This window comes from Bombina bombina, chromosome 6 (assembly GCF_027579735.1).
Source record: "Bombina bombina isolate aBomBom1 chromosome 6, aBomBom1.pri, whole genome shotgun sequence".
NCBI classification, from domain to species: Eukaryota; Metazoa; Chordata; class Amphibia; order Anura; family Bombinatoridae; genus Bombina; species Bombina bombina.
The window spans coordinates 277,018,917-277,163,095 of record NC_069504.1 but is presented as its reverse complement, the minus strand read 5'-3'; positions in this window follow the sequence as shown (position 1 = coordinate 277,163,095).

The window sequence follows — 144,179 nt, the reverse complement described above, 5'->3', positions numbered from 1 at the left end:
CAATCACAGAGGTCAGACGTTTCTTGTAGTTGGCCACCAGGTTTGCACAGATCTCAGAAGAAATTTTGTCCCACTCCTCTTTGCAGATCCTCTCCAAGTCACTAAGGTTTCAAGGCTGACGTCTGGCAACTCAAATATTCAGCTCCCTCCACAGATTTTCTATGGGATTAAAGTCTGGAGACTGACTAGGCCACTCCATGACTTTAATGTGCTTCTTGTTGAGCGACTCCTTTGTTGCCATGTGTTTTGGGTCATTGTCAAGCTGGAATATCCATCCTCGACCCATTTTCAATGCCCTGGCTGAGGGAGGAGGTTCTCACCCAAGATTTGACGGTACAGGGCCCGTCCATTGTCCCTTTGATGCGGTGATGTTACCCTGTCCCCTTAGTAGAAAACCCCCCCAAAGCATAATGTTTCCACCTCCATGTTTGACAGTGAGGATGGTGTTCTTAGAGTCATTGGGGGGTAGTTATCAACGTGTCAACTTTCCTGCCTTCGCCGGCCCAATACGCCCGCCTAAGCTCGTCTACCATCGCCGCCGGCGACCTGAAAAAATTCGCCTAAGTTATCAATAAATCTGTCAAAAAGCCGCGCACCAAGTACGGGGCAATGAGCAGCGGACTGTGAGAGTTATCACTCATCCGATCTCGCTGCTCTTCAGCTTTTTTACAGCTTTATTGCTAGCCTGTCACTAAGCACCCACACTAACTATACTGTTCTACCCCCTATACCGGCGCCCCCGGAGCCCCCTGCTACTCAATAAAGTTACTAACCCCTAAACTGCCGCTCCTAGACCCCGCCGCAACTCTCATAAATGTATTAACCCCTAAACCGCCACTCCCGGACACCGCAGCAACCTACATTATACCTAGTAACCCCTATCCTGCCCCCCCATACCGCCGCCCTCTATAATAAAGTTATTAACCCCTATCCTGATGATCCCGCACCTCGCAGCAACTAAATAAATAGTTTAACCCCTAAACCGCTGCTCCCGGACCCTACCGCAACCTATATTAAATTTATTAACCCCTAATCTGCCCCCCCTACACCGTCGCCACCTATAATACATTTATTAACCCCTACCCTGCCCCCCACTACACTGCCGCCACTGTAATAAATTTATTAACCCCTAAACCTAAGTCTAACACTAACCCTAACACCCCCCTAACTTAAATATTAATTAAATAAATCTAAATAATATTTCTATTATTAACTTAATTAATCCTATTTAAAACTAAATACTTACCTTTAAAATAAACCCTAATATATCTACAATATAAATAATAATTATATTGTAGCTATCTTAGGATTTATTTTTATTTTATAGGTAACTTTCAATTTATTTTAACTAGGTACAATAGCTATTAAATAGTTATTAACTATTTAATAGCTACCTAGCTAAAATAAAGAGAAATTTACCTGTAAAATAAAAACTTACCTAAGTTACAATTACACCTAACACTACACTATACTTAAATAAATTATTCCTATTTAAAACTAAATACTTACCTGTAAAATAAACCCTAAGATAGCTACAATATAAATAATAATTATATTGCAGCTATTTTAGGATTTATATTTATTTTACAGGTAACTTTGTATTTATTTTAGCTAGTTAGAATAGTTAGTAAATAGTTATTAACTATTTAATAACTACCTAGCTAAAAGAAATACAAAATTACCTGTAAAATAAATCCTAACCTAAGTTACAATTAAACCTAACACTACACTATCATTAAATAAATTAAATAGATTAAATACAAATAGCTACAATTAAATACAATTACATAAACTAACTAAAGTACAAAAAATAATAAAAGCTAAGTTACAAAAAATAAAAAAATAGGTTACAAACATTTAAAAAATATTACAACAATTTTAAGCTAATTACACCTAATCTAAGCCCCCTAATAAAATAACAAAGGCCCCCAAAATAAAAAAATTCCCTACCCTATTCTACATTAAAAAAGTTCAAAGCTCTTTTAACTTACCAGCCCTTAAAAGGGCCTTTTGTGGGGCATGACCCAAAGAAAACTGCTCTTTTGCCTGTAAAAGAAAAATACAACCCCCCCCAACATTAAAACCCACCACCCATATACCCCTAATCTAACCCAAACCCCCTAACACTAATCCCCTGAAGATCATCCTACCTTTAGTCGTCTTTACTCAGCCGAGCCACTGATGGAACTGAAGAGGAGATCCGGAGCGGCAGAAGTGATCCTCCAAGGGGCGCTGAAGAAATCTTCCATCCAATGAAGTGATCCTCCAGGCGGCGCTGAAGAAGTCTTCCATCCAGGCGATGTCATCTTCCAAGCGGCGCTGAAGAAGTCTTCTATCAGGGTGAAGTCATCTTCCAAGCGGGGTCTTCAATCTTCATCCCGCCGACGCGGAACATCCTTCTTTCCCGACGGACTACCGACGAATGAAGGATCCTTAAAGGGACGTCATCCAAGATGGCGTCCCTTCAATTCCGATTGGCTGATAGGATTTTATCAGCCAATCGGAATTAAGGTAGGAAAAATCTGACTGGCTGATTGAATCAGCCAATCAGATTGAAGTTCAATCCGATTGGCTGATCCAATCAGCCAATCAGATTGAGCTTGCATTCTATTGGCTGATCCGATCAGCCAATAGAATATGAGCTCAATCTGATTGGCTGATTCAATCAGCCAATCAGATTTTTTCCTACCTTAATTCCGATTGGCTGATAGAATCCTATCAGCCAATCGGAATTGAAGGGACGCCATCTTGGATGACGTCCCTTAAAGGAGCCTTCATTCGTCGGTAGTCCGTCAGGAGAGAAGGATGTTCCGCGTCGGCGGGATAAAGATTGAAGACCCTGCTTGGAAGATGACATCGCCCGGATAGAAGACTTCTTCAGCGCCGCTTGGAAGATGACATCGCCCGGATGGAAGACTTCTTCAGCGCCGCCTGGAGGATCACTTCATCGGATGGAAGATTTCTTCAGCGCCCCTTGGAGGATCACTTCTGTCGCTCCGGATCTCCTCTTCAGTTCCATCGGTGGCTCGGCTGAGTGAAGACGACTAAAGGTAGGATGATCTTCAGGGGATTAGTGTTAGGTTATTTTAAGGGGGTTTGGGTTAGATTAGGGGTATGTGGGTGGTGGGTTTTAATGTTGGGGGGGTTGTATTTTTCTTTTACAGGCAAAAGAGCAGTTTTCTTTGGGGCATGCCCCACAAAAGGCCCTTTTAAGGGCTGGTAAGGTAAAAGAGCTTTGAACTTTTTTAATATAGAATATTTTGGGGGGCTTTGTTATTTTATTAGGGGGCTTAGATTAGGTGTAATTAGCTTAAAATTGTTGTAATATTTTTTAAATATTTTTTATAACTTAGCTTTTTTTATTTTTTGTACTTTAGTTAGTTTATGTAATTGTATTTAATTGTAGTTATTTGTAGTTAATTTATTTAATTAATTTAATGATAGTGTAGTGTTAGGTTTAATTGTAACTTAGGTTAGGATTTATTTTACAGGTAATTTTGTATTTCTTTTAGCTAGGTAGTTATTAAATTGTTAATAACTATTTAATAACTATTCTAACTAGCTAAAATAAATACAAAGTTACCTGTAAAATAAAAATAAATCCTAAAATAGCTGCAATGTAATTATTAATTACATTGTAGCTATCTTAGGGTTTATTTTACAGGTAAGTATTTAGTTTTAAATAGGAATCATTTATTAAAGTATAGTGTAGTGTTAGGTGTAATTGTAACTTAGGTTAGTTTTTATTTTACAGGTACATTTCTCTTTATTTTAGCTAGGTAGCTATTAAATAGTTAATAACTATTTAATAGCTATTGTACCTAGTTAAAATAAATTGAAATTTGCCTATAAAATAAAAATAAATCCTAAGATAGCTACAATATAATTATTATTTATATTGTAGCTATATTAGGGTTTATTTTAAAGGTAAGTATTTAGTTTTAAATAGGATTAATTTAGTTAATAATAGAAATATTATTTACATTTATTTAATTAATATTTAAGTTAGGGGGTGTTAGGGTTAGTGTTAGACTTAGGTTTAGGGGTTAATAAATTTATTACAGTGGCGGCGGTGTAGTGGGGGGCAGGATAGGGGTTAATAAATTTATTATAGGTGGCGACGGTGTAGGGGGCAGATTAGGGGTTAATAAATTTAATATAGGTTGCGGCAGGGTCCGGGAGCGGCGGTTTAGGGGTTAAACTATTTATTTAGTTGCGGCGAGGTGCGGGATCAGCAGGATAGGGGTTAATAACTTTATTATAGAGGGCGGCGGTATAGGGGGGGCAGGATAGGGGTTACTAGGTATAATGTAGGTTGCGGCGGTGTCCGGGAGTGGCATTTTAGGGGTTAATACATTTATAAGAGTTGCGGCGGTGTCCGGGAGCGGCGGTTTAGGGGTTAATACATTTATTATAGTTGCGGCGGGGTCAGGGAGCGGCGGTTTAGGGGTTAATATGTATAGAGTAGCTTGCGGTGGGCTCCGGGAGCAGCAGTTTAGGGGGTAATAACTTTATTTAGTTGCGGCGGTGTAGGGGGGGACAGCTTAGGGGTGTTTAGACTCGGGGTACATGTTAGGGTGTTAGGTGCAGACAGCTCCCATAGGAATCAATGGGATGTCTGGCAGCAGCGAACTTGTACTTTCGCTATGGTCAGACTCCCATTGATTCCTATGGGATCTGCCACCTCCAGGGCGGCGGTTTGAAAACCAGGTACGCTGGGCCGGAAAAGTGCCGAGCGTACCTGCTAGTTTTTTGATAACTAGCAAAAGTAGTCAGATTGTGCCGCACTTGTGTGCGGAACATCTGGAGTGACGTAAGAATCAATGTGTCGGACTGAGTCCGGTGGATCGAAGCTTACGTCACAAAATTCTACTTTTGCCGGTCTCTAGCCTTTGATAAATAAGGCGAATCAGCCTCGCCACAAATACGCTTCGGAATTCCAGCGTATTGAGGTTGATAACTAGACCCCATTGGCAGCATTCCTCCTTCTCTAAACACGGCGAATTGAGTTGATGCCAAAGAGCTCGATTTTGGTCTCATCTGACCACAACACTTTCACCCAGTTATCCTCTGAATCATTCAGATGTTCATTGGCAAACTTCAGACGGCCTATACATGTGCTTTCTTGAGCAGGGGGACCTTGCGGGCGCTGCAGGATTTCAGTCCTTCACAGCGTAGTTTGTTACCAATTGTTTTCTTAGTGACTATGGTTGCAGTTGCCTTGAGATCATTGACAAGATACTCCTGTGTAGTTCTGGGCTTATTCCTCATCGTTCTCATGATCATTGAAACTCCACGACATGAGATCTTGCATGGAGCCCCAGACCGAGAGAGATTGACAGTTATTTTGTGTTTCTTACATTTGTGAATAATCGCACCAACTGTTGTCACCTTCTCACCAAGCTGCTTGGAATATATATATTTGTTTTTAAAATATATGTCTATACCTATACATCTATATGAATATACACATGTATAGATATTTACAGATATATATAGGAATATATATTTAAACATACTAAGAACATTTCCTACTATGTGAAGAACATTGGAATGTAAAATATTTACAGTAACTACACATTAAAAACATATTATAAAATATAAAAAATATTTTTCATGTTTGAGTGGAAAGGGCTTCAAATTGTGTGTGTGTGTATGTATATATACGTATATATATATATATATATATATATATATATATATATATCTATCTTACAGTATTTCACAAAAGTGTGTACACCCCTAACATTTTTGTAAATATTTAATTATATCTTTTCATGTGACAACACTGAAAAAATGACATTTTGCTACAATGTAAAGTAGTGAGTGTACAGCCTGTATAACAGTGTAAATGTGCTGTCCCCTCAAAATAACTCAACACACAGCCATGAATGTGTAAACCGTTGGCAACAAAAGTGAGTACACCCCTAAGGGGAAATGTCCAAATTGGGCCCAATTAGCCATTTTCCCTCCTCAGTGTCATGTGACTTGTTAGTGTTACAAGGTCTCAGGTGGGAATGGGGAGCAGGTGTGTTAAATTTGGTGTTATCGCTCTCACACTCTCTCATACTTGTCACTGGAAGTTCAACATGGCACATCATGGCAAAGAACTCTCTGAGGATCTGAAAAAAAGAATAGTTGCTCTACATAAAGATGGCCTAGGTTATAAGAAGATTGCCAAGACCATGAAACTGAGCTGCAGCACGGTGGGCTAGACCATACAGCGGTTTCACAGGACAGGTTCCACTCAGAATAGGCCTCACTATGGTCAACCTAAGAAGTTGAGTGCACGTGCTCAGCGTCATATCCAGAGGTTGTCTTGGGGAAATAGACGTATGAGTGCTGCCAGCATTGCTTCAGAGGTTGAAGGGGTTGGGGGTCAGCCTGTCAGTGCTCAGACCATACGCCGCACACTGCATCAAATTGGTCTGCATGGCTGTCGCCCCAGAAGGAAGCCTCTTCTAAAGATGATGCACAAGAAAGCCTGCAAACAGTTTGCTTAAGACAAACAGACTATGGACATTGATTACTGAAACCATGTCCTGTGGTCCGATGAGACCATGATAAACTTATTTGGTTCAGATGGTGTCAAGCGTGTGTGGCGGCAACCAGGTGAGGAGTACAAAGACAAGTGTGTCTAGTCTACAGTCAAGCATGGTGGTGTCATGGTCTGGGCCTGCATGAGTGCTGCCGGCACTGGGGAGCTATAGTTCATTGAGGGAACCATAAATGCTAACATGTACTGTGAAATACTGAAGCAGAGCATGATCCTCTCCCTTCGGAGACTGGGCCGCAGGGCAGTATTCCAACATGTTAACGACCCCAAATACACCTCCAAGACGACCACTGCCTTGCTAAAGAAGCTGAGGGTAAAGGTGATGGACTGGCCAAGCATGTCTCCAGACTTAAACCCTAAGTTGTGGGGCATCCTCAAATGGAAGGTGGGGGAGCGCAAGGTATATAACATCCACCAGCTCCGTGATGTTGTCATGGAGGAGTGGATGTTGTCACGCTAACAATATCGTGACACATAATTTAACCCAACTATGAAATTTTGAAGCACTATACAAATAAATGCTAATAATATTATTAATATTATGAAAAATAATAATAATAATAATAATAATAATAATATTATAAAATGTATATGTCCCTTTAAATACCAACTCCTTAACCTTAGTTGCAAGCACTGCTATTATGATCTACTTACCTCTAAAGTTTAAAGGGGCATTAAACACCTTGAGATAGTTATATAAAATGACAAACTGTATATATATATATATATATATTTATATATATATAAAACACAAGTGGAAGAAGGCACTCTCTGGTCTTTTCAAGTGTACTTTATTTGAAAAAGCGTGACGTTTCGGGGACATACTCCCCTTCCTCAGACCAGGAGTGTGTCCCCAGTTGTCAAAAAGGTGAGAGTGCTCTTTTTTGAACTGTATATATATATATATATATATATATATATATATATATATATATATATATATATATATATCTCAAACTCTGCAATATACTTTCATTGTTTATTTTGTCCTTTTTTCTGTAATTCCATTATGAAATTCCGAGCTTTTCAGCTCCTTTTAGAAATGGTAGTGCAGAGCACTGTTATATTCCACACAGTCATTTGCTGCACCCTCTAGTGACCTATTTATAACTGTCGCTAATTGGCCACAGCAGAAAAGGTAACCTAAGTTACAACATGGCAGCTCCCATTGTTTTATAGACACTAAAACTTTACACTTATTTTGTCAATATTTAAACACCTAATGAAACTTTTAAAAATACGTCTACATGTTATTCTCAGACTCAGACTCTCAGATTCTTTTCTTTGAATGCATCTTTCTATCTAGCATTTATTCAGTGTGTAATGTCCCTTTAAAACCTCTGATGTGGAATATAATTGCTCTGAAGAAAAAAGGGGGGGGGGGGAACAGTCAAGGAAATGAGACTTTGTCCCTGCAATAATGAATACAATGTATTCCATCCTATGCAGGCTGTAATTTACAGGGAAATAAATGAAGCTTCACATGCAAAATATAGTTATTGGTAGTGATATCTAATTACCAAACTACTTCCATTTTGTAAGGTTAATCATACCCTTTCCTTGCTCACAATTCCTTTGATTCACTCATTATAGACAGCAGGCGAGCATTGACACTTGAACAACAATTTTATGCTAAACTTACAGTCTAGTTTTTAACATTATTCTAGCAAGAAAACAGCCTGCAGTCTAACGTTAAAATAAAATTAATCCCACGCTTATTATTTCCCAGTATAACGGCACAAAAATATCTTACTCACAGAGTATATTAGATGCAAACCCCTATCAAAATACTTCATACAACAAGAAAAACAGAAAGGTGAGTCAAAGTCTGTTACTTTGTAGGCCAGAGGTTATGGATTTATTTCACGGATGTATAAAATGTTCTTTTTAACCTTTGGGAATAAGTTCACCTATAAATTAAATGCATAACCCTAAATACTAATATAGTTTTTAAAAGATACACTCAGTTTCACTTTGAGAGTAGTGCCCTAAAATAATGTTCTATATCTATTCTTATGCAATTATAGGAAAATAGTCTGGCACTGTGAAGGTAGTGGTACAGGAAAAAGGGATATAATAATCCCTGGTGCTAACCCTTAATTTAGATACATAGAGAGGGGTAGGGTGAAGACAGGCTAAGAAGGGGTTAATTAAGCACTCATTCCTGTAATTAGTAGTGTTTATGTTGATACATTCAACTATGACTAGATAATTATTAATTTAAAACTTATAATTTATTTTAACCACTTAAAAAAAACAAAAAAAAAACACACACAGGGGTTTTTTTTTAACAAATTGCTCCACACACACACTAGTAATGAACCTACTGCAATATACCCAGACCATGCGCACAGATTCCACCACCCCCCTGTATTCCTGGCCAGTAACTGGATACGCTGGCTTCAGGTGACAGGGATGGTTTCTCTGCTGTGTGCACACGTCCCTTGCAGAGGGTTAACTGTGACAGGAGTAGCCAAATACAAATTCTTAAAAAGCAGCTATATAATATAGTCTACTATTGTGTAGTGCACAAACGCGTTTCGGCCGAGTAGCGACCTTTCTCAATGTGCAAATTGTTAAAAATGACAAGCCGAGTGTCTCATTACCCGTAGCTTATATATCCGCCTCTAGCGTGATTTTCCCTAATCACAGCGTGCCTATAATACACGCCCACCTTTAGACGAATCACGCTCGATATATTACTATCATGCTGTGAGATAAGACTGGGTTACCGATTGGATGTTGCAACTTCAATGCACATCCAATCACTGTTAGCCATTTACGTCCGAACTGTTAAACTACAATCAACATGTAAATAGATATGTGGATATCGGTAGATGAGATCACTTTCAAGGTCGTTTCTATGTGCACCCAAATTATTAATTCAAGGGCTAATTATGTCTTAAAATCTTTATTTAGCATGGCGGTATAACGTTAACCTATGCACAACATGCCTGACACTTCCTGATTGTAAAGACACATAGCGGCTCAAAATTAGAGTTATGCCCATTGATACTAAAATAGTTAATGTAAAAAGCATTGGAAGAACTTATTTATTTGTTTCATTTCTGATGAATTAATAGTGTGTAGATGTTATTATCTCCCTATTATTGGTTGATCTGCACTTTTCTTTGTTACAGAAAGGTATAGTAGTGAGTTTCGCCACACAGACTGATGAATGGAACACTGCTTGGTATTTACCTCAATACTGTTCCCAAAGAGAGGATTTGACACAATGAAAATAATCCTATACATGATGAATATCCTGTCATTAATATTATCATATATGCACTGCGTGCCTGGGCGACTAAATGCCCTTGATTATACGCTGCATAAAGTGAGACTAGAAGAGGGTGTAGACAGATATGAACAGAAAGGTTCGATAGTTTACATGAATCATTGTGAGAAAAAAACATTACAATTAATTCAATTAAAAAACAAGTTCCATTAACTGTATCTAGGAACCCTCTAAGGGAATTTTTAATTTCTGGGTGCACATAAGAAAACGGCTTATTGATGGTTATCCAGATGTGTCATATTTTTACAAGGAATAAAAGAATTGAAAATAAATAAAGTAAAGTAAATTCAATGATATGTTCAGCAAACTTAGAGCATCAGAGGAAGGCCCAAAAATTGTTATTCTCATTCATGCCATTAGGCATGACAGCATTTAAATTAAATATCCATCTTGCTTCTTTTTTAAGAAGTATTTGTTCCATATCTTTTCCACGTATACCTGGACGTATTGTTTCTAGTCCCCAGCATTGAAATGTGTTAGTTTTGCCTTTGTGATGATGTAAAAAATGTCTCGCAACACTGGTGATTTGTTTGCCTTTTTCTACATCCTTTGCTGCATTTCTTATATTGCTAAGATGTTCAGTAATTCTAACACCCATTTGCCTTGTAGTCATGCCTACGTAAAAACAATTGCAGCTGCAAGATAGACAGTAAATCACATTTGAGGTTTTACAAGTAATGTGATTCTGAATTGTCCATTTTCTATTGAAACTATCCATCATATATTTCTTTTTAACCATATATATGCAGTTTTTACAATTACCGCATGCTATGGAACCTTTATATAATGGGGCTTTTTTGGCATTTCTATCAAAGTGGCTGCAAGTTAATTGATCACTTAAATTGTTGGCACGTCTATAGGTACATAATGGTTTCTGTGGGATAGTGGAATTTAGTTGTTCATCTAATTGTAGTATATGCCAATGTTTTAATAGTATGTTAGACACCTGTTGGCTTTGGCTACAATATGTAGAGATGAATCTTACAGGGTTGGAATTTTCCTCTTTCTTTTTTGGTCTAAGAAGCTCCTCTCTATCTTTTTGTAATGCTTTCTGATAGGCTCTCTTAAGAGACTTTCTTGAGTAACCCCTCAACAATAATCTCTCCCTTAGTTCATTGGCAGCCCTTTTGAAGGAGTCTAATGATGTAGAATTTCTGCGGATCCTTAGATATTCCCCAATGAGTAAACTCCTAATAGTGTTGGGGTGGTGAAAGCTGTTTGCATTCAGAATATTGTTGGTAGCCGTCGGTTTTCTAAAGGTTTCCGTCTCTAGATTATAATCACCCTTGTTAATCGTTAAATCTAGGAATTCTACCCTGTTAACATCATGTGTCATAGTCAGATATAGTCCAAAAGGGTTATCATTAAGGGTAGAGATAAATTCATGGAGTAGTTCTATAGAGCCCTCCCATACAAAAAAGATATCATCTATATACCTGGACCAGTGGGTGACGTGTTTGGTAAACTGTAAGAGATTATTGTGAAAAACTACAGTTTCCTCCCACCAGCCCAGGTATATATTTGCATAGGTAGGGGCACAGGATGTCCCCATCGCCGTTCCACACAACTGAAGATAAAACTTGCCATAAAAAACAAAGTAGTTGTGTTCTAGCACAAATTCTAACAGATCAATGATAAATTGTTTGGTTTCATCTGTAAGATCTGGGTTTTTTGATAGAAAATGGGACACTGCAGTGCACCCCCACTTCTTATCTATGCTTGTGTAGAGGGACTCCACATCGCACGTTACTAAAATCGACTGTGAATTTACAGTTAATGTGTTAATTTTATTTAGTATGTGCATAGTATCTCTGGTATGAGAGGGCAAACCATCTACTATATATCTAAGCCTAGCATCCACATATCTACTGGCCTTCTCAGTCATTGACCCAATGCCAGAGACAATGGGTCTCCCCGGTGGGCATTCTAGGTTTTTATGGATCTTAGGTAATAGATATAGGGTTGCTATTGTAGGGTGCTTAACATCAAGATATTGTAGCTCTTTTTTTATCAATGATGCCATCAGCAGCTGCTGAACAAATCAATTTTTTATACTTTTTAAGAAAGTCCTCTGTTGGATTACCAAAGAGATTTTTGTAATTCTTTGGATTATTTAATTGTTTTTTAACCTCTATAGTGTACATTTCAGTGGGCCATATTACAATGTTACCTCCCTTATCACTTCGTTTTATGTGGATATCCGTCTATTGTTTCATAGATTTAAGTGCTAATTTTTCATCCTCAGAGAGGTTATCAGCCATCAATAAGCCGTTTTCTCATGTGCACCCAGAAATTAAAATTCCCTTAGAGGGTTCCTAGATACAGTTAATGGAATTTGTTTTTAATTGAATTAATTGTAATGTTTTTTTCTCACAATGATACATGTAAACTATCGAACCTTTCTGTTCATATCTGTCTACACCCTCTTCTAGTCTCACTTTATGCAGCGTATAATCAAGGGCATTTAGTCGCCCAGGCACGCAGTGCATATATGATAATATTAATGACAAGATATTCATCATGTATAGGATTATTTTCATTGTGTCAAATCCTCTCTTTGGGAACAGTATTGAGGTAAATACCAAGCAGTGTTCCATTCATCAGTCTGTGTGGCGAAACTCACTACTATACCTTTCTGTAACAAACAAAAGTGCAGATCAACCAATAATAGGGAGATAATAACATCTACACACTATTAATTCATCAGAAATGAAACAAATAAATAAGTTCTTCCAATGCTTTTTACATTAACTATTTTAGTATCAATGGGCATAACTCTAATTTTGAGCCGCTATGTGTCTTTACAATCAGGAAGTGTCAGGCATGTTGTGCATAGGTTAACGTTATACCGCCATGCTAAATAAAGATTTTAAGACATAATTAGCCCTTGAATTAATCATTTGGGTGCACATAGAAACAACCTTGAAAGTGATCTCATCTACCGATACCCACATATCTATTTACATGTTGATTGTAGTTTAACAGTTCGGACATAAATGGCTAACAGTGATTGGATGTGCATTGAAGTTGCAACATCCAATCGGTAACCCAGTCTTATCTCACAGCATGATAGTAATATATAGAGCGTGATTCGTCTAAAGGTGGGCGTGTATTATAGGCACGCTGTGATTGGGCAAATCACGCTAGAGGAGGATATATAAGCTACGGGTAATGAGACACTCGGCTTGTCATTTTTAACAATTTGCACATTGAGAAAGGCCGCTACTCGTCCGAAACGCGTTTGTGCACTACACAATAGTAGACTATTTTATATAGCTGCTTTTTAACAATTTGTATTTGGCTACTCCTGTCACAGTTAACCCTCTGCAAGGGACGTGTGCACACAGCAGAGAAACCATCCCTGTCACCTGAAGCCAGCGTATCCAGTTACTGGCCAGGAATACAGGGGGGTGGTGGAATCTGTGCGCATGGTCTGGGTATATTGCAGTAGGTTCATTACTAGTGTGTGTGTGGAGCAATTTGTTAAAAAAAAACCATGTGTGGTTTTTTTTCTTTTTTTAAGTGGTTAAAATAAATTATAAGTTTTAAATTAATAATTATCTAGTCATAGTTGAATGTATCAACATAAACACTACTAATTACAGGAATGAGTGCTTAATTAACCCCTTCTTAGCCAGTCCTCACCCTACCCCTCTCTATGTATCTAAATTAAGGGTTAGCACCAGGGATTATTATATCCCTTTTTCCTGTACCACTACCTTCACAGTGCCAGACTATTTTCCTATCATTGCATATGTTACCTAGTGGGTAAACCAAATTTTTTTTAGTCTCTGAGCACGTGATTTATATATTTTATATACTTATATTACCACTTAATACTCATGGCAGGCTTTGATTTAGGAGCAGAAATGCTTCAATGGTCAGAAGATATTAAAAAACTTACAGTTGACTTACAGAGTAAAAACTCAATTGATAATACACATATAGGGGAATGGTTACTGTCTCTCAAAAATCTAAAACGCATTCGCAAACGCCAAATAAAAAGACAATGGAACATAGGAATGTTTAACTTTTATAAGGACAACCAGGTTATACCTAGAGGCCTAAGGTTGAAAATGTTTCCCTCATTTCAAGATCTCAAACCCACATTAAAATCTAAATGGGAAGATGCCTTGTCTGAATGCTCATTTAAACTTATTGGATATTTAATAGAGCATGAAATGGACAAACTGAATGAGTTAAATGAGGAAGTAACCACAATAGGCAGTGAACTTAAACAGTATGAGTCCAAAGAAGATTTTCAGAAATCCTATACTAAAACTAAGGAAGAGGTAGAGAAATTTGCAAAATACATTGCAAACAAAAAAGAAAAAAAGATTGACAGAGACTTGACTGACTATGCAAACAAATCTGTTTACTCATGGAATACTTGTAAATCTAGTATTATAGATTCAGATTATTCTGACAGAGACTGTGAAACCACAGATGGTGACATTTCTGAGGATGAAATTAGACCTAAACCTATTTTAAGTAGGAGAATTACCCCACATAACAACACTGGGGATATCCCTTTAGGCATAGAACTCGCAGAGGGAGAGACAAACAAACCCAGAACCAGAAAGCAAGTCAAATTCAATCAGAAATCATTCCCCAAAAAGAAACAAGTCAAAAAGAACTAAATATAATTAATCTATCTGACAAAATTTTGATTGAAACCCAGATTTCAGTTTTAAAAAAAGGCCTGTCATTTGTTCCTACAGCTAAACTTGACAAGTTTGAGACTATTAAAGATGTGCATTTATTTACAAGGAAAATACTACTTAAGAAATATTTTTCCTCTAATTCTGATATTGAGGGTTTAGATAGGAATGATGCAACTGCAATTAAAGATTTTATCTCCCTCTTAGAAGAATCTGAAAGGGATCCCAAAGAGACCCCACATAGTGATACAAAGTGGCGAGATGTATTAAAAACTAAATCTCAATTTATACCCCCATCGAGCACTTCATATAATACTGCAACATTTCTTGATTTAGTGTGCAAAGACATTTTGGCAATTTCACCAGAAATGGACACATTGGCTGATAACCTCTCTGAGGATGAACAATTAGCACTTAAATCTATGAAACAATGGACTGATGTCCAGATAAAACGAAGTGATAAGGGAGGTAACATTGTAATATGGCCCACTGAAATGTACACTATAGAGGTTAAAAAACAATTAAATAATCCAAAGAATTACAAAAATCTCTTTGGTAATCCAACAGAGGACTTTCTTAAAAAGTATAAAAAATTGATTTGTTCAGCAGCTGCTGATGGCATCATTGATAAAAAAAGAGCTACAATATCTTGATGTTAAGCACCCTACAATAGCAACACTATATCTATTACCTAAGATCCATAAAAACCTAGAATGCCCACCGGGGAGACCCATTGTCTCTGGCATTGGGTCAATGACTGAGAAGGCCAGTAGATATGTGGATGCTAGGCTTAGATATATAGTGGATGGTTTGCCCTCTCATACTAGAGATACTATGCACATACTAAATAAAATTAACACATTAACTGTAAATTCACAGTCGATTTTAGTAACGTGCGATGTGGAGTCCCTCTACACAAGCATAGATAAGAAGTGGGGGTGCACTGCAGTGTCCCATTTTCTATCAAAAAACCCAGATCTTACAGATGAAACCAAACAATTTATCATTGATCTGTTAGAATTTGTGCTAGAACACAACTACTTTGTTTTTGATGGCAAGTTTTATCTTCAGTTGTGTGGAACGGCGATGGGGACATCCTGTGCCCCTACCTATGCAAATATATACCTGGGCTGGTGGGAGGAAACTGTAGTTTTTCACAATAATCTCTTACAGTTTACCAAACACATCACCCACTGGTCCAAGTATATAGATGATATCTTTTTTGTATGGGAGGGCTCTATAGAACTACTCCATGAATTTATCTCTACCCTTAATGATAACCCTTTTGGACTATATCTGACTATGACACATGATGTTAACAGGGTAGAATTCCTAGATTTAACGATTAACAAGGGTGATTATAATCTAGAGACGGAAACCTTTAGAAAACCTACGGCTACCAACAATATTCTGAATGCAAACAGCTTTCACCACCCCAACACTATTAGGAGTTTACCCATTGGGGAATATCTAAGGATCCGCAGAAATTCTACATCATTAGACTCCTTCAAAAGGGCTGCCAATGAACTAAGGGAGAGATTATTGTTGAGGGGTTACTCAAGAAAGTCTCTTAAGAGAGCCTATCAGAAAGCATCACAAAAAGATAGAGAGGAGCTTCTTAGACCAAAAAAGAAAGAGGAAAATTCCAACCCTGTAAGATTCATCTCTACATATTGTAGCCAAAGCCAACAGGTGTCTAACATACTATTAAAACATTGGCATATACTACAATTAGATGAACAACTAAATTCCACTATCCCACAGAAACCATTATGTACCTATAGACGTGCCAACAATTTAAGTGATCAATTAACTTGCAGCCACTTTGATAGAAATGCCAAAAAAGCCCCATTATATAAAGGTTCCATAGCATGCGGTAATTGTAAAAACTGCATATATATGGTTAAAAAGAAATATATGATGGATAGGTTCAATAGAAAATTTACAATTCAGAATCACATTACTTGTAAAACCTCAAATGTGATTTACTGTCTATCTTGCAGCTGCAATTGTTTTTACGTAGGCATGACTACAAGGCAAATGGGTGTTAGAATTACTGAACATCTTAGCAATATAAGAAATGCAGCAAAGGATGTAGAAAAAGGCAAACAAATCACCAGTGTTGCGAGGCTTTTTTTACATCATCACAAAGGCAAAACTAACACATTTCAATGCTGGGGACTAGAAACAATACGTCCAGGTATACGTGGAAAAGATATGGAACAAATACTTCTTAAAAAAGAAGCAAGATGGATATTTAATTTAAATGCTGTCATGCCTAATGGCATGAATGAGAATAACAATTTTTGGGCCTTCCTCTGATGCTCTACGTTTGCTGAACATATCATTGAATTTACTTTACTTTATTTATTTTCAATTCTTTTATTCCTTGTAAAAATATGACACATCTGGATAACCATCAATAAGCCGTTTTCTCATGTGCACCCAGAAATTAAAATTCCCTTAGAGGGTTCCTAGATACAGTTAATGGAATTTGTTTTTTAATTGAATTAATTGTAATGTTTTTTTCTCACAATGATACATGTAAACTATCGAATCTTTCTGTTCATATCTGTCTACACCCTCTTCTAGTCTCACTTTATGCAGCGTATAATCAAGGGCATTTAGTCGCCCAGGCACGCAGTGCATATATGATAATATTAATGACAGGATATTCATCATGTATAGGATTATTTTCATTGTGTCAAATCCTCTCTTTGGGAACAGTATTGAGGTAAATACCAAGCAGTGTTCCATTCATCAGTCTGTGTGGCGAAACTCACTACTATACCTTTCTGTAACAAACAAAAGTGCAGATCAACCAATAATAGGGAGATAATAACATCTACACACTATTAATTCATCAGAAATAAAACAAATAAATAAGTTCTTCCAATGCTTTTTACATTAACTATTTTAGTATCAATGGGCATAACTCTAATTTTGAGCCGCTATGTGTCTTTACAATCAGGAAGTGTCAGGCATGTTGTGCATAGGTTAACGTTATGCCGCCATGCTAAATAAAGATTTTAAGACATAATTAGCCCTTGAATTAATAATTTGGGTGCACATATAAATGACCTTGAAAGTGATCTCATCTACCGATACCCACATATCTATTTACATGTTGATTGTAGTTTAACAGTTCGGACGTAAATGGCTAACAGTGATTGGATGTGCATTGAAGTTGCAACATCCAATCGGTAACCCAGTCTTATCTCACAGCATGATAGTAATATATCGAGCGTGATTCGTCTAAAGGTGGGTGTGTATTATAGGCACGCTGTGATTGGGCAAATCACGCTAGAGGCGGATATATAAGCTACGGGTAATGAGACACTCGGCTTGTCATTTTTAACAATTTGCACATTGAGAAAGGCCGCTACTCGGCCGAAACGCGTTTGTGCACTACACAATAGTAGACTATTTTATATAGCTGCTTTTTAACAATTTGTATTTGGCTACTCCTGTCACAGTTAACCCTCTGCAAGGGACGTGTGCACACAGCAGAGAAACCATCCCTGTCACCTGAAGCCAGCGTATCCAGTTACTGGCCAGGAATACAGGGGGGTGGTGGAATCTGTGCGCATGGTCTGGGTATATTGCAGTAGGTTCATTACTAGTGTGTGTGTGGAGCAATTTGTTAAAAAAAAACCCTGTGTGGTTTTTTTTTCTTTTTTTAAGTGGTTAAAATAAATTATAAGTTTTAAATTAATAATTATCTAGTCATAGTTGAATGTATCAACATAAACACTACTAATTACAGGAATGAGTGCTTAAGTAACCCCTTCTTAGCCAGTCTTCACCCTACCCCTCTCTATATCTATTCTTGCCAGCAGTCAAGGTTATTTTTGAGAGCAGAACCAATTTCTTTATTTTTTGCAGACCTGGCGTTGGGAAATAGGCGACCTCATATTAATAGTGTTTGATTAGTATAGGCCACCTCATATTAATAGTGTTTGATTAGTATAGGCCACCTCATATTAATAGTGTTTGATTAGTATAGGCCACCTCATATTAATAGTGTTTGATTAGTATAGGCCACCTCATATTAATAGTGTTTGATTAGTATAGGCCACCTCATATTAATAGTATTTGATTAGTATAGGCCACCTCATATTGATAGTGTTTGATTAGTATAGGCCACCTCATATTGATAGTGTTTGATTAGTATAGGCCACCTCATATTAATAGTGTTTGATTAGTATAGGCCACCTCATATTAATAGTGTTTGATTAGTATAGGCCATCTCATATTAATAGTGTTTGAATAGTATAGGCCACCTCATATTAATAGTGTTTGATTAGTATAGACCACCTCATATTAATAGTGTTTGATTAGTATAGGCCACCTCATATTAATAGTGTTTGATTAGTATAGGCCACCTCATATTAATAGTGTTTGATTAGTATAGGCCACCTCATATTAATAGTGTTTGATTACTATAGGCTACCTCATATTAATAGTGTTTGATTAGTATAGGCCACCTCATATTAATAGTGTTTGATTAGTATAGGCCACCTCATATTAATAGTGTTTGATTAGTATAGGCCACCTCATATTAATAGTGTTTGATTAGTATAGGCCACTGGTTTTCAAACCTGTCCTCAGGCCTCGCTAACAGGTCACATTTTGAGGATATCTGAACTTGATTACAGGTGAAATAATCAGCTGATTAGTAACCATGATTATTTTACCTGTTGGGAAGGCTTGAGGACATATTTGAGAACCAGTGGTATAGGCCAGTGTTTCTCAACCGCAGTCTTCAAGTACCCCAAACAGGTCAGTTTTTCCTTAAAGCTGAACCAGTGAACAGGGGAAGTAATCAGCTGATCAGTATCACCATGGTTGCTAAACTGCTCTCACCCATCAGCTGATTGTTTCACCTGTGCACTGGTTCACAAAAAAGTATTTTGCAAGATAAGCAGGAATTTGTTAACATAGCAGGTTGACTGTATGTAAAATCAACATTTTATTATATACTAGTTGATAAGCCTGCCCACAGGGCAGTCTATGTGTTGAAAATACAACCCCCCAAACTACAAAAAATAAAAATACATAAAAAAATAAACAAAGCTATCAAAATACTAAAATTAAACCTAAACTCATACCCCTATAAAAATAAAAAATCCCACTAAAATAAAAAGACCCTATAATCTAATACTAAACTACCAATAGCCCTTAAAAGTTTTTTTTAGGGCATTGCCCTAAGTGTAACAGCTCTTTTACATTAAAAATAAACAAAGTCCCCCCTAACAGTAAAAACCCCACACCCACCAAACCCCCCAAAATAAAAAAAACTAACACTAATAAACCTAATCTACCCATTGTAATGGGCATTGCCCTTAAAAGGGCATTCAGCTCTTTTTTGCTGCCCTTAAAAGGGCATTCAGCTCTTTTGAGATTTGCCCCAAAAAAAACTAATCTAAAAAAACAACTCCCCCCAAAAAATGAAAAAAAAAAAAACCAAATAAGTACTCACGGTTTCAGAAGTCCAGCGGAGAAGGTCTTCTTCCAGGCAGGTCCATCATCTTCATCCACAGCGAAGGCGGCGCGGAGCAGAGGTCCAGAGCGGTCTTCCCAGATGTGGTGATCCTCAGCGGTGGTCATCTGTGGCAGCGTCAGCGGTCCTTTTTTTCAGTAGCTCTCATCCTATTGGCTGATTTGAACAGCCAATAGGATTTTAGTAGCTCTCATCCTATTGGCAGATTTGAATTTCCAAAATCAAATCAGCCAATAGGAATGCAAGGACGCCATTTTGAATTGCGTACCTTGCATTGAAGATTAAGTATACAGCGGCAACCGTATGAAGATGATGTCTTCAGGATGGACCCGCTCCGCGCCGCCGGGATGAAAATAGAAGACGCTGCAGGGATGAAGATAGAAGTTGCCACCTGGATGAAGATGGAGCCGCATGGATGAAGATGGAGCCTCCTGCCGCCTAGATGAAGATGGAGACACCTGCCGTTGAGCCGCCGGGATGAAGATCCTTCAAGCGGGACTCAGCAACTGTAAATGGATCTTCGGGGGTTAGTGTTAGGATTTGGGGGGGTGGGGGTTTGTAATGTTAGTGGGTCTTTGTATATTTTTTTTCAGGTAAAAGAGCTGTTTAACTTAGGGCAATGCCCTACAAAAGGCCCTTTTAAGGGCTATTGGTAGTTTATTCTAGATTAGGTTTTTATTTTGGGGTGTTTTTTTTTTTTTTAAATGGGCATTAGAATAGGAATAATTTTTATTATTTTTGATAATTTGTTTGTTATTTTGTGTAATGTATTTTTTTCGTTTTGGGGTGGGTTTTTATTTTTAGATTAGGGCTTGGGTATTTCATAATAGAGCTGAATGCCCTTTTAAGGGCAGGAAAAAGAGCTAAATGCTCTTTTAAGGGCAATGCCCATACAAATGCCCTTTTCAGGGCAATGGGTAGATTAGGTTTTACTTTATTTTTATTTTGTGGGTTTGGGGGTTGGGGGGTTGTATACTGTTAGGGGGTGTTTGTTTTGTTTTGTAGCAAAAGAGCTGTTAACTTTAGGGCAATGCCCTACAAAATGCCCTTTTAAGGGCCCACAAAATTTTTCATTTTTTGCAATGGTAGTTTTTTTTATTTTTGTAATGTTAGGTTTTAGTGTAAGGCAGCTTATGTTTTGTTTCACAGGTAAGTTTGTACCTAGGTAGTTAGTAAATAGTTAATAACTATTTACTAACTAGTCTTTCCTAGTTAAATTAAATACAAACTTACCTGTGAAATAAAAATAAAACCTAAACTAGCTACAATATAACTATTAGTTATATTGTAGCTAGCTTTGGTTTTATTGCACAGGTAAGTATGTATTTAGTTTTAAATAGGTATTATTTAGTTAATAATTGTAACTTTAATTTAGCTCTATTTTAATTATGTTGAAGTTAGGGGTGTTGGGATTAGGGTTATGGTTAGGGTTAGGTTTAGGGGTTAATATAGTTTAATTTAGGTTATTACAATGTGGGGGGCAGGCGGTTTAGGGGTTAATAGATTTATTTAGTAGAAGTGTTGTGGGAGGCCAAAGGTTTAGGAGTTAATAGCTTTATTTAGTGGCGGCGATGTCAGGGAGCAGCGGAATAGGGGTTAATAGATTTATTATAGTGTGGGCGATGTTGGGGTGCAGGGGAATAGGGGTTAATAACTTTAGTATAGTTGCGGGGATATTGGGAGCGGCAGATTAGGGGTTAATAGCTTTATTTAGATGGTGGCGATATTGGGAGCGGCAGATTAGGGTTAATAACATTATGTAGGTGTCGGCAATGTTGGGGGCGGCAGATTAGAGGTGTTTAGACTTAGGGTTTATGTTAGGGTGTTAGGTTTAAACATAACTTTTTTTTCCCCATAGGCATCAATGGGTCTGCGTTACGGAGCTTTTCATTCCGCGCTTCCGGTGTTAGGTTTTTTTCTGACCAGCTCTCCCCATTGATGTCTATGAGGAAAGCGTGTACGAGCACGTCAAAACAGCGCTTGAATTGTGTGTGGTATGGAGCTCAACGCAACCATATCGCACGCACAAGCCAGCTGTTTGAAAACTTGTAATGGCTGCGCTATAGGGGGTGACTGTGTTCGTTAACTTCCCTATAGCGCGCATAACTTGTAATCCACCTGTGTGATTTTTGTTTGTGGGGAGAAGCAGCCTTTAACAAAACCAGACTTTTGTGCATTTTCAAAAATATGTTTGGTGCATGGTTAAAGGGACACTGAACCCAATTTTTTTCTTTTATGATTCAGCTAGAGCATGCAATTTTAATCAACTTTCTAATTTACTCCCATTATGATTTTTTTTTTGTTCTCTTGCTACCTTTATTTGAAAACCAATGTAAATCTTAGCAGCCAGCCCATTTTAGGTTCAGCACCATGGATAAAGCTTGCTTATTGGAGGCTGACATTTACCCACTAATAAGCAAGCATAACCCAGGATCTCAACCAAAAATGGACCGGCTCCTATGCAACACATTCCTGCTTTTTAAATAAGAAAAATTGATAATAGGAGTAAATTAGAAAGTTGCTCAAAATTGCATGCTCTATCTGAATAATTAAAGAAAAAATTTGCGTTTAGTGTCCCTTTAAGTGTTGTCCTTTTACTCATTTATTTACATAATGTGCAACATAAAGTTGTGTAGGGCTTCCTAGCCCAGAGGGTACCTACTGTGAAGGCCCTCAGGATCTGAGTGTTCCTGTTTGTAACTATGTTGCATGTAGGATGGTGGTGCTTTCTCTTATCTTTTAAGTGAAAGTAGGAGACTCTTCCTCCTCTCTTCACCTGTGGATTCCAGAAGCTTTCCAAACTCCCACCCTCTATTTTAAAGGTTACCTGGCAATCTATTAGAGTGTTCTTGTTAGGGGGCCTTTAGTTGTCTAAGGCTTGAGGCTGGTTAGTAGACCCAGCTCTGTAAGTGCAAGGTAATTAGTTTTCAGCTCCCTAGGGTTATGCTGGTCGACTTACTTATCCTGAACCTACTGGTTTGTAGTTTTGTTAGTTTGGCACCATGGCTTAGGCGGTTGGTCTTGGCCCTGGCTGCAGAGTGGGTGAGTTACGGACTTTGCAGGAAGGGTGACGTTCCTCAGGTACGACCCTGGGGTTACCCCTCCTGGGGTTGCCTCTTTGATGTTTGTCTCTGTCAGTAGTATGGTAGCTGGGCTCCACTTGATGGCGTTGGCCTGAGCCTATGAACATTCTTGCAGGGGTTAGTTATTAGAACCTGATTGCTGCCACCTTGTTTGGTTTACATTTAAAAAAATGTTATTACTGCCTGGGTTGACAATAAATAGGACCCATGGGTCTTTAACCCCCCCATTTTTGTTTTACTTTTATGATTTATTCAGTTAAGTAACTGTAGTTAGTAGTTTAGTCACAGCTCAGGATGATAGGGCATTTATACCCTTAAACAAACTGCTTGAAGAAATCCTAATTTGCTATCCGTTTTCTAGTTGATGGTATCACTTAATATGTACTGTATAATAATAATATTGATGGGAGCTACTTGCTAAAAATGTAATAAATAAAAGCTGTTTACATTTAAGTTTAATATAATACTGCAGTATTGTTTTTATACTTCTCCCTATGGGCCCAATTCTCAAACACTCACCAGCATGGAGAGAAATAATCAGCTTATTTTACTGAGCATTATATTGTAAAGTAAGTGTCTCTCCTTAGCATAAAGATTATTAGTGAATTCTTTATTATGAGATACACAGTTCCCAAGGTAAAGATAGCCTTTAAAAATCCAACATTGTTTTCCCTGACTCAGATAGAACATGCAATGTTAAATAACTGTCTAATTAACGTCTTTTGTCAAATTTTCTTTTTCTCTTGGGAGCGTGCATGTTTCTGAAGCACTATATGACAGCCCTTCATCCATTTGCAAAAGCCCTAGAATACAGCACTATTTCCTATCATCTAGTGATCCAGACACATACCTAGGTATCTCTTCAACACAGAATATCACTGGGATATAGCAAATTTGATAAAATTGTATGCTCTGTCTAAATCGCAAAATATGTTTTGTGTTTCATATCCCTTTAAATCAATTCCTGAGGGACCCTGTAATTTGATGAGGCATCTTACAGAATCACCAGACTAGAGAGCTTTAGAGAATCAGGCCCTAATACTCTAGCTAATAAGGACATCTGACCCTGGTTTATTGACAATAAAGACACAAACGTCTGCAAGTATGACATGAACACATAAGTTTATTCAGAAAAAGAACCATAGTTTAAAAAAAAAAAAACATGTTAAAATGTTCTCTTTTAGATGAAACAAAAAAGTTGTTTATAATGTAGAACTGACCTTATATATTACATATAAACCCTACTCAGAAACATTCAATAGTTGCCATGGACTGCCCTACCACATACCTGGACAATCCAATGCAACCAGATTGCCCTCATTCTGCCCTTTGACGCCCCCCCCCCCCCCAAAGGCTACATATATTCCTCCCCCCAAACCCAGCCTCCTGGACTCAGTTAAAAATAAATAGTTACATACTACTCTATGGTTTTATGTATCAGGACATAATAAAAATCATCTGGCCCTTAGCAAGTCTTAAAATTGTTGGTGTATGTATCAAAAAGACACTGGAAGCTTTTAAGAAAACTGCATTAGGCTTTACTTGTACAGATGTCTCAGCAATATTTAGAACATACCAAAGGACTTGTAAAACGATAGTCTGCACACACAGAGGAGATAAACACAATAGAGAATAATAAAACAACTTCCTTCCTGTAAAAAGAATGAACAAGATCACAGATATAAACAATCAGCAATCTAAACTGAACAGCGCCATCTACAGCATTAATGTTGTTCATACATGTGATATAGTACATGCTGTTGTATTTCCCAACACCCCTTCTCAACGGCATGTACATAATTACACTACATTCAGTTTCTTTTGAAGAAAACAATGCCGTTCCTTTGGCAACGGTTTTGTAAGTGCGTCTGCAGTCATCTCTTCCGATGGTTAGTATTGAATGTCAATAATACCTTGTTCTTGCATGTCCCTGAGTAAATGATATTTTACATCAATGTGCTTGGTTCGAGGATTCACTATTTCTGATTGTGTCAACTTTATACACCCTTGGTTGTCTTCAAGGATTGGTATGGGTTTAGACACATCCAGTCCCATATCTAGAAAAAGTTGACAAATCCAAATTGCTTCTTGACATGCATGTGCTGCTATATATTCTGCTTCCGTTGAAGAGAGTGCAACAGTCGCTTGTTTTCGACTGGACCAAATTATTGTTCCTTCTCCATACTGGAAGATATAACCGCTTGTAGATTTGCGGTCAGTGGTATCTCCGGCCCAATCAGCATCAACATATCCAATTAGTTTTGGGTTTGATGTTGCTGGCAGTCGCAGCTTCATCCGAATTGTTCCTTTTAGGTACTGTATCACCCTCTTTACTGCATTTGGCGTTGACATGGTGTCGCAACTTTTCTACAGAGTATACCTATTGCTGCGGTAATGTCTGGTCTTGTCACGGTGGCAATGTATAGCAATTTTCCAATTGCCCTGCGGTAAATGTCATTATTGGGTAACAAGTTTTCTATTCCGTTGTTTTTCAGGTAATCTGGTTCCATAGGTGTTTTCACCTCTTTTGCATCTTGCATGTGAAACTGCTCTAATATTTCTGTAGTTTTCTGACTTTGGTTAAGAAGATAGCTTCCATCCTCTTCCCTTTCTATTTGGATTCCTAAATAATAAGTGATGTTCCCTAGTTCTTTAATCTCAAACTTCTGTTTTAATATATGAACTATTTGGTCACAGTCCCCTTCTTGTTCAAAACAAGTTATGATGTCATCAACATAAATTAGGATGTATATCCATTTGTTTTCTTGATGCCTTGAATATAGACATGGATCTGCTATGCTTCTTGAGAATCCTTGTTTCATGAGTACTTCATTCACTTTTTCATTCCACATTCTCGCAGCTTGCTTTAGTCCATAGATGCTTTTTTGAAGTTTGCATACAAGGTTCTGCTCCCTCTCAAATCCAGGTGGCTGTTCCATGTAGAGATCCTCCTTGATGTCTCCATATAGGAAAGCAGTTTTGACGTCCAGGTGCCTCACTTGCATTCCCTTTCCGGCTGCAATGCTAAGGAGCGCTCTGATGGTGGAGTGTTTTACAACTGGAGCAAAAGTTTCATCATAATCTTCTCCAAATTTCTGTGAGTATCCCTTTGCAACTAATCTTGCCTTGTATCTGTGGATATTTCCTTCTGCATCGTATTTTACTTTAAAAGTCCATTTGCTTCCTATAGCTTTGCGACCGGGGGGGGGGGGGGGAGCTCAGTGAGTGTCCAGGTTTTATTTTCCTGAAGTGATTTTATTTCTTCTTCGGCTGCTTTTCTCCATTGGTTGGCTTCCCTTTTTGGTAATTTTTCTATATCTTCCCAGGATGTTGGTTCGAGTGTTTCATGTGTCTTAACGATGTATGACAGCTTGCGGGGTGGTATACCTTTCGTTGCCCGAGTCGATTTTCTGATTTCTGGTTGTTCAGTGGGTTCTATTGGTTTGTGAGTAGCTGTTTTTTCTATTGTGAGCTCCACTTCTTGCTCTGTCTCCTGTACAGCTTCACTTTGGTCAGCATCTCTTGCTGATTCAGTGGAGAGGTTCACTTTATGGCTTTCGAGGGACATTTTTTCTGATGTTTGACTTTCATCAAAATAAGCACTGCAGGCTTATTGTGATCTTGTTGGTCTTTGGATGAAGAATTCTATAGCCTTTACTTTGTTCACTGTAGCCCATAAGAATGCCTTCTTTGGCTGTGTTCTCTAATTTGGAGCATTTCTCACTTGGAACATGGGCATATGCTTTACATCCAAACACTCTAATATGTCCCATACTAGGTTTTGATCCATTCCACATTTCATACGGGGTACTCTCAATAGTTTTTTAGTTCCATGGGGTGAGTGGTTTTTCTTTGACTGGCTTGTGGAAGTGGGGTACGTGTGGCCTTTGCTTTGATACAACATGTGCACTTCATGAGCATGTCACAAGGCAAAATTATCATGTCTTCTGATAAACCTTCCTTTGCAAGTTCCTTTATGGCCTTTGGGTTTTGATGCCCTAATCGCCTGTGCCACAGGTGGATACATTTGTTGTGTGGATTATGAATGGCTGTTTTGGCTTGCTTCCTTTCAGTGATAAGTTTGTTCGAAAGGAACAAAAATTATTTTGTTTGGTCCTCATCTTATTTGTCTTATCCTGAGGAAGGGCATGGCCTTTCCCTCCAGTGATGTCTGAAATGATCTCTTTCAGTTCAGGCCCGAATAGGGTCTTACCTTTGAAAGGGATGGCTAAAAGCTTAGATTCTAATGACACATCAGCAGACCAGGACTTAAGCCATAACGCTCTACGCGCTAAAATGGCAAAACCTGAATTATTTGCCGCTAATTTAGCCAGTTGAAAAGCGGCATCTGTAATGAAAGAATTAGCTAGCTTGAGAGCCTTAATTCTATCCAGAATATCATCTAATGGGGTCTCAACCTGAAGAGCCTCCTCCAGAGCCTCGAACCAAAAAGCAGCTGTAGTAGTTACAGGAACAATGCACAGTATAGGTTGGAGAAGAAAACCCTGATGAACAAATATTTTCTTTAGGAGACCCTCTAATTTTTTATCCATAGGATCTTTGAAAGCACAACTGTCCTCAATAGGTATAGTTGTACGCTTAGCCAGGGTAGAAATAGCTCCCTCCACCTTAGGGACCGTCTGCCACGAGTCCCGCATGGTGTCTGATATGGGAAACATTTTCTTAAAAGTAGGAGGGGGAGCGAACGGAATACCTGGTTTATCCTACTCCTTAGTAACAATGTCCGAAATCCTCTTAGGGACCGGAAAAACATCAGTGTAGGCAGGGACCTCTAGAAATCTGTCCATTTTACACAATTTCTCTGGAACGACAATAGGGTCACAATCATCCAGAGTCACTAAAACCTCCCTGAGCAACAAGCGGAGGTGTTCTAGTTTAAATTAAAAAGCCGTCATATCTGAGTCTGTCTGAGGGAACATCTTTCCTGAATCAGAAATCTCTCCCTCAGACAGCAAATCCCTCACCCCCAACTCAGAACATTGTGAGGGTACATCGGATATGGCTAATAAAGCATCAGAGGGCTCAGCATTTGTTCTCACACCAGACCTACTGCACTTCCCCTGCAACCCCGGCAGCTTATATAAAACCTCTGTGAGGGTAGTATTCATAACTGCGGCCATATCTTGCAGGGTGAAAGAATTAGACGCACTAGAAGTACTTGGTGTCGCTTGTGCGGGCTTTAATGGTTGTGACACTTGGGGAGAATTAGATTGCATAACCTGATTCCCTTCTGACTGAGAATCATCCTGCGACATACTTTTAGTAGCTAAAATATGTTCTTTGCAATTTATTGACCATTCAGTGCATGAGGGACACATTCTAAGTGGGGGTTCCACAATGGCTTCTAAACATATTGAACATTGACTTTCCTCAATGTCAGACATGTTGAACAGGCTAGTAATGACTACAAACAAGCTTGAAAACACTTTATTTAGTGAAAAAAATAACAATCTTAAAAAACGGTACTGCGCCTTTAAGCGAAAAGAAGCATACACGTTCTGCAAAACTGCTTTAAAATACACCAAACTTTTCAAATTTTTGATAGCAGACTCAATTTGTGTAGTTAAGTTTGCCCCACAAGAAAATAAAACATTTAACCCTTTATTGTGCAAACCAGATTGATAATAATGCCTAAATCCGGAAAAAAACACCCCCAGCACCTCACCACAGCCCTGCTGTGGCGTCTACCTGCCCTCAGGGATTGAAAAAATGGAGTTAAAGCTTCGATTTGGCCCACAACTTCCACAAGGACCCTCAGGAGTTGGAGCTTGCTGCTTGCAAAGTGAAAATAACTGCGCAACTGAGGCGCGAAAATAGGCCCTGCCCATCTCACTCGATGTCTCTACAGCCTCAAAGAACCGCACCAGAGCGGTTTTAAACTAGCCATGTGGATTCTGAGACCCAAAAACTAAGCCAAGTGTACCCTTAATAAAGATGCCAAAAAACTTTATTGCCCAAAAAAACGTTAACAGCACTCCCAGTTCACAAAACGTTTGCCCACAAACATTCAAAAACTCAGTGCCAACCATTTTTTAATTAGCCCCTTATGCAAGCTTAGTAATGCCCTTCTATAGCTCTTAGGATTACTGCTTACCCTTACCCTCATGGGGATACTGTCAACCTTTCTGAAATACACAGTCTCTCCAGAAAAAATGACTGAACATACCTCACTGCTATATAGCATGAAAACGTTCCTCACACTGAAGTTTCATGTACCCCTCAGCCTCTGTGGGAACTGTTCTGGATCTTAGTGACAAATGCTAAGATCATCATCCTCCAGGCAGAAGTCTTCATTCATCTGCTGCCTGAGAGTAAATAGTACACATCGGTACCATTTAAAACAAAAAACTCTTGCTTGAAGAAATTAAAAACTAATATTTTATCACCTCTTTCACTTTACTCTTCCTAGTACTTAGAGTAGGCAAAGAGAATGACTGGGGGTGGGGCTAAGGGAGGAGCTATCTAGACAGCTCTGCTGTGGTGCTCTTTGCCACTTCCTGTTAGCAGGAGGATAATATCCCACAAGTAAAGGATGAATCCGTGGACTCATCGTACCTTATAGAAGAAATATATATATATAAAGAGCGTAGTGGAAACGGCATTCCTCACATCAGCAATCACCTGGTGCACTGCTAAATAAACAAACAGTAGCAAGTGGTGAAGGATCCAAACGGATGGGTTCCGTATCCAGCAAAAACTTCACACAGCAGGCACAGCAGGAATTTATAATCCATTTAATGTGTAAATAACCAAACGTTTCAGCCCTCACATGGGCTTTTGTCAATGCTAAACATAAGCCAGGACAGACATAACACATACAGCTACCCTCCACCTTTAAATACCCACCTCCCTTAAGTCATAGCCAATCAGGACGCCCGAGCGGTGCACACCCACAAGTAACAAGCAACTGCAAACAGCTGCAGAGACAAGATGCATCACCTGGAAATGGGTCAGCCGGCTCCACCCCAAGCATGTCATGCATAGACAAATGAGACAACGAGCAAAGCGCATCACTGAGTAATGCAAGCAAACACGTGAAATGTGGGCGGTACCACAAGTGGCGAATACTGACAGGGGCCAATATGACCGAAACCATAAGCACCCAAAACAATAAAAGTGTAAATAAGGAGAACATAGTTACTATGTTCTCCTTATTTACACTTTTATTGTTTTGGGTGCTTATAAAGAACCTTTGAATTTTTACATGTAGGGGTCAATTTATTAATGTGCGAGCGGACATCATTGCACCAACAGTTCTTGTAAACTGCTGGTGCAATATCTCCCCCTGCAGATTCGCGGCCAATCGTCCGCTAGCAAGGGGTGTCAATCAACCCGATCGTATTCGATCGGGTTTATTTCTGTCCACCGCCTCAGAGCAGGCGGACAGGTTATGGAGCGGCGGTCTTTAGACTGCTGCTTCATAACTTCTGTTTTCCAGCTTGCCGGAAACACGGGGCATAAAGCTCTGTACGGAGCTTGATAAAGTGACCCCATTGTTTACAATTCCAACATTGTTTTCACAACAATAACAATAAAAGTTGTACCTTATACATTGAAAAAAATTGTAAAATGTAAACAGTAAAATTAAACTGTAATTGTGAGTCACTGTTCACATGGTTGTTGTTGAAAGAATGCAGATGAACTAGGCATGGGCAGTTTTTTGTGTCTGCCAGGTGCATGCAATCAAATTGAGGTATAAAACAAGTGGGACCGCTCAAAACATTAACACACTGCAGAAAGAAATAGGAAGGAGACGGAGGGAACACTTAGAGATAGTAGGATTTATTTATTAATATATTAAAAATCGAATACAAAAATAAATAAATACGCATTTTGACTTTAATGGGGATATAGTTTGCGTTGTCAGAGCTTTCAAGGTATTTCTTTACTATCAGTTTAATGTGGTGCTTTCTCGCAATAGAGTTTTACTATCATGTTAAAACACATCTTGTTTAAACTGTAATTCTCTACTGTTTCCCAAAAATCTATAAAATTTACATTTTAATCTAAAAAAAAAACTCAAAGGATTAGGCAAAGTGCTGCAAGATGCTCAGAAGAGAAGGATTTAACAAGCTGCAAACTTTTCACATCAGCTTAGACATACAGCAGCTGATTACATTATACAAGCAATTTAACCTTATGGCACACACAATTTAACTAACATTTGCTAATAACTTCTGAGCTTAAAAACTGTTACAATTGCTCAGATATGAGTTTGTGAGTTAAACTGCCTATATATTAATGCATACAGTTCTCCTTCTGTAGACTTAACTGTATAATGCTAATATAACTGATATCATTTCAAATCTAACTCTAAATCACATCTATTACACTCTGCACTGTATTTAAAAAGATTTAACTCCCAGATGTGTATTTTAATTTATATCTTGTTTGTCAGCATTATGTCATCTGCATAATGCAGTATTAGCCATTAAAGGGATACTTAACCCAAATGTTGTTTCTTCCATGATTCAGATAGAGCATGCAATTTTAAGCAACTTTCTAATCTATTCCTAGGGGCCTATTTATTATGGTACGAGCGCACATGATCCGATATTGTGGATCATGTCCGCTGCACATCAATAAATTTATCATTGCACCAGCAGTTCTGGTGAACTGCTTGTGCAATGCCTCCCCCTGCAGATTGGCCGCTAGCAGGGGGTGTCAATTAACCCGATCGTATTTGATCGGGTTGATTTCTGTCCGCCTTTAGACCGCTGCTTCATAACGTCTGTTTCCGGTGAGCCTTACTTACATGGGGCATCAAGCTCCATATGGAGCTTGATAAATATGCCCCCTCATATGAATTTTTCTTCATTCTCTTGGTATCAATTGTTGAATGAGCAGCAATGCACTAATAGTTGCTGACTAAACACATGGGTGAGCCAATGACAATCGGTATATATATGCAGCCACCAATCAGCAGCTAGAGCCTAGGTTATTTGCTGCTCCTGAACTTTCCTAGATAAACTTTTCAGCAAAGGATAACAAGAGAAGTAAGCAAATTAAATAATAGTAGTAAATTGGAAAGTTGTTTAAAATTGTATTCTCTATCTGAATCATGAAAGAAAATGTTTGTGTTTCATGTCCCTTTAAGTTTAATATAATTGTGTCAAATACCAATTGCTACAACAAGCAGCTACACTGGGGTGAAGCTATCAAATCATATATAAAATCAGCAGAGCACTCACAAAGATCTCTTGTGGGGGCGCATGTAGATAAACAATTACTACAGATTCTATGGAACAGACACATATTGCCTTGACAGAGTAGAAGGAGTAAATACCCAGCTGTAAAATACCCAGCTCTCTATGTGTAATCCTTGTCCAGAATTAAAAACATTTAGGAATAAAGCAAGAGGTTGAAAAAAATTGCCATGGTCACGTGACGTTTTCCTCCTTCTGCCCACCTTCCTGTCTGCTCACCGCCGCACATGGATGGAGGGAGCCATGCACGTGCACACGTGATCTCCCAGGGCATTGGACTTGGCAAGCGGTGAGTGAAAAAAGACAGATGCGGAGCTGCTGTGGAGTGTGAGAGACGTCGGACAGACACGGACAAGACCAGAGTCAGTGAGTGACTGTGATCGAACTTGGAGCAGAGCCACAGAGGACTGGACTGGAGAGGAGGGGAGTGACCCGGCACATAGCAGTGCAGAATACATAAAAATTGCAAGGTATTTTTTGTTTTTGTTTTGCAACTTTTGCGCCTCTAAAATACTTAGTCTCAGTCTGCCATGATCAGAGTCATCTGTAATAGCTAGGCAGAGCGATCACGATGATGTGATGATTGATTGTGTGAGTGATGATGGATTGGATTTGGAAACAATTTGAGCTGCCTGAGCAGTGGGCACTGGTGAGATTTGACCAAGGCAGCAATATGGAATAATATGGGCGGCAGTCATTAGCTGTAAAAGTAAAAGGTTTAAAGTTTAAATTTGTCTCTTGCGAGTCTTGCAAATTATAATTTTGTAAATAAAAAACCTAGCGATGGTTTCAAGGATTGATTGAGCAAACAATATATATATAAATAAGAATATGCTGAAAATAAGTCACATTACTCCCTGACCAAATTACCTAAATCCATGGGGGGGGGGGGGCAGCAGGATTTTGAGTGCCTAGGACAGCACAAAACCTAAATACGCCCCTGCTGCATTCGAATGCTGACCTGCGTTTACACATGTGCAGCAGCACTCTTTCAGTTACCTGAAGTAAAACATAGGTTCTAAAATGGTGGCACCTATAATTAGAGGGAGGTGCATAAAGTCTATTTAGTGTTTATCTTATTCTGAGATTATTTCCCATTCAAAGAGAAAGGGGTTAATAATTATTCCTCTATGTAGCTGTCATATACCTCCCCTACTCTGTTTAACTCTTTTTCTGCTTAAATCAAGATACAATTTATCAGCTAATCTGAGAATATAGTCTTTAAAACTTAAAAGATACAAAACTGACAATTTATTTAATTACATGTTAGTAATTTGCTGCAATGCTGCCTGTTTGAAGTATATGAACATATTTAGTAAATCTACCTCTACTGATACACACAGAATTATTAAGTTATTATTAATTTATGATGTACAGGAGGTTAAAGTTTTGGATGAGTCACTTGACATGCAAGATATTATTCTGTTTGTTACATATTTTTTCCCTTGAGTTATTGAGAGATTTTGCCACATGCAACCTCATCCAACACAACACTTGTGCCTTACTGGTTGTCTTCCAATAAGATTTTCTGTACCATGTTGATTTCATAATAAGAAGTACAATTTTACAAAGAAAAGTTTCAGTTTTTTCTTGCTCTATTTGACATATTTGACCTGCTCAAAAATATTGAAGGTAGGATAGGAAATTTTCTCTTTCTTCCTTTGCTTTCCTTTCCTTTCATCCCAAACTCTAAATTGTGTTCAGCAATTAAGATCAGTAAATTGATTGGCATGGGGACATGCCTAGATCTTGCTGATGCTTTAGCACTTAATTAACATAATAAACTTGCCATACATTAGGTATATTGAGAGAGTCCTGTTCTCTACTGGCTGACAGCAATGTGAAAGCTAACCTAAAGCTTAAACAAGCATTCTTGGTTTGATTTTATGTGCACAGTGCACAGTGGTTAGTCTACCCCATTTTTTGCAATGTTCTTTTAATAAATTAGCTGTCAACACTCAGATGAGATGATTGAATTTATATATATTGACTTCAGTCCCCACCCTTCAAATCTGAGCATTTCCCAGTTGTGGTGAAGATTTCATACTTATCAATAAATTGGTCACTTATGAACTGCTCAGCCACCATTTTTTAAGTGCTGATTAACTCAAACAGAGATAGTTTATCATGATGCCTTATCCCTGTAGTATTGTTTTACTTGTTACATTAAATACACTATGAATGTATTTATTAAACGGACAGTCAAAATTTAAATGCATGTAGAATAATTCAATAGAAACCTATTTGCAGTACACATGTATTAGCAAAAATGGTTCTAGTAAAAGTCATCACTGTTTTAGAGCTAACATTTTTCTCTGCATGTGCATGTAAAGCACAGCTATATATTCTCAGTGCACCAGTATTTTAAATACTGCAGCTCTTCATAGCTCCAGTGGTGCTTGTACCAGTGGCGGCTTGTGGGTTATTTAAATAGGGGTTCATAATACATGAACTGGGTTTAAATACCACCTAGCAAGTATTTTATAATTAATGCATGATATAAATGGAGCTTGTGAAACAAATAAAAGCAAATTATTTGTTTTGTTCTTAGAACTTTCTATTTTAGTTGATGCTATTTAGATGGTTGGAGCAGTGCAGGCAGTGGGTGACTATAAAGGTATCATGGAAGAGGGGACCCTGCCCCTGCAATGCAGCTAAGAGTAGCAGAGGAAACATCCTATTTTCAGACTGCTTGTTAAAACTGTTGCCGGAGTAACTTTTATTTTTGCAGCTGCACCACTCACTTGTTTTGGGAGTTTGGGGAATTTCTTGATGCTTGCAGTGAGACTCCTACTGTGTGTGCATCCCTGGCACTGGTGAGGTGCAGAAAGCTGGGACCTCATGGAATATAAGCTGTGATGTTGCATGATAAAATGATTTACTAAGCTATCTGCACACTCAATGCTGTGTTTGTCTCCAGCCACATGTCAGAAATATTTTGAAACCATGGGAGTTCATTGTATATCTGCCAACAGCCTTACTTTATATTTATCTCATTATAGCAAACACTATTAGAGACATTTACTCATCATTGCATGCACTCTTGTTCTAGGTTCAGCGGCTCAGTTTTAAAGAATGCAATAATGTATTAAAACCTGATGTAACCTGAGGTAGTTAAGCTGTCATCAGATATAAAATTAACTGGTTGAAAATAATGCACCTCACCAGCGCCAGGGATGCACACACAATGGGAGTCTCACTGCAAGCATCAAGAAATTCCCCAAACTCCCAAAACAAGTGAGTGGTGCAGCTGCAAAAATAAAAGTTACTCCGGCAACAGTTTTAACAAGCATCCTAAAATAGGATGTTTCCTCTGCTACAGTAGTGGCACTGTGATATAAACTTAGTTAAGGATCTTACCATTACTGGATGTCCCCACTGCCTTCCCTCTCCTCTCACTTGCTGCCTTCGACTCCGTTTTGCGCCGACCAGGCTCCTCCTCCCTCACTGTGACATCACGTGGCTCTCACTTGTACAGCAAAATCTGTGCGGTTAAGAAGGTTAGGAGCTGGGTTGGGGGCTGCACTACAGGCACTAAGAAATAAGTACTAGAGGCTTGAAGCCTATACTTTTATCTATCGCATGTGCGGTGCGATAGATAGAAGTAAAAACAGGAAATTTATTTATTTTTTTGCAAATTTGGACAGGAACCTTTTTGGCTGAATAAATATAATTTTTCCAATAGGGGTGCTATTGAAAAAAATATATTTATTTAGCCAAAAAGTTTGTTTTTTTTTGGTTTTGTAGTTTCTCTCTAAGTGGGTTCACGTGCGCCTGTGCTCCTATAGAGGAGCCTCCACTGGCTTGTACCAATTCAACAATTAACCAATTGAGTCATTAAAAGATGATACAAGCACCTTAGGCTCTCTGAGCAACTTAAAAACTACAACAAGGTGTAAAAACCTAAGAGAAGTGCGCACAGGTGACAGTATGCTATAAATGTTTAGTGAGACAATTCACAATAAAAGAGAGTTCACAATATAAAAGAGTCCAGGTTATAATCCTCCAATAGGATAACCCTTACAGCCTGATGAAACGGCATATGTAGCCGAGACGCGTTACTGTTTCCATTGTTTTTATATTTTTAATCAAACAATTTTTACTATTATCCACGCTCCTTCCTCAATATTTGACCTGGGTGATTTCCCGGACTCCGATTGTGCTCCTATTGTACGCTGGGATTGGTGGATCACACCAGATACTCCTTCTGATGTGGCTAGTGAGAACCATTGTGATTTGCGGACGTCTTTTAACGTCACTGACTGAGTGTTTCCCAGAGTGAGTCTGCAGAGCGACTGAGAGGTCTTGGCTTGCTGTCTATAGCACTGTGTGTGCTCTCAAAATTTGCGTGTTGCCATTTGTCTGTTCTTCTATGTGCTTGGGATATATGTTATCACACTATTAGGCACCTCTCTCTTGTTAACCAGAACTTATCATATTCTCTGAGCAAGTGCTGTGTTTAAAATGCTGGTGCATACTTAAATACACTTTTGAAAAAGCTATAGCTTTTGTTAGAAGCATTTTTGCTAATGCATATATATTACAAAAATGCCTCTATTCAAAACTGAAATGCTTCCATGTGGATTGCAATTTTGTCTAATTTTTTCTGTGTGTGTATATATATAATATTTGTATGGTTATATAGTTTATGCCTCCACATTTTCTGCATAAGCTTCAAGATGATTTTTTAATGTTAATTTTTTATATATATAAAACCTGAACTTTTTGTGTTTTATGAAGGTATACTGAAGCTAAATATGGGACAATATATGGGGTAAAATATTTAGGAAATAATTACTCCTTTGCTATTATTTACTATGTACAATTATACGCCATAGAAAATAACACTTTTCTTTAATTTCTCAAATTTTATTGAAATTTTAATAAGTAGTAACAACGGAACAAATAGTCACTCAGCAGCAAGTGAGAAATGGAGTACAAGCAAATGAGAAAATAAACAATGAATAAATAGAAAATGAGAGAAAGACTCATATACAAAGTTCAATGGCTTCAAAAATTGACAATAAATAAGGTATGTTTTGAATTGATGGAGTTTTTTAAAGGGATTCCTTGATTTCAGTAATATATAACAAAAGATTGGAATCTGCACCACTATAAAAAATGTGTTATATGAAAGAAAAAGGAAGCAATTGGATTGGCAGGTCACCCCCCCACACACACACGCACACACACACACACACACACACCAACACCCTAGCCTTCCTCAACACCGGTGAGTATCATGCCAAATAAAATCCATGTTAAAAAAAATATATTTTTATATAATGAGGCTTAAAAAGTTGGAGTGTGGAAAAATAACACTTTTTTTAGGCTCTTTCTAACATTCTGATTTTTCTGCAAACTAAAGTTACTATCTAACTAAGAGGGAGATTACAAGTTGTGCGTTACAGCTTTACCTTTGAGTGTGGAATGGTCAGCTCACTGGTATTACAAGTCACGTGTTACGGCTTTAATGTGATCATTATGGCCTATACTGCAACGATCCATTCTGCAATCAAATACCAGTAGTTATGGATTTTGCAAAACAAAAATGTTTCACCAAACTCAAAAATATGTTACAAAGTACACTAACTTCAATAAACTACCTATTAACCCCTAAACCGCCATCCCCTGCATCACAAATACTAAAATAAACCTATTAATCCCCTAAACCGCCGACCCCCCATCGCCAAAACACTAAATAAAGCTAATAACCTCTAAACTGCCGCCCCCCACATCGCCAACACTAAAAAAAAACTATTAATCCCTAAAACGCTGACCCCCCCCACATAGCAACTCCCTAAATAAACATATTAACCTCTAAACTGCCAGCCCCCCACATCACGAAAAAATTAATTAAACTATTAATCCCTAAACCTAACACCTGCTAATTTTAAATTAAAGTTACAGAATACATAACTACCTTAAATTAAATAAAAACTTACCTGTGAAATAAAAAAAACCTAAGCTTAAACTATAAATAAACCTAACATTAATATTTAAAAAAAATTAAAAGATCTCAAAACTAAAAAAAAACTAAATTAGTAAATTAAAAAATCCTAACACTCCGAAATAAAAAAAACATTACAAAAAATAACAAAATCTAAAATGAAACAAAATAACAAAACCTAATATTACGCAAAATAACAAACTCTAAAATTACGAAAAATAAAAAATCTAAGATTACAGAAAATAATCAACTAAATTATCCAAAAATTAAATCTAATCTAATACCAGTATAAAAACAAAAAAACCACGCCAAAATAAAAACACCCCCTAATCTAACACTAAAAAGGGCCTTTTGTAGGGCATTGCCCTAAGTTTAACAGCTCTTTTACTTTAAAAAAAAAATACAAATTACCCCCTAATAGTACAACCCCCAAAATAAAAAAGACCTAGCTATAAAAAAAACTAAGCTACCCATTGCCCCTAAAGGGGCATTTGTATGGGCATTGCCCAAAAGCCCTAATCTAAAAAAACACCCATCAAAACAAAACAAAAACTAACACTAACCCCGAAATAGATACTCACCATTCCTGAAGTCCGGTGGTGAAGATCTTCTTTCAGGCGGCTCCATCTTCAATCTTTATCCTGGTGTTGCGGAGCCATCTTTTATCTTCATCCAGGGGTCGCGGAGCAGAGGCAGCGCGGAGCGGAGAAGGATCAGCGACAGCACGGACATCCGATGTGGAGGCTCCTCTTCATGTGATCGTCTGCAGCACACTGAAGCTTGAATGCAAGGTACCTGCTTTATATTGTGGTACCTTGCATTCCTATTGGCTGAAAATTTCAAATCAGCCAATAGGATGCTGCTTAAATCCTATTGGCTGATTTTCCTGTAGCAAACCTTTAAAAGGTACACAATTTAAAACATAGGGTTAACCAGTTTAACAATATTTTCTGCCTCTCTTTGAGTTCTGGAGTTGTGGGGAAATGTGGGGAAACATAGCAGCTTATACATTTGTACTTAACGTTTAGCTGATATATTATCATGTTTTTATATTTCCATTACAGATGTGTCATACAGTATATTTGTGTAGTGCAATAAGTAATAACCAAGCTAGTGGGGTTTTTTTTGTTTGTTCATACAGCATCAGAGATGCAAACAGTCAGTTAGCAGTACTAGAAGTCCGGCTCTGCAGATCTAATGATTCCAGTAAATATTCCTTTGACACATTTCATATCAAATGTGACAACAATTTAAAAACAATAATAAGATGTCAATAAATGGATACTAAGCAGAACAATAAAATAAACAAAGTGTACAACAAAACTTGCACATTTGATAAGTTTTAAGAACTAATGTCTCCTACAATTTAGAAATGTTTTTCGACCAACTTCTGAAATAGCAAAGGAAATATGTCTTAAAGAATATCCTAGTACGTTTGTAGAGATTTTGGGGATTGATATTTACATTTACATTATAAAGTGTTATGTTACCCTAAACATGAATCCCAATAAAACATAATGTCATAGAATACATTCATGTGTCCTGATTTAAAATAATAATTTCTTTCAAGTAATGACATTTTTTGTACCCTTTCTTTCCATTTGTAGGGATATTCACTGTCTTCTATTGGAGGCAATACGTTGTCTGGCCAATTTAAGTAGTATCTAACTAAAAGCTCTCCTGATTTTGCATCTTATTTCTCCCAGTAGGTTAAAGAGACAAATTTGTGGAGAAGGTTTTAAATGACTAGAAAGGATTTGGTTTATCTTATCTAAGATTATTATCCAAAAATCCTTAATTTTAGTACACCAGATACAACGCATGTTACCCTTAACTAAACAACAACAAAAGCATTTATTAGAAGCTCCAGGAAAAATATATTTTATTTTTTGAGGGGTCAGGTATAGGGTTGTCCTGAGGTGGCAAACCAATGGCTAGATTACGAGTTGTGCGTTTGGGTAAAAAAAAACAGCGTTAAGAGGTCCTAACGCTGCTTTTTTACGCCCGCTGGTATTACGAGTCTTCAAGGTTTAGGGTCACCGTACACTTCTTTGGCCTTACCGCAAAACGACTTACGTAAACTTCGTAAAGTCTTTTTTCTATGGGACTTCCATAGCGCTGATATTACAAGTCTGTCCTGGGAGGCCAAAAAGTGAGCGATACATCCTCTACCTCCAAGAGTCCTAACGCATTCTAAAGTCAGTAGTTAAGAGTTTTATGGTACAACGCCACTATAATAAACATATTAACCACTAAACCGCCGCACTCCCGCCTCGCAAACATTAGTTAAATCTTATTAACCCCTAATCTGCTGTCCCTAACATCGTCGCCACTATACTAAATGTATTAACTCCTAAATCTAGTTCTAACCCTAAACCTAACACCCCCTATCTTAAATATAATTAAAATAAATCTAAATAAAATTACTATAATTAACTACATTATTCCTATTTAAAACTAAATACTTACCTATAAAATAAACCCTAAGCTAGCTACAATATAACTAATAGTTACATTGTATCTGGCTTAGGGTTTATTTTTATTTTACAGGCAAGTTTGTATTTATTTTAACTAGGTAGAACAGTTATTAAATAGTTATTAACTATTTAATAAATACCTAGCTAAAATAAATACAAAAGTACCTGTAACATAAAACCAAATCTAAGTTACACTAACACCTAACACTACACTATAATTAAATAAATTAACTACATTAAATACAATTATATAAATTAAATTAAATTAGCTAAAGTACAAAAAAACATTAAATTACAGAAAATAATAAACAAATTACAATATATTTAAACTAATTAACCTAATCTAATAGCCTTATCAAAATAAAAAAGCCCCTCCCAAAATAAAAAAAAACCCTAGCCTAAACTAAGCTACCAATAGCCCTTAAAAGGGCCTTTTGCGGGGCATTGCCCCCAAAGTAATCAGCTCTTTTACCTGAAAAAAAACCCACCACCCACACAACCAACCCCCCAAATAAAATACTATCTAAAAAAACCTAAGCTCCCCATTGCCCTGAAAAGGGCATTTGGATGGGCATTGCCCTTAAAAGGGCAGTTAGCTCTTTTGCAAGCCCAAACCCTATCCTAAAAATAAAACCCACCCAATACACCCTTAAAAACAACCTAACACTAATCCCCTGAAGATCGACTTACCGGGAGAAGTCTTCATCCAACCCGGGCTGAAGTCCTCAACAGGGGCCAGGAGAAGTCTTCATCCAAGCCGGGCGAAGTGGTCCTCCAGACGGGCAGAAGTCTTCATCCAGACGGCATCTTCTATCTTCATCCATCCGGCGCGGAGCGGGTCAATCTTCAAGCCATCCGACGCAGAGCATCCTCTTCATCCGACGACTAAAGATGAATGAAGGTACCTTTAAGGGACATCATCCAAGATGGCGTCCCTTAGATTCCGATTGTCTGATAGAATTCTATCAGCCAATCGGAATTAAGGTAGAAAAAATCCTATTTGCTGATGCAATCAGCCAATAGGATTTTTTCTACCTTAATTCCAATTGGCTGATAGAATTCTATAAGCCAGTCGGAATCTAAGGGATGCCATCTTGGATGACGTCACTTAAAGTCATCGGATGAAGAGGATGCTCCACGTCGGATGTCTTGAAGATGGACCCGCTCTGCGCCAGATGGATGAAGACTTTTTAAGATAGAAGATGCCGTCTGGATGAAGACTTTTGCCCGTCTGGAGGACCACTTCGCCCGGCTTGGATGAAGACTTCTCCCGTTAAGTCGATCTTCAGGGGGTTAGTGTTAGTTTTTTTTAAGGGTGTATTGGGTGGGTTTTATTTTTAGGTTAGGGTTTGGGCTTGCAAAAGAGCTAACTGCCTTTTAGGTTAGCTTAGGTTTTTTTAGATAGTATTTTATTTGGGGGGTTGGTTGTGTGGGTGGTGGGTTCTACTGTTGGGGGGTTGCTTGTATTTTTTTTTTCAGGAAAAAGAGGTGATTACTTTGGGGCAATGCCCCACAAAAGGCCCTTTTAAGGGCTATTGGTAGTTTAGCTTAGGCTAGGGCTTTTTTTTTATTTTGGGGGCTTTTATTATTTTGATAGGGCTATTAGATTAGGTGTAATTAGTTTAAATATCTTGTAATTTGTTTATTATTTTCTGTAATTTAGTGGGGGGGTTTTGTACTTTCGCTAATTTAATTTAATTGATTTAATTGTTGTTAAGTTAGTTAATTTATTTAGTTATAGTGTAGTGTTAGGTGTTATTGTAATTTAGGTTAGGTTTTATTTTACAGGTACTTTTGTATTTATTTTAGCTAGGTAGTTATTAAATAGTTAATAACTATTTAATAACTATTCTACCTAGTTAAAATAAATACAAACTTGCCTGTAAAATAAAAATAAACCCTAAGATAGATACAATGTAACTATTAGTTGTATTGTAGCTAGCTTAGGGTTTATTTTATAGGTAAGTATTTAGTTTTAAATAGGAATAATTTAGATAATGATAGGAATGTTCTTTAGATTTATTTAAATTATATTTAAGTTAGGGGGTGTTAGGGTTAGGGTTAGACTTAGGTTTAGGGGTTAATACATTTAGTATAGTGGCGGCGACGTTGGGGGCGGCAGATTAGGGGTTAATAAATGTAGGCAGGTGGCGTCGATGTTAGGGATGGCAGATTAGGGGTTAATAATATATAACTAATGTTTGCGAGGCGGGAGCGCGGCGGTTTAGGGGTTAATATGTTTATTATAGTGGTGGCGATGTTGGGGCGGCAGATTAGGGGTTAATAAGTGTAGGTAGGTTGTGGCGACATTGGGGTCAGCAGATTAGGGGTTAATAAATAAAATGTAGGTGTCGGCGATGTTGGGGGCAGCAGATTAGGGGTTAATAAATAAAATGTAGGTGTCGGCGATGTTGGGGGCAGCAGATTAGGGGTTCATAAGTATAATGTAGGTGGCGGCGGTGTCCGGAGCGGCAGATTAGGGGTTAATAAGAATAATGTAGGTGTCGGCGATGTCGGGGGCGGCAGATTAGGGGTTAGGTGTAGACATAACTTTTATTTCCCCATAGGAATCAATGGGGCTGCGTTACTGAGTTTCATGCTGCTTTTTTGCAGGCGTTAGACTTTTTCTCAGCCGGCTTTCCTATGGGGAAATCGTGCACAAGCACGTACGACCAACTCACCGCTGACTTAAGCAGTGCTGGTATTGGAGTGCGGTAAGAAGCAAAATTTTGCTCAACGCTTACTTTTTGTCTTTTAACGCCGGGTTTCTGAAAACTCATAATACCAGCGCTGCAGATAAGTGAGCGGTGAGACAAAATTGCTCGTTAGCACCGCATAGCCTCTAACTCAAAACTCGTAATCTAGGCCCTAGTCAGGTATCATCTGAATAGAATCTTACGCCTAGATTTAGAGTTCTGCGTTAGGGTTAAAAAGCAGCGTTAAGGGGTCCTAACGCTGCTTTTTAATGCCGGCTGGTATTTAGAGTCAAACAGGAAAGGGTCTACCACTCACTTTCTTTCCGCGACTCGAGGCTACCGCAGATCCCCTTACGTCAATTGCGTATCCTATCTTTTCTATGGGATTTGTCTAACGCTGGTATTACGAGTCTTGGAAGAAGTGAGCGGTACACCCTCTACCAACAAGACTCCAACCGCAAAAAAAAGTCTGTAGTTAAGAGCTTTATGGGCTAGCGCAGGAACATAAAGCTCTTAACTACTGTGCTATAAAGTACACTAACACTCATAAACTACCTATGAACCCCTAAACCGAGGCCCCCCACATCGCAAACCCTATAATAATTTTTTTTAACCCCTAATCTCCTGCTGCGGACACTGCCGCAACCTAAATTATACCTTTGAACCCCTAATCTGCTACCCCTAACATCGCCGACACCTATATTATATTTATTACCCCCTAATCTGCCCCCCCCATGTCGCCGCCACCTACCTACACTAATTAACCCCTAATCTGCCGACCGGACCTCGTCGCCACTATAATAAATGTATTAACCCCTAAACCGCCGCACTCTCGCCTCGCAAACACTATAATAAATTGTATTTACCCCTAATCTGCCATCCCTAACATCGCCGCCACCTACCTACAATTATTAACCCCTAATCTGCCGCCCCAACGTCGCCGCTACTGTCTAACCCTAACACCCCCCTAACTTAAATATAATTTTAATTAAACAAACTAAATCCTATATAATAAAAGGCCAAGTGTGTTTGTCCAAAGCTGTCATGCGCAGTAGACAGCACAGCACGAGGACAAACACACCTGGCCTTTGAGAGTCCCTAAGTCTCTGCTCTGCAGTGCGAGCAGAAGTGTGCGTGACCGAGCGTGGCCGTGGTTGAGCACAAAGGGGGCGTGGCCGAACGCGAGGCCCGCAAGGGGGCGTGGCCGAGCCAGCTCAGCCCCATTTTTCAGCCAGCTCAGCCCCATTGTTTCCTATGGGGATATCGTGCACGGGCACGTTTTTCCAGCTTACCGCTACCGTAGGCAACGCTGGTATTGAGAGTTGAAGTGGAGCTAAATTATGCTCAACGCTCCCTTTTCTGAGGCTAACGCAGCCATTCAGACAATTTGTAATACCAGCATTGTCTTAAGGGCGCGCTGGAAAAAAAAGGAGCGTTAGCTCCGCGGGTCTTTACCGACAAAACTCTAAATCTAGGCGATAGTGTTTATTATACTCTTAAAAATATATCTCAAAATGCTACAAGTCCCAGTAAAAAGTTTACTAGTTTACAATAAATTTGGAGTAACTATTGTCGGAACTTTAATACACATTTATACATCTCTTGTTTTGTGTGTAAAAAAATGAATGTCTTTATCCAGACTTCTTATAAATGAAAATAGTATTTACTAATTTATTTAGGGCCAGATTACAAGTGAAGCGGTATTTAACGCTCTTTTATTTTTTTCCAGCACACCCTTAAGACAACGCTGGTATTTAGAGTTGTCTGAATGGCTGCGTTAGCCTCAGAAAAGGGAGCGTTGAGCATAATTTAGCTCCACTTCAACTCTCAATACAGAGCGTTGCTCGTGCATGATATCCCCATAGGAAACAATGGGGCTGAGGTGGCTGGAAAAAAAACTAACACCTGCAAAAAAGCAGCGTTCAGCTCCTAACGCAGCCCCATTATTTCCTATGGGGAAACACTCTCTAAGTCTACACCTAACACCTTAACATGAACCCCGAGTCTAAACACCCCTAACCTTACAATTATTAACCCCTAATCTGCCGCCCCCGCTATCGCTGACACCTGCATTATATTATTAACCCCTAATCTGCTGATCCGGACACCGCCGCAACCTACATTATAGCTACGAACCCCTAATCTGCTGCCCCTAACATCGCCGACACCTATATTATATTTATTAACCCCTAATCTGTCCCCCCCAGCGTCGCCGCCACCTATCTACACTTAATAACCCCTAATCTGCCAACGGGACCTAGCCGCCACTATAATAAATGTATTAACCCCTAAACCGCCGCACTCCCGCCTCGCAAACACTATAATAAATTGTATTAACCCCTAATCTGCCCTCCCTAACATCGCCACCACCTACCTACAATTATTAACCCCTAATCTCCCGCCCCCAACGTCGCTGCTACTATAATAAAGTTATTAACCCCTAAACCTAAGTCTAACCCTAACACCCTCCTAACTTAAATATAATTTAAAGAAATCTAAATAAATTTACTATCATTAAATAAATTATTCCTATTTAAAACTAAATACCTATAAAATAAACCCTAATATAGCTACAATATAACTAATAGTTACATTGTAGCTATTTTAGGATTTATATTTATTTTACAGGCAATTTTGTGTTTATTTTAACTAAGTACAATAGCTATTAAATAGTTAATAACTATTTAATAGCTACCTAGTTAAAATAATTAAAAAAATTACCTGTAAAATAAATCCTAACCTAAGTTACAAATACACCTAACACTACACTATCAATAAATTAATTAAATAAATTAACTACAATTAGCTAAACTAAAATACAATTAAATAATCTAATCTATAATACAAAAAAAAACACTAAATTACAGAAAATAATAAAAAATTACAAGAAGTTTAAACTAATTACACCTAATCTAAGCCCCCTAATAAAATAAAAAAGCCCACCAAAATAATAAAATGCCCTGCCCTATTCTAAATTACAAAGTAATCAGCTCTTTTATCAGCTCTTAAGAGGGCTTTTTGCGGGGCTTTGCCCAAAAGTAATCAGTGAGTGCTGGACTTTAATTGTTGTATTAATTTGTTTTGTAATTTTCCCTATGGTTCTTGCACCCAGGCCTGTCTGGGGTTAACTGCCTGTGACTCTGGGGACAACACAGCTTTCTTTGAGTGCCAGTGAGCACCCAGGGCTGAGCATGTTGCAGGGTCATGGGATGTGTACCCGGTCCGGTCTGAGAGTGAAGTCCCCTTCCATGTTTTGTATATGTCTGGGGTTATAACATAAGTCTGTCCACCCTTCACTTGTTCCCAGTTTGTTGGATTGAGAGCTTGTATTATGTAGCTGTTTTAGGGTCCCAGATTTTTGGAAGGGACCTTGACGTGGTACCTGGGCTTGTCCCATTTGGCCAAATGCGGTAACCAACTCTTCCATTTTTGCTTTTAATCTTAGCTGAAAGCTTGTAAATGAGTGCTGGACTTTCTCTGTGTGATGTGTGTGTGTATATATATATATATATATATATATATATATATATATTTATATTTATACAGCATATATACATACACATATATATGTGTATGTATGTATGTATGTGTGTGTATATATATATACATAATATATGTATGACGAAACCAGCACTCACTGTCCCAAAATCCAATACAGGGTGTTTTCAGGCTCGCCGGAAACAGCAGTTATGAAGCAGCAGTCTAAAGACCGCTGCTCCATAACTTGTCCGTCTACTCTGAGGCTGTGGACATCAATCGGCCCGATAATATATGATCGATCGAGTTGATTGACACCCCCTGCTAGTGGCCGATTGGCCGCGAATCTGCAGGGGGAAGCATTGAACAAGCAGTTCCCAAGAACTGCTTGTGCAATAATAAATGCGTACGCTGTCTGCATTTATCGATGTGTGACAGACATAATACGCTACATTGTATCATGTCCACTTGCACTTTCATAAATCGGCCCCATACAATCAATTGTTCAATCCACTATTAACATTTTTGGGGTATTACCGCCGCCATCATTTACTGGTAGGGGGGCTGTGTGTATTTTTTTGCAAAAGAGCTGATTATCTTGGGGCAATGCCCTGCAAAAAGTCCTTTTAAGGGCTACTGGTAGTTTATTAGATTAGGCAGTGTTTTTATTTTGGAGGGGCTTTTTTATTTTCATATGGATTAGGTGTAATTTATTTAAAATTTTGTAATTTTATTTATTATTTTCTGTAATCTTAAATTTTTTTATTTTCTGTAATTCTTGCTTAAAGGGACAGTCTACTCCTGAATTTTTATTAGACTGCCCCTTTAATTTATACTTAGTTGATTTGTATTTTAAAAGTAGTGTAATTTTTTTTATATTTAATAGTAACTTTAGTATTTTGTAACGGCTAGATTTAGAGTTTTGTTGGTAAGGACCCGTGTAGCTAACGCTGGCTTTTTTCTGGCCGCACCTTTAAAATAACTCTGGTATTGAGAGTCCATATAATGTCAGCGTTAGGCTCCAAAAAAGGAGCGTAGAGCATATTTAACGCAACTGCAACTCTCGATACCAGAGTTGCTTACGGACGCGGCCAGCCTCAAAAACGTGCTCGTGCACGATTCCCCCATAGGAAACAATGGGGCTGTTTGAGCTGAAAAAAAACCTAACACCTGCAAAAAAGCCGCGTTCAGCTCCTAACGCAGCCCCATTTTTTACTATGGGGAAACACTTCCTACGTCTGCACCTAACACTCTAACATGTACCCCGAATCTAAACACCCCTAACCTTACACTTATTAACCCCTATTCTGACGCCCCCGCTATCGCTGACCCCTGTATATTATTTTTAACCTCTAATCTGCCGCTACTTACATTATCCCTATGTACCCCTAATCTGCTGCCCCTAACACCGCCGACCCCTATATTATATTTATTAACCCCTAATCTGCCCCCCTCAACGTCGCCTCCACCTGCCTACACTTATTAACCCCTAATCTGCCGAGCGGACCTGAGCGCTACTATAATAAAGTTATTAACCCCTAATCCGCCTCACTAACCCTATAATAAATAGTATTAACCCCTAATCTGCCCTCTCTAACATCGTCGACACATAACTTCAATTATTAACCCCTAATCTGCCGACCGGAGCTCACCGCTATTCTAATAAATGTATTAACCCCTAAAGCTAAGTCTAACCCTAACACTAACACCCCCCTAAGTTAAATATGATTTAAATCTAACTAAATTAATTAACTCTTATTAAATAAATTATTCCTATTTAAAGCTAAATACTTACCTGTAAAATAAATCCTAATATAGCTACAATATAAATTAAAATTATATTATAGCTATTTTAGGATTAATATTTATTTTACAGGTAACTTTGTATTTATTTTAACCAGGTACAATAGCTATTAAATAGTTAAGAACTATTTAATAGCTAAAATAGTTAAAATAATTACAAATTTACCTGTAAAATAAATCCTAACCTAAGTTACAATTAAACCTAACACTACACTATCAATAAATAAATTAAATACAATTCCTACAAATAACTACAATGAAATAAACTAACTAAAGTACAAAAAATAAAAAAGAACTAAGTTACAAAAAATAAAAAAATATTTACAAACATAAGAAAAATATTACAACAATTTTAAACTAATTACACCTACTCTAAGCCCCCTAATAAAATAACAAAGTAACAAAATAAAAAAATGCCCTACCCTATTCTAAATTACTAAAGTTCAAAGCTCTTTTACCTTACCAGCCCTGAACAGGGCCCTTTGCGGGGCATGCCCCAAGAAGTTCAGCTCTTTTGCCTGTAAAAAAAAACATACAATACCCCCCCCCCAACATTACAACCCACCACCCACATACCCCTAATCTAACCCAAACCCCCCTTAAATAAACCTAACACTAAGCCCCTGAAGATCTTCCTACCTTATCTTCACCATACCAGGTTCACCGATCCGTCCTGAAGAGCTCCTCCGATGTCCTGATCCAAGCCCAAGCGGGGGGCTGAAGAGGTCCATGATCCGGCTGAAGTCTTTATCCAAGCGGGAGCTGAAGAGGTCCATGATCCGGATGAAGTCTTCATCCAAGCGGGAGCTGAAGAGGTCCATGATCCGGATGAAGTCTTCAATCAACGGCATCTTCAATCTTCTTTCTTCGGGAGCCATCATCTTCCATCCGACGCGGAACATCCTCTTCTCCCGACGCCTACTAGCCGAATGACGGTTCCTTTAAATGACGTCATCCAAGATGGCGTCCCTCGAATTCCGATTGGCTGATAGGATTCTATCAGCCAATCGGAATTAAGGTAGGAATATTCTGATTGGCTGATGGAATCAGCCAATCAGAATCAAGTTCAATCCGATTGGCTGATCCAATCAGCCAATCAGATTGAGCTCGCATTCTATTGGCTGATCGGAACAGCCAATAGAATGCGAGCTCAATCTGATTGGCTGATCGGATCAGCCAATCGGATTGAACTTGATTCTGATTGGCTGATTCCATCAGCCAATCAGAATATTCCTACCTTAATTCCGATTGGCTGATAGAATCCTATCAGCCAATCGGAATTCGAGGGACGCCATCTTGGATGACGTCATTTAAAGGAACCGTCATTCGGCTAGTAGGCGTCGGGAGAAGAGGATGTTCCGCGTCGGATGGAAGATGATGGCTCCCGAAGAAAGAAGATTGAAGATGCCGTTGATAGAAGACTTCATCCGGATCATGGACCTCTTCAGCTCCCGCTTGGATGAAGACTTCATCCGGATCATGGACCTCTTCAGCTCCCGCTTGGATAAAGACTTCAGCCGGATCATGGACCTCTTCAGCCCCCCGCTTGGGCTTGGATCAGGACATCGGAGGAGCTCTTCAGGACGGATCGGTGAACCTGGTATGGTGAAGATAAGGTAGGAAGATCTTCAGGGGCTTAGTGTTAGGTTTATTTAAGGGGGGTTTGGGTTAGATTAGGGGTATGTGGGTGGTGGGTTGTAATGTTGGGGGGGGGTATTGTATGTTTTTTTTTACAGGCAAAAGAGCTGAACTTCTTGGGGCATGCCCCGCAAAGGGCCCTGTTCAGGGCTGGTAAGGTAAAAGAGCTTTGAACTTTAGTAATTTAGAATAGGGTAGGGCATTTTTTTATTTAGGGGGGCTTTGTTATTTTATTAGGGGGCTTAGAGTAGGTGTAATTAGTTTAAAATTGTTGTAATATTTTTCTTATGTTTGTAAATATTTTTTTATTTTTTGTAACTTAGCTCTTTTTTATTTTTTGTACTTTAGTTAGTTTATTTCATTGTAGTTATTTGTAGGAATTGTATTTAATTTATTTATTGATAGTGTAGTGTTAGGTTTAATTGTAACTTAGGTTAGGATTTATTTTACAGGTAAATTTGTAATTATTTTAACTATTTTAGCTATTAAATAGTTCTTAACTATTTAATAGCTATTGTACCTGGTTAAAATAAATACAAAGTTACCTGTAAAATAAATATTAATCCTAAAATAGCTATAATATAATTTTAATTTATATTGTAGCTATATTAGGATTTATTTTACAGGTAAGTATTTAGCTTTAAATAGGAATAATTTATTTAATAAGAGTTAATTAATTTAGTTAGATTTAAATTATATTTAACTTAGGGGGGTGTTAGTGTTAGGGTTAGACTTAGCTTTAGGGGTTAATACATTTATTAGAATAGCGGTGAGCTCCGGTCGGCAGATTAGGGGTTAATAATTGAAGTTAGGTGTCGGCGATGTTAGGAAGGGCAGATTAGGGGTTAATACTATTTATTATAGGGTTAGTGAGGCGGATTAGGGGTTAATAACTTTATTATAGTAGCGCTCAGGTCCGCTCGGCAGATTAGGGGTTAATAAGTGTAGGCAGGTGGAGGAGACGTTGAGGGGGGCAGATTAGGGGTTAATAAATATAATATAGGGGTCGGCGGTGTTAGGGGCAGCAGATTAGGGGTACATAGCTATAATGTAGGTGGCGGCGCTTTGCGGTCGGCAGATTAGGGGTTAATTATTGTAGGTAGCTGGCGGCGACGTTGTGGGGGGCAGGTTAGGGGTTAATAAATATAATACAGTGGTCGGCGGTGTTAGGGGCAGCAGATTAGGGGTACATAAGTATAACGTAGGTGGCGGTCGGTAGATTAGGGGTTAAAAATATTTAATCGAGTGGCGGCGATGTGGGGGGACCTCGGTTTAGGGGTACATAGGTAGTTTATGGGTGTTAGTGTACTTTAGAGTACAGTAGTTAAGAGCTTTATGAACCGGCGTAAGCCCAGAAAGCTCTTAACTACTGACTTTTTTCTGCGGCTGGAGTTTGGCCGTTAGAATTCTAACGCTCACTTCAGACACGACTCTAAATACCGGAGTTAGAAAAATCCCATTGAAAAGATAGGATACGCAATTGACGTAAGGGGATCTGCGGTATGGAAAAGTCGCGGCTGAAAAGTGAGCGTTAGACCCTTTTTTGACTGACTCCAAATACCGGAGGTAGCCTAAAACCAGCGTTAGGAGCCTCTAACGCGGGTTTTCACAGCTACCGACAAACTCCAAATCCAGGCCTAAATTAGGTAATTTTAGTTTATTTAGGGGGGTTAGGTTAGGGGGGCTTAGGTTAGGGGTTAGGTTTATTGCGTTGTGGGCTATGGCGGTTTAGGGGTTAATACTTGATTAGGTTTATTGTGTTGTGGGTTAATGGCAGATTAGGGGTTAATAGTTTTAATAGGTAGTTTGCAATGTTGGAGTTGGCGGATTTAGGGGTTATTAATTTAGTTATTACTTGCGGTGTGGGTTTAATGGAGGATATAGGGGTTAATAGTTTAAATAGGCATATTGCGTTGTGGGGGGTTGTCGGTCTAGGGGTTAATACATTTAATATTAGTAATGAGAGGGGGTGATTGCGGATATAGGGGTTTTACGTGTCGGGCTTATTTTTGGGAGGCGTGTTAGACTTTTACGGGAGATTTGTTATTTTCTTTACTTTTCTTAGGCGCCGGCAGTTTCTAAAGTGCCGTAAGTCACTGGCGACTCCAGAAATATGTATTTACGCTCATTTCTGGACATCGCTAGTTTATCAGACTTACGGCACTTTATGAACTGCCGGCGGGGTTTATTTAATACCCCGATGTGCAAGGTGAAATTACGGACGGCGCAGGTTCCCACACTTGCGCCGAAACCTGCGCCGTATATTTGATCACGCCCAATGTTTGATATTATTTCTGTATTGCTTGATAACACTAAATACAATAAAGCTTTATTCATAGTTGGCACCTCTATTAATTGTGACATGTTTATCTTTGAGAATATTGTAAAATCTATCTCCCTTAGCTGTGTTTGATTTTAATTGGTTCTTAATATAGTTATGTAAGTTTTTAATCTTAATAAAGACAAATACATTAAAAATGAAAAATGAAATGTGCAAAACAAAAGAAGGAATACCTGAACTATTAAACACACAGATGAAAAGCAAGATATCTTTGTTTGTTTTTTGGTAAATATAAGGATTAAACATTAAAACAAATATATAGTTTTACAAAACAATAAAGCTGTAACTAACTAATCAGCCAGAAAATTCATCTTATACTGCATGAATGCAAAGTGTCTAAAAGTCACGGAAATAAGATAGTGCACAATTGTCCAATAAATTAGCTAAAAGAGAACAACATTGAATTAAAAGAGTCTATAAAAGGCAACCAGTAAAGAAAATTTCAGGAAATCAGTGTTAGTGGATTATGACAGCTCTTTTAGTGCAGAGCAGCATTTTCTTAGTGCCAGCAAGCAGTCAAAAGACAAAGGCAAACACTTAGCTGTAATGAACCGTAGTCAAACAGAACTAAGTGATGCTGGTACAGAGGAAATGTTAGCAATGTGTTTGTTTTGTTTTCCACAAGTTCAAAAGATAAGCTATAAAGGCATTGAAGCTCAATTACCCACATTCAAGATAATGCTTTTCTTCAAGAGTTGTATCTCCTACATAAGTTAAATTCCAAGCATGTATAATATGTACATAAAACAATTCATTATTCAATATAAGTTAAAGTATCTAGGTATGCATCAGACCTCAGATAAGATCCTTGGTCCTGCAGTCTGCACCCCCCCTGTCACCCATGGAACATCAGACCTCATATTACATACCGTTCCTACATCTCCTCTGTAACCCCATGGCACACCAGACCTCAGATCAGATCCTTGGTCCTACACCCCCTCTGAAACCCCATGGCACATCAGACCTCATATTAAATTCCTGTTCCTACATCCCCTCTGTAACCCCATGGCACACCAGACCTCAGATCAGATCCTTGGTCCTACACCCCCTCTGTAACCCCATGGCACATCAGACCTCATATTAAATTCCTGTTCCTACACCCCCTCTGTAACCCCATGGCACATCAGACCTCACATTAAAACCCTGTTCCTACACCCCCTCTGTAACCCCATGGCACATCAGACCTCATATTACATCCTGTTCCTACACCCCCTCTGTAACCCCATGGCACATCAGACCTCTGTTCAGATCCCTGGTCTTGCACCCTCTCTGTCACCCCATGGCACAACAGACCTCATATTAAATCCATGTTCCTACACCCCCTCTGTAACCCCATGGCACATCAGACCTCATATTAAATTCCTGTTCCTACACCCCCTCTGTAACCCCATGGCACATCAGACCTCATATTAAATTCCTGTTCCTACACCCCCTCTGTAACCCCATGGCACATCAGACCTCATATTACATCCCGTTCCTACACCCCCTCTGTAACCCCATGGCACATCAGACCTCTGTTCAGATCCCTGGTCTTGCACCCTCTCTGTCACCCCATGGCACAACAGACCTCATATTAAATCCCTGTTCCTACACCCCCTCTGTAACCCCATGGCACATCAGACCTCACATTAAATCCCTGATCCTACACCCTCTCTGTAACCCCATGGCACATCAGACCTCATATTAAATCCCTGTTCCTACACCCCCTCTGTAACCCCATGGCACATCAGACCTCACATTAAATCCCTGTTCCTACACCCCCTCTGTAACCCCATGGCACATCAGACCTCATATTAAATCCCTGTTCCTACACCACCTCTGTCACCCATGGCACATCAGACCTCTGTTCAGATCCCTGGTCTTGCCCTCTCTCTGTCACCCCATGGCACATCAGAACTCATATTAAATCCCCTGGCCTTGCACCCCATCTGTCACCTCATGCCACATCAGACCTCTGTTCAGATCCCTGGTCTTGCACCCTCTCTGTCACCCCATGGCACATCAGAACTCATATTAAATCCCTGGTCCTGCACCCCATCTGTTACCCCATGGCACATCAGAACTTATATTAAATCCCTGGCCCTGCACCCCATCTGTCACCTTATGGCACATCAGTTCTCTGTTCAGATTCCTAGTCCTGCACCGCCTCTGTCACCACATAGCACATCAGATCTCAAGTCAGATCCCTAGTCCTACACCCACTCTGTCACCCCATGCAGGGCCAAGAGTCCAAGAATACAATGATGCCCCCTCCCCAGTAGTAACATTACTGATTAGCATATCAACCTACTAGGCCTGGACGCAGACCTTACTAAGCCTGCTTGTTTATCTGCATGCAACCGATGCTTATGCACAATTGCTTAATAAGTGGTCAGGAAGTTAGGTAAGGAATGCACTTGTCACCTTTTTGAATGTTGCATCAGAGGTGTGTGAGCTTTTCACATGGCATACTATCCAGCACTTCCTTGTGTTCCAGGGACATTATTATTATCATTTATTTGTAAAGCGCCGCCAAATTCCATAGCGCTGGGACATGGAGGAACGTGTGAGAGAGAGCCCACCAGTGCTTTGTTAGCAAAGCCATAACAAGAGGGACAGGGTTCTCCATGGGTCATGGGCCGAGCTGAAACATGTTTTGGGTGGACCCAGGGCAGTCCCTGGAAACCAGGGCATTTATCCTGAAGCTTTGGAAAGGACAGTAGACAGACGTTCCCAACCCATGATAATTTCATAAGATCCCAGAGGTATGGCATGGGGATACGTTGGGAAAGTTTTTGATGTGTGGTTTATTGAAGAGTTTTTTAAGGATTTGAATTACCTTAAATTTTAAAACCTGTTAAAGGGACAGTCTACACCAGAGTATTTATTGTTTAAAAAGATAAATAATCGCTTTATTACCCATTCCCAGTTTTGCATAACCAACAAAGTTATATTAATACACTTTTTACCTCTGTGATAACCTTGTATCTAAGCCTCTGCAGACTGCCCCCTTATTTCAGTTCTTGTGACAGACTTGCATTTTAGCCAATCAGTGCGGACTCCTAGGTAACTCCACATGCATGAGCACAATGTTATCAATATGGCACACATGGACTAATGCCCTCTAGTTGTGAAAAACTGTCAAAACTCATTCAGATAGAAGGCGGCCTTCAAGGGCTAAGACATTAGCATATGAAAGTTATTTAACCACTTAAGGACCGGGCACTTCATACAAAAACTTCCCCAAAAGACCAAAGCATTTTTAGCATTTTTGCCATTACTACATTTAAACAGAAATAGAGCCTTTTTTTATATTTACCTGTCAAAACTATATATTTTTTTAAGTAGACGACCCAAAGTATTGATCTAGGCCCATTTTGGTATATTTCATGCCACCATTTCACCGCCAAATGCGATCAAACTTTAGGTTTCGCACTGAAATTATTTACAAACAGCTTGTGCAATCATAGCACAAATGGTTGTAAATGCTTCTATGGGATCCCCTTTATTTACAAATAGCAGACATATTTGGCTTTGGCATTGCTTTTTGGTAATTAGAAGGCCGCTAAATGCAGCTGTGCACCACACTGGTATTATGCCCAGCAGTGAAGGGGTAAATTAGGTAGCTTGTGGGGTTAATTTTAGCTTTAGTCTATAGATTACTCTCCCACCTGACACATCCCACCCCTGATCCCTCCCTAATCCCTTTCAAACTGCTCTTTTCCCTCCCCCACCCACAATGGTCACAAAGTCTTTTTTTTTTCAATACTTTTCTTTGTTTGATATATTTTCTGCAGTGTAGGATCCCTCTTACCCCCCAAACTCCCTGATCCCCTACAAACAGCTCTCTAACCCTCTCCCCTCTAGCTATTAGCCACCATCTTAGGTACTGGCAGCTGTCTGCCAGTACACAGTTTGCTGCAAATTTGATCGATCTCCCACCCTCTTATCCCATCCCTCAGTATGATCCCCCTCTTTGCCTCTCTGGGTGTTTTTTTTTCTGTAGCCATAGCAGTCCCCCCCCCCTCCTACCGCCCCCTCCAGTGATGGGCTGCCCACCCGCCTCCCTCCTTACCCTCCCACCCACCAACAATCAGCACCACCGCTGCCTGATACCCTTTCTGCATTGGTAACTCTGCCGTCTATTTCTGCACTGCCACACTCGTGGGGCATGCAGAAATAGCACAATCTCGCTAGTTTTAGCAAGATCGCGGCAGAGAAAGGCCCAGGACAGCAGCGTTGTACAGGGTACAACACTGGTCCTTAAGGGCTTAATGACCAGCGTCGTACAGGGTATGGCGCTGGTCGTTAAGGGGTTAAATCATGAAAGTTTATGTTTTACTAGACTGTCCCTTTAAAGTGTCAAGTTACCCATGTGTGAAATCACAGCAGCATATGTGTAAAAACTGGCAAAAAAAATAACATCTAAATACCTAAAAAAGGAGAATATTTTACTTCAAAATTTCCTCAGTAGCCACATCCTATTGTAGGGGAAATTCAAACATCCAATCAGGATGCTTGTCCTGGTACCTGCAAGGAGCCGTGCATCTGACATGTGAAGCCACTTTATTTACACTTTGATATTTCAATATAAAATGTTTAAGTATGCATAAAAAACTATTTTGCAGGTGATCCGCCACTGCCTAATGGCAGCCATCTTCAATTGCAATATTTTGTGCTTCACCAGTACTCAAATTTATCTTAAGAATATTTCAGTACAAAGTAATATGCGTTGATAAAACTCAAGTCTATTAACGTGACAATAAAGTAAAAATTTTACTTTTATGATTCAGATGGGCATGTCATTTTAAACAACTTTCCAATTTACTTTTATCATCAAAATTGCTTTGTTCACTTTGTATTCTTTGTTGAAGGCTAAACCTAGGTAGGCTCATATGCTGATTTCTAGGCCGCCTCTTATCTTTATGCAATGTATTATCTTTTCCCAGCTAGACAGTGCTAGTTCATGTGTACCATATAGATAACATTGTGCTCACTTCCATGGAGTTATGTATGTCATGACTAATTGGCTGCAATGGAAGTTTTTAAAAAGCACTGAGTAAGAGTGCAGTCTGTAGAGGCTTAGATACAAGGGGCCCCATCCGATATGCAGCGTCGCCCGCAGAAGCCGGCGACGCCAGTTTTTTCGCGAGTTTGGTATCACATATACGGCGTAACATAGAAGTAACGCTCGTATTTCTGCCTTTGCCCGTATTTTTTTGGCCCATAGACTGATATAGAAAAGCCGTGCAATTTGGTATCCAATATACAGCGTAAGGACTTACGTGGCGAAAATGGAGAAATCTTACTCCATTTTCACCTCGCCACAAAATGCAGGCGTAGCAAGCCTTACGCTGAGTATTGGAGCCCCGTAACTCCCTAAACTGCCTGCAAAATAAAACCTAACACCTAACGCATGCGCAATGTCTATCTACCTGTCAACCGCAATCCCCCACCGCAATACCTAATAAAGTGTTTAACCCCTAAACCGCCGCTCCTGGACCCCGCCGCCACCTACATTAAATGTATTACCCCCTAATCTGACCCCCCTACACCGCCGCCACCTATATTAAATATATTACCCACTAATCTGACCCCCCTACACCGCCGCCATCTATATTAAATTTATTAACCTCTAATCTGATCCCCCTATACCGCCGCCACCTATATTAAATATATTAACCCCTAATCTAATCCCCCTACACCGCCGCCACCTATATTAAATATATTAACCCCTAATCTAATCCCCCTACACCGCCGCCACCTATATTAAATATATTACCCCCTAAACCTAAGTCTAACCCTAACACCCCGTAACTTAATTATTATTTAAATAAATCTAAATAATATTAATATTATTAACTAAATTATTCCTATTTAAAACAAAATACTTACCTATAAAATAAACCCTAAGATAGCTACAATATAATTAATAATTACATTGTAGCTATTTTAGGGTTTATATTTATTTTACAGGTAACTTTGTATTTATTTTAACTAGGTACAATAGCTATTAAATAGTTAATAACTATTTAATAGCTACCTAGTTAAAATAATTACAAAATTACCTGTAAAATAAATCCTAACCTAAGTTACAAATACACCTAACACTACACTATCAATAAATTAATTAAATAAACTACAATTATCTAAACTAAAATACAATTAAATAAACTAAACTATATTACAAAAAAAAAACACTAAATTACAAAAAATAAAAAAATATTACAAGAATTTTAAGCTAATTACACCTAATCTAAGCCCCCTAATAAAATAAAAAAGCCCCCCAAAATAATAAAATTTCCCTACCCTAAACTAAATTACAAAAGTAATCAGCACTATTACCAGCCCTTAAAAGGGCCTTTTGCGGGGCATTGCCCCAAAGTAATCAGCTCTTTTACCTGTAAAAAAAAGAACAATCCCCCTCACCACATTACAACCCACCACCCACACACCCCTACTCTAAAACCCACCCGATCCCCCCTTAAAATAGCCAATAGATTTGAATAGCCAATAGAATGTCAGTAGCTCTTATTCTATTGGCTATTCAAATCAGCCAATAGAATTACAGTAGCTCTCATCCGATTGGCTGATTTGAATTTGAAGGCTCCAATCAGCCAATAGGAATTCAAGGGACGCCATTTTTAATCGCGTACCTTGAATTTCTATTCAGTGTCCGGCGGAGATCATATGAAGAGGATCCTCCACGCTCCATGGCTCCGCGGTCTTCAGTTCCAGCGTCGCCGATCTTCAGTTTCAACATAGTCGGTCTTCAGTTCCAGAGTCGACGGTCTTAAGCTCCGCGGTCATTGGTCTTCAACTCCTCCGCTCCGTGCCGGCTGGTTCCTGGAAGAAGAAGAGGTCGCCGCTTGGAAGAAGACTTAACCGCCTGGAACAGGACCTTCTCCGCCGGTCTTCAGGACAGGTAAGGACCACTTGGGGGTTAGACTTAGGTTTTTTTAAGGGGGGATCGGGTGGGTTTTAGAGTAGGGGTGTGTGGGTGGTGGGTTGTAATGTGGGGGGGGATTGTTCTTTTTTTTACAGGTAAAAGAACTGATTACTTTGGGGCAATGCCCCGCAAAAGGCCCTTTTAAGGGCTGGTAATAGAGCTGATTACTTTTGTAATTTAGGTTAGGGTAGGGAAATTTTATTATTTTGGGGGGCTTTTTTATTTTATTAGGGGGCTTAGATTTGGAGTAAGTTGCTTAAAATTCTTGTAATATTTTTTTATTTTTTGTAATTTAGTGTTTGTTTGTTTTTTGTAATATAGTTTAGTTTATTTAATTGTATTTTAGTTTAGATAATTGTAGTTTATTTAATTCATTTATCGATAGTGTAGTGTTAGGTGTATTTGTAACTTAGGTTAGGATTTATTTTACAGGTAATTTTACTTTTATGATTCAGATGGGCATGTCATTTTAAACAACTTTCCAATTTACTTTTATCATCAAAATTGCTTTGTTCACTTTGTATTCTTTGTTGAAGGCTAAACCTAGGTAGGCTCATATGCTGATTTCTAGGCCGCCTCTTATCTTTATGCAATTTATTATCTTTTCCCAGCTAGACAGTGCTAGTTCATGTGTACCATATAGATAACATTGTGCTCACTTCCATGGAGTTATGTATGTCATGACTAATTGGCTGCAATGGAAGTTTTTAAAAAGCACTGAGTAAGAGTGCAGTCTGTAGAGGCTTAGATACAAGGGGCCCCATCCGATATGCAGCGTCGCCCGCAGAAGCCGGCGGCGCCAGTTTTTTCGCGGGTTTGATATCACATATACGGCGTAACATAGAAGTAACGCTCGTATTTCTGCCTTCACCCGTATTTTTTTGGCCCATAGACTGATATAGAAAAGCCGTGCAATTTGGTATCCAATATACAGCGTAAGGACTTACGTGGCGAAAATGGAGAAATCTTACTCCATTTTCACCTCGCCACAAAATGCAGGCGTAGCAAGCCTTACGCTGAGTATTGGAGCCCCGTAAATCCCTAAACTGCCTGCAAAATAAAACCTAACACCTAACGCATGCGCAATGTCTATCTACCTGTCAACCGCAATCCCCCACCGCAATACCTAATAAAGTGTTTAACCCCTAAACCGCCGCTCCTGGACCCCGCCGCCACCTACATTAAATGTATTACCCCCTAATCTGACCCCCCTACACCGCCGCCACCTATATTAAATATATTACCCACTAATCTGACCCCCCCTACACCGCCGCCATCTATATTAAATTTATTAACCTCTAATCTGATCCCCCTATACCTCCGCCACCTATATTAAATATATTAACCCCTAATCTAATCCCCCTACACTGCCGCCACCTATATTAAATATATTAACCCCTAATCTAATCCCCCTACACCGCCGCCACCTATATTAAATATATTACCCCCTAAACCTAAGTCTAACCCTAACATCCCGTAACTTAATTATTATTTAAATAAATCTAAATAATATTAATATTATTAACTAAATTATTCCTATTTAAAACAAAATACTTACCTATAAAATAAACCCTAAGATAGCTACAATATAATTAATAATTACATTGTAGCTATTTTAGGGTTTATATTTATTTTACAGGTAACTTTGTATTTATTTTAACTAGGTACAATAGCTATTAAATAGTTAATAACTATTTAATAGCTACCTAGTTAAAATAATTACAAAATTACCTGTAAAATAAATCCTAACCTAAGTTACAAATACACCTAACACTACACTATCAATAAATTAATTAAATAAACTACAATTATCTAAACTAAAATACAATTAAATAAACTAAACTATATTACAAAAAAAAACACTAAATTACAAAAAATAAAAAAATATTACAAGAATTTTAAGCTAATTACACCTAATCTAAGCCCCCTAATAAAATAAAAAAGCCCCCCAAAATAATAAAATTTCCCTACCCTAAACTAAATTACAAAAGTAATCAGCACTATTACCAGCCCTTAAAAGGGCCTTTTGCGGGGCATTGCCCCAAAGTAATCAGCTCTTTTACCTGTAAAAAAAAGAACAATCCCCCCCACCACATTACAACCCACCACCCACACACCCCTACTCTAAAACCCACCCGATCCCCCCTTAAAATAGCCAATAGATTTGAATAGCCAATAGAATGTCAGTAGCTCTTATTCTATTGGCTATTCAAATCAGCCAATAGAATTACAGTAGCTCTCATCCGATTGGCTGATTTGAATTTGAAGGCTCCAATCAGCCAATAGGAATTCAAGGGACGCCATTTTTAATCGCGTACCTTGAATTTCTATTCAGTGTCCGGCGGAGATCATATGAAGAGGATCCTCCACGCTCCATGGCTCCTCTTCAGTTCCAGAGTCGACGGTCTTAAGCTCCGCGGTCATCGGTCTTCAACTCCTCCGCTCCGTGCCGGCTGGTTCCTGGAAGAAGAAGAGGTCGCCGCTTGGAAGAAGACTTCACCGCCTGGAACAGGACCTTCTCCGCCGGTCTTCAGGACAGGTAAGGACCACTTGGGGGTTAGACTTAGGTTTTTTTAAGGGGGGATCGGGTGGGTTTTAGAGTAGGGGTGTGTGGGTGGTGGGTTGTAATGTGGGGGGGATTGTTCTTTTTTTTACAGGTAAAAGAGCTGATTACTTTGGGGCAATGCCCCGCAAAAGGCCCTTTTAAGGGCTGGTAATAGAGCTGATTACTTTTGTAATTTAGGTTAGGGTAGGGAAATTTTATTATTTTGGGGGGCTTTTTTATTTTATTAGGGGGCTTAGATTTGGAGTAAGTTGCTTAAAATTCTTGTAATATTTTTTTATTTTTTGTAATTTAGTGTTTGTTTGTTTTTTGTAATATAGTTTAGTTTATTTAATTGTATTTTAGTTTAGATAATTGTAGTTTATTTAATTAATTTATCGATAGTGTAGTGTTAGGTGTATTTGTAACTTAGGTTAGGATTTATTTTACAGGTAATTTTGTAATTATTTTAACTATGTAGCTATTAAATAGTTATTAACTATTTAATAGCTATTGTACCTAGTTAAAATAAATACAAAGTTACCTGTAAAATAAATATAAACCCTAAAATAGCTACAATGTAATTATTAATTATATTGTAGCTATCTTAGGGTTTATTTTAGAGGTAAGTATTAGTTGTAAATAGGAATAATTTAGTTAATAATATTAATATTATTTAGATTTATTTAAATAATAATTAAGTAAGGGGGTGTTAGGGTTAGACTTAAGTTTAGGGGGTAATATATTTTATGTAGGTGGTGGCGGTGTAGGGGGATTAGATTAGGGGTTGATAAATTTAATATAGGTGGCCGCGCTGTAGGGGGATCAGATTAGGGGGTAATACATTTAATGTAGGTGGCAGTGGTGTAGGGGAGTCAGATTAGGGGGTAATACATTTAATGTAGGTGGCGGCGGTGTAGGGGGGTCAGATTACGGGGTAATAAATTTAATATAGGTGGCGGCAGTGTAGGGGGGTCAAATTAGGGGTAATACATATAATATAGGTGGCGGCGGGGTCCGGGAGCGGCAGTTTAGGGGTTAATACATTTATTGTTAGGAGTGAGAGGGGGGATTGCGGATAGAGGGGTATACGTGTCGGGCTATTTTTGGGAGGCGTGTTATACAGTTACGGGCGATTTTATAGTTAGTTTTTTTAGGCGCAGGCAGTTTCTAAAGTGCCGTAAGTCACTGGCAACTCCAGAAATTTGTAATTACGCTTATTTCTGGACATCGCTAGTTTTTAGCAACTGCCGGCGGGGTATATTGGATACCCCGATGTGTGAGGTGAAACTACGGGAGGCGCGGGTTCCCTCGCTTGCGCCAAAAAGTACGCCGTATATTGGATCGCGCCCAAGGTTATCACAGAGGTAAAAAAGTGTATTAATATAACTGTGTTGGTTATGCAAAACTGGGGAATAGGTAATAAAGGGATTATCTTTTTAAACAATAAAAATGTTCAAGTAGAATGTAGCTTTAAGTACAACCATTCCTGTTGGTACTGTTGATCCAAAAAAAGGCAAAAAACAAACAGCTAGATTACGAGTTATGCACGCTATAGGGAAATTAACTAATGCAACAAAAGTTTGTTTATTTAACCCCCTATAGCGCACCCATTACAAGTTTTAAAACAGCCAGCTTGTGCGTGCGATATGGTGCTTTTAAGCTCCATACCGCACAACATCCAAGCGCTGTTTTGGCGTGCTTGTGCACGCTTTTCCCATGGACATCAATGGGGAGAGCAGGTCAGAAAAAAGTCTAACACCTGCGATCGCGGAATGAAAAGCTCCGTAACGCAGTCCCATTGATGTCTATAAGGAAAATAAAAGTTAAGTTTAAACCTAACACCCTAACATAAACCCCATGTCTAAACACCCCTAATCTGTTGCCCCCAACATCGCCGCCACCTACCTACAGTTATTAACCCCTAATCTGCCGCTCCTGATATCGCAGCCACCTAAATAAAGTTATTAACCCCTAATCTGCCACTCCCGATATCGCCGCCACTATATTAAAGTTATTAACCCCTATTCCGCCACTCCCCAATATCGCCACCACTAAATAAAGGTATTAACCCCTAAACCTCTGGCCTCCTACATCACTACCACTAAATAAACCTATTAACCCCTAAACCGCCAGCCCCCACATCGCAAAAACAACCTAAATTAAATTATATTAACCCCTAAACCTAACCCTAACGTAACCCTAACCCTAAACCTAACACCCCCTAACTTTAACATAATTAAAATAGAGCTAAACTAAAGTTACAATAATTAACTAAATAATACCTATTTTAAACTAAATACAAACTTACCTGTGAAATAAAACCTAAGCTAGCTACAATATAACTAATAGTTATATTGTATTAAGACTAAAAGGGATGACACTAAGAAACAGTGTGCCCCCCTCACCAAGTATGCACATGTAGCACTCTAGGCCTAGACTATTGGGCAGATAAGTCCCAAACAGGTTTTAAATATAACTTTTATTAACATCAATTTAAAATAAAAGTGACAAACAACTTAAAAACGACTCAGACGGGGGACGCTTCCGGGCTTCAGCCAAGATGGCTGCTTTACTTTGAGGCTGCAAGGATAAGCAGATAAACCCACTGATTATCAGCGATTCAGGGTGTCATCGACTCATAATTTTATTACAATTTAAACAGTTGGACCTTACTGAGAAGCCTGTTGTGAGTAGTTCGCCCGACTTCTAGCCCTTAGTACTGGAACGGCGAGGTCTTCAGTGGCGACACATAAGTGCCTGTGGCCTTTGCCTAACCCCCCCGGTTTATCCGGGTTGAGCAGTTCTTATTGACTGCAATTCCCCTTTACAGCACATCTTGAGATTCAAGCGGATAATTAAACAAAAGCCAGAATCTACGGGTACTAGTGGAAGATAGTATCGTAAAAATATTGGCAGAGGTGTTTGACTTTATTTTAAGATGGCGTCTGCTACTTCCCTTCACCCCCGAGTAATTGAGGATCTTCTGTGCGCTCACTTCGAGCGACTCTCAGCACTTATTGCAAGAGAATGGGGAAACCTGCGGAGGGCTCTACACCCAGAAATGGAACACCTACAACCTAACCGGCAGAGACTTCCTACTGACATGAAGCAGGCTCTGGAGGAGCCCAGGGAGACCTCCCGAAGGAGACTTTTTGTTTGGGCCGGAGCTGGATCAGGGAGTTCCCTGTAACGTTGCAGTCGGCTTGGGGTTACCTGAAACGCCGCCTGAGTTCCCGGCACCCTGCAATGCCCGCCTAGGGGACACGGAGAAAACCGGAGCTGTCTCTCAGCCACCGGCTCATATGGAGAGCCTTGACCATGTGATGGAGCGAGCGGTCCTTGCTTGCAATGCGGGCACACTTTTTTCATCCACAGAGGCATTGGCTTCTAATGATCCCACCGGTGGCAAGTTTCGGAGGCTATACGCTGCAAAGGACGCAGCGAGTGGAGGCGCCATGCGGGACACAGACCCCTATTGGACTGGGTCACTTGTTGTGGCCGAACTATTGTTGGACTGCAGAGGATTGCAGGAACATGCACTCCTAGTCCCGGAGAACAGCCTGGGGTTGAGTGCTAGACGGTTTGGAAACAGGGCTGTGCAGCACGGCCACAGCATACATATTTTGAAAACAGGAGTCGGATGAAGATTTCTTCTTTATGCTGAGTGGCTCCACTGGTTTGGGACCCTGGACTCTGTCCTTTGATTTATGTGGGCAATAGTAAGTACATAGTTGAAGAGCTGTCTAAACCAGCAGTCTAGAGTTAATTGAAGTTTGTGATGCGTAGCGCAAACTCCTCACACAAAAATTTGACTTTGCCTTAGCATATATTTGTAGAGGTATCTACGCTTCTAGACCCCAAATGCTAGATCCCACCGCCCATATAGTACTTGGCCCCCTTCAACTCCCCTTATATACGGTGGGACATCACAACTCATAAAGACATTATAGCCCACAATGAAGTTACATGGTCTGCAATCAATATGGGGACTACAAACCCTGATGCTTTACAATCAGGTACCGGGTTCATCTGCAATATCTGTCATAACTGGACTACCAAGCCCTGTTGATACCCTGGCCTGTATTTTGGGGACTATGCACATTAATCACACTATGAGGTTGGTCTGTGGTTCCTCTCATAAATAGTCTCATAAAATGTTACTCCTTTTTTGTTGTTAAATTTTCTTTGCATGCAGACTTTCCTGATATGCCACTGAGCTGTCATATATTTAATTTGCTGGGTACTCATCACTTAGTTGGGTGTAGGATGGGATCTGCACTTTAGACTTGAATGCATAGCCCAACTTAATAGCAGCACACACACTTATGCCTCCTGGTTTTAGACTGCTAGGGATAGCATTCTGCTGAACCTTTCTTATACCTTATATAAGGAATATCGCTGACACCTTTTTCTGTTTATCTTAGTTCATTTAGGGAATAGTTGTTAACACTTATTACATGTGTGTTCTCCCCTGTTTATTTCTCTTGATTACTGTACATGCTTATGACTCAGGGGTGTATACTAATTGAGCTGTTATACTACTGTATCTCACTGTAATTATATGTATTGAACTGGTTTGATCTAGGATTTCTACTGCAAATTACAACTATGATACCTCACTCTACAACTTATATTTTAGTCACTATAATGGCTCAATTTGGATTCTGGCTCTCTACATGTTTACTTAGACCCTATATGCAGTTTGCTTATGTGTGGTGCTATCTCTCCCTATCAGCGGCCGCGATGGGTGATTTAGGTCCCTATTATAGCTCTACTGCTTAAGTTTCCACACTACTAAAGCCAGAGTGTTAAGTTTCTAAATTAGTTCTCATTTTTATCACTTACCAACATAGCTTTTAAACTACAGTGCACCTACACCATATACCATATATCGCCCCTGTAAGGATATAGGATCCCGGATCCCTCAATTGCTTGTCACCCTTTCTCTTCCCTAGTTGGTTTTAGCCTGACACCACCTCCAACATATTCCTCAGATTTGGCTGTCATCTACAAAGTCATTAACGCTTGAATTTCTTATCATATACTATAAATGTTCATAAATGTTAGTTATATTGTTCAAAGGTCCAAAAGTGGCCTTATTAAACCATACCCCTCCTTATTTACACCCTGCAATTTCACGTAGGTCCAAAAGTGGCCTTCTAGTATCAGAGGAGGTCCACATAATCTTAAAAAAAGAGGTTTCAGTTATCTTTGCCTATTATATATTGTGCTTCTATGTAACTGTGAATGTGTATCTTTTTCTTATTGTGTGTTTTATTCTAACACCTGTACTCTTTAAACCAAGGCAATGAGCCAAGATTTGTACATGTACCTAATAACCTCAATAAAAATTGTTAAAAAAAAAAAAAAAAAAAAAAAAACGACTCAGACACTGGTTATGATTGTGGGTGACTGTGATAAGGGGAATAACAATATCGAAAATTCAGGCCTATTGGTAACTCTGATAAGTTATGCCCCTTGATAATTGTTATAAGGTTGCTCTGTGTGAAATGGATCACCCTATGTGGGTTTTATATCTCCACCACTATATCATATTAGATAAGAATATAGGGCTCCATGTACTAAGCCGTCAATTCATCCGTCATTGTAGATGCGGATAAACTCACCGTTACTCGCCGCGGGCGAAATGGTGTCCACTGTCGCTATGTACTAATAATCCCCCAAAAAATAGACACGTCTAGCCCGCCGCGAGCAGTGGCGAATTATTGATAAATTTGACGCCTCGCTCACTGCGACTAAGCTGATGTACTTAACTTTCAGTTGAATTGTCTGGCCAATTATTAACACGTGAAATGCAAGGTGTCACGAACATCATAGCAGTCGCGGGAATAGAATTTTGCTCCTATAAAAGTTCAACTTATCTAAACAACTTTATTATTGTTCCAAATTTTTTGAAGAGTGATTACAGAGCGTTATTTTTGTAATATTTATTTACAATTTGGATATGGCTTCATCTGGATCTGAAACTACTTCAAAATCCAAGAGTCCTCACTTTTTGCATCAGCAATTATCCCCCTGGTAGATCAGTGAGCTTCATTGAAACGTACTTGACTTCTGGTCTGTGGGTTGTTATAGGGAGTCAACAGCCATTCTGTACATGAGTAGCCTCCATCTCCTAATAGAAGATATAATAAATATAAATATTAATATAAAAATAATTATAAAGATTGACAACTATACAATACAAATTTAAAATATACAGATTACTCTTTAATTACAGTCAACAAATTGTGCGCAATTTATGTACATGGAAATGAGAGACAAATTAGACGCCAGTTATGCTGTAAGTACAATGCTGATATTACTGCCTTTTATATATGTCTAGACTGCCGTCTAGAGTGACTTTCCTATTGTTTTGTACCTTGCCCGCCACCTAAAAGGTGGCGAGGCAAAAATAACGAGGTGGGAGCGGAAATTGTCGTGAGCAGACAAATAGATTTTTTAGTACATTCGTTTTTGGCGAGTTGGTGGTCAAATGTGTCTAATTACAGTGAAAAATGGAGATGTAGCGAGGTTTGGCGGATAAGTACGCTCGCAATTTTAAAGATGCAAGTTTGAACATAGTTGATGACTTTGTACATATCAGTTTGCGAGTTTTGACGCGAGATTTGTTGCGAGTAGCTCGCTGACTGCTTAGTACATGGAGCCCATAGTGTACTGTTGGTGTCTCACTATATGGTCCACTCTACTATAGAGAATTGATTAACACTATTGAGAAAATTCAAATAGTTAATTTAATCTGAAATCCTAACAAATACACTGGTACGTTAGGATAGAAATCTGCAATCGCTCTTATGATTTTGAGAGAGGCACAATACTGCTAGGTCACTGTTTCACTAGCCTTATACATATTGATCTGGGATACATCGGATAATTACAAAATAATGGGTTTTTAGGCCTGTTAAATGCTGTTTAGACCTCAGGCATCTAGCTTCGCCAGCGTGATCCACAAATCTTGTATAATTTGAGCACTTGTATTATTGGGATGCCTGGCAATCACCACTGATGCTGCAATTTATTTGAAAATCACATATAAATATTATAGAATGGTGAATCAGAATTCAGTGTGAGTAAATTACTCCTCAAGGCGCACTGCACATTACCCCACAGAGTCAGCAATGAAAGGTATATACTTCTTTAATTACTAACCAATTGTGTCTGGCAGAATGCCAGGTCACATAATACACCTGGTCAATTTAATCTTGTATAGACTGCTGTGACTTAGACTCTTAAAAACAATATTTAGTCACATTTGAGTAATTCCGGTTCTGCCTCTTTAAATCTGAACCAAGTGTTACAATGTCGTTTCTTATAGTTCAGTAACACTATGAGTGTTAGGTTACTATTCAAATTTAGTTACAAAATAGAATCTCAGGTTTGCACATTTATAAATGCAGCATGTATAGTGAAATAATAATTGTGTGACAGTTAGAACTATATAAGATAATGTGTGTTTATATAGTTCTGTAACAAAATTTCTGTTGTGTTACAGTTCCATTTGGTTACAAATAATAACTCCGGTTTACACACTAATCTATGCAACATGTGTGATGAGATGATAATTGTGTGACAATTAATAGTTATTCCAGATAGTAAGATTATAAGCGTTTATGCTATTAAGTTTATCATTGCATTGCTTACTGTGTCTGTGATATAATACCTACTGTTCTAGTCTGGTAATTGTTACCCCAATTTATCTAGTAGCCTAGTCAAATTCTTATATGCCATGAATTATAGTCATGTGTGACTCTCTTGGTTATGTCTATGTAAGTGATTTTTAGACTCACTCATATCTATAACCCAGCTTGCAATCTAACCCCATAGTAGAGCGGAGATTCATTTTAATTTTGATGCCAATACATCCGTTAAGTATTATTCGGCTAGGTATCGAGAGGAATTTTTAAATAGTGATTCAGTGCACTATCTGAGTCTGGCACAACCCAGGCTATACAACATATTTAGCTATAGTGGTTAACAGTACGAGCAAATTCAATAACCAGTGCCTGGCACATTAAAATAAAATGAGCGTCCAAACGCTCTCAACTCTCCCCTGACGCATTTCGCCCCTCCGAGCTTTGATAAAGCCCGGAGGGGCGAAACGCATCAGGGGAGAGTTGAGAGCGTTTGGACATTCGTTTTATTTTTTAGAGTAGTGTTAGGATTTTTTAATGTGTAATATAGTTTTAATTGGTAGTTAGTTTAATTTGAGTTAAATAGTTATATTAGTTGAATTGTTAGTTTAAACTTAGTTCTTTTAATTTGACAGGTAAGTTTTAATTTAATTTAAGCTAGGGAAATTGTAACTTTAATATAAAGTTAGGGGTGCGTTAGGTTTAGGGGTGTCAGGGTGCCAGGAATCAGACTGAGATGAGAAGTGCAAAAATAATCACACCTTTATTAATAACAAAAAATAATAAAAATTCCACAAGTCAAATAACAAGCCAGGAGTCAAAACCAGAGCTGGTAGTCAGACGAGCCGAGTCAGGAGCCAAAGCGAATAGTCAGACGAGCCAGAATCAGGAACAAGGAAAACAGCAGAGTCAGGAACAAGCCGGGGATCAGGAACCAGGAAGGACATCTGACAGCCAGGTAATACACAGGAACTCTCACAAACAGGTCTGAGACAACGCAAAGACAAAGCATACTGAACAGAGGCCCTTTAAATAATAAGTGATGACATCACAATTCTTAGACTGCATCCTGTCTAACACAGATGATGCACACCAGTTTGGCCATAAAAGGAAGTGCAGGAAATGAGCAGCATCCCCCACAATGCACCATAGTCAGAGAGAGAGGTGAGTAAAATGGCTGCCAGCAGCACATGGCAAACAAAACAAGGAAAAAAACCTTGGCAGTACTGTCCCCTCAACAACCCCTCGCCCGCGGGAGGACAAAAGGCTTATTGGGGAAACGGGCATGGATGGCACGGAGGAGGAGGGCGGGAGCATGAACATCAGAGGAGGGAACCCAAGAACGCTCCTCCAGACCGTAGCCCCTCCAGTTAACCAAATACTGTACACGGCCCCTGGACATACAAGAGTCAATAATGCTGCTGACCTCATACTCCTCATGGTCAACAAAGATAGGACAGAGACGAGGCAACACAGTGGTAAACCGATTACAAACCAATGGTTTCAAGAGGAAGACATGAAAAATATTGGAGATGCGCATTGCAGGAGGAAGGTCAAGAGCGTAGGCCACAGGATTGACCCGTCGGAGTATTCAAAAAGGACCAACATAACGGGGAGCCAGTTTATTGGAAGGCACACAAAGGTTCAAGTTACGGGAGGACAGCCAAACTCTCTCACCAACCTGGTAGGAAGGCACGGGCACACGCCTACGATCTCCCTGGAACTTTTGGCGCTGCATAGAACGATGAAGGCAATCCTGAATCTGCACCCACGTGGAACAGAGTTGCCGGAGATGCTCCTCCAAAGCCGGAATACCCTGAGATATGAATGAATCGGGCAACAAGGATGGTTGGAACCCATAATTCGCCATGAACGGGGATAACTTGAAGGAAGCATTAATAGCACTATTACGAGCAAACTCTGCCCAAGGTAACAGTTCAGACCAATTATTGTGGTGATCTGAGACATAGCAATGGAGGAACTGTTCCAGAGCTTGATTAGACCATTCCGCAGCCCATTGGATTGAGGGTGATATGCAGAGGAGAAGGAAAGCTGGATCCCCATTTGAGTAAAAAGGAACGCCAAAATATGGAGACAAACTGGCTACCCCGGTCCGACACTATCTCCTTGGGTAACCCATGTAAATGGAAGACCTCCCAGGCAAAAATTGAAGCAATCTCTTGAGCGGTAGGCAACTTCATCAAGGGAATGCAATGTGACATTTTAGAAAAACGGTCAACCACCATAAGGATAACAGTATTGCCATTGGAAAAAGGGAGCTCGACAATGAAGTCCATGAAAAGATGTGCCCAAGGACGCTCACCATTAGCAATAGGTTGAAGAAGACCCACAGGAAGACGTTGAGGAGTCTTATTCTGTGCACAAACTGAGCAGGAGGCAACATACGCAGCAACATCAGAACGAAGACCTGGCCACCAGAATTGTCGAGTGACAAATCATTTGGTTCTTGCCTGGGTCACCTGTGGCTTTAGGATAGTGGTAAGTGTGCAAAAGTTTAGTTTGAAGATTCTCAGGAACAAAACACTTAACACTAGGTTTCTGAGAAGGTGCATTGGTTTCTGCAGCCAGGATCTCCTCCCCCAAGGGAGAAGTCAAATTAGTATGTATGGTAGCTAAAATATGGTCAGGAGGTATAACAGGAGTAGGTACAGACTCCTCCTTGGACAGAGGCGAAAATTGTTGAGAGAGGGCATCAGCCCTAACATTCTTACTACCAGGCAGGTAGGAGACCACATAATTAAACCGAGATAGATAAGTTAAATTCTTGTGGTCGGTAAAAATGAGCACTGGCACGCTAGTACCCTCGAGAAGATGCCTCCATTCCTTGAGTGCCAAAATTATGGCCAATAATTCCCTGTCGCCAATTTCATAATTGCACTCCGCTGGAGACAATTTCTTAGAGAAGAAACCACACGGATGCAAGGAACCGTCAAGCGTAGGATGTTGAGACAAGAGGGCACCTACTCCAGTCTCAGACGCATCAACCTCAAGAATCAAAGGCAGGATAGGGTTAGGATGAGCCAGAACTGGAGCGGCAGCAAAGGCAGTCTTAAGAATATCAAAGGCCTTAATGGCAGTAGGTGACCAATTGAGTGGACCATTCTCTTTACGGGTCATGTCTGTGATAGGTTTGACCAATGAAGAAAAGTTTTTAATAAACTTTCTATAGTAATTGGTGAACCCCAAAAAACATTGAATAGACCGAAGACCAACTGAGCGAGGCCACTACAGAACTGCAGATAACTTGTCAGAATCCATGGAGAACCCTGCAACGGAGATAACATAACCTAGGAAGGTTACTTGAGTCTGATGGAACTCACATTTCTCGAGTTTACAAAACAGGCCGTTCTCACGTAGTCTCTGAAGAACCCGTGTAACATCAGAACAATGAGCCTCAAGTGTGGGTGAGTATATGAGGATGTCGTCTAAGTACACAACAACACACTGTTGCAACATATCTCGTAGGACATCATTAATAAATTCCTGGAAAACAGCAGGAGCATTACATAGGCCAAAGGACATTACAAGATATTTATAATGCCCGCTCTTGGTGTTAAATGCTGTTTTCCATTCGTGGCCCTCCTTGATCCTAACGAGATTGTACGCTCCTCTCAAATCAACTTTAGTAAAGACCGTAGCTCCCTTGAGACGGTCAAAGAGTTCCGTAATGAGCCGAATAGGGTAAGCATTCTTAATGGTGAGACGATTAAGACCCCTATAATCGATGCATGGTCTTAACTCGCCACCCTTTTTCTTCACAAAGAAGAAGCCAGCCCCTGCAGGAGAGCAGGATTTGCAGATGATCCCCCGCGACAGAGCATTGGCAACATACTCCTCCATAGCACAATTCTCTGCAACAGACAGAGGGTAAACCCGGCCCCAAGGAGGAATGTCTCCGGGTTGCAGGTCTATGGCACAATCGAAAGACCAGTAAGGAGGCAACGTACCGGCACGCACCTTGTCAAAAACGTCTCGGAACTCTTGGTACTACTCTAGCAATTGAGATACGAAGTGCACAAGACTTTAACTGGCTTCCAAAGACAAGTGGAAATACATTGTGGGGACCACAACAACATTTCGGACCTGCACCAGTCGAGACTGGGATTGTGCTTTTGGAACCAGGGATAACCCAGAACAACCGGAAAATACGGAGAGTTTATCACCTGGAACTGGAGGGTTTCAAAATGGAGAGCCCCAACAGCCATGGACAACGGAGCAGTTTCGTGAGTAACGAGTGCGGGCTGAAGGGGCCTGCCATCAATGGCCTCAATAGCAAGAGGAACGGACTGAGGCAAAACAGGAATGGAGTGCTTTGATACAAAAGCACTGTCAATTAAATATGTGTTATGACACCTCTATAGACTGCCCAATCAATTATGGCATCCAAATCTCTCTGGTATTGGAAAGTAGGGTTATGAGGTAATTTAGTATAAACCTCTATGTCTGAAAGTTGTCTATCAGCTTCGAATAAATAATCCCTTTTATCCAAAACAACAACTTTCCCTCCTTTATCGGATCCATGGATAACTATGTCATCCATTTTCTGTAGGGACTGTAAGGCTTGATATTCATATCTACTCAGATTATCACCTTTATGGGAACCAAAATCGACATTGGCATGTAAATCTTTAAGTTTAAGTTCCACCGTCTTTTGGAAAATATCTATAGCACTAGACCTAGTGCTAACTGGATAAAAGTCAGATTTAGATTTCAACATGCCAATGTCAACCTTGGTGACTTTAGTAATTTCATCCTCCTGCATATTGTCCCTATCCAAAGACAATAAATCAAGTTCAGAACATTTATCACTAAAGTCTATGGTAGTCAAATGATCCTTACTCTCAGAAACAGCTGGTAAATCAATATCCATATCACTGGAACCTGAAAACTGTTTTTTAAGGACTAAAGTCCTAACAAATCTGTTCAGATCAATAATAGTATCGAACAGATCAAAATGTACAGAAGGTACAAAATTCAGGCCCAGGGAGAGGACTTGCTCTTGATGTTTAGTCAGTGAATGTTTAGATAAATTTATAACATTTTTTACATTATCATTCACTCTGGATACTAAATGTACTTCTTGGCCTGTCCACCCCTCCTCCTCTGTGGGTACCTGTGTGTCTTGGTTTGAACTGGAATTTCTACACTCTGTGTATTTTGTTCTATTGAATCTACGCCCCCCTCTACGTATTTTCTTACTTTTTGTTTCAGGGGGCCCTTCCCGTTTTTTGATTGTGTGGTAGTGTTAATATTGGATTTATCTGTAGGGTTATCTAGTAAATAAGCATTTGATGTCATTGCTTTTGGGACCTGTTTGCCTGAACTTTCAAAATCAGATTAATCATAATCATATTCGGTGTCTATATCTGCAAAAGTGACCTTTTTCTGTGATCCCCTTTTCTTAAATAATCTATTTCTCCTATTTTCAGAAAAAATGTAAACTTTATCATTCTCATAATCCAACTTATCCCTGAGTATTTTTTGTTTCTTAAATTGCCAAAGATTGTGTTTAAAGTCTTCAATGACTTTCATGAGGTGGGAAGTGGGCATGAAAGTAATATTTTCCTGGCTTGAAATTAACATTACCACTACGGTCTACCTAATCCCATTGTTAAACTTAGTTTGGATCTGTCTGTGGCGTGCCCAGTGCCTTGCCCTACCTGAGGTAAGTCAGCCGTCAGCCGGGTCAGCCCCCTCCTCTCCAGTCCTCTCAGGCTCCACTCCACCGATCCCACTCGTCGACACCACAACAGCTCCACTGGTACTTCTTATTCTGAGAGTTCTTCTCACCGCCTGGCCTGGGAGATCACAAGCACGACTCCCTCCATCCATGTGTGGCGTGTCAAACAGGAAGGCGGGCGGCAGGTTGAAAACCTCGTCCAAAAGCCGGTCATGTGACCGCCACACGATCAAAATTATATTTTATTTTTTAAAATCATGCCAACATATTCAGTGCAAACGGAAAAGTGCCGCCCTCCAAATTTGCTACCCTAGGCACCGGCCTTGTTGGCCTATGCAGTAATATGCCCCTGGTTCAGGGCATTGGGTAGAGTTTTAAAAATGAGGCAGAGTTTAAATCATCAATTTTTTTATATTTATTTATTTACTCACATATTAACCTTTTTAAACCTCTGACGATAAGCGCAGCTCTCCCACCCGCCATATTGTCAAATTGATTGACAGATGACGATACTTAAAACAACTAATCCTTGTTTTCCCCCCGGAACGTTCAGCCCCTTTGTACAAATGGGGAACAAGGATTAGTTGTTTTAAGTATCGTCATCTGTCAATCAATTTGACAATATGGCGCGGGAGAGCTGCACTTATCGTCGGAAGTTTAAAAAGGTTAAAATGTGAATAAATCAATAAATATAAAAAAATTGATGACTTAAACTCTGCCTCATTTTTAAAACTCTACCCAATGCCCTGAACAAATAGGGTTAACTATACATTCAATTTAAATTACAATTTATGCTGTGCATATTTAATACGATTTATTCCTGTGCAATTTATATAAACATTTTACATTTTTGATAAAATATGATCTTTGGTGAACAATTTTGTGTGAATGGTTTAATTATTCATTTTGTATGATTTTTAAATTACGATTTCCATTGTGCACTTGTATAATTTATGCATCTCCTTCTCATACAAAAAAATAGTATACACTCCTTAACAAACCACAATGTTTTCAGGTTAAAAAGTTGCTTTAAATAATTCCACCAGGGAAATAGAAGGAATGGTGAGCATTCTTATAGAATCCAAAGACCTTTTTACAATTGGGCGTTAGGTATTGGGATTTGGTATACCAATAGTAAGCATTTGTGTGTAGAGAAAGTGATAACATAAGGAGATCTAAAAGCTTAACCCATTTTGATAGGTTGTTGTGGCAAAGAACAAAACCAGCTATTAAATATACAAAATTAAACCTAAATAAGAAATGTCTCATACATTTTATACTCTGCTGCTGCTATAACAAGTCAATGGAAACACATTAAAGGGACATGAAACCCAAAAAAATGTCTTTAATGGTTCAGATAGAGAATACAATTTTTTTTTATTTATTTTTTTATATCTTTTATTACATCAGCAAACAAATTACAAAAAAAGAAAAAAGATGGTTAGGGATCAAAACAAGAAATATGTTTGTTATCATCTTTTTAAACAATCCATTCTTAATCAATAAATCAAATTGCTGGTTTTTCATTTTATATAACCAAAATCTACCTACTTCCTGCCGGAAAACCATAACTCAAAATATAAATACAGCAACAAAACAAAACAAAACAAAAACAACAACAAAAAGGGGGGGGGGATTCCTCTCTCTCCTCTGCCTCCCCTCTCCTACCAGATATCTAGCTGTACTAATTCAGAATTTCTAAATGGGAAAATCATATACTCTATTTCATTTTCTGGGTAACTTTTGATGAAAACTGACCATTTCTTAAAAAATGTTTTTATGTCCTCCTCATTGTTTATGTTGGTTTCTCTTTGCTCTAATATGCATTGTTTTTTAAGGCAGTTTTTAACTTCTAGCAATGCAGAGGCCCTATGTTTTTTCCAGCATTTAATGATTAAGTATCTAACTGCTAGAATTGAGAGAATTACTAATTTTCCCTGGGGGTGTTGGTCTTCGGTTTGTTTAATGCAAAATACAACTTGCGTGAATGTGAGATCCAGAGGGGGAACTTTCAATATATTATTGAACCAGTATTCAATTTTATACCAAAATTGCCTAATTTTCGGGCAACTCCATATCATATGTTTTAAATTGGCTGCGAGTAAAGCACATTTTGGACATTTATTAAAGTTTACATTGTGCAATTTATGACCCTTTTCTGGCGTAAAATATGCTCTGTGCAACAATTTAACATGTGCCTCTCTCCAGGTTGCTGAGAGTGTAGCGTGGTATACTTTACTGATAGATTTTTGGATGAACTTTGAGTCTATGCTGTTAGAGGCAATCAGTCTATTCCAACCTGATGTTAACTGTTCTAAGATAGGAGATCCCTTATTACTATTAAAGATATGTAGCAATAAGTAATTGACATATATCCACTCTTTGTTAGTGACAACCAGCTTTCCATTTTCCCATGACCCAGCACCAACCTACCTTTCTGACCAATTCTGAGATATAGGGGCCTAGTTATCAAGCCGTCAACTGGAATTCCGCAGCGTATTTGTGGCGAGGCTGATTCGCCTTAGTTATCAAAGGCTTGAGACTGGCAAAAGTAGAATTTTGTGACGTAAGATTCGATCCGCCGGACTCAGTCCGACACAGATCGATTCTTACGTCACTCCAGATGTTCCTCACACAAGTGCGGCACAATCTGAATACTTTTGCTAGTTATCAAAAAACTAGCAGGTACGCTCTGCACTTTTCCGGCCCAGCGTACCCTGGAGGCGGCGGATCCCATAGGAATCAATGGGAGTCTGACCATAGCAAAAGTACAAGTTCGCTGCTGCCAGACATCCCATTGATTTCTATGGGAGATGTCTACACCTAACACCCTAACATGTACCCCGAGTCTAAACACCCCTAAGCTGTCCCCCCCTACACCGCCGCAACTAAATAAATGTATTACCCCCTAAACTGCCGCTCCCAGAGCCCACCGCAAGCTACTCTATACATATTAACCCCTAAACCGCCGCTCCCTGACCGCGCCGCAACTATAATAAATGTATTAACCCCTAAATCCTATCAGCCAATCGGAATTGAAGGGACGCCATCTTGGATGACGTCCCTTAAAGGAGCCTTCATTCATCGGTAATCCATCGGGAAAGAAGGATGTTCCGCGTCGGCGGGATGAAGATTGAAGATTGAAGACCCCGCTTGGAAGATGACATCGCCCGGATAGAAGACTTCTTCAGCGCCGCTTGGAATATGACATTGCCCGGATAGAAGACTTCTTCAGCGCCGCTTGGAAGATGACATCGCCCGGATGGAAGACTTCTTCAGCTCCGACTGGAGGATCACTTCATCGGATGGAAGATTTTTTCAGCGCCCCATGGAGGATAACTTCTGCCGCTCCGGATCTCCTCTTCAGTTCCATCGCTGCTCGGCTGAGTGAAGACGACTCAAGGTAGGATGATCTTCAGGGGATTAGTGTTAGGTTATTTTAAGGGGGGTTTGGGTTAGATTAGGGGTATGTGAGTGGTGGGTTTTAATGTTGGGGGGGTTGTATTTTTCTTTTACAGGCAAAAGAGCTGAATTCTTTGGGGCATGCCCCACGAAAGGCCCTTTTAAGGGCTGGTAAGGTAAAAGAGCTTTGAACTTTTTTAATTTAGAATAGGGTAGGGCATTTTTTTATTTTGGGGGGCTTTGTTATTTTATTAGGGGGCTTAGATTAGGTGTAAGTAGCTTAAAATTGTTGTAATATTTTTAAAATGTTTGTAACTTATTTTTTTTATTTTTTGTAACTTAGCTTTTTTTATTTTTTGTACTTTAGTTAGTTTATCTAATTGTATTTAATTGTAGTTATTTGTAGTTAATTTATTTAATTAATTTAATGATAGTGTAGTGTTAGGTTTAATTGTAACTTAGGTTAGGATTTATTTTACAGGTAATTTTGTATTTCTTTTAGCTAGGTAGTTATTAAATAGTTAATAACTATTTAATAACTATTCTAACTAGCTAAAATAAATACAAAGTTACCTGTAAAATAAATATAAATCCTAAGTTATCTACAATGTAATTATTAATTATATTGTAGCTATCTTAGGGTTTATTTTACAGGTAAGTATTTAGTTTTAAATAGGAATAATTTATTAAAGTATAGTGTAGTGTTAGGTGTAATTGTAACTTAGGTTAGTTTTTATTTTATAGGTAAATTTCTCTTTATTTTAGCTAGGTAGCTATTAAATAGTTAATAACTATTTAATAGCTATTGTACCTAGTTAAAATAAATTGAAAGTTGCCTGTAAAATAAAAATAAATCCTAAGATAGCTACAATATAATTATTATTTATATTGTAGCTATATTAGGGTTTATTTTAAAGGTAAGTATTTAGTTTTAAATAGGATTAATTTAGTTCATAATAGAAATATTATTTAGATTTATTTAATTAATATTTAAGTTAGGGGGTGTTAGGGCTAGTGTTAGACTTAGGTTTAGGGGTTAATAATTTTATTACAGTGGCGGCGGTGTAGTGGGGGGCAGGATAGGGGTTAATAAATGTATTATAGGTGGCGACGTTGTAGGGGGGGCAGAATAGGGGTTAATAAATTTAATATAGGTTGCGGCGGGGTCCGGGAGCGGCGGTTTAGGGGTTAATACATATATTATAGTTGCGGTGGGGTCAGGGAGCGGCGGTTTAGGGGATACTAACTTTATTGCGGCGAGGTGCGGGATCAGCAGGATAGGGGTTAATAACTTTATTATAGAGGGCGACGGTATAGGGGGGGCAGGATAGGGGTTACTAGGTATAATGTAGGTTGCAGTGGTGTCCGGGAGCGGCGGTTTAGGGGTTAATACATTTATAAGCGTTGCGGCGGGGTCTAGGAGCGGCGGTTTAGGGGTTACTAACTTTATTTCGTTGCGGGGGGCTCCGGGGGTGCCGGTATAGGGGGTAGAACAGTGTAGTTAGTGTGGGTGCTTAGTGACAGGCTAGCAAGAAAGCTGTAAAAAAGCCGAAGAGCAGCGAGATCGGATGAGTGATAACTCTCACAGTCCGCTGCTCATCACCCCGTACTTGGTGCGTGGCTTTTTGACAGCTTTTTTGATAACTTAGGCGAATTTTTGCAGGTCCGGGGTGGCGATGTGAGGCGAGCTTAGGCGGGCGTATTGGGCCGGCGAAGGCAGGTAAAGTAGACGCGTTGATAACTACCCCCCATAATGTCTTAATTGTAGGTATGCAAAGAATTTATTATTTTCTAACTTAAACTCACTTTTTAATTCCTCAAATGTTTTTACACATTTTGTGTCTGATCTGATAAGTTGCTGAGCTCTCTTCAGACCCATAGAAGACTAGTTGTCAAAAATTGCAGAGTTCAAGCCCGGATGAAAATCAGGGTTCTCCCTTATTGGCAAATATTGTGAGACTTTACAGTTAACTTTTAGGAGGGTGCCTATCTTCCACCATGCTTTAATAGGATTCAGAATAGTTTTGAGCTTCTTGATTTCAGAGGGTAATGTTTTTGGCTCACAATGGGCCAGTCCTGTTGGGAGGAAAGGATAGCAGATGTTTTCATCTACTAAGTTGTTGGTCACATAATTTTTGGAAAAAAAACAATCTGTCACAGTGCGCGCTAGGAAGGCTAAGTTGTATAATCTTATATCCGGCAATGCTAACCCTCTGAATTCTTTCCCTGCAGAGAGTTTGGGTATTGATACCCTGGATCTCTTCCCTTGCCATATGAAATTTCTGACTACCAAATTAAGTGACCGAATATCTTTTTCAAACATTAGTATTGGAGTATTCTGTTAAACGTATAAAAGTTTTGGTAGGAGGACCATCTTGTATAACGCTATTCTCCCGGGAAGTGAGATTGGTAAGTTTAGCCAGATTTTCATTTTCTCTCGTATGATTGACAAGACTGGTGTTACATTAAGTTTGTATAGGTCTGGTGATTTGACTGGGATATTAATACCTAGGTATTTAAATAATTCTGTCACCTCCTTGAACGGGCAATCTCTCAGTGAGTCATTCTTTTTTCTAAGCCAAAAGATCTCCGACTTAGATGCATTTATTTTGTACCCGGAAAAAGACCCAAACCTGTCTATTATACGCATGAGTTTAGGTATATTTTTCTTTGTATTTGCAATATATAGGAGTATGTCGTCCGCATATAGCGCAATTTTTATTTCATGTTGGGATATTGTGACACCTTGGAGACACTGTCTGACCTTAATTGCTAAAGATTCTATGGCTTTATCAAATAGAAGAGGAGATAGGGGGCAACCCTGCCGGGTACCCATCTGGATTTCAATTTCTGATGATGTGAGATTATTAACTATCAATTTTGTGCAGGGTGCTTTATATAGATTTTCTATAAAGCTAAGACACTTGTCTGTAAATCCAAATTTATCTAAAGATGTAAATATGTGACTAAAATAAACTGAATCGAAGGCCTTCTCAGCATCGATTGCAACTATAGCAAGGTCTGGGACGCTCCCTATCTCCTCCTCATTATCTATCTTCTGAGAAAAATATTCTGTTATCGTCAACACTTCTCTAATTTTAGAGGCGGAATTACGGTGCTTAAGGAAACCTGCTTGGTCTTTGTGTATGATATGTGTGAGGCCGCTTTGAAGTCTCCCAGCTAAAATTTAAGCTAGAATTTTATATTCTGAGTTCAAAAGACCTATGGGATGATAGGACTCCCTTTGGGTTGGGTCTTTCCCCCCTTTAAGAAGTAAAGTTGTAAATGAAGCTGAAAAACTCGGTGGAATAGTTTTGCCGTTGATAAAGAAATCATTATATAAGTTACACAGATGTGGAACCACTTCTGAGGCTAAAATCTTGTAAACCTCGTTAGGAAGCCCATCTGGGCCTGCAGCCTTGTTACATGACATCTCAGAAATCATTTTTCTAACTTCCTCCTCCGAGATTGGCTTATTCAGATTAGTAATTATTTCCTCTGGGACTGTGGGGCAGTTTATTTTGCTCCAGAATTCCAGAGACTGATCTGTATCAGTGATTCTTGAAGAGTAAATAGCTTTATAGTATATTTTGAAGGTCTCTAGGATATCCTCTGGCTTTGTGAATATCAGCCCTTCTTGTTGTATTCTGTCTATCAGTGAGGGCTTTTTTTCTCCCTTGACTAGGCTGGCTAATAATTTGCCAGATTTATTGCCAAACCGATACATTTTTGCCTGACACCTGAGATCTTTTTGGGTTTCCAAGAGCAGTACTAGGGCATCTCTTTCATTTTTGGCTTGATGTACTTGACCCAGTTAAAAGATGACTTTTACAGGAGGAAGAGGTTATATGAATTTACAACAAAGTTATTCTTCAATATCTTAGATAACTTGGCAGCGTATGCTGTTATTTCCCCTCTAATAACTGCCTTTGCGGCTCCCCAGAAGATTTCCGGTCTATCAATATATTCTGAATTAAATTGAATATATTCTTTGAATTTATCATTTAAATGTTTTTTTTAATTTTGAATCATTTGCAAAATAATATGGAAATCTAAATCTCAAAGGAGCTTTTCTTGGACTATTTAATTGTATCTCTAGAAAAATAGGAGAGTGATCTGAAATAACTATAGGAGTAATTCCTGCTTTTATATTTCTTGAGCAAAGTCTCTCATCTACTAAAAATAGGTCTATTCTGGAAAGCGTTTTCTGCACCTTGGATAGACAAGTGTAGTCGCGCACATCAGGGTTCTGTGTCAGCCAGATATCTTTAACCGATAGGTTCTGAAAAATGTTCTTAAATATTTTTGTTTCTAATTTATCTTTTTTAACCCCTTAAGGACCAGCGACGTACCTTTTTTTGGGACTTGATTGTTTTATAGTGCGGTCTTGCCACCAGCGTTGAGACTGCTCTATTCCATAAAGCCTGCTGGAGGGAGGGCATTAATAGCATGTTCTTGCTAGACTTGTGCTATTATGTCCTGAAAAAACCCTTAACGACCAGTGACATACAGGGTACATTGTGGTCATTAAGGGGTTAAACTTTGCTTGTCTACTATTATATCTCAGTCTGTCCAAAGGAGATTGTGGGGCCATGTTAAAATCCCCTCCCAGGATCAAGTAACCTTCTGAGTGGAATGATACCGTGGATTGCATTGAATTCCAGAATTCATAATCTAATTCATTGGGTGCATATAAGTTAAGTAATGTATAAATTTGTTTAGCAATTCGGATTTTCAACATTACAAATCTCCCGTCTGGATCCCTTCTTGCCTGAAGTAAATCAAAGTCTAGTCTTTTACCTAACAATATTGCCACGCCCCTCTTCCTTCTGATACTAGGTGAGGCAACTACCTCTTTTATCCAAGAGCCCTTCAGTTTCATTGTTTCTTCCATGTTTAAGTGTGTTTCTTGCAAAAACATTATGTCTGCTTGCATCTTTCGCATGTGAGAAACAATAGCTTTCCTCTTTATGGGGGTTGTAATTCCCCCCAATATTCCATGATATTACCTTCAACTTTTCTGGAAGTTTTGTCATCTAAATTTGTCAATTTAAGTAAAGGAAGAGAAGGTGGATGGGGAGAGGAAAGAGAGAGGAGGAGCGAGATAAAGGAAAAGAAAAAAAAAAAAAAAAGGGGGAAATTGAAACCGAGAACCTCAATTAGATGAAAAGAAGGGGGAGCCCCCCCCCCTTTTTTTACCCCTAGCCCGAAAAGGATTCCTTTCCAGAGGTTGCAAAGTTACTGTTAAAGCCATAGTGTACCTTTGCAAAACGTATGATACGAAAACTAGTTCTATACACTGTTTTTATCCAATAGTCCCCTACAAGGGAGGAACTTATCCTGCAGATTCTATTTTGGTTAAGAAACTCTCAGCATCTTTTGCATTGTTGAAAAAATATGTGTTGTCAACAGTGACAACTTTAAGTTTAGATGGATATATTAAAGTTGCCCTATATCCCTTATGAATTAATTTTGTACAAATAGGTGCTAGTTCTCTCCTTTTTATGGAGGTTTCAGACGAGAAATCCTGGAACATGAGAATTTTAGCTCCATCTATGCTGATAGGTTGTTTCTTCCTGTACTGTTGCATCATATTAACTTCATCTAAATAGTTCAGGAAGTGTGCTATAACTGGCCTTGGTCTGTTATTAGTTTTGTTATCGGCCGGAGGTGGGCCGATTCTGTGAGCCCTTTCAATTATTACCTGTGTGTCTGGTAATTCAAGAATTTGGCCTAGGGTTTCTGTTATGAATAAAGATAGATTTTCATACTTCTTTCCTTCAGGTATACCTACAATCCTAATGTTGTTTCTCCGAGACCGGTTCTCGAAATCTTCTAGTCTTAGCTGCATTTTTTGGAGTTTTATTTCTGTTTCCTCTAATCTAGAGCCTTGAACAACTGAGAGGTCCTCTAGGTCTGACACCCTTTGCTCTACCTCTTGCAATCTGTTTGAAAATTGTCTGATTTCCTGAGATAACAGGACTATATCATGTTTTATTTCCGTTCTTAGGGTATCAAATTTAGGGGTCAGGGCTTCTGATATGTTAGTAACCAAGTTTTGCATATTTAAAACCTCATTTATTGGGTTTAAGTTTGTTGCAGAATGTACGTCTGCTATGATTTCTATGGCTCCTTTGGACTTTTAATCTCTATGTCTACCTGCCATGCTTGGAGAGGAAGACTTGGAAGAAGTGTTTAGGAACTTGTCCATGTGCCAATTGTGAATTAGAAAAAATAATTATTATAGGGAGCAAACACTAGGTGATAAATAGTGATAATAGAATTTTAGAATGATTTTGTGAAGAAGTAAAGAACACTTGTGACTAGGCAAGTGAATTAGGGGGGCGAGCCCCAAAAAAAAATATATATTTTTTTTTTAATTTTTATTGGGGAGGGGGGAAGGAAGGAGGGAACCAAGAAAGTTACGTGACTATTTGTGACTTGTGAGTGACGTGATGGGGAGAAGACCCCAAGTTTAAAAAACGTGAATTATTAGCACTGAGTCTAAGATAATATAGCCAAAGTGTCCTTTTTAAACCTTGAGGCTCAAGACTTCCTGCTTGTGTAGTATATTATCCGTTTAACCTCTCAGTCAATATAAGACCTATTTCTCTTAAACCAATTACTCTAGTCCTATTAGAAAAGCTACAAAGTATGAACATTTATAAGATTTAATTAACTAGTACTGTGGGCCCAGAGGTAGAATGTTTTGAATAACAGTAAATTAACCCTGCTTTAAAGACCTGTATGTGGGATTAAAGTCCTTTGTTTGTTTCTAAAAAAAATATGGCAATATTACAAAACAGTGTTCTTACCCTGTAATATTATGAACAATATAATTCATTTCTTGGTTACTTCATTGGTTGCTTCAAACCTCCCGACTATGATATTAATCGGAGAGGCGTGAAAACCAGGCAAAAAAACCTTTACCAGCAGGTACTGAGACAATCTTACATTATTACATAACACATCAATAACATCAATCAGCGGCACTTATAACACTTGCAATAGTCAAACCATGAGGAAGAAAAACAGATTCAACTGTATCAGTGTAATGTCATCCTTCAAGTAAAGCTTATAATAAAGAGAATGGGAGACCAATCCTTCTCACTCAAAAAAGTCCAAATCTTGATGTTCTATTCTCCTGGCATAGGTATTTTGTACGCTTTGGTTTTTCCTTCCCAATTAACTTTTCTCTGTTTTGTCTTATGTTAGAAGGGGGAAAGAATGTAACTTTTAGTTGTAATTGTATCTATTAACAACCTTTTGCTTTATACTCCCCTTAACTTGATCCTTTAGATTTTCCCCTGCTTCTGCTTCTTTCCTTGGATTTTAAACAAAATAAAATGCCTCTGAGTTGTGATCCCGGGGAATTTTTTGCTTATAAGTAAATGATTCCTTTGTGTTTAATTTTATATTTCCTTTTTCCCCCTTCTTTTAATGGTGTTTTCAAGGGAAAGTCCCAGAGACTGTTCTTTTTTGTTTAATGAGAATTATCTATACCAGGTATTAATTTTGCATGAAATGTTTTCCAAAGAATGAAGGTTCTTTTCCCTTTTTTTCTTCTTTTTAATTTCTTTCCTCTTTTAACTTATGTGTAATTTAGGCCATCTCTTGTCGTGCTTTTACTTTTATCCCCCTTCTTTATATCTTTTGTTAACTTTCAATATATATATCCTCATGAATACAGAGACAGAGAGTTTAACCCTGTATGGTGTACTCACCCTACTCACCTCCGGTGCCTTTTGGTATCCCCGGTCTCAGGAGTGGCCTCCGAGCATCAGCCCCCTCTCTAACCAACCGAGGTAGGGGAAGTATCGTTAGACGACTTGCCAGGAACAATCACGGGAGGGCAAGATTTCTTCAACCCGCCTCCTCCCGTGCAACAACGGTGGGGGGGGAGGGAGTCCAATGGTTACTTCTGTACCGGGCCCCGGAGCGGCGTTAGATGTAAAACAGCCGACCAACCAGCTCCTCACCGGGACTCCGAGTAGTGGTGCCGCATTCAAGACCTTTACGAAGTGTCAGTGCGGCTGGCTCATACAGTCGCCTCCTCCCACGCAGCACCGGTGGGGGAGGAGGGATATCCTTTGGTCCTTCTTCGGTCTCCTAAGTACGCCCAGGTGCGAGTCGATAGCCCCCGAAAGCCACAGCGGATGATCTCCGGTCTTTGCACCAGGAGGGAGAGTGGGTAAGTAGCCAGTCCAGCCAGGGGGGATAGCTTAAATGGCAGCTTGTTGAAAACTAGTAGGAGCCTTGTCAAAAGCTTGTCCTTGCAGGCTTCGCTTCTTGTTGCCAAGGTAGTACCTCTGGGAAGGATTATTAGGACCGCTCATTTATCCTTTTCTTTCTCCCAATTTTGCCAGGGCACTTTTATTAGGCTTACAGTCCCCTTCAAGCTAGGGGTTCTCACAGCAGCGGGCTGGATTCCACTGTACGTTCCGACAGCGTGTGTACCTTGCCGTCCAAGTAGCAGCCCTTCTTCTCAGGGCTTGGCGCATGGAAAACACCGCCAGGTGCTTGGGACTGGAGAACAAACGCTCAGCCACCTGTGCTAAGCTCCTCCTCCGGAACCTCTAGAGAATACAATTTTAAACAACTTTCTAATTTACTTCTATTATTTAATTTGTTTTATTCTCTTTGTATTATTTGTTGAAGCAGCAGCAATGCACTACTGGTTTCTAAATGAACACATGAGTGAGCCAATGACAATCGGTAAATATATGCAGCGACCAATCAGCAGCTAGAACCTAGGTTCTCTGCAGCTACTGAGCTTTCATAGATAATCTGTTTAGCAATGAATAACAAGGGAAGGAAGCAAATTAAATAATAGAAGTAAATTGGAAAGTTGTTTAAAATTGTATTCTCTATCTGAATCATGAAAGAAAAAAAATTGGGTTTCATGTCCCTTTAAGGTAAAACAATTTTACAGTATACTACCCCTTTAATCTTAACAGACCAACTTGTGTACCCAGTATGCACAAATTTGACTCCCCTCAAATACTGCACAGTCTGTTGGAATTTGACTGTTCATTTCTTTGTCTAGTAGATTGGCACTATATAATTTATTCCTTTTGCTTCAGTGAGGAGTATGTTGAGCTAGGGCTTCCTGTTGCATATTGTCCCTAGTTGATATTGGAGTACAGAAGAAGAGCTTCATTGCCAAAAACACTTAAGCTCCAGTCTCTAGATCTTATTAGTGTAATGATCCTAGTTGAGACTAGGAGCACTAGAACCTGGAACAAACACCAAATGCACAAAAACATTTATTAAGGAGCAAAATCAATGGATTTGGCTGAATTGGCCAATCAGAGTTCATAATGCAAAACAAATCAAACTAAAAACTTGTAATACCAAATAAGGATATTCACATATCACGTGGTAACTGCACAAACAATTAAAGAAAACAGTTTATCAGGGAAAGTCCCAGTCAGTATGAGGTGCAGTAGTAAAGGTTTGGCTGAATTGACCAATCAAAGTCCAGGATACAAACCACATAGCAGTAATGGCAAATAAGTATATCCACAGGTCCAGGGCCAATTTACCATTAGGCAGAGCAGGCATGTGCCTACAGGCGCCTTATATAGAGGAGCGCCTGTCTCTCTGCTCCATATGCCTTTTCTGCACACCTCTGCAGCTCTGCCCTCACTCACCATAGTAGATAATAACTTTGCCCTAAACAAAGATGGCCGCCACACTGGCCGGTCCAGTCTGTTTTTATAGTGAATGCTTGACAGAGCAGCCAAAGCGGCCTGAGAGTAAGTGTGTGGGGGTTGGTTCTTTTATGGAGAGTGAGAGTGAGTGACTATTTGTGCTGCTTGTGCACTATTACAGAGCGCTCTGAGTGTACGGTGGGCATGTTTTAGCTGCAGCAGCAGTGGCTGTCAAAATCAAAATGACAGATTGTACAGTCAGAGGGTAGTCTTTCATATAAAATACCATAGGTATGAATATTATTGCAAAAATGCAAAATGCCAGGGCTATTGCACAGGATAAACACACTTTAAAAAAACAACTGACCCTTGGTTGATTGTGCACATTTCAGGCTTGGTCAGCAAAGTTTCTAAATGAAGGCCTAGTTAAGACAACCTGCACTTTTCTTGTATAAATTATATATTAAAAAAAATACTGATCTGACTGGAATCTGATCATACTGGGCAAATACTGTCTGGAGTGTTTTGTTATAGATCATGGACTGCCTTTTATGTGGCAAAATCAGCAGCTTCTGCAAAAAAAATCATAATTCTATAAAGTTTTAGGGGCCGATTTAATAAGGGCCAAATGGCCCATGTTCCCCTTGTTTCCGCGCAAGCTTTCAGGCTCGCCAGAAACAGGAGTTAAAAAGCAGCGGTCTAAATGCTAAATGCCGACGGCGATGTCTGAGCGGATCATGTCGGACAGAAATTTGTTAAATCAGCCCCTATGGCTGTATCTATAGGTTCATACATCTGAACCGGGAGCGCGTCGGGGGCACTTTAGATTGTGATGCCTACAGGCACCTGGGCTGTAAATCCAGCCCTGCACAGGCCTTGTGGTAACTGCACTAACAATTGAAGTAAACAGTTTATAAGGCAAAGTCCAAGGCAGTACAAGACACAGGCAGGCTCAAAACAAATAAAAGTTCATTACCAGGACACATATATGCAGCTTTTAAGTAAACCAATCTCCATAGACGCAAGACCGGAGCTAAGGATAACAGTAGTAACAGCAGGGACAGCAGAGTCACAAAATAAGCTCCTTGCACTAGCAGGGAAAGCATATGTCAGACTAGTTGAAATAATAAAATAGAAAGGAAGTAGCGGCCATGATACATTCTGGCAACAATTAAAGGTATATGAACCCCAAAATGTTGTGTTTCAGACAGAGCATTGAATTTAAAAAAAAGTACTTCTATTATGATTTTTTTTGTTCCCATGTTATTCTTTGTTGAAGAGATACCTAGGTAGATTTCTGGAGCACTATATGGCAGGAAATAATGCTGCCATTTAGTGTTCTTGCAAATTATTAGTGTTCTTTCAAAACTCTTGCCACATAGTGCTCCATACACATGCACACTCAACAAAAGATACCAAGTGAATGAAGAAAATTTGATAATAGAAGTAAATTAGAAAGTTGTTTAAAATTGAAAGCTCTATTTGAATCACGAAAGAAACATTTTGGGCTTGATGTCCCTTTAAGATAGTAAGGGAACACCAGGGCAAGGTAATTCTCCCACTTATTATTATGCAGACTTTTTTCTTATCTTTCAGGTGCTCTGGATAAGGGTTTGTTGCTATAATCTTTGGAAGGGAAGGGTCATTGATATAATCTTATAAAATTTGAAAATAAGTGGGTGCCAACATTCTAGCTTAAGACTGAGGGGCATATTTAACAATGTGCGAGCACTGTTGGCATTTATCATTGCACCAGCAGTTCTTGTGAACTGCAGATTCAGGGGGTGTCAATCAACCTGATCGTATTTGATCGGCTTGATTTCTGTCCGCCGCCTCAGAGCAGGCGGACAAGTTATGGAGCAGTGGTCTTTAGACCGCTGCTTCATAACTTCTTGATAACTTCTGTTTCCGGCGAGCCATACGGAGCTTGATAAATATGCCCCATAAAGGGCATTCATTGTCTTCTTCTTGTTAAGGATTTCATTACTTCAAAGTGTCTGTCTATCTCTCTCTATATATATATATATATATATATATACACATATGATGCCACCTTTGGCTCATGTCACTTCAGGAATTTTTTCCCCCGGGCAACTGTGCTATTATTGTCAAGTAAAAGTATCTAGGAGCATCCACAGCCTAGCCACAAAATGGTAGACCTTAAATTTTACAGAGTGGGACTGCTGAGTGCTGAAGCGCATAAGTGCTTAAAAATCGTCTATCATCTGTTGCATCACTTAATATAGAATTTCAAATTGGCTCTGGAATCAACGTCAGCACAAGAACTGTGTGTCAGAAGATTAATGAGATGGTTTTCCATGGTCCGAGCAGCTGTACATAAGCCTCAAATGACCATGCACAATGGTAATAGTCGACTGGAGTGATATAAAGCACACCGCCATTGGACTCTGGAGCAGTGAAAACGTTCTCTGGAGTGATGAATCATGTTTTACTAACTAGCTGTCTGATGGAAGAATCTGGGTGTGGTGGATGTCAGGAGAATACTACCTGCTAGAATGCATAGTGCCTAGTTTAAAGTTTTCCTGGAGTAGGGATAATGGCCTGGGTTGTTTTTCAGGGTTTGGGCTAGACCCCTTATTTCCAATGAGAGGGTCATCTTACTGCTACAGGATACAAAGACATTTTAGACAATTTGGTGCTACTTTGTGGCAACAGTTTGTTGATAACCTTTTGCTGTTACAGCAAGAATGTGGAGGAATGTGGAGTGTTGAGGAACACTAGTGCCCTACACAGAGCCCTGACCTCAACCCCACTGAACACCTTTCAGATGAATTGAAATGCCTATTGCAATCCAGACCTAATCCTCCAACATCAATGCCTGGCACACACACACATCACAATCTTGTGGATTGCCTTCCTAGAAATGTTGTGGCTGTTATAGCCGTAAAGGGCTGGGAGCTACATATTAATGCCCTAGTTTTGGAATGGGATGTCCGACATAGGTATGATACTATTGGCCATAACGTGCGTGTTTATATATATATATATATATATCTATATATATATATATATATATATATATATATATATACATAAACACTTGTATTATTTATTTTGTACACTTCTTATGTAATTTAGCTCTGAAAATTGTGGAAATTGCAAATTACAAGTGGAGCGCTAAACTATCATGCAAAATGAATCAGTCATTACAAGTGGCTGGTTATTGCTACCACAAGCTCCCAGTAGCAATTAACGCTTATGAAACTAACCAGAGATCAGATCTCTGATTAATTTTGTAAGTGTGCCCCAAATGGCCCCAAAATACAGTCTAGTGTATCTTATTACAAAATAAAGATAGCAGCATCTTTATTTTTTAATAAAAATACTGCACTTGGCAGTATTTTGAGGCTAAAGTTAGTGGAAGTGGGGTCTTAGAAAAAAAATGGCACTGAAAAAGTACCTTTACATTGTGGTCTATGGGAACTGTGTGTTCCCTGTAAATATACTGTATGTATATGCTTATATACATATATATTTAAAATTGCTGCCATCACTGCGCTACTTACCCCCTATAGAAGCGTGCTCTCGTGAGCGCAATGCTTCCCAGCAATCCGAAGGCGAGGCATTTCTGTGAACTTTTAATAACCGCGCGTGGGCTGGTATTACACAGTGGATCGCAAATATCGCTTTCATGAAAGCGATATTTAGTGCTCCACTTGTAATCAGGCCCTAAATTGTTTATAAACAATAAAAAATAAAAATTCACACAGTTGCGTCAAAGAGATACACAAATTTCTGCTGAGTAACATACGGACATGTTACTCAGCATAAATTTGTGTATCTCTTGCAAAGCGCTTCACACACAAAGGGGTCTAATTATGAAGCAGCGGATGCTGCCTCAGACCCACTCTGCTTCAGTTCCGTTTGAAGCGGAAGTTAAGAAGCAGCGGTCCTAAGACCGCTGCTTCTTAACTCGCCTGCTGCCTCTGAGGTGGTGAATACGATCGGGCTGATTGACACCCCCTGCTAGCGGCTGATTGGCCGCGAATCCGCAAGGGGTGGTATTGCACCAGCAGTTCACAAGAACTGCTGATGCAATGATAAATGCCGACAGCGTATGTTGTCTGCATTTATCAATGTGGGGCTGACATGATTGGCTATATCGGATCATGTTTGTCCGCACATTAATAAATGGACCCCATATTCTGATTAACCAAGTTAATACAGACGTCTGTAACCATTAATACATTTTCAGCTCTAGTTTGTTTTATTATGAAAACCTTCAAAGGCATTTGTGATGTTTCTGTTATATTTTTCATGCATTAATTATTCAGCTTTTTGAAGATGAAGAAAAAAACTTCAGTTTTCATAATACTAATAAACTGCTATTTTATCCTCAGTCTATAGAGAATGACACTTTCTCTTATATACATTAAGATAAAGGGGTCCATTTATAAAGCAGCGGATGCTGCTTCCGACCCACTCCACTTCAGGTCCGCCTGAAGCGGAAGTTAAGAAGCTGCGGTCCTAAGACCGCTGCCCCTTAACCCGTCTGTCCGTGGCGGACAGCAATCAGCCCGATCGAATACGATCGGGTTGATTGACACCCCTGATTGGCCGTGAATCTGCAGGGGGCGGCATTGCACGAGCAGTTCACAAGAACTGCTGGTGCGATGATAAATGCCAACAGTGAATGCTGTCTGCATTTACGGATGTGTGGCGGACATGATTCGCTATAGCGGATCATGTCTGTCCACACCATGGTAAATATACCCCAAATAATACTTTTGTACAGTTTCCTTCAGATTTAGTACATGTGAAAATGAATGTTACTTTTTATTTTAACACAAAACTATTCCTTAAAGCTATTCTATTATACTTTAATAAGCTTTTGTCTCCCATTTCTCCTATTTAAAGGGACATTAAACCCAATTTTTTTTTCATGATTCAGATTGAGCATACAATGTTAAACGACATTCCAATTTACTTCTATAATCTAATTTGCTTCATTCTTTAGATATACTTTGTTAAAGAAATAGCAATGCACATGGGTGAGCCAATCACATGAGGCAAATATGTGCAGCCACCAATCAGAAGCTACTGAGCCTATCTAGATATGCTTTTCAGGAAAGAATATCAAGAGAATGAAGCAAATTAGATGATAAAAGTAAATTTGAAAGTTGTTTAAAATGTTACTCTCTATCTGAATCATGAAAGAAAAAATGTGGGTTTAATGTTCCTTTAACAGATTTTGCATCAGAACAAATAGGATCATATGTAATTTAATATCTTTTATACCTGAGAGAATGGAAATGCACTACTTTTACCACTTTGGTCTTAAGGAAAATTGCAAATCCATCTTCAAATAAAAAGATTAAAAGTAAAAAAGATAGAGTTTGATATTTAAGTAAAAAACACATTCAATTCTCAGAAACATAATCTTGAGAAGATTCAAAGCACTGCACATACTGGCATAAATTCAATTACTGTAGCAAAATGTACATTACATTTGTAATCGCATAAATATTTCTTAAACCCAACTATTTCTTAGAATTTTTTAAGCAGAGAAAATAAATATTTTCAAGACATTTGAAAAAATACAATAAACATTTTATACAAATGTACTGCTTTATACCATTAGCCCCCAACTGTGACAAACACTTTTTTTTTAAAATCTGATTAACCCCATCACCTTAAAGAGAAACTAAACCCACATTTGTTGTTTCATGTTTCAGATAGAGCATGCAATTTGATAATAGGAGTAAATTATAAAGTTGCTTAAAATTGCATGCTTTATCTGAATCATTAAAGAAAAAAAATTGGGGTTAGTATCCCTTTAATGCAAATGACTATTACCACCTATTACCACCTATTCATGACTAACACCAACCACCTATTGGGAAACAATGTTTTATATATATATATATATATATATACAGTATATATATATATATATATATATATATATATATATATATATATATATATATATATATATATATATATATATATGGGACAAAAAGGGGAAAAAAACAGGCGCTACAAACTATGAGACTAGAGACAAATAGGGACTAGGTCACAAAAACTTTCCCCAGAACAGTAACCAGAAACCTAAGCTGCTATCCCTTTAAGGGAAAAGAGAACTGGAGCAAAACTCCAGTAAACACATTCCCAAAAGAAAAAATGGAAATGTAGAGGAACAAAAGGGAAGATAGTGCTGGTTCCTTAGTATCAAATATATATGTACAGTGTAATGAAATAGTAAATATATACTCTTAAAGATAAATGCAAATAATGAAACAGCAGGTATTAACAGCAGTACAAAGACCCATATAGTGACATATGTGAACTGGTAACGTGTTTAAATTCAATCCTGATGGATGCAGCTGGAGTTCAAACTTACAGGATGAGACCTCAATCCGCTCCCCTCGCAGAGTGTGACAAGATATTCGAATCACTGACAGGAATCTGTATTTCTTCTGTCCTTCGAATATATAATCTTCTTGGAGTATGGTAGATCTCCCCAGGAGTGTATATGAAAAGAAAGAAGCCGCAATATAGTGTGATAACATTTAAAAATATGATACAATTTATTCACATGAAAAACACACACTATTAAAATGCCTGCTTACATTAGTTAACCTCAAAGTGGTATGAGGTATTTTAAAGGCTGTTTCAGGGATTGTACATGTGAATAATAATCGCTCTCTATGTATGCCGGGCTAAAATCCCAAACGTCAGCCTCAAATGTCCACAGCAGCAGGAATAACAAATCGGATCCTTCGGTGTTCAGATATAGTTCTATATCTGAACACCGGAGGATCCAGTAATTAACCCCTAAACCGCCCCAAAGTAATCAGCTCTTTTACCTGTAAAAAAAAATACAATACCCCTCCCAACATTACAACCCACCACCCACATACCCAACCCTACTCTAAAACCCACCCAATCCCCCCTTAATAAAACCTAACACTACCCCCTTGAAGATCACCCTACCTTGAGACGTCTTCACCCAGCCGGGCACAAGTGGTCCTCCAGAGGGGCAGAAGTCTTCATCCGATCCGGGAAGAAGAGGACCTCCAGACGGGCAGAAGTCTTCATCCAGGCGGCATCTTCTATCTTCATCCATCCGGCGAGGAGCGGCTACATCTTGAAGACATCTGACGCGGAGTATCCATCCAGACCGACGACTACCCGACAAATGAATATTCCTTTAAATGACATCATCCAAGAATTCTATCAGCCAATTGGAATTAAGGTAGGGAAAATCCTATTGGCTTATGCAATCAGCCAATAGGATTGAAGTTCAATCCTATTGGCTAATCCAATCAGCCAATAGGATTGAGCTTGCATTCTATTGGCTGATTGGAACAGTCAATAAAATAAAATGCAAGCTCAATCCTATTGGCTGATTACATCAGCCAATAGGATTTTTCCTACCTTAATTCCGATTGGCTGATAGAATTCTATCAGCCAATCGGAATTCAAGGGACACCATCTTAGATGACATCATTTAAAGGAATATTCATTCGTCGGGTAGTCGTCAGTCTGGATGGATGCTCCGCTTCGGATGTCTTCAAGATGGAGCCGCTCCTCGCCAGATGGATGAAGATAGAAGATGCCGCCTGGACGAAGACTTCTGCCGGTTAATAAATTTAATATAGTAGCGGCGACATTGGGGGCGGGAGATTAGGGGTTAATAAATTGAATGTAGGTGGCGGTGGTGTAGGGGGGTCAGATTAGGGGTTAATACATTTAATGTAGGTAGCGGCGGGGTCCGGGAGCGGCGGTTTAGGGGTTAATAAGTATAATGTAGGTGGTGGCGGTTTATGGGGGGCAGATTAGGGGTTAAACACTTTATTAGAGTTGCGGTGGGCTCCGGGAGCGGCGGTTTAGGGGTTAATACATTTATTAGAGTTGCGGCGATATAGGGGGGGCAGATTAGGTGTTAATAAATATAATGTAGGTAATCGTGGGCTCCGGGAGCGGCGGTTTAGGGGTTAAACACTTTATTTAGTTGCGGCGGAGTAGGGGGGGCAGATTAGGGGTGTTTAGACTCGGGTTACATGTTAGGGTGTTAGGTGTAGAAACTACCATAGGAATCAATGGGATATCGGGCAGCAGTGAACATGAGCTTTCGCTGCTGTCAGACTCCCATTGATTCCTATTGAAAACCAGGTACGCTGGGCCGGAAAAGTGGCGAGCGTACCTTCTAGTTTTTTGATAACTAGCAAAAGTAGTCAGATTGTGCCGAACTTGCGTTCAGAACATCTGTAGTGACGTAAGCATCGATCTGTGTCGGACTAAGACCGGCGGATCATATGTTATGTCACTATATTATACTTTTGCCGGTCTGTAGGGTTTGATAACTACGGCAAATCAAGCTCGCCACAAATACGTTGCAGAATTCCAGCGTATTTGCGGTTGACAGCTTGATAAATAGAGGCCTATATATTCGAAGGACAGAAGAAATACAAATTCCTGTCAGTGATTCAAATATCTCGTCACACTCTGGGAGGGGAGCGGATTTCCATACGAGTACACCATTGCATTGCAATACCTTACCTCATAGGATTGAGGTCTCATCCTGTAAGTTTGAACTCCAGCTGTATCCATCAGGACTGAATTTAAACACGTTACCAGTTCACATATGTCCCTATATGGGTCTTTGTACTGCTGTTAATACCTGCTGTTTCATTGTGTGCATTTATCTTTAAGAGTATATATTTACTATTTCTTTACACTGTACATATATATTTGATACTACAGAACCAGCGCTATCTTCCCTTTTGTTCCTTTACATTTATATATATATATATATATATATATATATATATATATATATAATATTTATATATATTTATAATATACATATACAGTGGGGCAAAAAAGTATTTAGTCAGTCACCAATTGTGCAAGTTCTCCCACTTAAGAAGATGAGAGAGGTCTGTAATTTTCATCATAGGTATACCTCAACTATGAGAGACATAGGGGCCTATCTATCAAGCTCCGAATGGAGCTTGTCAAGGTATTTGAAATATTATTAAATAATATATAGAAGTATATTTGTCTTTATTTGGTAAGTCTGTGGATGTGCACACTTTTTGTAGAACAAAGGATTGTTTCTGGGAGATCTCACACACTCAATATGCTAAATTATGCAATTGTATAATTTAACAAGGAACTGAAAATTAACACAGTTTCAGGAACCATCTGTATGATTGCCTGGGAACCAATGTTAAATGACAGTATTCTGATACCTAGAACAGGATACATGCCATATATGGGTTTCCTCCAAGGCAGATGCCGATCCGTCTGAAGAGATGTGAAAAATGCAGGCATTTTTCAAAAGGGACTGGTAATTAGCACAGATTTGTTTGAGTGGCTCATGCTGTGTGGTTACTAACCCTGGAATATACCAGATGTGGTGATTAAGATAACACAGAGAAAACACATGACTTACATGCTTCCAACAACTGTAGTTAGATTTCAAATAAAATATAATTCCAGGAAAATATATATATTTTAATGGATATAAGATGTCTATTTATGTGATATCAAATATTAACATCTAAATATATATGGAAAGTAAAAGATTGAATGATATATATATGTATATATATATATATATATATATATATATATATATATATATATATATGTACAGGGAGTGCAGAATTATTAGGCAAATGAGTATTTTGACCACATCATCCTCTTTTTGCATGTTGTTTTACTCCAAGCTGTATAGGCTCGAAAGCCTACTACCAATTAAGCATATTAGGTGATGTGCATCTCTGTAATGAGAAGGGGTGTGGTCCAATGACATCAACACCCTATATCAGGTGTGCATAATTATTAGGCAACTTCCTTTCCTTTGGCAAAATGGGTCAAAAGAAGGACTTGACAGGCTCAGAAAAGTCAAAAATAGTGAGATATCTTGCAGAGGGATGCAGCACTCTTAAAATTGCAAAGCTTCTGAAGCGTGATCATCGAACAATCAAGCGTTTCATTCAAAATAGTCAACAGGGTCGCAAGAAGCGTGTGGAAAAACCAAGGCGCAAAATAACTGCCCATGAACTGAGAAAAGTCAAGCATGCAGCTGCCAAGATGCCACTTGCCACCAGTTTGGCCATATTTCAGAGCTGCAACATCACTGGAGTGCCCAAAAGCACAAGGTGTGCAATACTCAGAGACATGGCCAAGGTAAGAAAGGCTGAAAGACGACCACCACTGAACAAGACACACAAGCTGAAACGTCAAGACTGGGCCAAGAAATATCTCAAGACTGATTTTTCTAAGGTTTTATGGACTGATGAAATGAGAGTGAGTCTTGATGGGCCAGATAGATGGGCCCGTGGCTGGATTGGTAAAGGGCAGAGAGCTCCAGTCCGACTCAGACGCCAGCAAGGTGGAGGTGGAGTACTGGTTTGGGCTGGTATCATCAAAGATGAGCTTGTGGGGCCTTTTCGGTTTGAGGATGGAGTCAAGCTCAAATCCCAGTCCTACTGCCAGTTTCTGGAAGACACCTTCTTCAAGCAGTGGTACAGGAAGAAGTCTGCATCCTTCAAGAAAAACATGATTTTCATGCAGGACAATGCTCCATCACACGCGTCCAAGTACTCCACAGCGTGGCTGGCAAGAAAGGGTATAAAAGAAGAAAATCTAATGACATGGCCTCCTTGTTCACCTGATCTGAACCCCATTGAGAACCTGTAGTCCATCATCAAATGTGAGATTTACAAGGAGGGAAAACAGTACACCTCTCTGAACAGTGTCTGGGAGGCTGCGGTTGCTGCTGCACGCAATGTTGATGGTGAACAGATCAAAACACTGACAGAATCCATGGATGGCAGGCTTTTGAGTGTCCTTGCAAAGAAAGGTGGCTATATTGGTCACTGATTTGTTTTTGTTTTGTTTTTGAATGTCAGAAATGTATATTTGTGAATGTTGAGATGTTATATTGGTTTCACTGGTAAAAATAAATAATTGAAATGGGTATATATTTGTTTTTTGTTAAGTTGCCTAATAATTATGCACAGTAATAGTCACCTGCACACACAGATATCCCCCTAAAATAGCTATAACTAAAAACAAACTAAAAACTACTTCCAAAACTATTCAGCTTTGATATTAATGAGTTTTTTGGGTTCATTGAGAACATGGTTGTTGTTCAATGATAAAATTTACCCTCAAAAATACAACTTGCCTAATAATTCTGCACTCCCTGTATATTTTGAAAGCATGAAATATCTTAACCTCTGTGTTTTTTAAGAATATAAATAAATATTTGTGAACCTGGAAAGAAATAATTAATGACACTTATTTTTATTTCAGATCTATTCAGACAAGATTCAGATATCCAGGAAGAAATGCACAGAAATATGAAACATGCTGTATATGCATGAATACCATATTAGATGTATAAATCATACTAATCTGTAACTGTTAGCATTATAAATTGGTAATATAATATAATGGAGTTTGATCTAGAAATGATCAGAAAATTCATAAAACCCTACCCTATCTAAAACAAATGTTTTGAGTGGTTGCTGTAGAGAGTTATGGTATGATTAAATAATAATTTTATAAAAATAATTAAGTTGTTTAAAAATGTTCAGAAATGGTATTGCTACATGTACTGCTATGTCTGTTTGTAATGCTGCCACCCGGTGTTGCCATGAGAGAACTACAGCCAGAAAGCCTTTTGGCTGTTAAGATATTCCAATTATCCAATGACAAGGGACAAGGCTCCGTGGGCGTTTCCATAACAATGTATACCAAACCAATTATCCAATGACAAGGGACAAGCAAAAAGGGCGTGAACGAAACAGGTTATCAATGATTATATATAATGGGAGTAGTGAATGCACAGGGGACAGTTGTCTGTAACTTGCTGAAACTAGTGATCTGATTTTGGTTGCGATATACCTGGGAAAAATTTCACTTCAGCAAGGAGCTCAAAACTTAACCTTGATTTGTGCAAAAACCTTCCTTCGAATGAGATGACCTAAAGACCGCTACGAATTGGTTCAAAATTGGTGAAGTATATATTGTTCTAATTTTTAAAAACTTGAAACAAAAAGGGAACTGGTGAGAGCATAGTCAACTTGTATTTAATAGATTTAGAGAACAGTCTGCATTTTTACTAGTATTCAGCCTGTGTATGGTTAAACAAATTTTTGCTACTAAATTGTTTCATCTATGCAAATATATAATAATAATTCAGAAGTATATTGTATTTTAAATTGGTAGTAATAAGCCTAGGTATTGTTTAAATCTGTTTGCATACAAAGAGAGAAGCGCTCTACCAGGAACGAACAACAGCTCAGTGGCTTGTTCTATGGCGATTTACCACCCGGAAGCAGCCTCTTTTAGACCAGTGTGCTTTTCACAGAAGAAAACTTTCCTGAAGTATATCAGTCTGATCCCACCAAGTAAGGTCAGTCCAGTCCCGAAATACCAGGCAATTCTCCTCTGAACAAGGAACATGACAACCCCAGACGATCGTTTCGGCCTCCTATGGGCCTCGTCAGTGAGGTACAGCCACATTCCTCTAAGCACACTGGGCAAGGAGTCCATGTCTGGTTTCCCCCATCACCCATAGGGAGACTTCCCCAGGGTCATAATAATTTGCATACAAAGAGAGAAGCGCTCTACCAGGAACGAACAACAGCTCAGTGGCTTGTTCTATGGCGATTTACCACCCGGAAGCAGCCTCTTTTAGACCAGTGTGCATTTCACAGAAGAAAACTTTCCTGAAGTATATCAGTCTGATCCCGCCAAGTAAGGTCAGTCCAGTCCCGAAATACCAGGCAATTCTCCTCTGAACAAGGAACATGACAACCCCAGACGATCGTTTCGGCCTCCTATGGGCCTCGTCAGTGAGGTACAGCCACATTCCTCTAAGCACACTGGGCAAGGAGTCCACGTCTGGTTTCCCCCATCACCCATAGGGAGACTTCCCCAGGGTCATAATAATTTGCATACAAAGAGAGAAGCGCTCTACCAGGAACGAACAACAGCTCAGTGGCTTGTTCTATGGCGATTTACCACCCGGAAGCAGCCTCTTTTAGACCAGTGTGCTTTTCACAGAAGAAAACTTTCCTGAAGTATATCAGTCTGATCCCGCCAAGTAAGGTCAGTCCAGTCCCGAAATACCAGGCAATTCTCCTCTGAACAAGGAACATGACAACCCCAGACGATCGTTTCGGCCTCCTATGGGCCTCGTTAGTGAGGTACAGCCACATTCCTCTAAGCACACTGGGCAAGGAGTCCACGTCTGGTTTCCCCCATCACCCATAGGGAGACTTCCCCAGGGTCATAATAATTTGCATACAAAGAGAGAAGCGCTCTACCAGGAACGAACAACAGCTCAGTGGCTTGTTCTATGGCGATTTACCACCCGGAAGCAGCCTCTTTTAGACCAGTGTGCTTTTCACAGAAGAAAACTTTCCTGAAGTATATCAGTCTGATCCCGCCAAGTAAGGTCAGTCCAGTCCCGAAATACCAGGCAATTCTCCTCTGAACAAGGAACATGACAACCCCAGACGATCGTTTCGGCCTCCTATGGGCCTCGTCAGTGAGGTACAGCCACATTCCTCTAAGCACACTGGGCAAGGAGTCCACGTCTGGTTTCCCCCATCACCCATAGGGAGACTTCCCCAGGGTCATAATAATTTGCATACAAAGAGAGAAGCGCTCTACCAGGAACGAACAACAGCTCAGTGGCTTGCTCTATGGCGATTTACCACCCGGAAGCAGCCTCTTTTAGACCAGTGTGCTTTTCACAGAAGAAAACTTTCCTGAAGTATATCAGTCTGATCCCGCCAAGTAAGGTCAGTCCAGTCCCGAAATACCAGGCAATTCTCCTCTGAACAAGGAACATGACAACCCCAGACGATCGTTTCGGCCTCCTATGGGCCTCGTCAGTGAGGTACAGCCACATTCCTCTAAGCACACTGGGCAAGGAGTCCACGTCTGGTTTCCCCCATCACCCATAGGGATGTGTCTGATTGGCTAAGTAACTCATCTATGCAAGTTCTGATATTGTCAGTTAATTTTGTATTAGAATAAATTGCAGTTAAATAGCAGAATATATATATTATCCTATTGCTTAAGAGCACAGTTTAAAATTGCATTGCTTGGATGTTAAAAGATTTGTAAATAAGGCTGGTTTTTAAGATAAGCGTGTATGAACTTTGCATAGCATATTTAAATAGTTTTCAAGCGCATATAATATTTCATTTCCTTTTATTGCAAATATATTTCAATATGTTCATGGATATTAACTAAATAAAAGAATTCAGATATTTATATTAATTTTATTGTTTCTAGTAGATGCATGTTGATTAAGGGTTTCTATTTTTAATGAAAATTATTGTTTGTATTGTGTCATAACCCTGCCATAAGCTGATATATTATTTGGATAGCACTACTAAGATTTTCATAAATATACTGACAAGCTTGATGACCCGTGTTTCTGGGGAGCCTGCAGGCTTGCCAGAAACAGCAGTTATGAAGCAGCGGTCACAAAAAACGCTGCTCCATAACCCTGTCCGCCTGCTCTGAGTAGGCGGACAGACTTCGCCACAATTCAACCCGATCTAGTACAATCTGGTTGATTGACACCTAAGGTCCGACAGACTTTGTTAAATAGAGGCAAAAATGTGGAAACAAATCCAGACAATCACATTGTCTGATTTGGAAAGAATTTATTTGCATATTATGGTGAAAAATAAGTATTTGGTCACCTACAAGCAAGCAAGATTTCTGTCTCTCACAGACCTGTATCTTCTTCTTTAAGAGTCTCCTCTGTCCTTCACTCATTACCTGTATTAATGGTACCTGTTTGAACTTGTTATCAGTTTAAAAGACACCTGTCCACAACCTCAAACAGTCACACTCCAAACTCCACTATGGTGAAGACCAAAGAGCTGTCGAAAGACACCAGAAACAAAATTGTAAACCTGCACCAGGCTGGGAAGACTGAATCTGCAATAGGCAAGCAGCTTGGTGTGAAGAAATCAACTGTGGGAGCAATAATTAGAAAATGGAAGACATACAAGACCACTGATAATCTCCCTTGATCTGGGGTTCCACGCAAGATCTCACACCGAGGAGTCAAAATGATCACAAGAACAGTGAGCAAACATCCCAGAACCACACGGGGGGACCTAGTTATGAACTGCAGAGAGCTGGGACCAACATAACAAAGGCTACCATCAGTAACACACTACGCTGCCAGGGACTCAGATCCTGCAGTGCCAGACGTGTCCCTCTGCTTAAGCCAGTACATGTCCGGGCCAGTCTGAAGTATGCTAGAGAGCATTTGGATGATCCAGAAGCGGATTGGGAGAATGTCATATGGTCAGATGAAACAAAAGTAGAACTGTTTGGTAGAAACACAACTCGTCGTGTTTGGAGGAGAGAGAATGCTGAGTTGCAACCAAAGAACACCATACCTACTTTGAAGCATGGGGGTGGCAACAACATGCTTTGGGGCTGTTTCTCTGCAAAGGGAACAGGACGACTGATCCATGTACATGAAAGAATGAATAGGGCCATGTATCGTGAGATTTTGAGTGCAAACCTCCTTCCATCAGCAAGGGTATTGAAGATGAAACATGGCTGGGTCTTTCAGCATGACAATGATCCCAAATACACCACCCAGGCAACAAAGGAGTGGCTTCGTAAGAAGCATTTCAAGGTCCTGGAGTGGCCTAGCCAGTCTCCAGATCTCAACCCCATAGAAAACCTTTGGAGGGAGTTGAAAGTCTGTGTTGCCCAGCGACAGCCCTAAAACAACACTGCTCTAGAGGAGATCTGCATGCAGGAATGGGCCAACATACCAGCAACAGTGTGTGACAACCTTGTGAAGACTTACAGAAAACGTTTGACCTCTGTCATTGCCAACAAAGGATATATAACAAAGTATTGAGATGAACTTTTGATATTGACCAAATAAATTCTTTCCAAATCAGACAATGTGATTGTCTGGATTTTTTTCCACATTTTGTCTCTCATAGTTGAGGTACACCTATGATGAAAATTACAGGCCTCTCATCTTCTTAAGTGGGAGAACTTGCACAATTGGTGGCTGACTAAATACTTATATTTAAGTATTGTTTAATTATGTGTGCATTCTATGGATTTGATGGAATATAGGGCTATAGGGCTGGTCTTTTATATATATATATATATATATATATATATATATATATGAATATATATATATATATATATATATATATATATATATATATATATATACACATACATATATTTATTGATTAAAGAGAACACTGAAAGTAAACCTAATCCTGCAACCCCATATTAGGTCAATCAAATACAAAATGCAGACACCTTCCCTTTAAGAACAAGTCAGCGCATACATCACTCATATTGAGATAAATCAAATAATATTTATTTCGGGCAATAAAAAACATAAATTCAACTGAGCTCATTGTGATTATTTCCTAAGCATGACTGGCCCTCTCTGATCATCTATGAATATCCAAAGTTCTCAACCTGACCAGGACCAGAGTGGGGAGAGGAGAGGAACCAACAAGTAGTTTTTAATTAATTTTTAATATGGTGCAGACCCTGAAAAACACATGTATAAACTCAAAAGAAAAAAAGAAAGAAAAAAAGGGGGTACACTTTACGTAGCCTCTTAATAAAGCCAGGGATTTCAGCACTCAAAAATTCTTATTTTATAAAATAATTTAGTCACACAAAATTATTTCAAGCAATTAAATAATTTATTCCCGTTGCTTCCACTCGGTGCAAAAACTCAACAGCTGGGTCCCCTAAACAAAACCACGTCCATAATGATTACAAAGTGTGTTTATTTTCCAAATAAATCTTGTATTGTGTAATAAATTCATACACTTTAAAAATAAAAAAGCATGGCCAGCTCACACTCAGTTTACAAGGAACAAACACCAAATAAACGCTAAATTGCAACACCCATGCCAGAGGGTAGCCCTGTACTCCCACAGGAATCTGCTACCATGGTATAAAATGGGGATCCATGCAAAAGCGTTATAGCAATGAATCAATGGCAGCACCTCTCTCAGAGGATAACCCAATATGAATAATTGGAATCTGTTATCATGAGATAAACAGCCTGAGGATATATGCTAGAGATCAAATAACAATGTTGTAGAAACAATATAACTTGACAATAATAAGTCAACACAATTTACACACTATACTAGAACAACACCCCCACCAGAGGGTAGCACCACTCAAAAAAGAAGGTAATTGCTACCATGGTAATCATATATATCTATGTTCAAATTGTAGTAGGTGCATAATTACAGCCAAACATTTGCAGAAATTGTTGTAACAAAATTGCAGTTTACACGCTAAAGCCAACACATTGTATCAATAGCAAGATTCCCACAAAGCTCCACACAGTGCTGGTAAATATATCAGTTCAATTTCGAATTCAGCACTTAATCTCAAATGTAGTGCGTGCTAGTTTGAAGCACTCGTTTCCAGAAAAGAAATCTTGTGGTAAGAAGTTACGAACACGTTAGTCCGTTAATACGTTACTGTAAACTTTTATCATTGAAGGAATCCTCCACTTCGGGAACCATCAACAACAATTATCAGCTAAAGCATGCCGCTCCATTGGCTGCACAGAACAAACGTCCTTGTAAACTGGAGAGCCGGTTCTCATCTTGAGATACTGACGTCACACGCCAACGGCCGTTTCACCCCCCACGTGACCAAACGTCATAGGGGCTTCCTTAGGGCGTACATTACGAATCTCCATGTGTGATCCTTTTAAACCCTGCCCATATTTCAGATTGGTGAAATACTTATTGTGTAATTACTTAAAAACCAGTACAAAGAAAGGCCTGCTGAACAAAAGTAATACATTCATTTACACATTCAGATTAAAAAGTGACAACCTTTATTGTCAATATTTTAGATTATTGCTTTGTACATCGATAACAGCCCAGTGAGGACAAGATGAGCAGTGGGACTAATTTATGGGTATAGCACCAAACTAAACAGGTTACATATTAGTAAGAAAAAATACAGATGTTTTAGACTTTTTGAAAACATCTTAAGGAAGTAATGCTACAAAAAAGGGGCAAAATCTAGTTTCTCATTTAATCCTCTTGGAGACAGCGTTTTCAATCTATATATCCACGCTACCTCCTTTCTAAGTAGTAGATTATCAATATCTCCACCTCTACCATATAGGGAGCATTTTTCAATCCCAATTACTTTTAAACCTTCAGTTGAACAATTATGGCACATTTTGAAATGTAATGCTATATTGCTATTTATAGTTCCCTCTTTAGCATTAACAATATCATTGCGATATATATATTGATTAAAAAGAACACTGAAAGTAAACCTAATCCTGCAACCCCCTATTAGGCCAATCAAATACAAAATGCGGACACCTTCCCTTTAAGAACAAATCAGCATATACATCACTCATATTGAGATAAATCAAAATAATATTTATTTAGGGCAATAAAAAACATACAAATTCAACTGAGCCTATATCAGGGATCTCTGAATAAATGTTACCGGTATAAATGTTGCAACTTAAAGCATATCGTAGCCATATAATGTGGCACAACGTAATCAGCAATCTGCTAAAGTTCCACCTGGAATAATGAACAATGTATCCACAACATGTTGCAGTTCATATGAATATAACAAAACAAGGCTAAGTAAGCCTCTCTTCCGTTCCTAGTGACAGGGAATTCACCGTAAAAATCACCACAGCAGGTAAACAGACAAGTGGTCCTCCTAGAAACCAAGCTCAACGGACCACCAGATCTTCCTCAGGGACTCACGAGCTCTGACTTGGTATATGTTAGTATGCTTGGTATATGTTAGTATGGCGTCTTCAAAAACACACTGACTCTGTGTGTCCGCCTTCAATTCGTGACATCACTGGCTGGGTATTGCTGCTGCTTTTTTCCAAGACCGGTGTCCCTTATTCAGGAAAAACATGATGCAAATTCTTGCTGTATGAATACTGATATGGATACGGTTCAAGTAGAAAATGTCCCTTCAATCAGAGGAGAGGAATTGGCTCAGTGAACAGAAAATGTACACGCTATTAGTTGCTCATAGTGTGTCTATTCAGCTTCCAGCTACACGTGTTTCACCCCACAGCTGATCACTCTCAAGGCTTCATCAGGCATGACAAGTTGATGTCTGAATAATCCATTTGCCTTGATTTATACATGCCACGGGTCTATTAACTCTTGATTGCCCTAAGTTTATTGCAATAATATTAACTGTTTAAATACAATCACAGTGGTCGAGAGTGGCTACCCCCAATTCAAAGTATAATTAAAGAATCTTAACATTATTTACAGTGAAATTCTGCATATATACAACACCAAAATAGGCAAGTAACAAACTTTTGCAAGTCAAAATTACTTATCAATATATTTGAGCATGCTTACTTTATCTATGCATTTATTACCTGCATCAAATATAAAGCTTATAATTTTAAAGCTAGCAGATATAAAACGGGAATCTTGGTATCATTAAACCAAAAAGGAGCATAATTGAGCTCTTCATTTAACCCCTCTGGTTGTAATGAATTTATATTATAGATCCATTTGCACACTGATCTAAGGAGTAAGTTGTCCCAGTCTCCCCCTCTCTCAGAGATATCAATCAATACTAAGCCCATAAATCTAAGTCCCTCAACACTGCTGTCATGACACTCATAAAAGTGACGTGCCACACCACTATCTTTTATTTTCTAATTGACTATGTCCCTTCTATGTTATTTCATACGTTCCCTAAACTCACATAGAGGCGAGGGCACAAACAAGCTGCTATATAGCTCACCCCCTCATTCCTACAGGTGATATGTCCTTTCACTCTGTGTTGTTTACCTGCTGAGTCTGAAGCATATCTACCTCTAAGAAGATGTTTGCACATTTTGCATGTACCACATGCATAACATCCACTACTCTTTTGTTGTTTACCGAACCATCCGCTTGAGCCTTTATAATGGCTATGAACCAGTTTGTCCTTTAGGGAGGGGGCTCGTCTAGCAGTCATAAGTGGGTATGTTCCCACAATTTTTTTGAAGCTCATAATCAGCTGTTAGAATGTGCCAATGTTTAGTGAGTAGTGATCTCACTTCATCCCACCTATAGTTATAGGTGGTTATAAATCTAACCTCTGATTTAACCTTTTTCTTTTTTTGCTGATAAAGCAACATTTGTCTGGGTGTTTCTCTCGACCTTTTTCTAGCCATAGTTAATGACCTTCTGTGAATTTCCTCTTGATTTAAATCTAAAAAAATCTTAAAACTTGTTTCAGGCGAGCAATTCCTTTTTGTCGTAGGTATAGTTAATCTCTTCATCAGAACTTCAATATGTGTTTCTGTTAGAATTTTCTTTGACAGGTTGATTACCTCCAGATCTCCCCCCCCCCCCCGTGACTATGTCTACTATTTCTGGGGCTTGTTCCCCTGCTGGCTGCGTAAGGCATAGTTCAACTAGACACCTCCTGGTTTGTCTGTGTTTTCTCCTCCCTTCCTTCTTTTTATTCTTTCTTGGCCTCTCTTCCATCCTAAAAAATTACCTCTTCTTCTATTTCTATTACTTCTAGTAGCTCTTCCAGAATCTGTTTCTGAGCCTGATCTATCTGATTCTGATGTGCTAGATTTTTGTCCTGCATAGTCATACACCACTCTTTCTTTATAGTCTAAAAGGTCTCTCAGAAATGTGCATCTTTTCCTAGATTTAATTTCATCTTGTTTTCTCAATTCAGCTTTAATCTCATCACTTAATTTAGTATGTTCCTCACTACCTTTCCAATTGTCAAAAATGGCACCAGACTCACCTACATCTTTATCAATTTTATCCAATTTCAATTCATCTTCCTTGATGATTAGCCGCATTAGTTTGAAGGAACACTCAGACAAATATTTTTCCCATTCTAATTTGAAATCCTCAGTCATAGGATCACTCAAATTAATACCCGTTCTTTCTCTCAGTCTAAGTCCTCTTGGGACTATTTTGTTGTCTAAGTATCTCTTCAAACTATTTATTTCCCATTTCAATTTAAGTTGTTTGATAAGATTTTGCTTACGTGTTTTATAATCTTGAAATATATTTTTCCCTGTTTCAATCATAGCATTACTAGATATTTCCAAAGCAAAAGTTTCAGCAAGATCACATTCCCACTCCTTTTCATTAATGGTTGCCATTCTCAAACCACTACCATGTATCTATAAGGGATAGGTGTCTCTAAACTAGTCTCACTCTCTAAGCACGGTCCAAATAAAAGGTAATCAAAGTCAGTAATTATTTAAAGGGACAGTCAACACCAGAATTTTTGTTGTTTTAAAAGATAGATAATCCCTTAATTACCAATTCCCCTGTTTTGCATAACCAACACAGTTATAATTATACACCTTTTACCTCTGTAATTACCTTGTATCTAAGCCTCAGCAGACTGCCCCCTTATTTCAGTTCTTTTGAAAGACTTGCATTTTAGCCAATCAGAGCTGTCTCCATGGTAAATTCATGTACATGAGCTCAATGTTATCTATATGAAACACGTGAACTAATGCTCTCTAGTGGTGAAAAACTATCAAAATGCATTTAGATTAGAGGTGGCCTTCAAGGTCTAAGAAATTAGCATATGAACCTCCTAGGTTTAGCTTTCAACTAAGAATACCAAGAGCACAAAGCAAAATTGGTGATAAAAGTAAATTGGAAAGTTGTTTAAAATTACATGCCCTATTTGAAACATGAAAGTTTTTTTTGACTTGACTGTTCCTTTCATTTATAACCAGTTTGTTTTTTATTGCCCTAAATAAATATTATTTTGATTTATCTCAATATAAGTGTGATGTATACGATGATTTGTTCTTAAAGGGAAGGTGTCTGCATTTTGTATTTGATTGGCCTAATAGGGGGTTGCAGGATTAGGTTTACTTTCAGTGTTCTCTTTGATCAATTTAATTTTTTTAACTTCCGGCACCAGGATCATCACAATTAATTATACAAGTGGTGCCCTGTCCCTAGCCACCCATATTCTCACTAACTGGTTATAGATTAAATACATATTTATGTATATATATATATATATATATATATATATATATATATATATATATATATATATATATATATATATATATATATCAGACACCTACATAGACACATTAATGCCAACCTAAAAAATTTTTTTATAGACTTTGTTTCTTATGTGGGTATCTGTATACTACCATCCTTCACAACAAGCTAGCAAGAACATATAGAGGCTGATTAATCAAGGCCCAAATGGGGCTGTATACACCTGTTTCCTTGCGAGCCTTCAGGCTTGCCAGAAACAGAAGTTAAGAAGCAGCGGTCTTAAAACCTCTGCTCTTTAACTCGTCTGCTACCTCTGAGGCGGCGGACAGCAATCCGCCCAATTGCATACGATTCGCCTCGCCGTGAATCTGCAGGGGGCGGCATTGCACAAGCATTTCACAAGCAATGCTTGTGCAATGATACATGCCAATAGCGTATGCTGTTGGCATTTATTGATGTGCGGAGGACATGATCCGCTATAGCGGATCATGTTCACTGCACTTTGATAAATTGGCCCCATAGCCTCTGCAACACAATAAAACAAGAATTTTCACCTACACCAAACTCACTTTCCAGCTTTCACATCCACCAGTTTTCACAAACACAAAGTTGCACAGGCACAATTATATCACATATGCAGACACACAGGCTCTCATAGCCATATACACTCTGACATCCACACATAGACATTGCCAGCAATACAGTCATAGAGAGCAGCTCCCCCAGGCACAACACATACACACTGTAAAACACACACAGACCTTGCCACCAACAAAAAATTATACAAAACAGCTCCCCGAGGCACAACACATACACACTGTAAAACACACACAGATAATTGCCACCAAAAGGCAATTATACAGAGCAGCTCCCCCAGACACAACACATACACACTGTAAAACACACACAGACCTTGCCACCAACAAAAAATTATACAGAGCAGCTCCCCCAGACACAACACATAAACACTGTAAAACACACACAGACCTTGCCACCAACAAAAAATTATACAGAGCAGCTCCCCCAGACACAACACATACACACTGTAAAACACACACAGACCTTGCCACCAACAAAAAATTATACAGAACAGCTCCCCGAGGCACAACACATACACACTGTAAAACACACACAGACCTTGCCACCAACAGACAATTATTATTATTATCATTTATTTGTATAGCGCTGCCAAATTCCGTAGCGCTGGACAGATCAGCTCCCCCGGGCACAACACACACACACTGTAAAACACACAGAGACATTGCCACCAACACCCACTCGTACGGAGCAGCTCCCCCAGACACAACACATACACCCTGGAAACCCATCACTGACAACATTGCAGGCAGCCCACAATTATATAGAGCAGTTTCCCCATACACAACACATACACACTGTAAAACACACACAGAGACATTGCCACCAACAGACAATTATACAGAGCAGCTCCCCAAGCACAACACATACACATTGTAAAACACACAGAGACATTGGGCTCTATTTATCAAGGTCTGGCGGACCTGATCCGACACTGCGGATCAGGTCCGCCAGACCTCGCTGAATACGGCGAGCAATACGCTCGCCGTATTCAGCATTGCACCAGCAGCTACGGCGCCCCCTGCAGACTCGCGCCAGCAGGGGGGTGTCAATTTCCGGCGATGTCTGTCCGCCTGCTCAGAGCAGGCGGACAGGTTATGGAGCAGCGGTCTTTGTGACCGCTGCTTCATAACTGCTGTTTCTGGCGAGTCTGAAGACACGGCCCTTCAAGCTATGTATGGAGCTTGATAAATATGGGCCATTGTCACCAATAGACAAATATACAGAGCAACTCCCCGAGGCACAACACATACACACTGTAAAACACACACACAGACATTGCCACCAATAGACAATTATACAGAGCAGCTCCCCCAAGTACAACACATACACACTGTAAAACACACACACAGACATTGCCACCAATAGACAATTATACAGAGCAGCTCCCCGAGGCACAATACATACACACTGTAAAACACACACACAGACATTGCCACCAATAGACAATTATACAGAGCAGCTCCCGAGGCACAACACATACACACTGTAAAACACACACACAGACATTGCCACCAATAGACAATTATACAGAGCAGCTCCCCCAAGTACAACACATACACACTGTAAAACACACACACAGACATTGCCACCAATAGACAATTATACAGAGCAGCTCCCCGAGGCACAACACATACACACTGTAAAACACACACACAGACATTGCCACCAATAGACAATTATACAGAGCAGCTCCCCGAGGCACAACACATACACACTGTAAAACACACACACAGACATTGCCACCAATAGACAATTATACAGAGCAGCTCCCCCAAGTACAACACATACACACTGTAAAACACACACACAGACATTGCCACCAATAGACAATTATACAGAGCAGCTCCCCGAGGCACAACACATACACACTGTAAAACACACACACAGACATTGCCACCAATAGACAATTATACAGAGCAGCTCCCCCAAGTACAACACATACACACTGTAAAACATACACAGACATTGCCACCAATAGACAATTATACAGAGCAGCTCCCCCAAGTACAACACATACACACTGTAAAACACACACAGACATTGGGGCCTATTTATAAAAGGCCTGTCGGACATGATCTGACATTGCGGATCATGTCCAACAGACCTCACTGAATGTGGAGAGCAATACACTCTCCGCAATCAGCATTGCTCCAGCAGCTCTTGTGAACTGCTGGTGCAACACCGCCCCCTGCAGATTTGCGTAGCAGGGGGGTGTCAATCAACCCGATCGGGTTGAATTATGGCGATGTCTGTCTGCCTGCTCAGAGCAGGCGGACAGGTTATGGAGCAGCGGTCTTTAGACTGCTGCTTCATAACTGGTGTTTCTGGCGAGCCTTCAGGCTCGCCAGAAACACGGGGCTTCAAGCTCCATAGAGAGCTTGATAGATAGGCCCCATTGCCACCAATAGACAATTATACAGAGCAGCTCCCCCAGGCACAACACATACACACTGTAAAACACACACAGACATTGCCAGCAATAGACAATTATACAGAGCAGCTCCCCCAGGCACAACACATACACACTGTAAAACACACACAGACATTGCCAGCAATAGACAATTATACAGAGCATCTCCCCCAGACACAACACATACACACTGTAAAACACACACAGACATTGCCACCAATAGACAATTATACAGAGCATCTCCCCCAGACACAACACATATACACTAGAAAATACACACAGACTTGGTGACCAAGTTACACACACTCATACAGAGCAGCTTCCCCAGACACAACACATACACTCTGTAAAATACAGACAGACATTGCCACCAATAGACAATTATACAGAGCAGCTCCCCTAGGCACAACACATTCACACTGTAAAACACACACAGACATTGCCACCAATAGACAATTATACAGAGCAGCTCCCCCAGACACAACACATATACACTAGAAAATAAACACAGACTTTGTGACCAAGTTACACACACTCATACAGAGCAGCTTCCCCAGACACAACACATACACTCTGTAAAATACAGACAGACAATGCAGGCAACACATGGATTGATTGTGCTTAACGCAAAGTGAAACCGCGAGCTTGATGTAGCATGAACCAGCCCATTGTAAAGGCTGGTTATTTAACATGCACCCATAAACTAGCAAATTTGCACCTTTACTGGCGCACTTTAAGATAGCGATCCATACGTAATCTGGCACACAGTATTTATAAATAATATGACTGAAGTTGTTTGGGATATAATGCACAATGTCTAGAGCATTTTACTCCTTTATGTAATAAAAAAACTTCTTGGGTTTAAATAATGATCATAGATGTTAAAGAATTTGAAGAGCTAAACTGAGATCATGGATCATTTGAGGCATAATAGGAGCGTCTACAGCCAGGATACTTTTGTAGAGCAGTCACGAGACTCAAGTTCTATCTTTACCTTTTGATGTATCTCAAATAACAAAATACAGGCAGGCATGAATAGAAAGTCAATATTCCTAATAGTTCTGTGTTTCCTTCAATGCTTGGTAGTTTTGGGTATGATGGTTGTAACGTCAGATGCCATTCCCTTTGCGAATAATTTCTAAATTCGCCAATTTCTCGGATTTCGGTAAAGTCTGGGGGTCCTGGGGAGCACTGGGGGGTTTGGTCTCCTCAGGAGTGGATGTTACCAATATTATTTGGAATCTCTGTGCAATAATCTTCACTCTATAGAGTTTGCATTTTCTCAAAAAAGAGACATTTTATTTGTTGTGAAAAAATGCCACAGCTGCGGCATATATCAACTATCAAGGGAGAACTCTCAGGTCCTTAGCATAAGGAAGGTTTTCTCAGATTTTGTCTTGCGTAAGCATACTCTCTGTATAATTTCTGCAATTCACTTGGAACATCCTAAAGTCATATAGGGGTTAACCCTTAAACCGGGGGCTGTGATGGTTTAGGGGTTAAAAGTGTAGGGGCTTTATTGCGATGGGGGTTGTGGCAGTTTAGGCGTTAAGTAGTGTAGCAGGTTTTTCGATGGGTTGTGGCAGTTTAAAGGTTAAGTAGTGTAGCTGTTTTCTTTTGCGATGGTGGTTGTTGCGATTTAGTGTGGAGGCTTATTGCGATAGGGGTTATGGCATTTTAGGGGTTAATAGTGTAGGTTCTTTTTGCAATGAGGTTGTGGTGGTTTAGGGGTTAAGTAGCATAGAGGGTTATTGTGATGTGGGTTGTAGCGATTTCGGGCGTAATAGTGTTGTGAAAGGTTTGTGATGGGGTTGAGGCAGTTTATGGGTTAAGTAGTGTAGGTGTTTTTTTGTGATGGGGTTGTGGCGGTTTAGGGATTAAGTAGTGTAGCGGGTTTTTGTGATGGACTTGTGGCGGTTAAGTGTAGCAGGATTTTGCAATAGGGGTTGTGACAGTTTAGGAGTCAAAATAATAGGGGTTTATTGGGATTGGGGTTGTGGCGGTTTAGGGGTTAAATAATGTAGGTAGGTTTTGATTATTTTAGGAATTTCATTTGTTTTAACAAATTCCGATCCTAAATTTTTGCAGATGCACATATGCAGTTAGTAGTCGTGCAGATGAAAGCAGATTGCAATAGTTAACTCTGCAAGCCACAATTATGCAATCTCTTGTAAAATATGATTTTAATAATAACACCCCTGTTTGTCACAATGCCGCCAAATATAAAATCATGCCATTTGTAGATCTAGGTGTCCTGGACTGAGTTTTGCTGCAGTTCCCCACAGCTGTACATGATATCATGTAGTCATCACATTTACACATGTACATATACACCTAAATATACAGCCTCTCCTATACAGCCTCTACAATAAGGATGAATGGAGGTTTAATGAATCAATACCACGTTTGTTAACAAACCTCTAGAATGTTTCCAGTGGCTATTTCAGATTGTTTAACATATGTGGAATGTAAAAGACTGTTTAGAAATAGGGTTGCCTGATGTCCAGTATTGAGAACTGGACAGTCTAGTATTTTAGCAAGCTGTCCAGTAGAATCTTCAGAAAAAACATAATTTATGCTTACCTGATAAATTTATTTCTCTTGTGGTGTATCCAGTCCACTGATCATCCATTACTTGTGGGATATTCTCCTTCCCAACAGGAAGTTGCAAGAGGATCACCCACAGCAGAGCTGCTATATAGCTCCTCCCCTAACTGCCATATCCAGTCATTCGACCGAAACAAGCCGAGAAAGGAGAAAACATAGGGTGCAGTGGTGACCGTAGTTTAAATTAAAATTTAGACCTGCCTTAAACAGACAGGGCGGGCCGTGGACTGGATACACCACAAGAGAAATAAATTTATCAGGTAAGCATAAATTATGTTTTCTCTTGTAAGGTATGCAAAACAGAATGAGAAGCAGTCTGCCAGGAACGAACAGCAGCATCAATAGCTTGTTCTATGGCCTGGTTGCCACCTGGTAGTAGCTTCTTTCTGCCCAATTGTGCTTTTCACAGAGGAAAACCTTCCTGTAGTATATCAGTCTGATCCCGCCGACATGGTCAGTCCAGCCCCGAAATACCAGGCAATTCTCCTCTGAACAAGGAACATGACAACCCCAGACGATCGTTTCAGCCTCCTTTGGGCCTCGTCAGTGAGGTGCAGCCATATCCCTCTAAGCACATTGGGCAAGGAGTCCACGTCTGGTTTCCCCCATCACCCATAGGGAGACTATCCCCAGGGTCATATTTACATATGCAAAACAGAATGAGAAGCAGTCTGCCAGGAACGAACAGCAGCATCAATAGCTTGTTCTATGGCCTGGTTGCCACCTGGTAGTAGCTTCTTTCTGCCCAATTGTGCTTTTCACAGAGGAAAACTTTCTTGTAGTATATCAGTCTGATCCCGCCGACATGGTCAGTCCAGCCCCGAAATACCAGGCAATTCTCCTCTGAACAAGGAACATGACAACCCCAGACGATCGTTTCAGCCTCCTTTGGGCCTCGTCAGTGAGGTGCAGCCATATCCCTCTAAGCACATTGGGCAAGGAGTCCACGTCTGGTTTCCCCCATCACCCATAGGGAGACTATCCCCAGGGTCATATTTACATATGCAAAACAGAATGAGAAGCAGTCTGCCAGGAACGAACAGCAGCAACAATAGCTTGTTCTATGGCCTGGTTGCCACCTGGTAGTAGCTTCTTTCTGCCCAATTGTGCTTTTCACAGAGGAAAACTTTCCTGTAGTATATCAGTCTGATCCCGCCGACATGGTCAGTCCAGCCCCCAAATACCATATTCTCTTGTAAGGTGTATCCAGTCCACGGATCATCCATTACTTGTGGGATACCAATACCAAAGCTAAAGTACACGGATGAAGGGAGGGACAAGGCAGGCTTAAATGGAAGGAACCACTGCCTGTAGAACCTTTCTCCCAAAAATAGCCTCCAAAGAAGCAAAAGTATCAAATTTGTAAAATTTTGAAAAGGTATGAAGCGAAGACCAAGTCGCTGCCTTGCAAATCTGTTCAACAGAAGCCTCATTTTTAAAGGCCCAGGTGGAAGCCACAGCTCTAGTAGAATGAGCTGTAATCCTTTCAGGGGGCTGCTGTCCAGCAGTCTCATAGGCTAAGCGTATTACGCTCCGAAGCCAAAAAGAAAGAGAGGTTGCCAAAGCTTTCTGTCCAGAGTAAACAACAAACAGTGTAGATGTTTGGCGAAAAACTTTAGTAGCTTGTAAGTAAAACTTTAAAGCACGGACCACGTCCAGATTATGTAAAAGGCGTTCCTTCTTTGAAGAAGGATTAGGACACAATGATGGAACAACAATCTCTTGATTGATATTCTTGTGAGAAACTACCTTAGGTAAAAACCCAGGTTTTGTACGCAGAACTACTTTATCTGAATGGAAAATCAGATAAGGAGAATCACATTATAAGGCAGATAACTCAGAGACTCTCCGAGCCGAGGAAATAGCCATCAAAAACAGAACTTTCCAAGATAAAAGTTTGATATCAATGGAATGAAGGGGTTCAAACGGAACCCCTTGAAGAACTTTAAGAACCAAGTTTAAGCTCCATGGGGGAGCAACAGGTTTAAACACAGGCTTAATTCTAACCAAAGCCTGACAAAAAGATTGAACGTCTGGAACTTCTGCCAGACGCTTGTGCAAAAGAATAGACAAAGCAGAAATCTGTCCCTTTAAAGAACTAGCTGATAATCCTTTTTCCAAACCCTCTTGGAGAAAGGACAATATCCTAGGAATCCTAACCTTACTCCATGAGTAATTCTTGGATTCACATCAATAAAGGTATTTACGCCATAACTTATGGTAGATTTTCCTGGTGACAGGCTTTCGTGCCTGTATAAGGGTATCAATGACTGACTCGGAGAAGCCACGCTTTGATAAAATCAAGCGTTCAATCTCCATACAGTCAGTCTCAGAGAAATTAGATTCGGATGATTGAAAGGACCTTGTAGTAGAAGGTCTTGTCTCAGAGGCAAGGTCCATGGTGGAAAGGATGACATGTCCACTAGGTCTGCATACCAGGTCCTGCGTGGCCACGCAGGCGCTATCAAGATCACTGATGCTCTCTCCTGTTTGATTTTGGCAATCAGTCGAGGGAGCAGAGGAAATGGTGGAAACACATAAGCCAGGTTGAAGAACCAAGGCGCTGCTAGAGCATCTATCAGTGCTGCTTCTGGGTCCCAGGACCTGGATCCGTAACAAGGAAGCTTGGCGTTCTGGCGAAACGCCATGAGATCCAGTTCTGGTTTGCCCCAACGATGAACCAATTGAGCAAAGACCTCCGGATGGAGTTCCCACTCCCCCGGATGAAAAGTCTGACGACTTAGAAAATCCGCCTCCCAGTTCTCTACACCTGGGATATGGATTGCTGATAGGTGGCAAGAGTGAGTCTCTGCCCAGTGAATTATCTTGGAGACTTCTAACATCGCTAGGGAACTCCTGGTTCCCCCTTGATGGTTGATGTAAGCCACAGTCGTGATGTTGTCCGACTGAAATCTGATGAACCTCAGGGTTGCTAACTGAGGCCAAGCTAGAAGAGCATTGAATATTGCTCTTAACTCCAGAATATTTATTGGGAGGAGTTTCTCCTCCTGAGTCCACGATACCTGAGCCTTCAGGGAATTCCAGACTGCACCCCAACCTAGAAGGCTGGCATCTGTTGTTACAATTGTCCAATCTGGCCTGCGAAAGGTCATACCTTTGGACAGATGGACCCGAGATAGCCACCAGAGAGGAGAATCTCTGGTCTCTTGATCCAGATATAGCAGAGGGGACAAATCTGTGTAATCCCCATTCCACTGACTGAGCATGCATAGTTGCAGCGGTCTGAGATGTAGTCGCGCAAATGGCACTATGTCCATTGCCGCTACCATCAAGCCGATTACTTCCATACACTGAGCCACCGAAGGGCGTGGAATAGAATGAAGAACACGGCAAGATTTTAGAAGCTTTGATAACCTGGATTCTGTCAGGTAAATCTTCATTTTTACAGAATCTATCAGAGTCCCTAGGAAGGAGACTCTTGTGAGTGGGGATAGAGAACTCTTTTCCTCGTTCACCTTCCACCCATGTGACCTGAGAAATGCCAGAACTATATCCGTATGTGACTTGGCAATCTTAAAGCGTGACGCCTGTATCAGGATGTCGTCCAGATAAGGGGCCACTGATATACCTCGCGGTCTTAGGACCGCCAGAAGCGATCCCAGAACCTTTGTAAAGATTCTTGGAGCTGTAGCTAACCCGAAGGGAAGAGCCACAAATTGGTAATGCCTGTCCAGAAAGGCAAACCTTAGGAACCGATGATGATCTTTGTGAATCGGTATGTGAAGCTAAGCATCCTTCATATCCACTGTGGTCATGTACTGACCCTCCTGGATCATAGGTAGGATGGTCCGAATATTTTCCATTTTGAACGATGGAACTCTGAGGAATTTGTTTAAGATCTTTAGATCCAAAATGGGTCTGAAGGTTCCCTCTTTTTTGGGAACCACAAACAGATATGAATAAAAACCCTGTCTGTTCCGACTGTGGAACTGGACAGATCACTCCCATAACTAGGAGGTCTTGCACACAGCGTAAGAATGCCTCATTCTTTATCTGGTTTACAGATAATCTCGAAAGGTGAAATCTCCCTTGAGGAGGGGAAGCTTTGAAGTCCAGAAGATATCCCTGAGATATGATCTCCAACGCCAAGGGATCCTGAACATCTCTTGCCCACGCCTGGGCGAAGAGAGAAAGTCTGCCCCCTACTAGATACGTTACCGGATAGGGGGACGTTCCTTCATGCTGTCTTAGAGGCAGCAGCAGGCTTTCTGGCCTGCTTGCCTTTGTTCCAGGACTGGTTACGTTTCCAGCCTGGCTTGGATTGAGCAAAAGTTCCCTCTTGTCTTGTAGCAGAGGAAGTTGATGCTGCACCTGCCTTGAAGTTTCGAAAGGCACGAAAATTAGACTGTTTGGCCTTTGATTTGGCCCTGTCTTGAGGAAGGGTATGACCCTTACCTCCAGTAATGTCAACAATAATTTCCTTCAAACCAGGCCCGAATAGGGTCTGCCCCTTGAAGGGAATGTTAAGTAATTTAGACTTTGAAGTCACATCAGCTGACCAAGATTTAAGCCATAGCGCGCTACGCGCCTGGATGGCGAATCCAGAATTCTTAGCCGTTAGTTTAGTCAAATGAACAATGGCATCAGAAACAAAAGAATTAGCTAGCTTAAGTGTTCTAAGCTTGTCAAGTATTTCAATCAATGGGGTAGCTGTCCGAAAGGCCTCTTCCAGAGACTCAAACCAGAACGCCGCAGCAGCAGTGACAGGCGCAATGCATTCAAGGGGCTGCAGGATAAAACCTTGTTGAATAAACATTTTCTTAAGGTAACCTTATAATTTTTAATCCATTGGATCTGAAAAAGCACAACTGTCCTCAACAGGGATAGTGGTACGCTTTGCTAAAGTAGAAACTGCTCCCTCCAACTTAGGGACCGTCTGCCATAAGTCCCGTGTGGTGGCGTCTATTGGAAACATTTTTCTAAAAATAGGAGGGGGGGGGAAACGGCACACCGGGTCTATCCCACTCCTTATTAATGATTTCTGTAAACCTTTTAGGTATTGGAAAAACATCAGTACACACCGGCACTGCATAGTATTTATCCAGTCTACACAATTTCTCTGGTACTGCAATTGTGTCACAGTCATTCAGAGCAGCTAACACCTCCCCAAGCAATACACGGAGGTTCTCAAGCTTAAATTAAAAAGTAGAAATATCTGAATCAGGTTTCCCCGAATCAGAAATGTCACCCACAGACTGAAGCTCTCCTTCCTCAGCTTCTGCATATTGTGATGCAGTATCAGACATGGGCCTTAAGGCATCTGCGCGCTCTGTACTACGTCTAACCCCAGAGCTATCGCACTTTCCTCTGAATTCCGGCAGTCTGGCTAATACCGCTGGCAGGGTATATGATTGCCGCCATGTCCTGCAAAGTAATCGCTATGGGCGTCTTTGATGTACTTGGCGCCATTTTAGCGTGAGTCCCTTGAGCGGGAGTCAAAGGGTCTGACACGTGGGGAGAGTTAGTCGGCATAACATCCCCCTCGCCAGAATCCTCTGGTGATAAATTTTTTAAAGATAAAAGCTGATCTTTATTGTTTAAAGTGAAATCAATACATTTAGTACATATTCTCATATGGGGTTCCACCATGGCTTTTAAACATAATGAACAAGGAGTTTCCTCTATGTCAGACATGTTTATACAGACTAGCAATGAGACTAGCAAGCTTGGAAAACACTTTACATCAAGTTAAACAAGCAATATAAAAAACGTTACTGTGCCTTTAAGGGAAACAAATTTTGCTAAAATTTGAAATAACAGTGAAAAAAGGCAGTTAAACTAACGAAATTTTTACAGTGTATGTAACAAGTTAGCAGAGCATTGCACCCAATTGCAAATGTATGATTAACCCCTTAATACAAAAACAGATTAACAAATTGAAAAAAACGTTTTTTAAACACTTCACTGTGGCTTTACCTTCCTCAATATATGACTTTTGAAGCCTTTTGAGCCCTTCAGAGATGTCCTAAAGCATGCAGGGGACTGCTGAGGGAAGCTGAATGTCTCTGTCTGTAATTTTAACTAGGCCCCTCCCACTCATATTACAACAGTGGAAAGCCTCAGGAAACTGTTTCTAGGCAAAAATCAAGCCAGCCATGTGGAAAAAAATAGGCCCCAATAAGTTTTATCACCAAAGCATATATAAAAACGATTAAACATGCCAGCAAACGTTTTATATTGCACATTAATCAGAGTATATACCTCTGATAGCAAGCCTGATACTAGTCGCTATTAAATCACTGTATTTAGGCTTAACTTACATTAATCCAGTATCAGCAGCTTTTTTCTAGCAAATTCCATCCCTAGAAAAACTTAAACTGCACATACCTTATTGCAGGATAACCTGCACGCCATTCTCCCTCTGAAGTTACCTCACTCCTCAGACATATGTGAGAACAGCACTGGATCTTAGTTACTTCTGCTAAGATCATAGAAAAACGCAGGCAGATTCTTCTTCTAAATGCTGCCTGAGATAAAATAGTACAACTCCGGTACCATTTAAAAACAATAAACTTTTGATTGAAGAAAAAACTAACTATATTACACCACTTTCCTCTTACTACCTCCAGCTATGTTGAGAGCTTGCAAAAGAATGACTGGATATGGCAGTTAGGGGAGGAGCTATATAGCAGCTCTGCTGTGGGTGATCCTCTTGCAACTTCCTGTTGGGAAGGAGAATATCCCACAAGTAATGGATGATTCGTGGACTGGATACACCTTACAAGAGAAATACTGGACACTTAAATGTATAGTTTTTTAAAGTCCCTATGCCTAAATGCATTACAAATATTGAGCAGAAAAAAGTCAGACGCATTCAAGGGTGTCAAAATATTTTACGTATGTTACTAGCATCTAAGGGGTAAAATGACTGCTCAGTTGTGAAAATATACATCATAGGAACAAGAGTGGGTGCCAGGGTAGAGTAACATAGTAACATAGTAACATAGTAGATGAGGTTGAAAAAAGACCGAAGTCCATTGAGTTCAACCTATACAAATCTAAAATATATACAAAAAGCTCCAGTTAAGGACAGTCTAGGCCAAAATAAAAGTTCATGATTCAGATAGAGCATGTAATTTTAAACAATTTTCCAATTTACTTTTATCACCAATTTTGCTTTGTTCTCTTGGTATTCTTAGTTGAAAGCTTAACCTAGGAGGTTCATATGCTAATTTCTTAGACCTTGAAGGCCACCTCTTTTCAGAATGCATTTTAACAGTTTTTCACCACTAGAGGGTGTTAGTTCACGTGTTTCATATAGATAACACAGTGCTTGTGCACGTGAAGTTATCTGGGAGCAGGCACTGATTGGCTAAACTGCAAATCTGTCAAAAGAACTGAAATAAAGGGGCAGTTTGCAGAGGCTTAGATACAAGATAATCACAGAGGTTAAAAGTATATTAATATAACTGTGTTGGTTATGCAAAACTGGGGAATGGGTAATAAAGGGATTATCTATCTTTTAAAACAATAAAAATTCTGGTGTAGACTGTCCCTTTAAGCTTAAATAATCCCACTAAAAGGTGACCTATTTAATACTAGCAATCATATCCATGAATTTTGTTTATAGACAGAAATGTATCCAAATAATTTTCAAATGTATCTAGGGTATTGGCATTCACTACCTCCTTTGGTAATGAGTTCCACAATTTTTTTGCTCTTACAGTGAAAAAACGTTTCCGTTGCAGGAGATTAAATCTCCTTTCCTCCAACCTTAAATTGTGACCTCTGGTCACAAACAATGTTCTTGGAATAAACAGAGCTTCTGCCATCTCTGTATATGGGCATTGAATATATTTATATAAAGTAATCATGTCACCTCTTAAGCGCCTTTTTTCTAAAGAAAACAGACCCAGTTTGGCTAGCCTCTCATAAATTAAATTCTCCAATTCCCTTATTAGCTTTGTGGCCCTTCTCTGAACTTTTTCTAGTTCTGCAATATCTTTTTTTTGCAATTGGTCCCCAGAACTGCACTCCATACTCAAGGTGAGGTCTTACCAGGGCTTTATATAGTGACAGAATTATGCTTTCCTCCCTTGAGTCAATGCCTCTTTTAATACATGCTAGTATCTTATTAGCCTTTGAAGCTGCTGCCCTGCATTGTGCACCCATCTTTAGCTTGTTATCTTTTACTACCCTCAAATCCCTTTCCTCCTGTGTTTGGTTAAGTCTTGTCCCATTTAAATAATATGTTGCCTGCTTATTTTTCATCCTGCGCTGACCTTATGACCTTACTTAACTTAGTATCATCTGCAAAAATAGAGATGTCGCTATTTAATCCTAGCTCCAAGTCATTTATAAAAATATTAAAAAGAATAGGGTCCAGCACTGATCCCTGGGGTACTCCACTGATTACCTTTGTCCAATCTAAGTATGATCCATTTACTACTACTCGTTGCTCCCTATCTTTTATCCAGTTATTTATCCATAAACTAACATTTTCAGCTATTCCCAGTCCCTTCATTTTGTGCATTAATCTCTCATGTGGCACTGTATCAAACGCCTTTGCAAAATCTAAGTATATCACATCAACTTATTCCCTTTTATATATATTTTACTTACTTCCTCATGGAATCTAATTAGATTAGTTTGACATGATCTATTTCTCATAAAACCATGCTAATTAGAACTCATAAACTTGTTTACACGAATATGATCATCAATATAATCCCTTATAATCCCTTCAAATATGTTCCCCACTATTGATGTCAGACTAACTGGTCTATAGCTTCCTGGATCATCCCTACTTCCCTTTTTGAAGAGTGGCACCACATCAGCTTCACGCCAATACTTGGGTACCATGCCCGAGGAGTCTTTAGGGGAAATTGTGTGACCCCATCTAGCATTGTGCCCAGCCAAGGACAGATTGTCCAGTATTTTTGTGGAAGACAGCTGGTAACCCTATTTGGAAATAACCATGCAAAAGTTTAGTAGGTGGTCAAAAGCCCTTCCAGGGACTTATCAAGTGCCTAGAGGTGTTGAACTCAATAAGCCAAAACTAAACTTATAAAGTAGTTGAAAATTGACAAAAAAATGTATTGTGATCCTAGAGCAGTTTTTGGCTCCATAGTGTAAACAGAGGGGCCGACTTATCATAGTGTGAGCGGACATGATCAGCATACGCTGTCAGCATTTAACATTGCACAAGCATTTCTAGTGAATGCTGCCCCCTGCACATTAGCAGCCAATCGGCCGCCAGCAAGGGGTGTCAATCAACCCAATTGTATCCGATCGGGCTGATTACTGTCCGCCGCCTCAGAGGTGGCAAGACGGCTGCTTCTTAACTCCTGTTTACGGTGAGCCTGAAGCATTGCGCGGAAACAGATGCATACGGGACTAAATCGACCCCCATGCATTTTTTTGAGTGGCCGAAAACCTGTTTGTGAGTGCAACAGAAACAAAATTGTGCTAAATCAAAAAGTAGTCTTTTTGCCCCTAAAAATAGCACAAAACGGGGCTCCTGATAGATTGTGATCAAGGCCAAAATGTTACTTTTCCATTGTTCTTTCTAAGGGTCTGATGATCAAAAACTTTTCCTGCATGCAGAGAAATCCTGCAAAATCTTTTTTTTTGCATTATATTGCAATGTATGTGCCTCTCCTTCACATCCAGAACTCTGCATAGAGACATAAAAAGCTCTCAAGCTAATCCCATTAGTATCTGACTCCAGTCAGAATTAAGCAAATCTACAAACATATAAATAGGTTTTGCTGGAGGGCGGTGTGGGGAAGAGGCTCCCATTCTCCATGTATGGTGGACAGGCCTAAAGCTGAAGTCCTTCTGGTCAGAAATAACACAACAAATTACTATTATACTTGGCACACTTATACCAGCCATACCCGAGATTCTCATAATCCACTTTCTACCAAAAATAAAAATAAAGCCAAAAATTCCTCCTAATCGTCATGCTTAATGGTGCAGATATCCTCATTGCACATAGGTGAAGATCTCCCAAGGTGCCAACACGAAAAGAGTGGTAGACTCCCTCCTGAATTTAGAAAGATATTATTACTTGAAAAGGGATTTGATTGATATCCATGAAATTATGTTAAACCTATGGCGGCACTTAAAGGTACACTGAACCCAATTTTTTTTTTCTTTTGTGATTCAGCTAGATCATTCAATTTTAAGCAACTTTCTAATTTACTCCTATTATCAATTTTTTTCATTCTCTTGGTATCTTTATTTAAAATGCAAGAAAGTAAGTTTAGATGCTGGTGCCATTTTTGGTGAACAACCTGGATTGTTCTTGCTGATTGGTGGATAAATTCATCCACCAATAAACAAGTGCTTTCCAGGGTCCTGAACCAAGCAAATAGCTTAGATGTCTTCTTTTTCAAATAAAGATAGCAAGAGAACGAAGAAAAATTGATAATAGGAGTAAATTAGAAAGTTGCTTAAAATTGCATGCTCTATCTGAATCGCTTTACTTTATTTGCATTCTTTCCCTCCCTCTATGCCCTCCCTCTTTTTTTCCTTTCTCCCTCCTCCCCCCACCATCGGGTCGATTACTATCAGATTCACTATCTCTAACTCCCCGATAAACAATATATAGAACAACTCAAGCTGTATCACATATATCATGTATTTCTCGCTACCCAAGGTCTTCACCTTTCTCAGACCAAATTTTTAACTAATTGTTTCAAAAAGCTTTATTTGAACCTATTTTATTTGTTTATAAGGTATATTGATTCTCTTTACCCTGTTCTTTATTTATTGTTCGTAATTTAAATCTAGTAATCTGAGCTGACTAGCTGTATATCACATAGTCCCAGCTTACTATGCAACAAACACTTTTATATGGACTTAAAGTGACAGTCTACACTAAAATTGTTATTGTTTAAAAAAAGATAGATTTTGCCTTTACTACCCATTCCTCAGCTTTACGCAACCAACATATACTTTATAACATTTAAACCTCTAAATTTTGGCTGTTTCTAAGCCACTATAGACAGCCTCTTATCACATGCTTTTTTATTTGCTTTTCACAACAGACTGCTAGTTCATGTGGGCCATATAGATAGCATTGTGTTCACGTCCGAGGAGTTATTTAAGATTTAGCACACCACAGTACTAAATGCAAGTCAATAGATAATAAATAAAAAGTAATGTGATCAGGGGCTGTCAGAAGATATAAATAAAAGAGAGAGAAAGTAAGTCTAGGCTTTTAGATCTCACTTATTTTGGGGGATCTACCTTCTCTCTCTTTTATTTATATGTACTTTTTCTAGTTCACCATACTTTTTGTTATTCCACCTTATTTTGAAGTGAGCAAACTGCTTTTCTTTTTTTCGGCTCTCAGAAGATGCTTAGATACAAGGTAATCACAGAGGTAAAAAGTATATTAATATAACTGTGTTGGTTATGCAAAACTGGGGAATGGGTAATAAAGGGATTATCCATCCTTTAAAACAATACACATTCTATTGTAGACTGTCCCTTTAATTCAAGACAGTTTGAAACCATAGCCTCTTTGTATATTCTTTTGTCAAAAAACTTTATCTATTTAATCTGAAAGGCCTCTATTAGCCATGTGCATCCCACGTACCCCTCTGGCCTACTTTTTCTTTGATTGCCCAATGTTATTCAATACTGTGTAATGTTAAAAAGGAATAAAGCTCAAAATAAAAAAATAAAAAAAGTTCTCAAGCTAAAATGTTCCTTTTTCAAATTATTTATGGAACCTTACAGTACTGATGAGATGTCTTATCTCTAAGTATTGGGCTTTGGTTTACAGACCAAGATAATGTGAAGAAGCATATGTATGTGCAGAAAATGATAAAATATGGAGATCTGATTTCCCTGCAAGCTCAACCCATTTAATGGGTTGTGGTTTGAAAGAATAAAACCAGCTATTTTATATACAATAATAAACCGAAATAAAAAATTTTTAGCCCAATGTCAGACATCTTTGTTGCCAGACCCTCTCATTAGGGACAGGATCCTCTTGGCAACAGAACATTGCTTATGGCTGGAAGTCTGCCCTACCCTTTAAGTTATACTTAAGATGCTGGCCCACCTTTGTTCACTCTAGGAAGAAACCATTACAGAATCACTTAAGACAGGATCCAGGACAACATTTACTTTTTTGCTACTACTTAAAAACAATCATCCAAAACGCTAGGCTGGAGCAATCATCAAAAACGCTAGGCTGGTTTGTCATAGCCCTAAATGCTTTTGTTGTTACTATTTTATGACTAATTATATCTCACACTGTTGCACTAATAATTTTCTAAGAAAAATTATTATTCTAAATAACTGCACAAAAATGTTTTTGGGGAATCTATACCCAAATTTATTTTCTTCCTGTATCCTCTATATTTAAATACAATTCCCAGAATGATGAATGTGGATTTTATTACAAGACCAGAGACTCCTATTTTGCATTCTCTTTCTTTACTACTCCAATGCAGCATTTAAAAGTACAAGAATAACATAAACATAAGATATTAAAACAGCAGAGAAATTAAAGAGCAACAATAAGTAGCTAAGGAGAGAGCTAACTTATAACTCCAAGAAAAAAGGGACCAATCAGAGAAGGAATAGTGTCAATAAACTGTCCAATAAGCAGCCAAACCTACTCTTTCTTTTGCTGCTCAGCTAAAGATAAGTAGTGAAAATTGTGTCTCCCTAATAAATATTTGCTTTTTAATTTGTGTTATATTATTTTTTAATGTATATCATAATATGCCATTTCGTTTTATTTCAGTCTGATATATATAATTTTTTTGTCTATGTCATAGTTAATTTGCCTCCGTTTTTTGTTTTTTTGACAGTTGATATTCTGATAAATATATTTACTCTGTTTTTTCTTCTGGTTTTATTAGCGTTTTTTTTTCTTTCTATCATCCAGCCCTTATTTTGGCTTAATTTACCTTTTTATCATTTAAGTTTTTCAAACTCCGTTTCTTCCCTCTAACTGACTTCTGCCCCCTCCATCTTCTCTGTCTCGTGCTTCCGGTCGCCATTTTGTGGGCCGGACTTCACTTCCCGCCAACTCGCTCTGACGCAGCTGTTTATTCAGTCAGTCAGCCTTGCTCCTCGTGACCGGTAACTTTGTTGCCATCTGCTGCATTTTCGCCGTATTAACATACATTGTTTAAGCAATCCACCATTATTTAGCCATTATTGCCATCTTGTGGCTTCATTTATATTAACTAATTGCCAACAAATTGTTTATTTCTAATATAAATACAAAAATTCTGTGAGAATATTTATATTTCCAAAATATATATATTTTAATTATTGGATTGATTTCTTTAATTTTTAAATATTTAAGGGAACTTTATCATAAGTTATTTGTTTAAATATTTTATATAAAAATATATATATTTTAAAGAAATGTCTGAAAACCCAGAATGCACTCCTCCTTTGACAGCTCAGACTTTACAAACTATGATTGATTCTTCAATGAACAATCTATATAACAAGATGTCTTCTCTAATGGGCATTAAGGAGACTAAAAAATGTTTAAAAAGAAAAAATCCTTCCATTGCTATAAAAGCCAGTAAAAAACTTGTTACCAAGTCTCGTCAGCTTTTGTCTGACACTACAATTCCTCACAGCAAGGGAACTAAAACTGCTGTTAAGAGAACCCTGAATCCCAAGTGTATCCAAATGGGAGAGTCTAGCTTAAGTTCAAAATCTAAAGAAAAAATTAAATCTTTTGAAAAATCATCCTCTGATTTTAACAGTTCTGATGATGATAACTATACTGATGTTAATTCAGATTCTATTTATGTTGATTCTGAAGATTCAGATTATTCCCCTGCTGTTAAAAAGCATAAAAAAATGTCCCAAAAATTAAAAGATTTCATTGAGGAGGATATAGAATTTACTGACTGCCTGGGTATTCCCAGATTCAATCCTGATGAGTTACACCGCTCCGCTGAAAGGTGTCAAACTATTGGCGTTGCAAAATTTATTGATTATCAACTTAGAAAACCCTTAAAGAAACAGACCCACAATAAAATGAGAGCGGAGTGCCCTCGCCCTTTACTCCCCAAAAATGCCTCTATTACCCCTGAGGTTGACCCCAAAATCCTAAAATTCATTGGTGCTCCTGGTTACAAAGTTAAGAAAGGTATTGACAGATCATGGAAGATCTGTCAAGATAAATTACTTGATTCTATAGGTCCTTTGACCAAATTATTTGAATTATCTGAGCAAGGGGTGGCGGAAAATTCCCCTCTTGACCCTTATGTTGTAAGAGAATGGGTCCAAAGACTCCTATGTTTCGTAGGTAATACTAATTCGGCCATGACCCTGAAAAGACGGCGCAACATCTTGTGCAAAATTGACCAAAAAATTGTCTATTATTTGGAGAATCTTATTTAAAGGAACTTAACCAATATGTAAATACCTTTTCAAATCTTAACAAAGTGAAAACCGCTGTTAAGAAGATTTTCTCCCCCAACCAAAGTTTCTCTGACAGGGCCGGGAGAGGCAGAGGCCACTTTCCCGGCCGTTAGCCATACTTATCCAGGTCTCATTATTACCAGTCCCATCAATCCCATTATCCTGCCCAGTATCAATCTCAGTTCAACAGGAACTTCCAAGAGCCATCAACCTCATCCTTTTTCCCAGCAGGAGGACGTCCTTGGAATCAAAGAAGCTTCAGGGGTAGAACAAGAACAAGACAAGCTCCAGGTAAGATTATTAATTCCTTCTCAGGTTCTTTCTTCCCAAGACAGAATTGGTGGCAGAATCACCTTGTTTGCCCAAAACTGGATTTCAATCACTTCAGATCCTTGGGTTCTACAAGCTGTGTCAGGGATTTACATATAATTTATTTCCCAAACTATTCAAATAAAAACTTCCTCAACCCATTTATTTTTCCCAAAAAGACAAAATTCTGGTTCAAAATGAAATTTCTTCCCTTTTTTCCAAAAAAGCAATTCTCCCCGTACTTCAACCTCACAACATTTATTTAAGCAACCTATTTCTGGTCAAAAAGAAAAACAATCAGTTCAGACCAGTCATAAATCTAAAATCCCTAAATGCTTATGTTGCTTACCATCATTTAAAGATGGAAGGCATTCATTTACTAAGAGAATGTTTGAGAGAAAACGATTGGCTAGTTCGTCTAGATCTCACAGACGCTTACTTAACTGTGCCGATCGCCCAAGAGCATTGGAAATTTCTAACTTTCCGTTGGGAGGATCAGTTTTGGAATTTCACCAGTCTCCTTTTCGATCTATCCTCTGCTCCTTGGATTTTCACCAAATTACTCAAACCAGTGATAGCTTGGTAAAGACTTTGGGGTGTTCGTCTAATAATTTATTTAGACGACATACTTATTATGGTCCAGAATTTTCTCTCGCTTCAAAATCATCTATCTTCCACAATCTCCCTATTGGAATCTCTAGGTTTCATTGTAAACAAACAAAAATCAATTCTATCCCCTACCAAATCCTTAATTTTCTTGGGTTTCCAGATAGACACAATCCTTTCCACTTTGAGTCTTCCGTCAGACAAAGTAAAGAATATAAAGAAAGACATTTCAAAAACTTTATCCAAAGATTCGGTTCCTATCAGAACTATAGCCAGAATAGTAGGTTTACTATCATCCTCTATTCCTGCTATATTTCCTGCTCCTCTACATTATCACGAACTCCAGAGATTGAAGATCCTTCATTTGAGAAAAGGTTTTTCTTACTCTCATTTGATTCCTATATCTTCAGAAGCCAAAGACGAACTTTCCTGGTGGCTTTCTCATTTAGAAGCCTGGAATGGGAGAGCCATTTTTGGCAAAACTCCAGATTTAATCATCGAATCCGATGCCAGTCTTTCAGGCTGGGGAGCTTGTTGCGGTCCTTCCATAACAGGTGGCAAATGGACTCTGGAGGAGAAACACTTTCATATAAATTTCTTAGAATTATTGGCTGGCTCGTTTGCAGTCAAGAGTTTTGCAAAGTCTTCTTCTCCAGTTTCTATTCTCCTGCGTATGGACAATATTTCTGCGGTGCAGTATCTCAATCGTTTGGGAGGCACCAAGTCCAGGGACTTGTCCAATATCACCAAATATTTTATTCATCTTTGTTTGGACAGGAATATCTCAGTCAGAGCAGAATACATTCCAGGTCAATCGAATTCGGCTGCGGACTGGAGATCTCGTCATTTGACAGATTTCAGAGACTGGAAGTTGGACAGGAGTCTTTTCCTCTCTCTCCATTCTCTCAAGGGTCCATTTTGTTTGGATCTGTTTGCATCAAGGACCAATTTTCAGATTCTTCCTTATTTCAGCTAGTGCCCAGACCAAGAGGCAGCAGCCATAGATGCTTTTCTTCATCCATGGCCGTTCAAGGGAGTTTATGCGTTCCCTCCTTTTTCGATGATTCAGAGGACAATTTCAACTGTCCGCAGGGATCGCCTATGTTTAACGATTGTCACTCCTCTTTGGCCGACACAATCATGGTATCCCTCCCTGTTGGAGATGTCCATCAATCTTACAATTCTACTTCCTTGTCTTCCAAATCTTCTCACAGATCCGGAAGGCAATTATCACAATGTAGTTCTGCAAGGTTCTCTTCTCCTGGTCGCATGGACGATCTCAGGGGACCCTGGACTCTCCGAGGCCTTTCAGATGGAGCAAGATCTCTCATTCAGAGAGTCTTGGGCCCCAGGTACTCCTAGATGCTACTTTGACGCTTGGTCTAAATGGTCTAGCTGGTGCTTGCAGAGAAACCTGGATTCCTTTTCTTCAGATTTAACTGACATTATTAATTACTTGTCTCATCTTTTTGATTCAGGTTTAGCTTATAGAACTTTCAATGTTCATCGCTCAGCCATTTCTGCCAGACATAATTTGATTAATAGCATTTCTGTAGGTAAACACCCTTTGGTATGTAGGGTTCTCAAGGCCATTAGACTGAAACGTCCTCCAGTCCCTAAACATGAGTTTTTCTGGGACGTGGATCTGATTTTTTCACTTTTCAAATCTTGGCCGGAAAATATTTAGTTATCTCTAAAACAACTTTTGGCTAAACCCGTTACTCTTCTTTGTCTAATTTCTTTCAGAAGAGTTTCTGATGTTAAGGCTTTAGATTGGAATTCTAAACGTTTTTCTCCTGAAGGTGTTACCTTTTTTCTTTCACGTAGAACTAAGACTCTTTCCACATCAATATTCTATCCTTATCTTCCTTCTGAGCCTTCCCTTTGTGTCGTTGAATGTTTAAAATCTTATGAATCTAGAACGTCACCTTTTAGAAAACCTTCTAATAATCAACTTCTGATTTCTTTTATTCCCCCTCATGTTCCTGTCACTTCTACTTCCATAGCGAGATGGGTTAAATGGGTCATGAAAAAAGCCAGGATTGATATTTCTTTCTCAGCTCATTCAGTTAGAGGTTCTGCTGCTTCAAAAGCCTTTTTAAAATCTGCTCCTCTCCAACAAATTTTGAATGCGGCAGATTGGTCTTCAGACTCTACGTTTAAGCAATTTTATTTCAGGCCCATTCAACATGCTTCGCTTAACTTATTTTCTTAAATTGTTTTATGTTTTCTTAATGTACTTTAAACTTGCAAAAACATAATTTATGCTTACCTGATAAATTTATTTCTCTTGTGATGTATCGAGTCCTCGGATTCATCCATACTTGTGGGATATTCTCCTTCCTTACAGGAAGTGGCAAAGAGAGCACCCACAGCAGAGCTGTCTATATAGCTCCTCCCTTAGCTCCACCCCCCAGTCATTCGACCGAAGGCTAGGAAGAAAAAGGAGAAACTATAGGGTGCAGAGGTGACTGAAGTTTTTTAAATAAAAATATACTGCCTGTCTTAAATAAACAGGGCGGGCTGTGGACTCGATACATCACAAGAGAAATAAATTTATCTCGTAAGCATAAATTATGTTTTCTCTTGTAAGATGTATCGAGTCCACGGATTCATCCATACTTGTGGGATACCAATACCAAAGCTTTAGGACACGGATGAAGGGAGGGACAAGACAGGTACCTTAAACGGAAGGCACCACTGCTTGCAGAACCTTTCTCCCAAAAATAGCCTCCAAAGAAGCAAAAGTATCGAATTTGGAAAATTTGGAAAAAGTATGAAGTGAAGACCAAATCTATTCAACAGAAGCCGCATTTTTAAAAGCCCATGTGGAAGCCACTGCTCTAGTAGAATGAGCAGTAATTCTTTCAGGAGGCTGCTGGCCAGCAGTCTCATAAGCCAAACGGATGATGCTTTTCAGCCAAAAGGAAAGAGAGGTAGCCGTAGCCTTTTGACCTCTCCATTTACCAGAATAAACAACAAACAGTGAAGATGTTTGACGGAAATCTTTAGTTGCTTGTAAGTAGAACTTTAAAGCACGAACCACATCAAGATTGTGCAACAGACGTTCCTTCTTTGAAGAAACAACAATTTCCTGACTGATATTCCTATTAGAAACCACCTTAGGAAGGAATCCAAGTTTCGTACGCAAAACCACCTTATCTGCATGGAAAACAAGTTAAGGTGACTCACGCTGTAAAGCAGATAACTCAGAAACTCTTCGAGCCGAAGAGATAGCTACTAAAAACAAAACTTTCCAAGATAGAAGCTTAATATCTATGGAATGCATAGGTTCAAACGGAACCCCTTGAAGAACTTTAAGAACTAAGTTTAGGCTCCAAGGCGGAGCAACAGGTTTAAATACAGGCTTGATCCTTACTAAGGCCTGGCTAAACGCTTGAACATCTGGGACATCTGCCAGACGTTTGTGTAAAAGAATAGACAAAGCAGATATTTGTCCTTTTAAAGAACTAGCTGATAATCCCTTCTCCAATCCCTCTTGGAGGAAAGACAATATTCTAGGAATCCTAATTTTACTCCATGAGTAACCCTTGGATTCACACCAATAAAGATATTTGCGCCAAATTTTATGATAGATTTTCCTGGTGACAGGCTTTCTAGCTTGAATCAGGGTATTAATGACCGACTCAGAGAAACCACGCTTTGATAGAATCAGGCGTTCAATCTCCAAGCAGTTAGACACAGAGAAATTAGATTTGGATGTTTGAATAGACCTTGGATTAGAAGGTCCTGCCTCATTGGCAGAGTCCATGGTGGAACAGATGACATGTCCACTAGGTCTGCATACCAAGTCCTGCGTGGCCACGCAGGTGCTATCAGAATCACTGAAGCTCTCTCCTGCTTGATTCTGGCAACCAGACGTGGGAGGAGAGGAAACGGTGGAAATACATAGGCCAGATTAAAGGACCAGGGCACTGCTAGAGCATCTATCAGTACCGCATGGGGAATCCGGGACCTGGACCCGTAACGAGGAAGTTTGGCATTCTGACGGGACGCCATCAGATCCAATTCTGGTGTGCCCCATAGCTGAGTCAGCTGGGCAAATACCTACGGATGAAGCTCCCACTCCCCCGGATGAAAAGTCTGACAACTTAGAAAATCCGCCTCCCAGTTCTCTACGCCTGGGATATGGATTGCTGAGAGATGGCAAGAGTGATCCTTCGCCCATTGGATTATTTTGGTTACCTCCATCATCGCTAGAGGACTCCGTGTTCCTCCTTGATGATTGATATAAGCTACAGTCGTGATGTTGTCCGACTGAAATCTGATGAATTTGGCCGCAGCTAGCTGAGGCCATGCCTGAAGTGCATTGAATATCGCTCTCAGTTCTAGAATGTTTATCGGGAGGAGAGTTTCCTACCGAGACCATAAGCCCTGTGCTTTCAGGAAGTTCCAGACTGCACCCCAGCCTAGGAGGCTGGCATCTGTCATTACTATGAGCCACTCTGGCCTGCGGAAACACATTCCCTGAGACAGGTGTTCCTGAGACAATCACCAGAGAAGAGAATCTCTGGTCTTCTGGTCCAGACGCAGTTTAGGAGATAAATCTGCATAATCCCCATTCCACTGTTTGAGCATGTATAGTTGCAGTGGTCTGAGGTGTAGGCGGGCAAAAGGAACTATGTCCATTGCCGCTACCATGAGTCCAATTACCTCCATCCACTGAGCCACTGATGGCTGAGGAATGGAATGAAGAGCTCGGCAAGTGGTTAAAAGTTTTGATTTTCTGACCTCCGTCAGAAATATTTTCATTTCTACTGAGTCTATCAGAGTCCCTAGGAAGGAAACTCTTGTGAGAGGGAAGAGAGAACTCTTTTTTATGTTCACCTTCTACCCGTGAGATCTCAGAAAAGCCAACACGATGTCCGTGTGAGACTTGGCTAGCTGGAAAGTCAACGCCTAATGGCCTAGAAGGGACCCTAGCACTTTTGTGAAAATTCTGGGAGCCAACCCGAAGGGAAGGGCCACAAACTGGTAATGCCTGTCCAGAAAGGTGAATCTGAGGAATTGATGATGATCTCTGTGAATAGGGATGTGTAGATACGAATCCTTTAAGTCCACGGTAGTCATATATTGACCCTCCTGGATCAGAGGTAGAATAGTTTGAATAGTCTCCATCTTGAATGATGGTACTCTGAGGAATTTGTTTAGAATTTTGAGATCCAAGATTGGTCTGAAAGTTCCCTCTTTTTTTGGAACCACAAACAGGTTTGAGTAAAAACCTAGCCCTTGTTCCGCTTTTGGAACTGGGCGGATCACTCCCATGGTGTGTAGGTCTTCTACACAGCGTAAGAACGCCTCTCTCTTTGTCTGGTTTGCAGACAATTGAGAAATGTGAAATCTCCCCCTTGGGGGGGAGGAGTCTTTGAAGTCCAGAAGATATCCCTGGGACACAATTTCTAAGGCCCAGGAATCATGAACATCTCTTGCCCAAGCCTGAGCGAAGAGAGAGAGTCTGCCCCCTACTAAATCTGGTCCCGGATCGGGGGCTACCCCTTCATGCTGTCTTAGAGGCACCCTTGTTCCAAGCCTGGTTGGGTCTCCAGACTGACTTGGATTGGGTAAAATTCCCCTCTTGCTTTGCAGCAGGGTGTAACATATCTCAGCCTAATGTCACTATCCCTTTAAGACTTCCTTCTCTGACTGCTGCATTTGGGCAGTATTCACATTCAGCTTGCTTGCCTGCCTGATTAATCATTCATGCACCTGATTACCTCAGCTTCTTTTTAAGCCTTCTCAGGTCTAATGTGCTTTGCATTAACATTGAAGTTGTGATCCTGAACAACAGAGGTCTGTGACTGTTTCCTGTATGAATTTACCAACTATTTCAACCTACAGCAATTTCTATTCCAATGCCTAAAATCATCAAATCGCAAGTATCCAAATAATTCCATTTCTGTTTCCTGGGCACTGCTACTTAACAAACTCTGAACTTTGTTATAAATCAAGCATACTTTTGGTTATCATCACTCTCTAATTACAACAGCATCTTACTCAGAACTTTATAACTATTTCTCTGCTACAAGTTGTCATTGCTGAAATATCCTGCTGCAAATATGTTAACATATTCAGAACTCTGCATCTATATGTTCAATTAAAAGCTTTCATGTGATTCTCCAATATATCTACAAACAGTAATTGATGCCTTAAACTTAACTTTCACCTGTGCTGCTCTGCTAATTACTGACATACAGCTCTTTATAATATTATGTACTGTGAACCTGCAACAAACCAAGTTTGCATCTATATGCACAAACAGTAATTAATGCCTAAACTTGCAGCTTGTCTAAATACATGCGCAGCTGTGCTTAACTCTGACATACAGCTTTATATAATATTATGTACTGTGAACCTGCAACAAACCTTAGTTTGCATCTAAGTGTCAATCTTTTACCAGATTACTCTGAAGCCTGAACATTCCACATTGCTATATTTTTCTCTCATTGAATCCTGAAGTTACTTTTATTAACTAACTATAAGTCACAGTGAAGTCAGAATATATTGTATACAAATGTTGCACTCTCCATTTATTCTACAATAACTTCTAGCAACTATGAATCACAGAATATCATCTATCCACGTCCAGGATACTCTTCCCCGGGTCAGGGGTCGGTGTCTTCAAATCCCTACCACTGCCCCGAGGGTCTGTGTCCTGAGCGCATGTACACCAGATCATAACACAGGGGAAGCTGAAGCGGGACCACCCTTGAAATTCCGAAAGGAACGAAAATTATTTTGTTTGGTCCTCATTTTATTTGTTTTATCCTGAGGGAGGGCATGGCCTTTCCCTCCAGTGATGTCTGAAATAATCTCTTTCAGTTCAGGCTCGAATAGGGTCTTTCCTTTGAAATGGATGTTCAAAAGTTTAGATTTTGATGACACATCAGCAGACCAGGACTTAAGCCATAACGCCCTGCGTGCTAAAATGGCAAAACCTGAATTCTTTGCCGCTAATTTAGCCAGTTGGAAAGCGGCATCCGTAATAAAAGAATTAGCCAGCTTAAGGGCCTTAATTCTATCCATAATATCCTCTAATGGAGTCTCCATCTGAAGAGCCTCTTCTAGAGCCTCGAACCAGAAAGCAGCTGCAGTAGTTACAGGAACAATGCACGCAATAGGTTGGAGAAGACAACCTTGATGAACAAACATTTTCTTCAGGAGACCCTCTAATTTTTTATCCATAGAATCTTTGAAAGCACAACTGTCTTCGATAGGTATAGTTGTACGCTTAGAGTAGAAATAGCTCCCTCCACCTTAGGAACCGTCTGCCATGAGTCCCGCATGGTGTCAGATATGGGAAACATTTTCTTAAAAACAGGAGGGGGAGAGAACGGAATACCTGGTCTATCCCACTCCTTAGTAACAATATTCACAATCCTCTTAGGGACTGGAAAAACATCAGTGTAAACAGAAACCTCTAAGTATTTGTCCATTTTACACAATTTCTCTGGGACCCCTATAGGGTCAAAATCATCTAGAGTCGCTAATACCTCCCTGAGCAATAAGCGGAGGTGTTCAAGCTTAAATTTAAAGGCCATCATATCAGAATCTGTCTGAGGGAGCATCTTTCCTGAATCAGAAATTTCTCCCTCAGATAACAAATCCCTTACCCCTACTTCAGAACATTGTGAGGAACGATTTGTGGGGGGAAAAACTTCTTTAAAGCCCTCAAACACAGTAGGAACCTCTGGAGAATCAGCTGGATGTCTCTGAGGAAAAGAAACTGCGCAACTGAGGCGCGAAAATAGGCCCCTCCCACCTCACTCGATGTTATGGGGCCTAAAAGAAACACACCAGAGTGTTTCTTAAACTAGCCATGTGGGTTAATAACCCTTAAACAAGCCACAATGACCCCTTAAAGTCCCTCAAAAAAATGTTATATTTGCAATAAAAAACGTTTTTTCCTATCAGTGTCACCAGTAACTAATGAGCCTTTTATGCAAGCTGGGATTCCTACTAAGTGTCTGAATACAGCTTACCCTTCTCTCATGGGGATATTGCCAGCCTTTTCTAGAATTATCACAGTCTGTCTAGAAAAAAATAGACTGAACATACCTCAATGCAGTTTAGCATGCAAACCGTTCCCCCAACTGAAGTTTTCCTGTACTCTTCAGCCCTCGTGAGAACAGCAGTGGATCTTAGTTACAAAGTGCTAAGATCATCATCCTCCTTGCAGAAATCTTCATCCCTTTTCTGCCAGAGAGTAAATAGTACACACCGGTACCATTTAAAATAACAAACTTTTGCTTGAGAAAATAAAAACTAACATTTTTGTCACCACACTCACTTTACCCTTCCTAGTACTTAGAGTAGGCAAAGAGAATGACTGGGGGGTGGAGCTAAGGGAGGAGCTATATAGACAGCTCTGCTGTGGGTGCTCTCTTTGCCACTTCCTGTAAGGAAGGAGAATATCCCACAAGTATGGATGAATCCGTGGACTCGATACATCTTACAAGAGAAATAGGAGTCTCTGGCCTTGTAATAAAATTCCGATTATCCTAGTATTATGAAGGTATAATCTAGATTTATTAAAGACACAGAGACGAGTATTTTCCCACCTCAAATATGTATGATACCCTCCCGTTTAGAGGATTATATATTATTAATATTTTTTGTTTTGACTGTTTCCATCTGAATGGAACCCTTTCCTTATGTCCAGATTTCTGCCTTCTGTTCAAGAAGATTCCCACCTTTCAGATACCCCTAGACCAAGTTCATCTTCTACAATCAAGTTCTTCTCGACCAAGTTTCTCTCCAATCAAACCTACAGTTTTTACATATATTTCTTGATTTGTTGTTTAGGACTATTTGGATTCTTCATGGTTCTAAAAAATTTTCCCTTTGTGAGCATCAGTCAAGAAAGAGGAGGTTTGGCTGCTTATTGGACAGTTTATGGACACTATTCCTTCTCTGATTGGTCCCTTTTTTCTTGGAGTTATAAGTTAGCTCTCTCCTTAGCTACTTATTGTTGCTCTTTAGTTACTATGCTGTTTTAATATCTTATGTTTATGTTATTCTTGTACTTTTAAATGCTGCATTGGAGTAGTAAAGAAAGAGAATGCAAAATACTCGTCTCTGTGTCTTTAATAAAATCTAGATTATACCTTCATAATACTAGGATAATCGGAATTTCCCTCAAGTACTGCTGAGGAAAATTACAAGAAAATGACAAGAGGGTTTTGGGTCTATTTTTTCCTTATTGAGATATAATGATTTGCATTCTGATGCTGCACTTTGCCTACTGATGAAGTATTTGCATTTTAAGCTTGATATTGTAATTACACCAATTATGAATCATTATTCTGTGCATAAAGTCAATAGCTGGCGATAGAAATTCTTTGCTTCATCAAAAATCTTTAAACAAAAAAAAGAAAAAAAATTACAGAATGGTACTGAATGAGATATAACTGCTACATGTTTATTTTTGAGATTCCATCCATCTCCATAGATTTCTTCTATGGAAAAAAATGCTCGAAGGCATCATTGTCTTTCTATCAGCATTTTTTTTTCCCATGAACAAGAATTTAAAATGCCACGAAAATAGCAGCAATAGAAAAGCACAAAAACAAACCAAACATTTCTGTCTACATTAGTTCAGCTCCCTTTAGGATTTTTTTCACCATACATATTTTAAGGGATTACGTGTCCAAAGGAATCTCTGAGCTTAGGGAGGTCACTATTAAAATTGTACAGTTATTTATCTGCAATACATTTTTGTTGAGTATTTCACACTGAATAGTAGTACAGTACTTTAGTATTAAGCATTAGTTAATCTGAAGTTTGCTAGCCAAACATATAACAACATAAGGGATTTAATTTCTTATACTCCTCTGTGGGAAACTTAAATAATAACTTAACTACTTACATAATAACGTTTAATATAAACTTTAACCTTATTTCTTTTTTTTTTTTTTTCTTTTTTTTTTTTAGTTTTCAAAAAGTTTATTGAAAGTAAAACAAGTACATACATTAAATATGCAAGAAATAAAAAGGAGTTACCTTATTGACTCGTTTCACAACTGAAATATTAAGGGGGTATAAGTGAAGGGGGGGGAAATAGGAGGGTAAACAATTAAGGTTACAATGGTTACAAGGATAGACATATTATCTGGATCATCAAACAGTTCTGTGTTACATCAACATAGTTTTACTAGAACCCATTAATTTTGGGCCCCCTGAGTGGCTAGTGTTTTAGTCTGTATGTAAGTTTCCCACATAAAGGTCATTTGAGCATATGTATCTATAGTTTTGTTTTTCATGTAATAGTATTCCTCTAGGGAAAGGGTGCGATGACATTCTAATTGCCATTGTGCCAGGGAAGGGACTCTATCTGATTTCCAGTTTCTGGCTAGTATAATTTTAAAGCTATTGCTTAAAATATGGAATAGTTTTTTGGAGGGGGTGGGAAGCTTGTTTGGGGTCTTATTAAAAAGCCACACACAGGGATCGGGGGGGGGTGGGTACACCTAGAATTGAGCTGGATTCCTTCGCAATCAAAGCCCACATGGGGGATATTTTGTCACATTGCCACCAAATGTGTGACATGTGGCACTCAGCCGAATCACATCTCCAGCACTGTGCTGATTTGAGTTTGTAAATCTTTTTACACCTCTCTGGGGTCAGATACCATCGCTGCAAGATTTTGATATTGAGTTCGATGAATTTACAGGAAATTGAGGTCTTTTTAATGTTGTTGAAAATTTGCAGGGCTTCTGCATATGTGATCTCTATCCCTAATTCGGAGTTCCATCTGTCTATATAATATGGGAGCGAACCATGTGGTTGTTGTGACAAGATTGTATGTGTGATAGACAGAGCGTGTCTGGTCGGGGTATTTTTATGGCAGAGGGTTTCTAAAGGTGTTAGTGATCTGGTCATATTATTAGCTTGTGGGTGAGTTGTAATGTATGAGTGGCATTGTCTGTAGAAGAGCCAGTCTTTGAAGACTAGAAACCCTGTGGAGACTAGTTCTTGTCTTGTGGGAGAGTGCTGTTCGTTTCCCATATGGTAGATCTGCAAGGACCGGAGGGGGGTATTGGTAATCCTAGTTGAAAGCGGGAGTCCCGGGTGAAACTCGGTATTGTGTGTCAAGGGTGTTAGTGGGGAGAGCTTAGTTGAAATATTGGGGTATTCAGTTAGCATTTTGTCCCACGTTTTATACGTTTCTAGTGTAATTTGCGAGGGAAATTTTAAGAATCTATCTCGGTCTTTTGGTGTCCAGCATAATTGGCCTAAGTGTTGGGTTAGGGATAAGTCATGCTCTAATTGGACCCATAGTTTATTGTCTAAATTACTATGCCAATCTATAATGCGCTGCAAGAAGGTAGCTTGTCTGTACCTGTGGAAGTCTGGGACCCCGAGGCCTCCCATAGCTATGGGCAAAAGCATAATTTTTTTGCTGATTCTTGCTCTATTATTAAACCAAATAAAATCCAATACATTTGACTGCAGTGTGTTCACGAAACTCGATGGAAGTGGGATGGGCAGGGTCTGAAAAAGGTAGAGAATTCTAGGGAGGATGATCATTTTAACAACATTAATTCTCCCCAGCCAGGAGGTATGTGTTTTTTTCCAAGAGGAAAGGTCCGTTATTATTTTGGAAAGGAGAGGTTTGTGATTCATGGCAAATAATTGGTCCGGGGTTGGAGTCAAGTGAATACCCAAATATCGGAGTGAGGTGGTCTGCCATCGGAATGGGCATGTTGGTTTGATTAGGTCTATATCTTCCTGGGGGAGATTTATGTTCATGATTTCCGACTTGTTCTTATTAATCAAAAAGTTAGATACAACTCCGAATTTGTCTAGTAATTGGAGAATATGAGGTATAGTGGTAAGTGGGTTTGTGATACAGAACAGGACATCATCTGTGTAGAGCATTATTTTGTGATGTGAGTTTTGAGTTTGTATGCCTGTGATTAAGGGCTGATTACGGACTTTGTGAGCTAATGCTTCAATCACACAGGCAAACAGGAGTGGGGAGAGGGGGCAGCCCTGTCTGGTTCCATTGGTGATGTGAAAGGGGGCTGAGAGGGACCCGTTTACCCGAACCCTGGCTGTAGGGGTGGTGTACATGGCGAAAACCCTGTCTGTGAATTCCTTCCCCAGGCCCATTTTTAATAGTGCCGCTCTCAAAAACTGCCAGCCGACGCGGTCAAAGGCTTTTTCCGCGTCGGTCGACAGGACCAGGAGCGTGATATTCCTAAGTTTGGCGTATTCTATCAATTGGGTTGCCCTAATCGTATTATCCTTTGCTTCTCTTGCTGGGACAAATCCGACTTGATCTTTACCAATTAACTGTGGAAGGACGGTGTTTAGTCGGGTGGCGAGAATCTTGGCATAAATTTTTAAATCTGTGTTTAGTAGGGAAATTGGTCTGTAATTTTCTACACGCTCGGGGTCTTTCCCAGGTTTCGGTATTATGGAGATAATGGCCTCCAAGTTCTGTGTGGGAAAGGGGTTGTCTGATGTAATTGAGTTAAAGAGGGTCAGTAGGTGTGGTGATAAGATGTCTATATATTTCTTGTAATAATAGTTTGTGTAACCGTCAGGGCCTGGGGCTTTATCAGTGGGAAGGTCTGTTATAATCTTTCGGATTTCCAGTAAGGTA